Here is a 141,185-nt window from a genome sequence, read left to right on the forward strand (position 1 = left end):
GCATGTAGCAAAATCTCACGCTGGTCTCAAACTAATTATTAGAATTAAGAAAAATGAAGATTTCAATGCTGTGGGTAATGGCCATCCCAACAGATTCAAACTCCAATCTGGGCATTCAAAATTAAACCAAACATCAGTTCTGCACTTATTTGTGGTGGTCTGTGGGACGCACCCATCTTTGACAAAAAATTTGACCCAAACTTTTTCACTCTGAGGGTTTGGTCAAGAATTCAGATTAAGAAACCTTTACTGCTATGACTGACTCAATTTAATGTTTTCAAAGCAATGACAATTAGCAACCAGTTGCTTCCCTGATACATTTCTGAACATTTCGATCAATGTTAGAATGATATTATCTGGGGAACTCACTCACTGTTCTTGGAGCCTGTGACAGGAGATCACATACTGGGCTGCAGCTCCGTTACTTTTCTCCACCCACCTCTCCCCCAGTAGGACTGATAGCATAGGTCTGTCTGTGGAGCAGCCCAGTTTCTCTGGCCTGGCTGAGCCAGTCCTCCCTGGACAGCCAGGCCTATCTGTGTCTCCGGTTTCCTGGTTGTGGTTGCTGAGCCAGTCCTCTCTGGACAGCCAGGCCTATCTGTGTCTCCGGTTTCCTGGCTGTGGTCACTGAGCCAGTCCTCTCTGGACAGCCAGTCTTATCTGTGTCTCCAGTTTCCTGGCTGTGGTCACTGAGCCAGTTCTCTGTGGATGGCCAGGTCTGTCTGTCTCCAGATTCTCTGGTCTGGTTGTGGTTACCGAGCCTATCCTGTCTGGACAGCCAGTCCTGTCCGTGTTGCCCAGTTTCTCTGGCCTGGCTGTGGTCACTGAATCAGGGTTTATTTCACTCTGTTGTTTCTCACCCTAGTCTGACACTACACCAGGGTCAGGTCTCTTGCCTGTGTGAGCTGATCTACAGGGAGATCACCACTGAACTGAACTGAACTGAACTGAACCCCCTAATCAACCCCTTTTTCAGCAGCTCTTCAGTTCTGTAGCACCCATTTACTTTCCAAAACCATGTTTATTACAACACGGACACAAACGTTTTTCTAGAAAAAGTCAAACGGTCAATTCTTTGTGTTAATTATTTCTTGTGCACTTGTCAGAGCCATGCTCTAGTTCTTGCTTAGCCTGTCTCATGGTGCCATCAGGATTGGGAGCGGGTGACAGCAGTGCAGACTCACAAATGCCTGGAAAGCTACAGTGCAACGCCACCCTGGTCCATAACCTGGATGCCATAGCCGAATCCCGAAGCCGAGTCACAGTCGGCCAATGGTGGAATGCCAGAAATTCACCACAGATGACTGGACTGAAGGGCTCTGCCTGCACTTTGAACAAACACTTTCAATCGCAGGTCCACAAGAGCTCATTTGACTTTCAGGGATGGTGTAGGCAAGTGTTTGTTATAACTATATGTTAAAATGTGATTTTGTCTACCAAACACACTAAAGTTGTAGTGCATTTACTGAGTCAAGCATTGCACAGGCAGAAATAATAGCATGGTGTATTTACAGTGGAGGACACACGCAGAAATGACACCCTCCCCCTCCCCTGGCTGTTCCAGGACTGCAAGAAAAACAATTCCTAATAAGAGCACACAGTTCAGACAGACTTTATTTTAAACAGGAGTGGACAAACAGGATACTGGCAGAGCCAAGACAACAACATGGCTAAGCTCCATCCAGTCACTCAGCTGAGGCACAGCCAATAGGAAGAGGTTTCTCATCAGAACAATAAGAGCTTTCATGAGCTGGAAATATTTAGTTCAGATAAACTTTAACTCAGGCTGTTTCCGAAAATATTCTTAAATATTCTAAAAAGAAAATAAAGGAGTCCATGTAAAGTGACATGTTTTATACTGTCTTTGCAACTACTGAAGCTGCATAGAGGACTGAGAGGCCCTGAACAGAACAGGGTGTTTTAAGTTTAAACACCATATTGCTGAGAATTTTGATTTGATCAAAATTTCCTGGATGTTTTTTTGCATCTCTTACATCTCTTTTTATGCTTTAAAAACATCAAATACAGGTATTACCTTGGCATTTTGGTATAAAAATAAGCATAAACATTCTATTCAACAACACAACACAAAACATTAACTTACAATTCATACACAAGGCACTGTACCCTTTTTTTCTGGGGGTGTGGTCCTTTTCCACAGTTTATTGACCCAACAAAAGAAAGCAGCTCTTTAGCCTACATACCTCCTAGTACAACTATACAGCTACACTGTGCTAGACTTTCACATGGTGGAGTCTTTGAAGAGAAGTATTGCCGATAAATCTCGGTAGTGGTAGTGATCATATTTACAGGTTGGTCATGAAGACACTAACTGAAGAAGAAACAGAGCCGAACTCCTATCTCTGGCATCTGAGGGCAGCCACTGGAGAAGTTTTCTTCTCCAAGGCCAGTGATATCCATTTTGCACAGGAGTTCATTTCTAAATTTAAAAAAAAAGAAGAGTTGATAAGCAGATAAATACATAACAAGTTCCTATGAAAGTTTTGTATTTGAAATTCTCACTGGCAGTAGTTTATAATCAGAAGTTGTGACAGAATTTGCAAGAACCCCCACTTGCAAACTGTTTCTCTAGTGTGTTTTCAGAAATACATTTTTCAGTTAAAATATTCGCAGTTACTGTTGTTATTAAATGCAGTCTTCATTCTAATAAACCAATGGCCGTCACAGGCAGTGGAGAGCGATCAGTGTGAGGAAGAGCAGTGGAAGCTGAGAATTACTTGAGGAGAGCTGATGGGAGGGCACAGTCTAGCGGGGGCTGATTTTCAGCTGCTCGTGTCTCCTTCTGCCCCATTCCCATTGCCCTCGGCCGCCGGTGCGCTATCTGCGTCAGGCTCTCCATCGGCGCCCTCGTCTTCTGCCTTTTCCCCAGGTTTTTTGGCAGGGTCGATGGCCTCTCCACTCTTACTGCTGTTGCAACCCATGGTGCTCCTCTGACCCTCTCGTGGCGAGCTGTGGACAGTCCAGGTCCTCTTCCTGCACCAGCGCCTTCAGTCCGTCGTGTCCCGAGAGCTCTGAGCTGCTCAGCTGACCCTCCTCCTAAATACCCCTGCCTCTGGACTGTTGTCAGAGGAGAGCCCTGGAGTTCCTATGGCAACGAGCTCGGTGCCCGACCATTCCTGTCTCAGCAAACACCTGCAACTTTTACAACAAAAAGTTTTAGGTTTCAGTTTGCATTAGCAACTTGGTCTATTGTGATTGCTTTTGCCAAGCAATAGGAAATGATTCGTGGTTTAGTTTTAACTTTTTAATACATCAGGGCATGGTTACTAGCAAACACAGCTTGTTCATTCGCAGTTAAGTGGCCATAGCAACTAACACTCACAACTATGGCCATGCTGTAGGGCACATTAGTCAGCATTTTTGTCCCAAAGGGATATTTTCTTTTTTAGGTTTTTGGAGACAGGTGTTGTCACCCTGCTAAATGTCCGTCAGTCAAACTGGAAATGACGATTCAGCTGCAAAAAGGTCGCTCTCAATTGATCGGTATGACTCCCTGTTGCTCTTAACATTTGCTGTTTCATGATGATAGTGTATTATCGCGTCTCCTAATAAAATAAACATTGGTGTTTGAATATGATAAGGCTTGTCAGACAGTGTGTGTCAGAATACCAGACAGAAACTAAGTCAAACGTACCTCAAAGACAAGGATTTGTGGAGGTCATGCATTCATACGCAAGACAAACAAAACCCGTAATAAATAATGAACAGACCTGAATGTTTCGGTGTCATAAAATTGTAATCTGTTCCTTGATAAAACTTATTTATTGATTTATTATTTGTCTTTTCTGTGCCGGGAAAAACTATGATATAGTTCACCATACACAGTCAGGTCACAGGGACCTACAGCAGCTGTTGTTTTTGTGCCGGTCTTCTGTTCTTCCACTGATGAGTGTGGATGGATGCTGGCAGCGCCAGATCATTTTAATCATATGACCTTTTCCGATGCGTCTTGCTCCTCAGAACGTAACGCCTAATGCTTCTGTAATTGGCACACTTTCAGAAAAATGCTGCCCAAATTCAAGATTTCAGTTTTTTTCTACTAGCCACATTTTCCTTCCGCAGTTTTGCGCTCAACGCTGAGAGAAAGGTTGATTTACTGTTCGTTTTCTCATTCCAACACCCTGGTCACGGGAGAGCTGCTGAATGGGCAGGAGGGATTCTCAGCTGTAGCAAGTGGGAAATGTTCACACTGATCTGCAAAGAAAGATTTAAACACAGACATCTGACCAATAGACTACATACCAGCTATTAAACTTCTTCTATCTGAATATCCACCACTTCACGGTCTATACACAGTTGCAGTTTAGGGTTAGGACTAAGGTTTAGGATCAAGTTAAGGGTTTGCAGTCAGGGTAAGGGTTAGGGGTTTGGTCTTGGGGTTGATGCAGGGGCTACATGTTAAGAGATAGGTTTAAGGTTTACAAACTTTATGGATACTCTAGGAGAAGCAGATACTGTTTGAACACTTTAATTTAGTTTTTAAATGGTGCATTAAGTAGTGCTCACAGCATTCACATGATCAAGGGGGGTCAGTTGCTTAGGAATGAAACAATGAGATTTACTACACGACCTGTTGACAAGGATTACAATGAAACGTTCTTACACAAGAAAGGTATTCGGTCATGGTGGCAGCGCCTGACCAGAAGTCCTAATTGCAGGTTAGTTAGCCAGCAGGGTCCTCAGCAGCTGCACTGCTGGCTGCTACCTGGCAACAGTAAAACAAAATCACTGGCTGAACAGTTCCCTGAGACAGGTCTAGAAGACAGTTTACCAATGTGTGCCCCCCAGTTCAAGATCTCCCCAGTAGGCTGGGTAATAACAGGAACTGTCTCATTGCACAATGTTCTGTACAGGAGAGGACTCGGGCCAGCCACCCCTTACCAAGGCTAAACTTAGGGGCAGAGCAGTGGCTCTGTAGTTAAGGATCTGGGCCTGTGGCTGGAAGGCTGCCAGTTCAAATCCCATGGCTGGCAGAGGCATCCTACTCTGTTGGGCCCCTGAGCAAGGCCCTTAACCCCAACTGCTCCAGGGGTGCTGTATAAATGGCTGACCCTGTGCTCTGACCCCAAGCTTCTCCCCCTGTCTTTGTGTCTCATGGAGAGCAAGCTGGGGTATGTGAAAAGACAAATCCCTAATACAAGAAATTGTATAGGGCTAATAAAGTGATCTTATCTTATAGCAGCCCCACAGTAGACGAGGATACTCTTAGGAACCGTGGAGTGTTTCCTGACCAAGTGGTCAAGATGCCATATCCAAGGGATGACACCTCCTACAGTGCTCAAATACTGGTTTATACACTCAGGTTCAAAGGGAAGTGCGCCACCTATTGGCCCAATGAACACTACTCAAAGGCTGGAGGTTACAGAAACTAAATATATTAACGGGTATACATTTCAGTGGCACAATGGAAAATTACTCAAAATTCTTATTTACAGTTACAATTCCATAAATATGCATGAACGAGGTCGAATATTTCTAAAATATTAAAATTATGTTCTGTAAATGTTTAAAAACAGAAAAAGGCAACGTTTTCTTTCATTCCTAGAGGTTCGCAATGCAACAGGATGGGAGTGAGGAAGATGAGCAGTATTTTCCTCACGCTCCGTGCCGGGGCGCAGGATGTTCTGCTCTGGGCAATGCGCTGTGTTCATCCGAGTCGCCCGTCATCCCCGGACACGCCACACGAGGGCCCTACAGCTCCATGAGCAGATAAAGTTTACTTTTAAAGTTGCTGATGAAGCCAAATAATTACAATCCCTTTAACATTAAATAAACAGGTCTTAGAATGGAAGGTCAGCTTTAAAAAAAAATCACCAACTATATTATAATAATAATAATAAAAATAATAATAATAATAATAACTTACTAAACTGCAAACGTATTTTACTTCACTATTGCATCTATACAAAGGAATCTCCAGTCCTAGTCTGGTAACACCTGAAAGCTATTTAGGAATCAAGCATGTAATGTTTCCATAAAGAGAACTCTGGTCCTTGTGGGCTGAACAAATCTTAGATTCCACTCCTAAATCATCTCTAAATTGTGTGGCATGGTGGCGCAGTGTTGAGTATTACTGCCTTCCAGTACTAGAGCCCTGGGTTCAAGTCTCATCCTGTGGAGCTTTCTGTGTGGACTCTGTATGTTCTTCCAGTGTTCTTGTGGGTTTCCTTGGAGTGATCCAGTTTCCTCCCGCAGTCCAAAGACATACTGGCAGGTTAATTGGCTTCTGGGAAAACTGGCCCTTGTGTGTCTGTGTCCCCTAGAATGGACATGTGTCTGGTCCAGGGTGTACTCTGCCTTCTACTCTTTGCTTGTTGGGATAGGCTGCAGCTCCCCTGTGACCCTAAATTAGATGACGTGGTTAGAAAATGGATAGGTGTTCTCTAAATTGCTCAATTGAACAAATGAGCTCTTGAATTGATCACCGTGGAATCAATCCATATCCTTAGAAACTGGTGATTTAATGGTGACTTCCAACCTCAAGATCAGGACTGGAGATCCCTACCATATCCAGAGATACAAACATATAATTATCTACAAATGAATAGACTTAAAAAACCTTGTTTATATACAAAATTATAAGTACCTGTTATTTTAAAAATAAGCTTATCAGCTGAATTACCTAAGTGAGAGATGTCCTGGTCCTGGAGGGACGGTGTGTCTGCAGGTCTCTTTGAAACAGCAGCAGTGGAAAGAGCCGGTAGAAGCTGTAAAATTGGTCTAATTAAACCTATTAACCGATGTTTTAGCTTGTTAAGATCTGATCTGGAATGGAAAGCTGTAGGCACACCAACTCTTCAGGGTCCAGGAGCAGGACTGGACAGCCCTGACCTACACAGAGCTGTTTGCTGTTTCACTGTTTCATTTAATTAAAATGTCAACTTCTGTGGAAGGTTTTAGAATGCAGAGGGAACCCAAAACCTGTAATACAACAGCAGACAGCAGGAGATCTGCATGCCTTAATTAAGGGCTAATACAGACAGGTGTGGAGGAGCAGAGGAGCAGGATGATGAAAGCATGATGTCATACACTTCAGACAGGAATGATATACCGGCACCAGGAGACATTCTCCCATTAGTGCGCCGCAGACCAATCCCACCATTTGCAGTCTTCTTCAAAGACCTCCAGCACTACCAGAAGCGGTAGACAACAGTAATGACACAGTGGAAAGGTACATATGCCAGCTTTCCATAGTGCCTTCTCTCTTCCCAGGCTCACTGCTGTTCTATTCACTCAGGGCCTTGTGGCTCATATCTCTGTTGTCTGCTGTCGGTTCTTCAGAGATAGAGACACAGGGAGACAGTTCTTTAAGGCTTCAGGTAATGATGCCAGTAATCAGAGATCAGACTATGAATCAGTGCCTTCTGAAAGACAAACAGACCTGTCTTATAGCTGTCTTTTGCCAGGCTTTTACATAATAGAGGTAGAAAAATGAAAAAAAAAATATTGCAGACTTGGATTTTGGTTAAAAATAAAATTTAAATTAGATTTCAGATAAAGAGGTATTTGCAACCTAATGCGTCATGGTCTTCATTTGTGAAAGGAGATCGATGACATGCATTTTTAAACTTCAATTCCCCCGTCATAAAGTCAGCAGAAACACAACTGCTGTGTTTATGGGAGTGTCCTTGAGTTACAGCAGGAAGCAGGAGCTCTTGTCATCCCAGCCCCTATGCCAACCCCCTCTACCCACCTCTGCAGAGATTAACCCATTATTTTCCTCCTCTGCACTATCTCCTTTATCTACAGCCTTCTGCGTGCCACAGGCCGCATGCTGAGCTCTTAGAAATCACAGTGAATGAGGCTGGGAGCCCATGGTGTGCAGCTACCATCTGTGAGATTACTGCCGAAGGCCTCCGAGTTGGAGTCCCCCCCAAGCAAGTGTAAGTCTAACAACAATCTCAGGGAAAGGAACAACAGTAGAAGAGGCTGGTGTGCTCTTACACTGTGTGAGGTCGGTTCTTTCCTATCCGAAACAAGCCTCTTGTGACGTAAAGGGAAATTTGTTTTTGAGTGGTGTTGCTAAGTTACTGTATACAGAATGTTTACACGTGCAGAATTGCTGTACAGAAGCTTCGTTTGGTGGAACTGCTGGGAGTTCCTCCTGTACAGAACAGAACAGGTTTCCCTTGTGTACGTGCGAAAAGGTGTTTCCTTCAACACGCCTGTTCTGTGACATGCCTGCGTCAGAGAGCCGATTCCAGGCTTGAATTTGAAATGCTCTTCAGCAGATTTTGCTGACGGCACCTCTCATTTAAAAACGGGGTTTCCGAGCTCAGCTGCACTTGTGAGGTGACCTTTCATGGGGAATGACTCACCTGCGTGAAAAAAAATTGCGATTAGGACTTTTGCTTTTCAAATCAGTATCAGTCTAAATATGTACTAAACACTTCCTTTGAAAGCTCCCATGGAAAACAAAATGACCAAAATCATCTTTCTGCATTTTTAAAGGCAAGAAAATGTATGTATTTGCATTAAAGCCTGTCATTGGGTCAGAACCGTGTGATTGATAGAAAAGAGAAAGCACAGTTAGTAAACTGCTCATGTCTGCAGGCCACAACATAGAAGCTTCACAAGAAATTCTAAAAAGGCTTTTTTCCAAATTCCAAACTGATCAAACACCTGGCAGACAACATCTGATGTAAATGAGTGCAGATTGCTCCATGCAGGTAGCAAACCAAATCAAACTCGAAATATTAGATGGGAAACGCCGAACACAAATGAGCGCATTCTGGAAAAGTCTTGGGCTATTGAACATCTTCTTGACAATGTGGAAAAGCAATAAAGATAGCAAATACAATGTAGGGTTACATGGTTAAAACATAGTAATGAGGGGTGTTATAACTGTGAAATGTACTGGTAAGATCGCATTTGGAGCATTTTGTTCCCCTCCTTACAAGAAAAGACACAGCTACATCTGAATCAGTCCAAAGAACAGTCCAGGGTTCAAAGTGATGTCCTATACTGACTTGCTAATAGAAATAGACCTCTTAAGTCTTGCACAGATAAGACTATGAAGCTTCTGATTCTAGTATTTTAAAATCCTCAAAAGCACTGACGAAGTCAGCCCATTCCACCCTTTTTCAGAAACAGTGAAACACGAACCAGGAGACTCAAGTGGAAACTACAGGGACGTGCATTTAAAACTGAGAACAGGAAACTCTATACACGAAGGATTCTATTAATTGGAAACAAGATGCTCAGCCATTCTGACCAGAGAAGAGAAATTCCTGTACTTGTATGTGTTCCCACTCAGACATTTCTACTCAGGAGTTGTACCGATATAAACTGCACAAGACAATTGCTTGGTTTGTTTATCGTCCTCCATTACGGCACACATGTGCACTGAAGCTATGTGTAACAAGAGCCTTGCACTGTCTAGCTGTTGCAAGGGCTGTGTAACTAACAGAGGCTGAGTTCAGTGAGGGCTTTGTGGCGTAATGAGTCAACTCAGTCTTTCCTGTCCTATTGGTTTCTCAAAAAACCTGTTGCAACTCAGCTACATGGGAAACAATTCAGTTTTTATACATTTGCAAATTGATTTCTATAAGTTGTGATCATTTTTGACACCACCACTGTTCAATTGGCCATGTTTTCATTGACCGCTGGCCAGAGAAAGGCCAGGGTCCAGGAAAGAAGAAAGCACTGTGCATCAGACAGCTGTTTACTGGCTTTGCATTGCTAGCATGCGTGTATCCACCACCGAAAGCGTGAGAGCCCTGAACCGGACGCGAGAGGCAGAGTTTGTGACTTGTGGCCTGTAATCCGCAGTTTTATCACCGACACCTGAGGCATGTCCGCTCAGGGCAGTGTGTATCCCCCTGCCTTGCTTGAGCACGACGACATGAGAGAGTGGAGGTGGGGGAGAGGCGGAGGCGGCGGCGGCTGAGCTCAGCTCCACTCCATGAACCGGCCGCCAAGGGGCGCCACACACCCACAGCCGCCTGCCATAGGTTTCGCTATCTCTTTCCCGACAGCTTCAGCTTTAGTATCCGGGAGACTACAGGTTCTGAGAAATCAAAGTAAAACCTCCGCCGATTGGCTTCAGCCTCTTCGCGGCCATCTTGCGTGCCCTAACATTGATGCCCCGGATCCCCTCGAACCCCTGCCCCAAATCTGCCCCCGGCAGGTGTTCACGGCAGACAGGTGAGCGGAGGACCCGACACCGGCGGAAGCACCCCCAATTTTCCGCCGCCGACGGCCCAAATTTGCCAAACCCCAAGCTGTCCAATCAGAAAGCAAATAACTGATATGCAAATGCTGTGTATCATCACGTTAGCGGCGGCGGAACCGCTGAGGTCGCCAGCAGCGCTGGAACTAAAACTTCGCAAATAATCATTCTTCCCAAATTACAGGCGCCCGAGGTCCCCCGCCCTCCTCGCCAGGGGAAGCTCGCTTCTCGCCGGTAAGTTGCGACGCCGTGCTGGGGTCGAGGGGGAGCCGTGAGCCCGCCGTGGCTGTGATTTGAGCAGCTGTGGGTCTGGCTGTCATTTGGGAAAGGTAGAGAGAGGGCGAGAGGGATCTGTGCGTGTGTCGCTCAGGCAAGGCGAGCAGGAAATCCCTCTGATAAACTGCGAAATGCCCGGCTTCGTCTGCTCTCTCTGAGCTTTATTTTTAAGAAATGCCTGTTGGTGGTGGTGGTGGTCGTGGTTGTGGGGGGGGGGCAGGATGGAAAGTGTCACCTGGGCGTCTTGTCGAGACGCTCGGGCGGCTCAAGGCGGGGAAGAAGCGCTGGTGATGGCAGAGCAGGAATTGAAGGTGGCGGAGAGGAGGGGGGTGTCTCGGAGATTCCCCATATACGAAACACGGTGTTGCCCGAGACTGGGAAGCAAGCAAGGAAGAAGGAGGAGGAGGAGGGGGGTAGCCTTGAGTGCCGATCCCTCCCTCTCTCTCTCTCCCCCCCCGCCCTTCGCCAGCCAGCCTCAGCGTCACCCAGACGGGGGGGGGAGACGCACAGAGAGGTGAAAGCCGTGTGGAAAACACGTGTGCGCCTCGCTCGCAGCAACAAACCGGAGAGGAGCGGTGCAGCCCCCGCTGTCCTCAACTTACCCCCCCCCCACATCACCACCACCACCACCACCACCCGGAGGGACGTTTTCATCCGTCCCCGTCAGCGTAGCGTGCTGCCCCCCCCCTTCCACCCCGCATCACTTTCTGAAAAAAAAACAGGATTGATAAAACAACACAAAGAGTTGCTTCACTTGTTTTAAAGGGCTGCGGCTCAATTAGCAGACGGTTTGGTTTAAGGGACGGACTCCACATTTAGTCAAGGGGGGGTAGAGAGTGAGAGAGGAGGCCACTGAATGAGGAAGACATCGTTCAGCTCACACGCACACAGGATGCTAAGGTTAGTGGTTGTGTGTTTTTTTTTTTGGTTAAAAAAAAAAGGGCAGGCTGAATCTTAGACCGAGTTTGAGTCAGACAATAGAATAGGAAGTGAAGGCGCTACTACTTTTCTTCCTTGTGAACTAGTGAGGAGCTCCCCGGCCTAGCGAGCCCAGCGACACCCCGAGTGCGTCAGGCAGGTGTAGGGCGCCCGGCGCCCCGGCCGCGGCCGTCGGGGAGCCGCCGGCAGGCACCGCGGCGAGGGCCGGCGTTACTCAACACGGGGGACTGGGGAAGGGGGTGTTCGTGGTGGTGTGTGTGTGTGGTGGTGGTGGTGGGGTGTTATTGTTACATTTTAACTACTTGTTTGTGCGGCGGCGAGCTGTAGCGGAGCTAGCTGGCGTTTGTTTCCCCCGGCTGCTGAAATGTGCACGTCCGCACCTCTCCGTCCCCCGGCGTCTAGGAGGGCAAATGTTCCCCCGCGCCTTGTGTGCGTGTGTTGCGTGTGTGTCTATGTGTTTCTAGATCTATACTGTCGACGGTCTTTTGTTTCTGTGAAGAGTTTTCGAAGGTGCTCGGGAAACCAAAGTGCTTACGTAGATTATGTGGGACGAAGCGCACGACCGCCACGGGGCACCGAGAGCAGAAGTTTGTCCTCCGGTCCCTCAAAAAGTACTTGTTCTCCAGCTTTAGGGGCTACCCTGGGCTGTCTGTGATGTTTGCGTGCCAGCTGATGTTTCTGCTGACGAGTTTCTCCTGTCGGTGTCAACCCCCCCTCCGGCGTTCATTTTGTTGGCGCCTGACTTGGAAATGCACGCAAATTAAAAAAAAAAACAGGAGCTTTTTTTTTTTTTAAATGCGCAGTTAGAGATGGCCCTTCCTGGCAGGGGGGGGGAGCGTCAGAAGTTCAAGGCCCTGGCAGCTGTGCTCGCACTGGCGGCTAGGTGCTTTTCTTTTCATCTGCCTGTCGACGGTTCGTTGGTGCTTCCCTTCGCGAGTGACTCCTGAACACCGTCTCATCTCTCCCCCAAAACCATTTTGTTTCTATAATCGGTGGGGGGAGAAAATATTATGCTTTTAACTTACAAGCCTGAAAAACTCCTGTGAGGTAGTACTTGCCCAAACAAGCCAATACTTGAAAATATACATTTTCATGGCCTCCTTGGCATAACAGTGTATACTAGTAATTGAAAAGCTGGAATATTTTACTTGTATACAAAAATGGCTTTAAGGTCCATACTGCAGTACTGAGTGCTGTGAGCTCAGCTCAGACGGTCTCTGCTTGTGATGTAGGTGCAGCTGGAACTCACAAGGTGCAAAGTAGCCTCATGAGATTTTATTTTTTTTATCCTGTACAAAGTACAAATAAGGGCTGTCTGGCAGTCCCGAAGTGTCTGGCCTGGACTGTGTGCGTGCGAGTCCACGCGCCGTCTCTGTGACTCCTGCAGTTCACCGGCGCACTTCCTCTGACCCCAGCAGGTCTCTCTCGGTTGCCTCTTCTGTAACCGCGGTTGAGACGGGACAGCGTCCCAGCAGAGACCTGTGCTCTGCTGCATCCCGCCACTGCAGGAGACAGATCAGACCAGGTCCGCTGCTGAAAAAGACTGTTGCATCCATAAAACCTTGCGTTTGAATCTGGGGAAACTTAAGGGTATGGAAAATGGATTGAGCTGTTTCTGTTAATGTTTTATAGACGTGAAGTGGCATAAAGATAATCTTCCATCCTGGCGGAGAGTATGAGGAGAAGCGTGTTTTTTCTCAATTGGGCACATCTTACTGTAGAGCTGTCTAAGCCACAGAGTGCTGTGCCACGTCTCCCCGCTGAACATGCGCTGGTACAGACGTGAGGGGGATTGCATGCTGCTGTTGAGTAAGGCATTGTGTGTGCTGGCTGCTAACACAACAGAACTGCTAAGTCACTGCCGCTGAAATCCTCTTAGTACTGCTCCTTTCGTGAGGAGCCCTGAGCAGGGAGGCTGCCGGAGAGCTAGGGACCTCTCCCCAGCACCCCAGCACAGACACCTGACACTCCCGATGTCGGAACGGGGACACCCTCTCTGTCTGAAACGGTGTGGCCGGGACGTTCCTGCCGATTTCCCTGTCCTGTTAAGATGTTATTTTTTGGTCAGTAGCTGCTTGACCGTGTTTAGTCATGCGTTCTGAAAGTGCACTGCACCGTTTGCACCTGTGTTGAGCGTGGCGGTGTGGCTCTGCACCGCCTGGCTGTGTGTGTGCTGGGGGGTCACGCCTGCTCTGCCTCCAGCTCTGGGTGAGGGGCGCTGCCCAGTGTGCCCTTAGAGCTCTCTCAGCATGGGCATCTGTGTACAGACTGGCTTATAATTTTGTTTAACGTGGGGGTGGGGGATTGCACATCACCCCTAGGCTGTGCTAATACTAGGATCTTATTCTTTAATGTGATGGCGGATGGTCAGGTCCTGACGTGGTTTCGGACGCTGGTCGGGAAGCGAATGGGCCGGCTGCTTGTTTTGTTAACCTGCCAGACCTGGGTGGTGGAGTCGGGGTCGGGAGGAGGCCGAGCAGGAGGCTGCGGAAGAGGCAGGGATCCAGGAGTGTCGAAACAGGGTTGGAGAGGGAGAGGGTGGAAGAAGAGGAGGAGGAGGGGTGCGAGTGTGCACTGGCCTCTGGCAGGCAGCCCCCCTTGGTCAGGCGGAAGACAGGAGTGCAGGAAGGAGCTGTGCTTCGTGGCTGGTCTGCTGGCAGTGACCTCAGTCTTCCATGGCTCTCCAGTGATGGGGCAATGGCTGCGGTCTAGACGCTGTGCGCTGAGAGGAAGTCGAGCGAACTCTCGCCAGCTGTCTCTGGCCGTTCCCCCACACAGCAGGTGCAGCCCTCGTGCCATGTGGTGTGGTAGACAGCTCCTTTTGTTTGACACGGTATTTTAATAACTTGTTTTGAGTCAATAAAAATATAGTCTGCTTCTGCTGCTGGCTTGATATTTGGGAACCCTTCAGCTGTGCACCTGAAAGATGCGACACTCCACCCTGCTCTTAATTAACTGGCTCGCCCAGAAAGCCCTGTCTCTGGGCACCGTGAGAGAAACCAGCACAGGGCATTTAAGTGCTTGTTACTAAATAGTGATGCTTCATTTTTCATTCCCCACTGACAAGTTCTCTTGTAGGTTTTGATCACGACACCTTAGGAAACTAGGCCCTGATGTGAACAGTAAACTCAAAACCAAACTGCAACTGTGCACATACATGTGCAGACTGGGCGACGTCATGTCACGGCTTTGGCACTCTATATTGATTCCACGTGCCACTAGGGGTGATCTTTTACGAGCACGTAGCACCTGGGAGTTAAACTGTTGGCTCTGACAGGCTATCCGATTTAAGGAATCGCCTGGAATTTGGGCAGGTGTGCAAATGCATTTCCTGTCCAAATGGCACGGACTCCTGCCTTCTGTGCGTTGTGCTAACTGACCGGACTGCTTAGTGTATTCAATAAGACATCCAACCAGGAAAGTAGGATAGGCAGGAAACACGGAAAAGGAGGCGTATGTCGCACGTGGGGCGCAGGCTTCCGAAATAATGGAGGTCTCCATACGGGGCCTCGCTAACTCCCCTTCCTCCCTTTTTTCTTCCCACATACAGGCTCGTTGGGTGACGTAGCATGGCCTGACGTCGCATGCCTGTCGGCCTGCTTAGATGGACGAGCTGAGGCACTGCAGCCGGTGAACCTTTCTGTCTGGAAGAGTGAGAAGCCAGCGGGGGTCGGCGCCGCGGAGCCCTGCGGCGAAGGCTCACCGTAAAACGACGAGTTTGCACCATGACGGATCCCATGATGGACTTCTTCGACGACCCCAGCCTGTTTGTGGGGGGCCTGGACGGGCTGTCCGACGAGGGGTTCGCGGGCTCGGGGCCGGTGTCCCTGGTGGACGAGCTGAACCTGGGCGCCGAGTTCGAGCCCCTGCAGGTCGAGCCCCTGGGTGGGGGGAAGCACCCGGGCATGGCCCCCCCGCCGGCCTCCGCTTCCTCGCAGGCGGGCCTGCCCTTCGAGCAGCAGCTGGGCCAGTTCGACGTCCTGAAGGGGCCCCTCCCCCTGGGGCAGCCCTTCTCCCTCGCCGAGGGCGGCGCGGCGGGCGGGGGGAGGAACGCGCTGCACCCCCAGTACCACAGCTCCCCGGTGCACCAGCCCCCCCAGCCTAACGGGTTGTTCCCCGACAGCAGCCCGATGTGGGGCAACCAGGAGCAGAGCGGGAATGTTTTCCACCAGCCGGCGCCGAGCCAGAGCTCGCAGCTGGGCCAGCAGCAGCATCAGCAGCACCACCACCACCACCATCACCACCACCACCACCTGCCGCAGCCCCAGTACATGAGCTCCCAGCCCGGCCAGCCGCCCAGCAAGGGCTTTGCAGAGCACCACGACTTCGCCTACTTCCCGAGCAACCCCCAGCCCCACGCGGCGCTGCACCGCCAGCAGGCGCCGCACGCCGCGCCCCATTCCCTGCAGCCCGCGCTGGACCGCAACGGCAGTCCCTACGGCCCGGTCCAGGACGCCCTGGGCCCGGCGAGGCCTTTCCCCGCCGGCAGGCGGTTGGGCCGCCAGTTCGCCGGCCCCCCGGAGGACCTGGCCCTGCCCTTCTCCAGGCCCCCCTCCTCGTCCTCCTCGTCCTCGCCCTCGTCGTCCTCCTCCTCCTCCCTCGCCCTGTCCTCCTGCTCCGTCGGCTCCGGCTCCGCCTTCCCGCCTCCGCAGTACTCCTTCCCCGGCGAGCCGGCGTCGAGCTGCGGCAGGCACCTGTCTTCGGCCCCGGCAAGCCACGCCCCCGGCGCCAGCACGGCGGCCCTGCACTCGTCCCTGCCGGGCTTCGCGGGCCCCGGGGACGCGTTCGCCATGCTGTCTGGGGCGGCCCAGCAGCAGGCCCCCCTCAACCCGGCCGGGAGGAGCCACTTCCAGGCCGTGCGGCACGCCCGGCAGCCTCAGGGGGGCTTCGGCGGCTCCCCCATGTTCCCGGAAGGGTTGGGCTGCTTCCCGAACGCGATGGGCGGCCAGACCTCGGACCACCGGCAGAGCTGCGCCCCGGCCCTGCGCCCCCCCGCCAGCAGCAACGGCTTCCAGGCGCTGGAGGACAACCTGCTGCAGCAGGTCGGGGCTCACGAAGGGGCGTTCGAGGGGCTGGGGGCGCCGGACCTCCTGGGGGACGACCTGCTGCCTCAGCTGGAGGCCGCCCTCGGCCAGGACGACCCCATGGAGCCCCAGCACGACTCGGGCAGCTCCTGGGCCAACGGCAACCCGGAAGCGGAGGACGAGGAAGAGGAGGGGAATTCGTTCTCGCTGGACTACAGGGCGCAGGTGAGGGTTTTTATTTCACACCCCCCACCCCCCCCCCACCCTCGTCTCTGGAACCCGCGTTGGATAAAAGCACTGGCGCCACGGTTCCAGTCTCGCGTCTTTCATCAGCACAAGTTCTCCGTTTCATAGGCGGCTTCAAAATGAAGACTCATTTCAGTATCGAAACTGGGTAGAAAAAGTTGTGCTGCGTAAACCCAGGAAGGCAGGCGATTTGAATGTTGACGTTTAGCGTTTTAGTTCTGCGCAACGAAAAGGACAAATTGGGGACTTTCTGCTGCGGAGCGCTGAGGACTGGGGCGGTGCTGTGCAGCCGTGGGTCTCCCGGGTGGGTCGCAGGGGTGGTCCTGCAGTTATTCCCCACGGGCAGGGGGACACGTGCGTTGTCAGAATGAATAGTAGAGCTGGGGGTTGGCCTGGGGCAGAGGGGTGGTAGTTCCATTGGAGCCACACACTGCGTCTCGCCAGGCCCGGGCTCATCCATCGTGAGAAGCTGGCCTGTCACGAGGCCTGCAGGTGGGGTTTCTGTTCATACAGGATGGGTGCAACTCGCTCCAGGTACAGCAGCAGTGCCGGCACGAGGGCCTCGAACCCGGAGCCAGCTAGTCACGAGGGCAGAGACTTACCTGTTGCACTGGAGGGGTGGCGAACGCTGGCCTCCCCCGACCTTCCCGTAGCGCAGTTTTGGTGCAGCTGCTTGCTTAATGCGGTCGTTGGTCCCTGAATTGGTTAGCAGTTAATGAAGTGCTCAACGGGCCGATTGTGTGAGTCCCACAGCAGAGCGGCGTTCGGAGGGACTCTCGAGGAGCTTGTGGTTTGTTTTTGGAACGCGCGCAGATGCGTGCGCGGCTCTGTTTGTATTCGAAAATGCGGCAAACAGGTTATGGAGGCTCGGCGCCTTGTTGAGCACAAGCGGGAGGCAGATCCCGACGGGCCGAGGGCTGGACCACGCCTCTTCCTGTCTCTGGCAGAGTCGCCTCCCAGAGACAACCTGTCTCGTGAAGCGAAAGAAAGAAAACCGCGGCTCGCGCCTGCAGTGTGCTGTAGAGCTCAGCTATCCCTGGAAGGTCCACTGAACGTTCTGAAAACCTGCCATTGTGGGGGAGGCCCAGTCTCCATTAAATCGCACTGATCGCAGTCTGGGCACACGGGCTGCAGGCAGAGACTGATTAGGAATGGCAGCAGTGTCTTCAGGTCATATTGTAAGCGTGCTTAAGGCTATAATGAGATGTGGGTCAGTGTGGAGCGAGAGTCCTCATCCCCTCGCTGATGTCTGGGAGGTGGTGGTGTGCATTGCCCTGGAGTTTATCTGTGCATGGGGGGGCGAGAGAGACGGCAAGAGTGGAATGACCTCAAACACAAGGCTAGCCCGGCACCCAGCAGAGTCCAGCAGGCCAATAGCACGCGCCGTAATAGTTTCATGTCCAGCCGACCAATTGGCATGCAGGGCTGACCGCAGGTCGGCGGTCTTGTTTGGGTTTTGCTGTCCCAGTGTGAGGTGGGCTTTGTGCGTTCGCACAGTTCAGCGAATAGGAGCAGCTTAAGTAACGCCAGCTCCATCAGGACACAGACTGCGGGCTAGAGCACATGAGCTGTGTTTAATCTCCGCGCAGGTACAGCGCAGCAGCCGTCAGATCTTTGTCCGATAGAGGAGCCCTGCCAGTTTTCTTGAGTCAGTGCTCCCGGCTGATGGGACTTTACCTAACCAGGCTCTGACACCTGTGAATCCTGTGGCCTTTTGGAAAGGACAAAATGAGTAGTAATATTGATTTAGTCAAGGGGTGGGAAGGTATGATTTAATTCTACACTCCTGCTGAAAGTCTGCAGAATAGACTATGTAGTGTAATAAAAGTCACATTTGATTAAATTTAGGGGAAAATGCGAGAAGATAATCTGAAGTATCCCTGTATGTTGACTCTTGCCAAAGCTTCTTTCAGGTCCGTTAGATCAGTACCAGCAAGCCCTCTGCCGGTTCTTGTTACAACATGGAAAAGATTTTCTGTCTTCGGCATCTCTTGGGTGTGAGCTCCCAGGAGTGCACCTGGTGCAGCTAGCCTCCTTGAGCCCGCTGTTTCCTCCATATCCGCTCGGATGTCTCCGCTGGCAGCTCGGATCGGTGCTCCAGTCCCTTCCTGCAAGCCCGGGCGAGCGAGTGGTCCTGGGTGTGGTTTGGGGCCGTGGCAGGTGTTGCTGCGGTTCTGTTTCCTGCCATGACAGGACTGCCATCGTGTTGGGGCGCTCGGAGCTGTGACTGCCTGCCTGCAGGCCTCTAGGTCTCCATCATCGTGTGCAGGCGACACCTGGCGCTCGTGCGCAGCTTCTTGACTCTTCAGACCAGAGGATGTGGTCAGAGAACTTGTTTGGCTTGTCTGTGTACACTGTGGCATCCTGTGCACGTTTAGTTTCGCGAATTTTCTTGAAGAGTAGGTCTTGGCATGGGTTAGTGCCTTTATTCTTTTTTTTTTGTACAATCCCGAGCACGTTGCGGATGTTGCACCGATTGCTCTGTAGCTCCTGCGCCGTTTCTCTCGAGCGAAGCAGCACGCCCCTGTGATGTGTTTTTCTAAATATGGGACATGGTTTTCCTCGCTGGAGTTTTTTTCCCCTAAATAAGCGATGGGGCCGTGACTCTCTGAATCCCCTTCGGTGCAAGGCCTCTTTTTGGAGGTGCCGGTGGGGTTTTCCCTCCCAGCTGCAGGCCAGTGTGGGGGGCTTTTCCCTGCGCAGCGGGGGTGGGAGCTGGCGGGGACTGGGCAGGGCTGCGCGAGAGAGACAGGTGGGGAATCCCCATGTGGTTTTCTTGCACACTTGTGTACGATTGTGCTGGATACTCTGTGCAGTGGGGGCATCCCTTCCCATTGGCTTGCACTTACCTTAGGCTTTATGTCAAAAGGCTCTTTTTCTGGTACCAAAGTATTTACTCTAGCCTATAAAAAAAAAAGTTGGTCTTTGGGGTTTCAGAAATGTAAAAGGTGCCTCGTAGAATATTTCTTTTCTGTTGCTGGTATTGAAGTATGCAGCATGTTTGGATATTCACAGAGGAACATAAGGCTTGCAAGCGAGGAGGCCATTCAGCCTGTCTTGCTTGTCCAGTTAAATGAGCTTATCACCCATGAGGACACGCCTGTCTGCAGGATTCTTTTATTTGCACTTTGAACGTTAGGCCCAGAATTATTCCATCCCTGCACGCTGCCGTGCGCGGGGGAACGAGGAAACAGCCAGACCCATTTTTATCGGCTCTTTTTTGTTGTCGGTTGTCGTTATTTTGGTTGGAAACACAGATACTGTAAACAGACCAGGTTTGGTGAGTGGCCACATCACCTGGGACAGGGCAGAGAAGGGGGGAATGAGACCCAAGTAACAGGGGGACGCCGCCTGGATTCGGCGATTCTATTTAGTGGCTGAGCTGGTGAAAGAAGATGATCGGAGCTAGGGGCCGAGTCGCCGGCCCGGTCTCTTCCTGACACGGCTGGAAAGACTTATATAACACGCAGACAGGCGGAACTGCAGCCAGCTCTGAAACCCGATTCCCCTGTCGCTCATGTGCTCGCTGGTGGGAGGAGGTCTGAGAGAGAGAGAGACGTTGCCACTCTTTTCCTCTCCCAGACGGCAGGCCTGTCTGCGGAGCTCCCTGGAGGGGGAGGAGAGGCGGGGTTAAAGGTGAACAGGAAGCCGGCTCCAGGAACAGGGGGCGGAGCCGTGGGGGGAGGGCGAGAGGGGGTTGTGAAGGGAGGGGGGGGGGGGGGCTGTTCTTGGATCAGAAACCGCCACTGAAGAGCATATGGGATTTTGGCCAGCCTCAACTACACAGTAGGTCTGACAAATAACCATTCTTTTGGGAGCTGTTTTTTTTTTTTTCCTTCTCTCGCTCTTTCCAAGGGGGCCTGAGAGTTCAGCGTCTGGCTCTGCTGATCGGTTGTCACGCTGGAATTTCATGCTTGCGGGTTGTGACGCAATCAGCACTCCATGAGCTCGAGGCCTGCCGCCCATTAACCTTTTGCTTACAGGAGAAAGTTCTCCCCGCCTGGCTTGCCGTAAGAGGGAAACCACGAAGCCGTCTTTTGTCTGGCTCCATGGTTTCTCCGAGCAGGGACCTGAAACCGTGTGTCGAAGAGGGGCAGTCACAGCAGACCTGAGATGGGACTGCTGGTGGACCCTTGTGCTGCTCTGGGGATATTTTCATTTTGTTTTGCTTGCGTTATGAACGGATGCCTCGAAGGCTTTCACAGCTTCTCTTTTCCGGGAATAAAGCTGGTTCACGTGTGTGATCCGGGTTGATGGTTTTGTGTTTGAGAGAGAGTAGGTAATTTTTTTTTTTGTTGGTGTTGAGGGTGCAGGCAGTTTTAGCGAGAGAACCCGCGGGCTGACAGGTTCCTCTGGTAACCAGTAGGTTACAAAAGCTGATCTGTTTCTCTGGCTCTTGGGCTGTAACCTGTCGGCTTGCTCTGTGAAAGCAAGCTATTGACATCGCACATCATTTGGTGTGCTACAGTAGCCAAGGCCCAGATCATTTCTGCTGCACACAGCTGGCCAGATGTCATGACTAGTTCAGGGAATTCGAGTAAAGTAACCCTTCTGGAATATTAAAAAAAGTTAAAAACCTACATCGAGGCTAAATGACACTTTCCATGCAGGATTGACTTTAAGAATCGAAACAAATAAAGGAATTTCACCATTCCACTCGTCTTAGAAATCAGAAACAGTTTTCAGGGTCTCATGCTAATGTGGTACCGTCAGTATGACGGAGTGGGTCCCTAGGTGGAGATTGTAAAGGATGTTTTATATTGTAACGAGATGTTGCTGTTTTCCTAGTTGTTATGACCTCATTAAACAGTTCGTTAATGAAAACAAAGCTTTTCTTGATTTAAATGTTGTATTCAGGAGAACTTTCGGACTTGTGTTGACATTAAAATAACCAAAGGCAAGACTGGGCCGCAGGTCCTTGTCTGCTGTAGAACTGGCAGGCGTGTGGGTGTAAGTGGGTGTGCATGTGGTTTTAGGGATTTGTTGGGATGCCTTGGGATTTTCCTTGTCCCAGGGAGTGAAAAGTGAGTTTGAGCATGAGTTGTTTTGGAAGTGCTCATTTTTGTTGTGAACTGTAGTTTTACTTTATTCCTCGTTGCTGCTAGATTTTGATGGTGAAATATCCTGCAGTCTGTCAAACGACGCATATCCGAGCCCCTGTGGACCGTTTGAATGTGAGCTTGATCGTGAACCGTGCAGACTGGAGGGCACTGTGCAGAGGGAGAGTTACATGGTCAGCATTTGTAGAGTCGCAGATCCCCGATTTAGAAATACTGCCATCCTGTTTGTTGGCCACTGCCGTTAAAGTGATTTTGAGTGTTGAAGTGAAAGCCTAGTTTCTTTAAAACCTGCACAAAGAAATGACTGGTGTGGAAGATAAGGACTAGGAATTGTCGTCAGGAGAATGTACAGTACAACAGTTACAAATGAGAAGAGGGCTTTCAGCCCATCTCTCTTGTTTGGTTGTTAGTAGTTGATCCAGCAGTGTCAGGCAGTTGTTTCCTGAAAACTGCCAGGGGTATTGACTTTGACAACATGGCTGGGCAGCACGTTCCATCCTCCCACAACCCTTTGAGTAAAGAAGTGTCTTCTCCTGTGTCACAAGAACGAGAGAAAACAAGCTCAACGGGGGGACTTGTTCCTTTGGCACATATGTGAAGTTTTAAAAACTGTGCCACAGATTGTTTGAAAATATTACAGTAGGGATATCAAACAATGTTCTGTGCTAGCTTTTTGTTAGTAAACACTTCTTTTTAAGCACCTAAGTAGTTTCTTCTCTTTCACGTTGTGCATCTGCAGTGTGTTTTACTACCTGCGTGTAACTCTCTGTACTTGTTTGTTAAATGTGCAAACAGGAGCGAGGCGACAGTCGTGAGTTTTGTCTTAAGCCTTTTTGAGTTTCCGTTGCTCCTTCTGCAGTGTTTGCCAATTCCCTTATTTTGCGATCATCTGCGAATCTGGCTAGATTACTGACCAGACCAGAACTGAGATCATTGATATTAATTAGGAAGATCATTTCTGATATAATTGACAGCAGTGCAGCTGTGTCATGAAGTCGGTCTGTGGTGAGTGTTTGTGAAGCCTGGTAGCCTTTGGTCTTCTGTGCTTTAGCCTGCTGTTCGACAGTGGTGCTTTTCCAGTGGGGGCCGGGTGTGTGGGTTTTCCACGGTGAGCGGCTTCACTCCTCGTCTCCTGGGCACTGCCGCCCCCCCCGACCGGCCTCCCCAGGCACCTGCAGCTGCGCTGGGAGGAAGTGGAAAATCTGAGCGGTCAGGCGAGGAAGGAAGGGAGAAGAGGAGCGGAGGAGGAGGAGGTGGGGGGAGGGAGAGGGAGGGAAGGATAGCAGGAGGACGCCAAACATGGAGATCCACAGAAGCCCTTCTCTCCCCTGAGGTGTCCCAGCAGGGTCTGCAGCGTGCCTCCGGTTTGAACAGAAGGGGTTGTTAATAATGCAGAGTCGGTAACCGCCTGCGATTGTGCCCCCCGCTGTGTGCCTGGTGGAGAAGGCCCGGAGTACTCTACCGGCCTTCAGCAGTCCCTTTCAGTCTTGTCATGTTTTGGGGGGGCTTCACCTTCTCCCCCTCTCGGAGAGGGCTGCTGGCGTGTTTTTGGACAGCAGTTGGCACCCAGCAGGGCCATGTGATCTGGCGCTGCAGGGCCTGTACACACCTCCCATCTCGTGTCTGGTCTGCAACCACAGCAGCCCTGCGCTCTGACGTCGGCCCGCCAGGGGATGGTTTATCACTCGGAACAGAGCTGCGTTCTGTAGCTTAGCACATGAGAGAGGCGACGAGAGGAGGCCATTCGGCCCATCTGGAAAGCAAAGCTGCACGACAGCCTCAAAGGGAGCTTTAGAAACCTCTGGAAGTTCTCCTATTCTCTGTCCCCCCCCCCTTGTGCTTTCGGAAGTGAACTCGCTGTTGTTTCTCACACTGGGTAGGTCTCCTCTGGCATACGCCTCAGCTTTGTGACATCACAGCTTCCCACATCAGAGCCGTTCTGAGGTTAATCTGCTGATGACCTCATCGTGTGCTGCTGAAGAATGCCTCTCTTGAGCTCAGCCTCTCTGCGCCAGAGTTCCCAGAACAGCAGCAAGCATAGCAAGTGTCTGGTCAGACTCCTAAGAATGCACATCGTGTTCCCTGCCGTCAGAATCCCCGGTTAATCTAGCTTTCATAATGGAAACCTTTAGAATTTTGCTGTTGCATCAGAAATGCAGCGTTTTAAAATTCTTTATTAGGCAGCCCAGTTCCAGTTTTCAATGGATGATTATTTTTTTGTACCGTGAAACGCCCGAGCTGTACTTAACCCTTGGAATTTTGGGTGTGGAGAACGAGAGCCGATGCTTTGTGCACGGCGAGCGGCGGTGATGAGCTCCTGCCGTGCAGAGCAGCAGGCTTTGATCATGATCATGTGGGCGAGCTGTGTCTCCACTGACCGCAGTCTGACCCCTTTCTCTCCCTAACCGCTGCCAAATAAAGGCAGTCGCTGGCCCCCCTGACCTGTCCCCGGTCTCTCCAAAGAAATGCCGCCTTCTCAAACCTATCAGGGATGCGAATAGCAGAAGCGCCCCCACCCTTAATTAAATTAAGAAGTCAATTAATTTGATTACAGTGTAGACTTAATACTGCTCCTGCTATTAAGCTGCGGTCCTGAGGAGAGGTTTAAATAGGGCTCGTTGATAACGGTGAACCTCTTTTGAAATAGAAAGTACTAATGAGCCTCATTTCTAGTGCTAATGGCTGAATTTAAAGAATTAACGGGCCAGTTAATGTTCAGAGAACGCTGCATTTATCAACAACCTAAAAGTGGTACTGTATGCGTGTGGATATATGAAGGCCACTGAGGTTGTCAAGTCTTGTCTGAGAACACTGTCTAAATGTTATTTCTCTAAATCTTAAAAAAAGGGTTTTATCTTGAGATGTGTAACTGTATATTTAATGAAATTGCAGGTTAGAAAAAGGTTTCACTGTTGGTGTTTAATTTAAGATTTCTTTTGCAGGGCCTCATGTTTATTTTAAACCTTATGTGATCTGGTTTCAGGCTGTGTGTGTCTCTGGGGGCGGGGTGGGCGGTACAGTGCGTTTGTGCTGATCCGGTGCGGGCTTGCAGCGCCGCGTTTCTGCGAAGGCCAGGCCCCGCTGTCTGCGTCCCCTCCCTCGCCCCGAGTTCCTCCTCCTCCTCCTCCTCTGTGGGTGGGCCTGGCAGGGGTGCGAGGCTGTGTCTCGGGGGGCGCCTGCTCTTCTGGGGGCGCGGGGCCCATAACTCCCTGGCACGCCTGAGAAGAGGGTAGACGTCATCAAAGCTTGGGAAAGATGCCCGCTGCCCTGCCTCTCCCTGCCACCAGCAGACGGCAAGCAGGGGGGGTGGCGTTTCCCAGGGCGCTCGCCCGCGGCGCACACCGGAGACGTCACCACGCGAGTCGGGAGATCGGCCAGGGGCGCCACCTTGCTCGCGAGCTGCTCGTCACATTAGCTGGCTGTCCTGCCTGGGCCAGATTTACTGGATCTGCAAGGAGGCTCGCTGAAACTCGTGTTCAGCTTGATACAGAGGACATTAACCAAAATAGAACTCAGCACTGGAACTGTCTTGAGTTCCCCCGATGACTACTGCTACCCGCTGGCTGTCGGGTGTAAATGTTAGCTTTTCTCCTGTAGCTTTGCTGAAGCCTCTTATGTTGAGTTGAGCATCAGCGTCAAGAAGCATCCCCAGGTCCATGCGTTGAGACTGCTGTCTTGTGTGTACCTGGCAGTGCGTTTAATACCAATGACATGAGGCACTTATTTACACAAAGGGTTGTGGGAGTGTGGTGCACATTGGCTGCTAACTACCAAATGGGCTGGATGGGCCGAATTACCTCTTTTGTAACCGTTCTTGTGTTCTTCTAGGCTTTCAAAATGCCTTCAAACTATCAGTCTGAACTTGATGGGAGAGGGTTCAGTTCGACCAGTTATGGCTGGTTTGGACTTGTTAACCTTTTTCCATCCAGATTTCAAGGACATCTGGCCATTTTTTCAACAACTTAATCCCATTCAGGGGGAGCCGGAACCTTTCCCGGCCAGCAATGGCGTTAGGCAGGGGTACCCTGGGTGAAACGCCAGTCCACAGCAAGGGTCAACCCCTTTTCTGCAGGTCTTAAATAGCTGCTAGGTGGTTTTTCCTTCAAGGCGGAGGGTAATTTAAAAATAACATGAAACTTCATGTGATGGTGTATAGTATTTAAGCTCTTATGCACTCTTAGACATTGTCAGTTCAGGTCGGTGATGACAGAGTCCGGTCTAGCCCCTCTCCTCCTGTCTCTTGCTGCTCAGGATTGTCCTTGAATGCAGCTCAGCTGCTCAGCGCAGGCTGTAGCCTGTCGTTCTCGATTCTGTAAATAACACTTGTGACTCAGTGGCGAGTGCAAATGTGTCCCATTACTGTGCCGTGCCACAGTCGGTGCGTTGCGCTGTTGCGCTCCTTAGAAATGATCTTTTTCTGTTGCTGCGGTGCAGCCTCATGTCAGCCCTTTTCTAAATCCTGGCGGTCATGATCCCAGAGTGCTCTGTGCAGAGGAGGGGAGTGCTGAGCAGGCAGAACCAGGCTTGTGGCTGATTGGACATGAGGCCCCATTTAAGCCTGCTGCTCTTTTTAATCAGCTCAGGAAGCATCACTGAAGATTATGTCCTATTTAATTTGTTCACGGGGCATCTCTTCATCCTTCGCAACTTTTAATTGGTTGAGACACCAAGGCCTAATTCGTTCATCTGATCTTTTACCCTTGCCTCGCAGTGCAGTCATACAGGAAGGTTAAGATCAGGCGGGTGTTTGGTCAGGGAGTATCTGCGTCACTGTGCACAGTTCCTGCAAACATCAGGCGTCTGCTAACTGAGGGCTTCCAGGTGGTCTGAACCATGCAGAGTGATGAGCCGTACTCTTCCTCACACCTGGCGCAGATCCCCGGAGCTGTGCTGCTGTTGTCATCACACTGTGATGCAGAAGGCAATGATTCTAAAACTGCTTCTTTCTTTGGAGCATGGTTCGATTAATCAGATGATACTAGTTTCTCTAGACATTTTTTTGCAAAGTTATTCTCTGGGGGAAGGGGGGCTTGTTTCAGCCTTTCAGTAAAAGTTTTTTTTTTAAATAGTAGTGCTTGGTTTTTTTGTGCTGTCTCCTTTGGTAGGAAATGTTTTATTTTCCTTTCTCTTGTGGATTTGAGAAGCTCGCTCTGTCCGGGTGCCTCAGGGAAGGGAAGTAGTAGTCTAGTTGCAGATCAGTAATCGATCCAGAGTCCATCCCACTCCACCAGGGTGACGATCCTCGTCCCTCGTCCCACGTCCCAGCTGGGATGCCACTGAGCTTTACAGCCCATTCAGGGTTTCACTTCTTTGTTGTTTTTTCTAGAAGTAAAAATAGTAAAAAACAGTGAGGGGGAGGGGGTGACAAAAAGAGGAAGGGATGTACGTTCCTGAGTAAAACTGAATTAGATTAGACGACCAGGAAGCACCTGATGTACCTGATGGAGTCTAAAAAAACTGCTAACCTAGATTTCAAGGACGTTTCTTCTGTGGCACAGTTAGCCTTTCCTTTCCTGTCAGTTTTTTTTTTCTACGCGCGCAGGAGCTGACAGGGACGCAGTGTACATTTCCAAACAGAATACAGCGTAGGGAAGATAATATGGAGGGGCGATGCTGAGCTTTGGAGATCAAGGAGGGTGTTTGGGAGGGGGAGCAGGATGAGGTTGGGGTAGAGGAGAAAGAGGAAGAAGGGTTTGATCCAGGAGGAAAGAAAAGGACAATGTACATAACGGGGCTGGTAATTAATAGCTCTGAAAGTGGCACCTGCGTTGTGTGTGTATTGAAGGAACACACACTCCTCTCAGCCTTGAAGAGAGCACATTTGCATTTTAACTGTTCTGTTACCAAGGAACTGCGGTGCAGTACAGAACCGTGCCATGTGACCAGCCAAGCATGTGCACAACTGCCTGGCTGCGCTGCTCGCTCTTAGTGTTTTTTAGTTACTGCGTGATGCTCATCGTAGCGTCTTATTTTCAGGCAGGATCTGGAGAGGAGAGGGAAGGCAGGGAGGCCGGAGAGCCCACTGTCCTCTGAATCAGCCTGTCTCTAGGGGCAGGCTTGCATGTTAGCTTCCTCACCCAGGGTGTTTCTGAAAGGAAACGGAGAACTGTTTAAAAATGCAACACAAAAACATTTTACAAAACCGGAGCTGGACAAGTGGCGTGTGTTAGACTAAAGCAGGATGATTTTTGCTCTAGTTTGATGAACGTTAAAAGGTGATTTGTGATCTTTTTATTTTCTTGAATGGTGATGGGCTAACGGATGTGCTCATTTCACCAGTTAGGAAAGCGCAGTCTGGAAGGCGTGACCTGATCCTTTTCCAGTGGTCCAAATTCCAAGGACTGGACAGGCTAAGCACTTAAAGGGACAGCGTGTACATTATCTGCCACCTGGAGCACTGGAACGGGGAGCACAACACCTGTCTGTCCTCAGCCCCACTCATCAAGCCCGTTGGATAGTAGTTGGTTAATCCAGGCGTCCCATCCACCTATTTCTTGAAAGAAATGGGATTCTGGCTTCGACAGCATGACGTGTTCTTGTTCCACAGCTGCTACAGCCCTTGCACTTTATACAGCTGGCTATGTTGCTAAGCAATGTGGAACAGCAGTGTGTCACCTGGGAATCGAACTGTCAGCCTTCCCGTGGCCAGTCCAGAGCCCTGACCACTGCTCCACGCTGCTGCCAGCGAATCTTATGACAGACGGGGTTGCTTTGTTGACGTGAAATGGAAAACGTTTCTCATGCAGTGACACTCGGAAGTGCAGCAGTGTAGGAGAACAGAGGAAGATTCCCATGGTCCTGAGAAGGTGAAGACCCTGCGGCTCTGATAGAGCCGTTTTTGCTCTCACCGCTGCCCTGCGTGTAACTGAATTTTTCTGTTTCCTTCGCTGTGAGGCGGATGGATGATTTTAAGATTTCTTCTAAATCGCATTAGGGACAGGAAGCATTGTGTTTGGGTGGAGAGTCTCCCTTATTTTTGTGTTTATTTTAATGTCATTCCACATGGTGGGTGACTCTTCAGCTGTGCATCCATTACGAGCTTACAGTTTCCAGATGGTCATGGTGTAACATAGAGCTCAGCAGACAGGAAAAAATCCAGGAACGGTCGAACATCCAAAGCATTTATGAATCTCAGACTAGATGTCGGTGACGATCCGGGTTTGCGTGTTGTTTTCCAGTAACAGGAGGGCTACCCCTGTGTAGACCGCGGTTTTTTCCCCATCACTTGCAGTTTTTTTTCTGGTTGTTTTTAAGGGTTCAAATTAGCGTGTACCTCAGTAAGGCGCCCTTGTTGGCATGGCAGGTATGGCCGGTGCGTTTTGCACGAGGAGATGTGTGGCTGTAAAGAAGTAATGAGCCAGCCTGGCGCACTCGTCACGGCCGCCCCTTACCAGCAGGGGGCGGCGGCGGGCCGGTGTGCGGCAGGGCACCAGGTCCTCCTGTCGTGTTCCTCTGGGCTCCAGTTTCCGTGTCCTGGGACTGTTTCGTACTGCCCTTCCCAAGATGGCTTCCCCACTCCATCGCTCTGCCCTGCCAGGAGCAGCCTCGGTCCTCTCCACTCTGTCCACGCGAGCTTTCACACACAGACAGGCTGCAGTCTCTCGGTTTTCCTGTTGTCTGGAGTACGTGGTAAATTTGTTCAACTACGTGTTCATCGTATATATATATACCTTTCATGCCCATTTTTGTATGTCCGTGAAGATCTGTCTTTTAAAGGAACACACTGGCTGTGGAAAGTCAGCGTTTTTATTCTGGTTTTTAGCATTTCTTTTTTTTTTGTATTTTTAACAAACAGCCAAGGTCATTTGGTGTTTGCTTTCCAGAAACACGTATAGCAGGCGGCCAGTGGGTTTAGGAGGCCGGTCTGGAACAGGGGCTCCTCTCTGTCCCCCTGGCCGGGGTCACTGCCCTCTGACCTCTGACCTCAGCGAGTGATATTCTGAAAGCTCTCTGGCACTGAGCACTTTGCAGAGGCTGTTTCTGATGACACCCCTGCAGCCCCCCTTAAAAAAAAAAAGCAAATTTCTCATCCAGAAATGATCCAACAGTTAGGTAATTTGTTGAATGAAACTTGTTTTCTCTAGGTTGGAGGTTAACCTGCCCCCACCTTAACTTGCCTGGTTTCCCTGCAGAGTTAAGATCGGCTATGCATGGCTTTGTTTAGTTGTCCTTTCATTTGCTGGTTACCTGTTTTGTTCATTGCTTAAAGTTTCTGTAGCTTCAAATAGTGATTACTATTACGAGGTTTTTCCATCAGTGGTATTTTTTTTAAATACAGGTAATTATATCTCCTGAATAAAAAGTCATGGGAATAAAATAGGTGACGAACAGATAGGTAGATTTTTAATCCTGTGGCTTTCCAGAGGTTTGGCGTTTTAACGGCTTCAGTTCAGTTGTTTTAGAGTACTGGATATACTGGAATACTGGAGCTCCGTTCAGAAGTGCGCAAGGTGAAGTGGTACGGACGAATGCAGAGAGGATCCGGTCCAGTTCATCCCAGGGTGTATTAGCTTGTCAGTTTCGGAACATTTAGTCCTTTTGGGGTTAAGTTGCACGGTCTAATGGAATAATAACTGTTAGCTCCATCTGCTGGCTTAATTCCACACACAACGAAAGAGAGAGAGAGAGCGAGCTAGAGAGAGTGAAAAACGAGTCAGGATTTTAACGACATCTCTAATGTTCATGCTGATGCATTTTGATGCTTTGTGCTTTCATTTTACATCGCTTTCGTGGAGGCTGACTGGCTGTGCAGGCTCTCCGGCGCGCGAGAGGGGAGGAGATAGAGGGAGGAAAAAAGTAACAACACAAAACCCTTTTGTGTACAAAGAAGGAGTAGCCTACCTTAGCCGGGGATGTGAGCGAGCCGAGAGCCGGGAGCCGAGCCCCAGTGAATCAATGAGAAGGGAGGAGAGAGGAAGAGCGAGCGACAGACGGGAGCCTTTGACAGAAGAGGCAGAAGGCGAGCTTTCCCAGCTGCCATGCACCCTCTCCGAGCAGCCTAGATACAGAGGCAGTTAGGCAGTCGCCTCCTAATGCTCTCCTCTTGAGCCCAGCCTGGGGGTGGGGGCGGGGGGCAGCAGAAGGGGTCGGCGCTGCTGCTGCTGGTGGTGGCGGCGGCGGCGGCGGCGGCGGTGGTGTTGGTGGTGGTAGCAGGGGGGGGGTGGGGGGTGGGGGGGGGAGGTGGGTTCTGGAAGAAAAAGAAGCTGGAAGAAGGAAGAAAAAAAAAAGAGAGAGGATAAAAACCCGGCAAAAGGGGGCAAGGCTTTTGTTAGGCGGCTGGAAAAAAGGAAAAAAAAAAAAACCATGTCTTCAGTGAAGAGGCCAAGAGGAAGGGTAAGTGAAACGTGCAGCGAGCTGGAGGAGGAGGGGTTGGCTGGGATGAAGGGCTAATAGGATTGAATAACCTTCCCTGCTACTGGCTGCTGCAGACCCGGGCTGCCTTCGCCATCTTGAGCTCGTCGCCGATTCCCTTGTTTGTTTAGTTCCTAGGCCTAGAGGTGGCATGCTCCGCTCGCCTTTGCCTGCTGCCTTTTTTTTTTTACTTTCTCTTTCTCTTTTTTTTTCCGCTCTCTCTCTCTCTCCCTCCCGTCGGCGCTCTGTGTTTTTTCTCTGATACTGGCTCCTCTCCTCCAATGCAGCAGTCTCTCGCTCTCTCTCTCTCGTCAGTGTGTCAGTGATGAGTGTTGAAACGTTGCTCGCTGAAGTGCAACACGGGGTCTAGGTTACCCAAAAGTCTTTGGAAATCTGTGGTGGAGTGTCCCCCCCCTCGGAGAGTCGGGGGATGGGGATATTGTACAGACCTGGAGCACTGCGGAGGAGCTGCACGAACATCATAATTCCTCCTCTCTAACATCATACAGAGGTTCACTGTTTGTCTGGGAGCTGGGTTTTTTTCCTAGGTCTTTTTGTGCGGATTCTTTCCTGTTCTTGAGTCGGATTAGTGAGAACATTCCAGTGTGCAGCCTCGTTCCCCTCCAAGCTGTGTACAAACACATCCGATATGCTGCCTGTTTATCTCCCCGCTGCGTTGTTCTTTATTTTGCATTGTCCTTTTGTTTCTAGATGGCTCCTAGCATGTTTTTAAAACAATTGCCTGTTGTGCACAAAAGCATACATCACCTGTAACAGTGCGGAACAATGAAAATAAATATCTGCACGTTTGTTCTTTATTAGCTGCTGTGATTATTATTTCAGTTTTCTCACATCTTGTTGCTGCTTATTTGCCACCAAGAGAGCCTCATTACTGCTCTGGAGCTGAATCTCTGCGGACGGCAGAAATAGACTGTGGCACCAGTGTGTTTGCTAAATACAGAGAACTTGGATATAAAGATCCTGACTGCTGTGTGAGTTTAAAAAAAAAAAGACTTGGGCATGTTTCAGGAGGCTCTTTTTAAAACTGCTGGAGAAAATAGCTGGGCCTGTGGGCCACCCTGAAATGCTCCCCATTTTAGCAAGTGTGCTCTGGGACTAGCATGCTTTAAAAATGTGCTTTAATTGAAACCATGTATCTTGGTTTTCCCTAAGAGGTTCTGAAAGGTGGAGGAGCTCCGGTCCGTGTTGTTAAATTCATTTGGACTCATGAAAATCTGTACTTTGCTATAGACTGTAAAGCTCTTGCAGTAAAGATTGTGTATTTGCGTGGACACATGAAACAAGACGGTGCTTTAACTTTTTCCATGTGTTGGAATAAAAATCCTGGGGTTTGTATTTTTCTGCTGTGGAGCATGTAGAAGCCTTTTCACTGTTTTGAGTTTTGTTGCTGAGGTATTTTAATGACCTTACCCTTCTGTGACTGAATTCTTGAACGAAATTTATACAGCTTTCTTACTCGGACTTACTGTAGGTGCACAGTGCTGATTGCTCTGGAAGGCCTGAATTCTTGCCTGTATTCATTTAGGCAAAAACAAGAAATGTAAATTGCTTACTTTTATGTTGTGCGTTTTGGTAGATAACCTTACTGCTTTTACATCTAGAGGAAAAAAAAAGAAGTAGTTTTTGCCTTTTTGGTCAAAACTGGAGTTTGATTGTGATCAGCTGTCACAAAACCAAACCATTTAAGTATCATTCTCATCTTTAGGCTTTTGGTTTAAGCAAATTTGTTCTTGCTGATGTCCACGGTTTATTAAAGGCCACCGATACACACGTCATGAAGATGAAAAATATTGCCTGGGGGGCGGCGAGAGCTGCTTTGTAACTTTTTGGTATTGTAAATGAACATTCGGAATTAATCTGCTCCCTGGCGCAATCTGAATTATTTCCCAGCTTAAGCTGTGAGCTCCTTAGCAGTACGTTGAAATGTGGCTTTACTGAAGGGGTTCATAATAAACCATTCAGTGGACTAATTAATTGAAGAGTTTATCTTCCCAAGATCCTATTTCAAAATATAGGCAGTGTGTGTTTTAATGTTTGGTAGTGACTGATGTCATCTCTCTCTCTTTTTCAGCCCCCTTCCTCCAAGAACACTAATGGTTCCAGTGGACACACAAGGGTCCTCAGCCCTCAGCTGAAGAGCGGCACCTCGTCCTCCTCCTCCTCCTCTTCCTCGTCGTCGGAGAAGAGGCAGAAGAAGAAGCCGCTGATGGAGCAGGCGCTGGAGGACAAGCAGGAGAAGGCCAACCGCATCATCTCGGAGGCCATAGCCAAGGCGCGGGAGCGCGGGGAGAAGAACATCCCGCGCGTCATGAGCCCCGAGAGCTTCCCCTGCTCCTCCACGCCGCCGCGGCAGGACCACAAGCCCCACCACGCCAAGGCCCCGCCCACAGACCCGCCCTCGAGGAAGGCCAAGGGCCCCGCCGCCTCCCGATCCAAACAGAAGACCAAGATCGGGTAAGCAGGGGCGTCGCCCTGGGCCGGTTCCGGGCGGCCCGTCTTGCTTTCGTTCCTCCGCCCGGCTTGCTGCCTGATCCAGTATCTGAGTCCGGGAGCCCTCCTGCAGGACTGTAGTTCAGAACCAGACAGGCAGCGGAGCTGGCCGTGCGGACAGGAAGTCGAAGGGCGTGCTCCGTTTGGTTAAATGAAGAAAAGTCTCTTGTGCGCTTTAAGCAGCGGATTTGTAGAGGGGGAAGGCAGTGGTTACTGTAACCCCAGTGAGCTGGGTGACTTTGACTTGGCCTGTGTTGTTGTATTACTGAGGCACTTTTGCAAGTGCACTGTCACCGCGTGCTGTACCGGCCCTGCCTTTGCCTTCCTCAAGCTCGGCACGCGCGTGGTCAGGCTCCTGGTAGCAGGTGGGAGTCGGCGGGATGGATCAGGTGTTCCTGGGCAGTCTTTTCAGTTAATCATGAAAGCATCCAGCTGTCAGCCCTGTATTTACTTACTCTCACCTGAAGAAGGCTCAACAGCTGAAACGTTCTTCAGCGTGGAATTCACGTTTGCGCGTTCTTTTGCAGCCCTACTCCTATGTCATTATGTTTGTCATGCGTTGTCATTTTGGTTTCACTCCAGAAAGCACTTTGTGTGGCAAAATGAGCAAAGTGCCACCAGCTCTGTGCTCATTTCGGGAGCTTGTTGTGGGATAGTCTGTGCGCATCTCGGCTGGGCGTAGCTGGGATGCTCGGCATTATTGCACCGCGCTGGATTGCAAGTGAGTGGCTGTTGCTACTGGTATCTGTCCTCTGAGATCTTCATAGTTATGGTGGAGGGGAGACCTCTCTCTGATTCACTGGTCCTGCTGCTGGGGTGTGAACCACTGGTCCTGCTGCTGGGGTGTGAACCACTGGTCCTGCTGCTGGGGTGTGAACCACTGGTCCTGCTGCTGGGGTGTGAACCACTGGTCCTGCTGCTGGGGTGTGAACCACTGGTCCACTTGCTGGGGTGTGAACCACTGGTCCTGCTGCTGGGGTGTGAACCACTGGTCCTGCTGCTGGGGTGTGAACCACTGGTCCACTTGCTGGGGTGTGAACCACTGGTCCACTTGCTGGGGTGTGACCAGTGGTTCACACCCCAGCAGCAGGACCAGTGGTTCACACCCCAGCAGCAGGACCAGTGGTTCACACCCCAGCAGCAGGACCAGTGAATCAGAGAACCACTGGTCCACTTGCTGGGGTGTGAACCACTGGTCCACTTGCTGGGGTGTGAACCACTGGTCCACTTGCAAAGACTTGGCCGTGGGGAAGCTTGTCCAGGCAGGATGCCTGACTTGGAGATGGCTCCTGCGGGTTCAGCAGGAACGGATACTGCCGACTTAAAGCACAGAGATGACAGTTACTTTTGCCCAGTCATGCAAGATATCGTTATTGCTCTATCGCGGCTAACATCTAAAAATACAAACAAGGCCTTCGGGTGTAGCCTTGCTGGTGTCCCAGCCTGCCGCACTACGGACGGACAGGCAGTGGCGTACTCTTGCGTTCTCCGAGGTTCGGAAGCAAGGCAGCGCAGTAGGGGAGGGGTCCGGACTCGGACTTGTGGGTCCAGCTCCTGGCAGGGGGCAATGCTGGTGGACCCAAGATCAACAAGGTCCTTCACCCAGACTGCTCCAGCGGTCTGCCCAGCTATATAAATGGGAACAAATATAAGTCACTACGGATGAAAGCAGTAAAACTTAATAATGATGGTGGGTGATGGCGACTGCCTGGAGTAATTTTCAAGGTCTGTCTTGAAACATCTTTAATTAGAAGAGGGTTAGTATTGCTGTATAGTAGTTGGCATCTAAAAATACAGAGCTTTTTAGAAAGAAAAAAACAAGTCTGTTATTTTCCTTGACCAAGACTGACGGAAGCTGGGAATGTGCTGTACAGATTCAACACACATGGGCTAAAGAAGAGTTTTACTGTGCGGATTTTTTCCAGGAATTTTCTGTATGACCTGCTCTTCCCAAAACAGTCTCTTTGAGGTTCACGCTCAAGAGCGTGAGCCCGGTAAATTTCTGTCTAGTAAACGTTCTGCCTTGTAAGTTTTACACGGCTTTTCCAAACATGCTGGTTAGTAATCCTCAAAAACATGTCGGTAAGATGAAAAACAAAGCAAACATAAAACTGACCTTAAAGATTCGATTTTGAGTGGGGAATCTGTAACATCCTAAACTATCTATCTGGATCTCAACCATTTCTGTAATTTCATCAGCACGCCGTTCCCCTAAACAGACTCCTGAGTCTTAATGTTGCCATTAACTGGTACATTCTAGGCATTCTGTATTGTTAGCATAGCTCTGGAGATCTGCACTGTATTCCAGCTGTTGCTTAACTGTTGCACCACTGCTTAAATGTGGTGTTGTTTTTTTCCATTGTGTGCGTGGGGGAAAGCAGGGAGGGTTTTGGATGGTTTTGATATTTGGCACTGTATGGGAATGGGATTTGTGTGTAGATGGCGAGAGAATTGAAGCATGCGTTAATAGCGCTGAGGTTTTAGATTATAAATATCTGTGTAGGCCAGGTTCATGAAATATTTATGCTTGCCTGCTGTCTCTACTGCAGAGGCTCTAACCTTCACTCACTCTCATTGCTCCAGCCTCTGTGGTGTGCCACCCTGAATATGTATGCAGCACTTTGCACTTTCGCTGCGCGGCGATGCAGTTGAAGAGTTAATCATGTTGCTGCTTCAATAAATCCGTGAGGAGGGGTTGGCGGAGCTTTGCTGCGGCGGCTCAAGTCCACAGAGTGCAGCTGGAGCCCAAGCCCTGTGGAGGGAGTCTGCCAGGAAAGAGCAGCTCTCCCACCGCTACAGAGCCAGAAGTGAAAAGACCCCGATTCTGGTTCTGAAGAGAGGGTGTTTTCTTGGTCCCCTGTTTATGAGGAATTTCTTAAAGATGGCCCTGCTCATTTGACATTGCAGTCGCATGTAGCGCCGGTTTTCTGCCGTGAGGAGAGAGTCGCAGCTTTACAGAAAACCTGTTACGGTAGATGTTCTCTGTGGGGCTTTTTCCCCCCCGCCTAGTCAATGCTGCTGGTAAAACAGCCAGTGGAGATTTTCCTCAGGTCTGGCTCCTGCAAGCTGCTGTGACTCAGTGTTTCCGCTTTCAAACCCTCGTAGAGGAAATAAATCGGGGTTTGTAATTTAAGATTTGATTTGAAGCCTTGATTTCCTCTACGGATGAAGGCATGATGCTCAGTGGAACATCTTTAGACTGTAAAGCCTGCATGAAGGCTAGTAAGCATATTCCCTGTCAGCAGAAATGAAGGGGACTCGAACATTTGCAACTCGTTCAGAATCTTTATATTCTTATGACTGAGAGGAGGCTGTTGAGCCCAGCTAGCCTGTTTGGTGGTTAGTAGCTAATTGATCCAGCGATCTCATTCAGACATTTTTTGCATCAGCTTCATCTGCTGAGTGGCTTGTTCTCGTTACATAGAAGTGCTTCCTTTTCTCCGTTTTAAATGCACTTCCAGGTTTCCCCTTGTGCCTTCTGGTCGGTGTTTCACTGCGGGTTCTAAAGAAGTCCCCTGGGTAAACTTTGTCAAGGCCTTTGAGGATTATGAGTACCTCTGTCTGGTCCCGTCTTAATCTTCCCTGCTCCAGTCCCTTCTGATAGCTGCCTGTGGAGGCAGATATGTGTCCCCCACTGTGAGGGTGGACTCGCAGGGATCTTTCAAGAAGCTGGCTTATCAGTCAAGAAACTGGAGGATGGGCGTCCTGGCCCATTTTCTCCAAGAAATTGTGTAGATTGTCAATGGCAGCGATCAATCTGTTTCCCAGGATGGCGTTAGCGACCTCCCTCTTCCCTTAGCTCTCCCAGGGCCCTAGAACCTGTAGCGCCCAGCTCTGGTGCTGCTGTGCCATCGGACTTGTTGGACTGGGTGAGGCAAGAGGAAGAGATAGCAGAAGTTATGCTTTTTTTCCAATGGGGAAAAGATTGGAAATGACACCGGAGTTATTTTTGGTTGCATAATTTTTTTTTGCTCAGATTGCCCGGAACCCTGAAGGAATATGCTCGGCAGGGCTGTCGGTACCAGCTGAAGGGCCTGATCAGACTGATAACTCGCAGTCAAACCACTGAGGACTGAGGTCGAACCCCTGAACAAGCTGAAGTTGTTCATGGTGCTTTTTCTGCAGAGTTAAGCAAATTTGAAATTCAAGCCTTACTCTCCGATGCGGCACTACTGTGGACCGTTGCGTCTTGGTCCTGGCCCAGCGGAGAGAGCTTTAGCTATTGGGAGTAAAGTACCTTGGTCAGGGGAGCAGTACGAGATGCTCAAAAAAGAGGATGCCGGGAAACGGGCTACGCTCTCGGGATGGAGCAGAGCCACATTGGATCATGAGCTCTTAGAATTCAACCATGCAAGAGGAGGTTCCAGTCTTTTCTGATCTTGAGTCCTGTTCCTGGCTGAAACGGGTGTCATCTGAGTCAGAGGTTACTGAAGCAGTCCGGGCTTAACAAACCTCCTGCACAGAGCTGAAGTCTTTCCTCCCCTCTACATTGCGAATCTCGCACTGTTTTTCTCTGCCTCACACCCTTCCTGAATTCGTCACAAGTCGCCTCGTTTATTTATACTTCCCCACTGCTGACTTTTTTTCTCCTTACCTCAGTGCGAGGTATTTTTTTTTCAGCATTGTGCAGTATGAGATGTGAGGGGAATTTATTCTTGGTTTTCCTGAAATCTAATGGTTTGGGATTTCGGGGGCACAGGGGGAAGCCTAAAATCATGCGCTGAGGGCTGCCTGCTGCCTTAGTGGTAGAGGTAATCGTTAGTTTCACATAAGAAACGAGTTTGTGTTACAGCCACGCCTTCAGTAAGCGTGGGAGCTTTCCGTTGCAGTTTCTGAAACCTGAGTAGTTTCTGTTGAATTCCCACGCTAACACGGTAGCAGAAGCCACCCGTGTTCTAACTGCTGGCCTAGGCTAAAGTAGGATTGAGGCTCTTTGATGGTGACCTGACTGGAGATGTCCTAACGCTTGTCAGGCTTCTATTACAGGGAGGTGAAACAGATGGGTTAAAAATAGCACTACTGTGAGTGGCTGCTGCAGCCCCTACCCTGCTTAGGGAAAGCCAGGAGGGTACCCTCTCTCCCCTGGCCACCCACCCTCTCGCAGTGTCCTGCAGCTCTGTGGCTGTGCAGTGCACGCAGCCCTGAGCAGTCAAGGACCCTAGCTCACCCTCCCTCTTCCCCTCCTTCCCCCCAGCACTATTGCAGCCTGCTCCACGCTGGAATATCACATTTCAAGGAGCTCTATTGGTCGGTTTTGCCAAAGCCATAACGGCAAAACCTGTAGAGTCCCATTTTTCCGAGGCTCTTCTTCCTTAGGCTGTGACAGGAGATCGCATGCTGGGCTGCAGCGCTGTTGATGGCCCTTCCCGCTTCAAGCAGGATCAGTAGCTGTGCCGAGTCTGGCAGGTTTGGGAAGTCTGGGATTTGATTTATCGAACAGAAGCAAATTTCTCTGACCCACGAGTCCATCTAACAGTGCAGCGGAACATGCGCCTCCCTGCTGGCAGCTGCAGCACGGCCGGTCCTCTCTGGACAGCCAGGACAGGACAGTGTTTCTATGGCCAGGCTGTGGTCACTGAGCCCGTCCTTTCTGCCAGTCAGGAAAGGACTCTGCCCTTTTTTCCCCAGTTTCTGTTGCCGAGTTGTGCTCGCTGAGCCTGTACTTCATCACGGTCAGTTTCTCCTTGCTGTCTCTCACCCTGGACAGATACTCAGCCAGTGTCTTTCTTTTGGGACCAGTACCATTCCAGTTTGTGTACATGTGCCCCAGTGGATGAGGTCTTCTTAATCTCCTTTCGACAGGCTTTTGCCTTCTTGCTTCCTCACTCCTTCTCAGGTCCAGTTCTCTAGCTTCATTTTTCCATCTTTCGTCTTTCCATCTCTACGCCAGTTTTCTTTAGTTTTGGTGACTCTCTCCCTGGTTGGGTCTGGTTCCCCGGGCGACCTTGACCACGGTCTCCTATCCTGCGTGTCCGCGGTTCGGCATGCCTCCTGCTACACCGATAGAGCGCCCGCTCGCACTTCAGGGTTAATGGGGCGTTTGGCATTTCAAGCTGTGTTGGTAGTAGGACGTTATGAAGTCAAGCCTTTCACTTAATCTGTCTCTCTTAAAGTCTGTCGAAAGTAAGACACTGGGGAGGTGTGAAAGAACATCCTGTGCGGTCTGTGAAGGTGTCGGGAGAATCGTGAAGCTCCATTCAGAAAAATAGGACAGGGTGCTTGCAGGCTGTTAAGCGTTTTATTCTGGTCCTGTCCTTTGCTGTGAGGGTCTAACTTGGCTCGCCCACCTAAATGTTTACTGTTTTGTTAGTTACTGGCATAACTCATTACGCTGTGTCTTCTATTAACGTCTTAAAATATGTAACTTTCACGGCAATGCTGTGAATATTCTCTGTAGAAGCATGTTGCAGGCTCCCCGTGAGAACATTTATATTTCATTTCATAGGGGCTTGTTGAGGTTTAATCTAGCTCGGGGGGGAGCAGTCTGAAATTAAAGGTTATTAAGAGCGTTCCCGTGTCTTTCGTGTGAATGGTGGAGAACACTTGGAAGAGAGAGGGTGTTGAGATGGAGGGAGGCTGGCACCCCAGAGCCCATGTGTCCACCTGTCTCACTAGGACCCCGGAGCTGCTTGAGCGAGGCTCCTGGAGTCCTCATGAGACGTGACGCTCGATTGCCAGGGTGTTAGCCACGGATTATAGTATTTGAGGTTTTTCTTGCATTCCTGCGACTCCTTTGGGCTTATCACGTGCTTGCAGATCTCCCTGCGCGGAGCCTTCAGGGAGGCCTGACTATAGGGCAGCTCGCTGGGGGAGGGAGAGCGACTGGGTTCATGGAGGGGACACGAAGTCTAAAAAAATAAAGATTTTTTTTACCATTATTGTTTGGACCAGTTGTGGGACGAGCAAAACATTTTTTTTATGCCAGTTTGCCGCGTTTCTTAGTCTGTGCCTTTTCGGATCCCATGTCTGCTGTCATGCGGTCAGCATGTGATTATGCCGATGGAACGATCGATACTGCTGGATCTTGTTTCCCTTCTGTGGAAGGGGAGATGGAGGGAAAATCTGGAAAGAGGTGGGAGAGAGATGTGCAGGCCTGGCAGGGGGCCAGACAGCTGACTGGTTTTCTCTGGATCCAATAAAGACAGAGGCTCCAGGGGTAGGGGAATGGTGATGTCAGCGCTCCACATGGCCGCTTGCCACCCCATCCCCACATCCCCACACACACACCTGCATTTGCGTGCGCACGCACACACACTCGCATTCTCCAGCTGCCTGGTGTGGCACTGCGTCCAGAGTGGAAGTCTGTTGCGTCAGCAGTTTCATAAAGCTCAACCCTTTTATGCCACAGATGGGAGTTTCGTTCATGTGTCAAATTTGGCATGAATTATTCTTGCCTGAGGGGTACGCGCGAGAGATGCCACCTTGAATCTTTTGCTTTGTGTTGCTCATAAAGGTTACAGGACTGAAGCAGGGTGTGCTTTATAGAATACAGCTCTTGAGAGCTCTCACAGGAAGAGGCAGAATCTCAGGGTGTTTTTCCTATGCATTAGTCTCTGTAAGTTTCAGGTGCTTTGAATTTTGCAGTGTGTGGAGTGTAGGGCAGGGATACCACTAAAAAAGTTCTTCCCATGGAATATTACAGAGTCTAATAGTGTACTACTGCAGCAGTCGCCACAAAGACTTCAGTAGGTCCATATGAATAATAGTGATCCAATATCAAGTTTAGGGAAATTGTTCAGTTGTGGTTGTCAAAAGCTTCAGTTCAACAGGTTTTATACCTCTTTAAATCTGCACTGAACTTTGGAAAATGGCTTCACTGGTTCGGTTCATTGGATAATTAATTCAGTTAACTACTTTGAAACTTAAGTAAAAGACACCACTGACAGATGCAGCTTTAGTGAAGACGACAGTAGGGCCCAGCCTGTCCTGCATGTCGTGCTGCTCTGGAGGGTCTTCTGCGCCGAGGGTTAAAGCTTCTCTCCAGCTCTGGGTAGTGCATGTGTGACGGACCTCACTGGTGATGAAGTCCCTGTGTGGAGCTACAGGCGAAGACGGGTCGTTCCGGTTCCTGCGAAGCCGACTCCTGCAGCGGAGAGCACCTCTTGCTGGTTTCTCCTGTTGTGGCTGCTGACGTTGTTCAGAAGAGTGATCTTCTGTCCTTCAAGCTGTTCTTGTTTTGTGGGGCAGTTTTTCTGCTTTATGACATGCAAGTTAAATGCTGTGAATGCAGCTTTCACACAACCTCGTTTGCCCTCCGTAATGGGTCCTGCAGGCGGACTGGGCTGTGCCGCGGTAGTGAGGGGTGTGGCTGGGTGTGTTTGTTCTTGGGCCGGGGTGCTTTAATGCAGTTGCCACTGACAACCTAGCGAGCGAGTCCCAGCAGGGCTCTCCAGTCCATACTGGCGCTTCTCTGCAGCCGGAGGAATCTGAGAGCGCGTGTGGCTCTCGCTGTTCCTTGGCACAGGATGCGCTGAGCTGTGAAACGGTGCCCAGGCAGTAAGTGTGGGAAGGGCACTTCCAGAGCAGCCTGCCGCTGAGCTATTTTCTGTCTCCTTCCTTCCTCTTTCACCTCCAGCAGACACTTAGGATTGCTCATCATTAAAGGCTGTTCTTGGCGTCTGACTCCTCAGTTTAAGGGAGCAAACAGGCAGTACAGTTAGCAGACTGTAGAACTGTGCAGGTTGCCATCTTCGTGGTTGACGTGATCTGAGCTTTTCGGGGGTAGAAACTTGACTTCATCTCCAGCTGGCATCATCCTGCCAGTCTCTGACGTTTTTGTGTTAGCTGGTATCGGCATCCATTTAAAAAGGCATCTACTAAAACAACACTCCTTAAAACTAAGGAGCTTGTGCGCTCTGCTTGGAGAATGTTGTTGATGGTACTTTTTTAAATTCATAAGTCTTCTAAACATCAGTAATAAGCACTCCGAAAACGTTAGCTCTTTCAGATCATTTCCCTGTTGTTCTTCCAGCCGGTTGGCCTCATGGTGTCTCTGACCTTTCTGAAGTGTTATTAGCTTTCATACTGTCTGCAGAGTTGAAACGGTTATTGTTCTGGTATCCAGACCCCTGTGAGTCGTCTTCCCCTCCTTTTTTTTTCCCCTTTTGTTTGCTTTTCCCCAGTGAGGCTGCATTCCAGGACGCTTACTGATCGATTTTGTTTTAATTTCAGCAAAATAGTCATCAAGTTTGGCAAGAAGAAGAAAAGGAAGACCGAGTCCTCTGAAGAGCTGTCGGACACGGAGCCCCTTCCGCGGCGCTGCTCCAAGGACGATGACTCGGTGAGCGGTGGGAGAGGATGGGGCACGAGTGGGTCTTGTTTTGTGTGCTTTCTTCTCTTCGGGTTCTCCACTTATTATTTAAAAGCTCTCCTGATCCGGAGGGTCCAGTCGTGTGTCTTTCACATCTTGGCTCAGAGCTAGGGACCCTGTGACCGACCACGGGAGAATGAGGAAGAGCGAGCAGACTCCTCTGACCTGCCTACCCCTCGAGCCCTTTTCATTTGTAAAACGCGTTGCAGGGACCACTGCCCCTTAGTGCAGGATCAGCCCTGATCAGCGTCCTTCACTGACCGCACTGCATTGGCATGCAAGCACCTGGAAGGTCCCAACACGAGAATCTGCATCATTCCCACGTCATCCCACTGCCGTGGGCTGCTCTTGACCAAAACCAGCAGCCCAACAGGAGCACTTAACTCTGTGCTTGAATGAAGTGTAGCCTAAAGATAGCACTACCCACGATGAGGGGGGTGGGGGGGAGGGGACCCTCCTGGTTTGGATCCGTTTTGAAACATGCTTTAAATCTCTCAACATTTCAGCCCTAATCAAGGCCTCAGCAGAGAAGATGGCACTCGCAGTACATGAGCTTTACTTGTTGGCATGTTATAGTTTGAGGGATGTAAAATTCCACAGAATACATATTTTAACAAAATTCAGTTCTGAGCAGCTAAGTACATTAGTGTGAACCGGGAGGGGGTCAGAGAGGATGGTGTGGAGCCGAAGGGATGGAAAATGGGTATGGCGTAATCAAATCTTTACATGCTGGAGTTCAAGCCTGCAATGCAGTAGACAGTAAAGGACAGTTTACAGTGGAAATACAGGAGGGTTTTGTGCTGCTTCTGTAGAGTTACTGTCCCCCAGGTTGTCTTGATTTTCCCGGCATCCCTTTGCCCTAAAGACCACAGGGACAAAGCGATAAAGGCCTTTAATTACCTTTTTTTCTCCCTCAGAAAAGAAGATCTAACCGTCAGGTAAAACGCAAAAAATACGCAGAGGAGGGGGAGTGCAAGGTTTCAGACGAGGAGGTCAAGGTGATCGTCAAAGCCAAGAAGACGGCCTCGGGTTCGCGCAAGGAGCAGCCCGTGCAGCTGTTTGTGGTGAGCGCACAGCAATGCCGAGCACGAGACTCTGCGCGGGAACGTCACATGCCGTCCGTGCATAGAGATCTTGAGAATACTGCCATCGCTAAATAAGCAAAAACAAACAGGCCTCATAGAGGTGGCATGTGCTGTCTGGCACTCATCTGCTCACTTGTTTGGCACTTCGCTTTGCAGAACGTTAGGCCAAAAGCTGATCTTTAATCTACCGGAGCAGAAGTACAAGGAGCACATTGGTTATTTCTGTTCGTTTTCCACAAGCTGTTTCCGGCATTGAAACAAACACGGTTCTCTGGAAAAGGGCAGAGTACTCTCTGAATCAGTGGTCTCCTGGCTGAGCATCAGTGAAAAAGGTTAAGGGTTAGCAGTTTTCCTCCAGCTGGAATAAAGGCAGTCGTGGTGCTAGGAGAAATTTGACAGATCCAGGCTTGGATCTACAAGAGTTATTTGACAGCAAGTTTTTTTTTTTACTGCTTAAAGCCGCTGCTGTGTTTAAAGTGTTTTTTTTTAACATTGTTTTTTGCTTTAACATTTCAGGAAAATCCCAGTGAGGAAGATGCCGCAGTGGTAGACAAAATCATGTCTTCCCGCATAGGAAAGAAGGAGGTAATTGATCGATTGTTTTGCTTCTTCCAGAGCTTGGGTTCTGTTCCCCCGCCTGCAAGACAGGAGAACACGTGTGGCTAGTTGTGACACATGGCTGGCTCATGGGAGGTTGTTTTCACAGTGGTGCTGTGGATTCACTAAATTAACCTCCTTCTCCTTCTCCTGCAGGTGTCTCCTGGGGTCGTGGTTGAAGTTGAAGAGTTTTACGTCAAATACAAAAACTAGTAAGGACTCTTTTGACATAACGTTTGGACTTTCTTGCTCACTTAGCTTTAAATAAATATGTTGAGCTACGCATCTTCATGCAGAAAGATTTCTTGTCTTCTGTTCAGACTGGGTGTACCTGTTTTGAAGTTATTGATGCATAAAATACTTGTGCTTTTTAGGAAATGTTAGTGTTCCCAATGTCATCAGAAAAATGGGTATCGGACCCATTCTAAATTGTAATCAGTACATGAACTGTTGCTCATGTAAAGATGGAAAAAATGTTTCCAGCTTAGCAGCTTCAGTGCTGCCCCTAGGACAATTCCTTAGCAGGTAAAGATCAGTTGGTCCTTCCTGCTATAAACCCATTAAATGATTAAGAAAACACACACTTGTTTTATTTGTCATTGATTACATTACAGTGTTGCCTAACTAGTAAGAATTAGCCAAACATTTTCGAACATTCATTTCAGGAAGGCTCAGTCTCCTTTGCTCAGGCTGTAACAGGAGATCACCTTCTGTGCTGCACCTCTATTGAGTTTCTTCCCCAAGTAGGACCGAGAGCTGTTCTGATCCTGGCAGGTTTGGGAATTGTGGAATTTGATTGGTTGTCTGCTTTCTCTCTCTCTCTCTGTGACCATCAGCTCGTATTTGCATTGCGAATGGGCCACTGAGCAGCAGCTTGTTAAGGACAAGAGGATCCAGCAGAAGATCAAACGATTCAAGATAAAACAGGCACAGAGGGCTCACTTCTTTGCAGATGTAAGACCCTCCTGATTCTCTCTTGGTTTGTTTCGCTCATATGCAAATGAGCCCGTCTCCTGTGCTGCTGGTAATCATGAGAGGAACGTGCTTCATTTCCATTGCAGATGGAAGAGGAGCCTTTTAACCCCGACTACGTGGAGGTGGACCGAGTGCTGGAAGTCTCCTACTGCAAGGACAAGGACACTGGAGAGGTAACACTGACACACTCTCCCTGTTATCCACCCCAGGGCGGAGAGTTTCAGAAGTGTTTGCATGATAATAAAAAAGTAAGTGTCGTGTAGAGGAAACTCATTACCTTTTTTTCTGTCATCTGTATCCCCAAATAATATAAAAGCCCCGCTTTCCGGCTGCAGGATTGACCCCAAATTGATTTAAAACAAGAAGGAGGGATTAAATGTTGTCTTTAGTGGATAGATGCATGACTAATTGTTCTGCATCTAGCAGCTTGGTGGTATTGAGCAGAAAACACCACACCAAGACCCCTGTTGATTTCTGTGCTGGAAAAATACTGTGGATCTTCTACTGTAGGGATGTTCACTGGATTATCTTTGGTTGCCTGACTTTGAATTAGAGGACACAATGGCAGCAGGAGCAGTCCCAGCTGTTGGTGTGCAGCTGCCTGGTGGCTGAACCTGCAAGTTCTGGCTGCGCTGTTCATTGCGATTGCTGCGTGTGTGTTTTCGGCAGCCTGTGGTGTATTACCTGGTGAAGTGGTGCTCCCTGCCCTATGAGGACAGCACCTGGGAGCTGAAGGAGGATGTGGACCAGAGCAAGATCGAGGAGTTTGAGCAGCTGCAGGCAGCCCGGCCAGACCCGCGCAGAGTGGTAAGCGCCTCTCTGCCTTCTTGCAGCAGCTTGTCTGAAAGACGCATTTAAATTAAGAGCAAAATCGGAGACAAGGTGTTGGCTGCATGGATGGTTCTGTTGGTGGTGGTGATCTTTTTAGGAATGTCAAGATGGCTTTGAGTAGACTGGATGTTTGGATGGTCAGAGTTGCACTTAAAAATAAATGGCTGTCGTTGGGGAGACCTCTGGACCTGCTGCCAGGAGCCGGTTCAGGCCGAGCTGCTGGAGAAGAGTGGGAGTTCAGTCTGTAGCCTGTGACCCGGTGTCTGCCTCTCCCCTGGTCCCTTGCACAGGAGCGACCCCCCGCCAGCATGTGGAAGAAGACAGAGCAGTCCCGGGAATACCGCAATGGGAACCGGCTCAGGGACTATCAGCTGGAGGGAGTGAACTGGCTCCTGTTCAACTGGTACAACAGGTGAGCGAGGGCAGGGCAAGTGCCTCTTCACCAAGGCTGCAATCTCCTCACAGCAGTGGAGAGGGTCCTTGAATTTCTCGGTGAAATTCCAGTTGCTCACATGTAGGCCAATGCAATCAGGATAGGTTGCATATGTCGTTGCTCAGAAGAGAGTTCCCTAAATTCCTCTTGCGTTCTGAAAGCCGTGCAGTTTTTCTTTCAAGTCGCATTCAGTGACAGGATGGCAGATTTTTTTTTAATTGCCATAATTGCGTTCATTTTCCTGTCACTGAATGGTTGCATGTCTGTCACAACTGTCCTCTGCAAGCTGACAGGATGAGGAAAAAAGTCATTTGCATTATTATAAATTCAGCTCCTAAGTCATTCTGCATTTTTTTACAGTTTTGAAATTGTGAAATCTGGTCTAGGATGTGCGTTATCTAAGGATTCAGCACGCATCTTAGACTTAATTAGCTTCGATGTGGTTTTTTTATTTTTGTGTACAAAAATGTTTTGCTCTTTCGTCTGCAAGTACTGGTAGTTTACCTCCGTTATAAAATGTTTTACTTAAAAGATGACACTTAGAATGTCCCTTGCCAGATGTCTGGAATACCTGATTCCTTTTACCTTTGTCCCTTTCTAAGCTGATGAATGCTATCAGCAGTTCTCGTGTCTGGCTAATCTGCATTGCAATTATTTATGGAAGTGAGTACAATGAACAAAAAGAGTGATTTTTTGCGATTAAAAAGTCATACAGAGATAGAGGCAAGTCTCTCCAAGTCACTGGCTGTGATTTGTTTGGAAAAACATTCCATGTAATCTTTGTGTGTGTGTGGCCACATTCCTACTGCCGAGGCACGTCGGAGAAATGTGAAACAGGTAACTGTCTGAACTAGACGTCTGCCAAGAACTAGCAATAGAAGCCTGCTTTAAATGGCTCTATGCACAAAATCTGCAATGAATGCAAAGCCTTTTCTAAAATATTCCATCATGACTCTTTTAGGATTTCATCGTTATTCAGGGAAGTAGGGCATGGAAACATTCAGACAGGAATTCTGAGATGAATCCGTTTGTGAACCCATCTCGCTGTCTAATGCAGACTGTAAAAGGGATTTTAAGTAAGCTCAGATGAATATCTTGATGGGACATTTGTGGAATGGCCAGCCAAACTCTTCCCGACTTACATTTAAGGTTATTTCCTTTTTTTTTTTGCCCTCCATTCCTTCGAAAGACGGAACTGCATCCTTGCTGACGAAATGGGTCTTGGCAAAACCATCCAGTCCATCACATTCCTGGAGGAGATCTTCCTGACGGGCATCCGCGGACCATTCCTCATCATCGCGCCGCTGTCCACTATCGCCAACTGGGAGAGGGAGTTCCGCACCTGGACGGATCTGAATGTCATTGTCTATCATGGCAGCATGGTCAGCCGCCAGATGCTCCAGCAGTACGAGATGTACTTCAGGGACTCTCAGGTACAGCTCCCTTGTCGCCTGGTTCCTCCAAGAGAGTAGGAGCATTACAGCACATCAATCAGTGTCTAGACTAGACATAAGGAATCTTCATATGTGTAATCTGTATTAATTGGTAGTATCTGTATAGGTATGTGCAAATCTGTCAAGGAGTATACAAGTGCATTCCAGGGGCTGCAGCTGTGCTGAAAAATTCCAAGCTTGACATCGGGAGAGGGTGGGAATTCTGCTAATGGGAGTAGGCAGTTCACCTCATACTCGTTTTAATGTCAAGGTTCTTCATGGTGATAAGTGTTCAATGTCTCTCGGGCACCAGCGGTCGACAGTGCCGTGTTACACACCTGTTGTGCTCCGTCCTCCCTAAGGGCCGAGTGATCCGCGGGGCTTACAAGTTCCACGCGATCGTCACCACCTTCGAGATGATCCTTGGCGGCTGTCCCGAGCTCAACGCCATCGAGTGGCGCTGTGTCATCATCGACGAGGCGCACCGGCTGAAGAACAAGAACTGCAAGCTGCTGGAGGGCTTCAAGCTCATGAGCCTGGTACTGGCCTCTGATGTGTTTCTTTTACGGTGCTGTATTAAGTGGAACATTTGCGCGGTAATTGGCAAACTGACACTGATCTATCCTGCTGGGTAGACAGTGTGCAGGGCCTGAATGTGCGGACGTTTGCTTGTAGAAATATTGCAGAAGATGCCTGTAATATGAGATATCGCAGAAGGCACTGCAATCCCCCTATTCTCTCTACAGCATGTGACATTTTTTCCTGTCCCCCTATCCTTCCAGGAGCATAAGGTACTGTTGACAGGCACTCCTCTTCAGAACACGGTAGAGGAGCTCTTTAGCCTGCTGCACTTCCTGGAGCCCTTGCGGTTCCCTTCAGAGTCCACCTTCATGCAGGAGTTCGGGGATCTGAAGACGGAAGAGCAGGTGAGAGCTCCATGGATCCATGCTTACAAAGCCCCTGCTATCCCCAGCCTCTGTTTATGATGGTGCATTAAGTGTGAGGTACTCTATCAATACAAATCACAGCTTTCATGTTCCTTTATGCACAGGTCTTCAGTCTTTATACTGTGATTTGGATTTCAGACAAGTTTGTATGTTTTGTTTTTAGATTAATTATTGACTTAATCTAAATCTGATTTGAGAACTTGTTAAAACCTGAAGGTGCAGGGCACTCTAACCTTGTGTTGGAGATGTCTGCCGGGGCTGGGAGTTTGTTTTATACACCGTTATGTGCACAGTGACGTCTGGGGAAGAGTCAGCTGAGAGATGTTCTGTTTTACTGTAGGGAATATTTTCATGGGAATTTCCACTGCATAAAAAGTGGAATTTCTTTTGATGTTGATATTACATTGGGGAAAGTCTGGTATTCTAACTGGGTCACTCTGACATGTGGCAAGGCAGAGTAAACAAACAGATATTGCTGATAATTACGTTTTTGAAAAGCCTGTAGGTTTTAGCTGTGCTCTGAATGCAAAGATCTAGTATCTGCAGTCTAATATTTCTTTACACAGGTGTTCATAATCTTAATGTCAGTTTGCTTAGGAAGCCCTCAATGACGCTTGAATGCAGCACTCTTTTTTTTATAACTGAAATTGTAACAAAAGCTGCTTGTTAAACTTTTGCACTTTCATGCCAGCTTTATAAAAACATCCCCCATGTGGTATGTATGTCAGCGGGTTGTGGTGGGTGGAACTGGGTGTAAGTGGCAGGTCAGCCCTGTAGCAGCTCAAGCAAAAACCCGTCTGCTCTCGCCTCTGCACAGGTCCAGAAGCTCCAGGCCATCCTGAAGCCCATGATGCTGCGGCGCTTGAAGGAGGACGTGGAGAAGAAGCTGGCGCCCAAGGAGGAAACCATCATTGAGGTGGAGCTCACCAACATCCAGAAGAAGTACTACCGGGCCATTCTGGAGAAGAACTTCTCCTTCTTGTCGAAGGGCGCTGGCCAGGCCAATGTGCCCAACCTCGTCAACACCATGATGGAGCTGCGCAAATGCTGCAACCATCCCTACCTCATCAAAGGTACAGAGCAGTCGCTGGCACTGTACATGCCTTCACCAAGCATTGCCTGTGCTCTGTCACTGCTCCTGCTGCATGTCCATTATTAGCATGTCCCATTTCATCTGTATGCTGTTGCCATGCATGTCTCATTAAGGGAGAGCACTACACGGTTGACTTGCTGTAGTTACTTATCATTCCCGTAGTGCTGTGCTCCACAACTCCAGTCCTGGAGAACTGCAGTGTCTGGGTATTTGTTGCACCACTGCTGTCAATGACATGAGCTGATCGTTAGCTCGGTTACACCAGCTTAACACTTTTCAAAGTTGTCAATTCATTTAGAGAGACCTAGAAAACATGCTGGATTCTGGGCATCAAGGACTAGAGTTCTGCACTTGTGCCATAGTGCCTGATTTCACAGCAGGTAAATTCATGACAAGAATATTGGAGACCTGATTTTGTGGCTCAGGAAAAATTTTGCTTCTTGACGGACTTGATAATTGACGTTGCAGTTAATACGGGGTACAGGTAGCCCAGTCTCGAATGTTGGCTGGAACCTCATGTGAGAAAAGCAAGGATCACCAGAGAGAGGCCGGTGTAGGCGCTCCTGTGTGCGGGGAGCCGACCCCCCTCATCTCGCTGTGTCCTCCAGGGGCGGAGGAGAAGATCCTGGAGGAGTTTCGGGAGGTGCACAACCCCGCGGCGCTGGACTTCCACCTGCAGGCCATGGTGCAGTCCGCCGGCAAGCTGGTCCTCATCGACAAGCTGCTGCCCAAGATGAAGGCGGGTGGCCACAAGGTCCTCATCTTCTCCCAGATGGTCCGCTGCCTGGACATTCTGGAGGACTACCTCATCCAGAGGAGGTAACCTGCCTGCGACACCCATCCCATACTGCAATATCTCAGATCTCCTACCAAAACACTCTCATCTGTTTTCCCAGCTTGTTTCTTTTTGCTCCATTTGCAAGCGACTGTCCGCCTTTGTTTTGATACACGTAGGATGCCTCTGTTATCCTTGTTGCCAGGAGACAGAAGTAACCTAAAACAGGCTCAGATGCTTCCACACAATTGACTCTGTCCTGATCATTTCTGATGTTCTAATTTCTTTAAAGGCGATTTGCAAAGAACAGTATCTCAACCTGTGTGCTGATGGTTGTTTGTTTTTTTTCTGGCATTCCCTTTTCTTGCAAGAAATCTTTTTCTGTGTTACCACTTTTTCTTGTTGGTTTTCTGTAAGCAGTGTAGCCACCTGCCTGTGCTGCAATGAGCAGAAGATGCCGAATTTATCTTGTGCTGGTAGAAGGGCAATTCCACCAAACCACACTAATGCCGTGTTTGAAACTGTGTCTCTTTACCAGAGCAGGAACACTTGGTTAAGCTGAGCCAGTCTGGTCTTTCAGGCAGTGTCAGGAAACTGGTGGTGATTTTTATAGGGTCTGGTTGTTCAATGTCTCTGGCTCACCCTCCCTTCTCTCCTTTCCAGCTCTTTCCTCTTGCTTTTCTTTGGCGCAAGAGAATAAAATAGAAGTAATGTAAACAAGTGCAGCAAGTGGTGGCTTGGAGCCTAGACAGGGTTCAATCAGGGGTCAGCAGCCCCTTGGGGGTTCCTTGCGCTGAGCAGCTAGGAAGCCTGTCAGGGAAAAACAGCAGTGCTGGGAGAGACGGATAACTGCACAGAAACAAGATGGTTATCCCAGGGCTGGAGGTGGCATGGGGGTTTGGCAGAGGCACAGACAGCAGCTCTGTCTGCCTGTATATCAGCCTGAGCAGGAAGAATTTTTTTTTTTCATTCCAGCCGTCGTTAAAAGCCCATTGCTTCAGATCTAGGAAAAAACCGCTTCCAAAAATATTTTGAGGTCTTGCATTTGAAGCCCTGCCTGTTCCGGGGGCGTAAATCTCTGGGGGAGCCTGTGCTGAAGCTGGATTAGTGTAGCAGCTTTCGAGCCGAGTCTTTAAGGGCAGTATCCGAAAGTCAGGAGAGCTGCAGGGGCTTATGGCAAGGATGGTGAAGAGAGGAGTGTGCTGCCAAGGGAAGGTTCCCACAGCGTCCTCCAGTATATGTCAAGGGCCTGTGTGGTTGACGTCACAGGTGCTCTGCACATGCAGGTGATAGAAAAGCCTCGGTTTTGAAAAAAAACAAAAACCCGCCCGAGCTTTCATCGGTGTTCCTGTGCGAGTCTCTTGCCCGCACTGAGGTGAGCGTGCTCTGCTGCAGGTACCTCTATGAGCGGATCGACGGGCGGGTGCGAGGGAACCTCCGGCAGGCGGCCATCGACCGCTTCAGCAAGCCCGACTCGGACCGCTTCGTCTTCCTGCTGTGCACGCGGGCGGGGGGGCTGGGCATCAACCTGACCGCCGCCGACACCTGCATCATCTTCGACTCCGACTGGAACCCGCAGAACGACCTGCAGGTCCGTCCTCTTCCTCCTGCTGGGGCGGGTTAGGTTTTGGGGTTTGTTTTTAATGTTCTTTAGTTTATCAGCCGTAAAATAACAGGTAACATTCTGTTTTCAAATTAATAATGATTTTAAAATAATATCAGTATTAATTGATTTGAAAAAGTCTCATAGTCTGTGCACCATTGCTGTGCTTTTCTGGTCTTTTAAATCTGTGTGCATTTTGATCCAGGCCTCAGGCTTTTAGCTTCTCTCCGTGTGTGCGTCTGCAGGCTCAGGCTCGCTGCCACCGGATCGGGCAGAACAAGGCTGTGAAGGTGTACCGGCTCATCACCCGGAACTCGTACGAGCGCGAGATGTTCGACCGCGCCAGCCTGAAGCTGGGCCTGGACAAGGCTGTCCTGCAGAGCATGAGCGGGCGCGAGAACAGCGTGGGCGGTGTAAGTGTGCAAGTGGTCACGCTACTCCTATCCTGGCGTCTTTGCACTGGCTTCCCATCACGTTTTGTGTCGACTTTTAAAATCCTCATGGTCACCTTAAGTCTCTGTATGGCTTGGCACCTCTGTACCTTTCTGATTTATCACCCTACTCCCCACCTGGCAGCCTTTGTTCATCTAATTCTGGCCTCCTGTCTGTACCCCAAGTATGCTAGGCCCCAGGGCTCTGGAATTCTATCCCTAAGGATAACAGAGTCGCATTCCCTGAGCACTTTCAGATCTAGACTCCTAACCTTCTTTAGAAGGGCTTTTATCTCTGATTCTGTCTGCCCTGTTACATACCTCCTGCATTCCGGACCCTTGCTGGAATGTGTTCATTCTGCTCCGTCGTGATCAGGGAGCAGCCTCTGAAGCCTAAACGGGCCCCATGCCACTCTTCCCTGTAAAGGGGGCGAGGGGCTGATTTTTCCGCCATGCCAGACGTATTTCCATCTTAAAAGAAGATTTAAGATCGGGGCAACATTCCCTGGAATTTTTTTTTTATTCTTTCCTTGGACTCTTCACCTTAGCTCGAGGTTCTCTTCCATACTCCATTAATGAAGACTTCTTCGTTAATAAAGCCCGTCCAGTCACTGAGTGAGGCCGAGTTTTCCGTTGCCTCCCAACAGATCCAGCAGCTTTCCAAGAAGGAGATCGAGGACCTGCTTCGTCGGGGGGCATACGGGGCCATTATGGATGAGGAAGATGAGGGCTCCAAATTCTGTGAGGAAGATATCGACCAGATCCTCCAGCGCAGAACCAAGACCATCACTATTGAGTCTGAGGGCAGGGGCTCCACCTTTGCCAAGGTACAGAACACTTCACTCAGGACTTATGATTTTTAATTCTTCTTGTACTTATATGTCTTAATTATGTGTGGAATTTCTCCTTGAGCGAGTAATTTCTGAAGCACTGCCACTTATTTAGGGGGAAAAATAAGGCAGCATTCTGTGTGGACTGCTCTGAATGAACGGTTTCTCTTATAGGCCAGTTTTGTGGCATCCGGAAACAGGACAGACATTTCTCTGGATGATCCAAATTTCTGGGACAAGTGGGCAAAAAAGGCAGAGATTGACCTGGACACTATCAATGGCAGAGTGAGTGCTGTAGCGCAGCTATCTTGCATTTTCCTAGACTTTGCAGTCGTCTTTCCTTTCTTCTGCAATCTTTTCTCCATTTCTCTTCACCTCTTTTCCTTCCGTTAGCATCTTTCACCTTTCTTCTTGTCTTTCTGATGCGTTTCCTTTAACTCCTTATTCACCCTCCTCCGTTTGGCTCTGTCTCTCCTGATGTGCCCCAACAGAACAGCCTCGTGATCGACACGCCGCGGGTCAGGAAGCAGACCCGCCCTTTCAGCGCCACAAAGGATGAGCTGGCGGAGCTGTCGGAGCCGGAGAGCGAGGGGGACGACAAGCCCAAACTCCGCCGCCCGTACGACAGGCTCAATGGCTACGGCCGCACCGAATGTTTCCGCGTGGAAAAGAACCTTCTGGTTTACGGGTGAGCCATCTGAGCCTTGCCCCTTTCCCCCATCTTCCTGGTCCTGGCAGCCCGACATTTCAGGGAATGAATGTGGGAAATCCACTTCTCTGCGTTTAGATGATTGCAGAAGTTGAATGACAGGTGGCGATAACGGCAGCGTAAAGAGGCGACTCTTTGCGACACAGCGGGTCATCGTAGCCAGAGGGAGATGGTTTGTGTGCGAGTCCCCTGACGTCTGTGAAAAGTATCTGAGCGTGAGGGCCACAGGGGGTCTCCCTCGTTTGCTTACAAAGCTCAAGTTTTGTTGGCACTTGCTGTTTTTTTCTCTCCGTTTTTCAGGATTTGACCGTGCTTCTCTCTCGCCTGTGCCGTATCTCTTTTCTTTGAGATTCTGCTGTGGTTTTGCCGGGCTTCACAGTGCTTTTCCCATGGTGTCGAGCTGTAAACGGGCCTGTCTCGTGTGCTAGGTGGGGCCGGTGGAAGGACATCCTCTTGCACGGGCGTTTCAAGAGGCAGCTGAACGAGCACGACGTGGAGATAATCTGCCGGGCTCTGCTGGCCTACTGCCTGGTGCACTACCGCGGGGATGACAAAATCAAGAGCTTCATGTGGGACCTGATCGCGCCCACAGAAGACGGCCAGACCAAGGAGCTGCAGAACCACCTGGGTATGGTGGCTGTTGAGGTGGGGGGGGGGGTGAACAAGGACACCACCTGAAGCTGTGTGTAGTAAGAGTCCTGGTCTAGTCCCTCTCCGTGGACGCAGACAGGCAATCTTACTGAAGGTGCTCTCTTGGGTGTGACATGCCCTCCATGTAGGGAACTCCCTACAAAAGGCCCCACCTCTAAGTAGAGGCTTATCCAGGGTGCTGCCTTTAACAGCACGGGGGCCAGACAGGGTTCAGAACTGCCTCTGCTGATTCATGACTCCTAAACAAGGCAGAGGAAATTGTTTTACTTATCTTGATAGGGTTTTGCCTCGGTGCAGTGAGTTGCACTTTGTAGTCCCTTGTTGAAATTGATTAAAATTAATTAAAAGATTTGATGATGGCACTTGTAAGGTGGCAGAGATCCATTAGTTTGAAATCCAGGCAGTTTTGGTTCCTGTAAGGCTTTTCTGAAACAGGCCTGTTTCAAGAGTTGTAACACTAGAATTAGTAGGTACAGAAGTGCTACTAAGGGATTGTGGGCATGTCCCTCTCTTGTGTCCTATTTTAGACAGGTGGTCTGTTCAGTCCTCTCTTTGATCCTTATACAGCTGTCTAATAATAAAGGTTCCAATTTTAGGCTGAACTGTACAATCCAGTGTGTCATTTCCTTCTGTGCCCAAAATACAAGGAGACTGACGGTGTGTCCCTTCTTGTCCAGGTCTGTCTGCTCCAGTGCCCCGAGGGCGGAAGGGGAAGAAGGTGAAGACGCAGCCAAGCTCCTTCGACATCCAGAAGGCGGAATGGATCAGGAAGCACAATCCGGAGCACCTCCTCCAAGACGACGGTTACAAGAAGCACCTCAAACACCACTGCAACAAGTGAGCACTGCCGTCTCCTAGCAACCGCTCCCGGCAACCACATCCTAACAACCGCCTCCTTCGCTGCCCGGGGGCACGGCTGCCTCGGGGCTCAGCCTCACTACAAAGATTGAGTAGCACCGCCAGTCTTCGTGGTCGTTTCAGGATCGCTGTGCAGCTGCTGGAGCCCTCGAGCAATGAAATGTAACAGAAACGTGTGATTTTTATCACATTTTTAGTTCTCTTCGGATTGTTCTGTGAATCAGTTTTATTCATCCATAGCACTGCAGGAATATCTTGGCACAGTACTTTGTAAAGAAATGTGCACATTTGTTATTTTCCTCTAAAAAGAGTTTTGTATCTCTGCATCTTTTGACACAGAGCCCATAGTGTCCATAGAAAGTTCCCCTTTGTTTTTTGGGCAGGACTGCTGAACGGCATTATTAACAGTCACTGAGGGCTGAGCCAACATTGTGACAAAGGAGAGTCTGGCTGATCAGGATTTTTTTCATTAACTCGTCAATTTTTCCTCAACCAGACTGTTTTCCTTTCATTTTAATTTCATAATTATTAATCATCTCATCCCCTTGAATGAGCAAGGGGGATGGGGGGGTCAAATTGGAGCCTTGTTCTTGCTCCTAATTAATTAATGATTATTTGGCTGACTCTTTTATCCAAAGTGACTTCCATTTGCACCCATTTCTTACAGCTGGGTATTTTTACTGGATAACTGGCTCAAGGGTACAACAATAGTTCTCCGCTTGGGAGTTGAACCCACGCCACCACTCCACACTTCTGCACACAGAATTAAGGAAGAACCTGTGACACTCCTGCAACAAAGCCCTCCAGCAGGGAGACTTGAGCAGGCAGCCTGTCTCTAGACAGAGACAGTTTAGCATGATGGTCCTGCGCTCTCTCTCCATTAGTGTGATTTAGTGCTGCCCTGACAACAGTGGCATTCAGCAGCTGTTCAAGGCAGCACTGCTGAAATGTGCACAGAGGATTTTATCAAAGGAAAGTTCCCCATTGTCAAAATAAATCCTAGAGCAGAGAAAGTAGCCGCACTGCCTTGGGGGAACACTGAGAAGCAAAAGCTACATGTGAGAGAATTGCTTGAAAGGCACGTGATGGATGGGGCTCACAACACTTGGAGCTCCCACCCCATGATTTCCAGTACCTGTCTGAACTGCAACAGCAGCGCCTTGTGTCTCGCGGTGGCGATGTCAGCGCATGTGGAGAACAGCTGTTCCACACTCTTCTGCACTTCTCAGACCATGGAGTTCTGGTGACGGAAACTTTAACAGGTGAATTTCACCTGAGCTTTCGACACGGGTAAGACTGAAGTCTTATAGGACTGTGTCTGGAACTTCATTGATCATTTGCTCATGCTTTTTGTTTTTTAAAAATATGGCCCTTTAAGAAAATGTTCCTTCTTTGCAGCTCTCACAGGTGTGTTGGAGCACAGATCGCAAATCCGCCTGCAGGCACAAAGAGCAAACAAAGCTCCACAGTATAAACCATGTCGGCTGGAAGTGAAACTGAAGATACAAATAGTGTTTCCTTTTCTTTATCATAGCATCTCAGCTGGCATAAATCCGGACCTGACTGTGCCTTTAACTGGAGCCAGACTAGCAGGCTGCTTTCAGGGTCACTGGCTCTGTGACGCGCGGCCCTGCTTCGTCAGCATTCCTGTGAGCTTTCTGTCCCCTTCCAATAGGCTGGAGTCCTTGCTCAGCTGGTCTGGCACTTGTTTTGCAGGGTGCTGCTCCGTGTCCGAATGCTGTACTACTTGAAACAGGAAGTGATAGGAGACCAGTCCCAGAAGGTGCTCGATGGTGTGGACTCCAGGTGAGAGAAGGACATGCACAAAAACTGAGCTTGATTTACACGAATCTTAGCTCTGTTCTGTAGGGACAGGAAGCTAGCTTTCTTATGTTTTATGGGTTTTCTGCCCACAGAGAATTTTCTATAGATCAAAGCATTTTGGTTTGTATTATTTAAGGGTTGGTGGACTGTGCAGAATATCGCTGAATGCTTCAGTTGGCCTTTTTCGAGTAGGATTCTCTTGGTTGGCTTAGGGTTAGATAACTCTTTAACAACCTAAGAGCCTTGCCAAGCACCTGAGCTGAAGCCAGTTTATAAAGCTAAAATATTTTACTTTCATATAGAAGCACTATTCATCACACACAGATGGTTTTATATACCTTCTTATTCTGGCTCCTGTGTGTCACCTTTTAATAACTCCTAGCCAAGCTGAAACTTGAATACAAGCCTCATGTAACTCCTCGTGAGTCTCATATACCATCTATACATCTGCTTCCTAAAAACAGGAAGCCCCCCATCTTTGCATTGAGCCCAGGAATAAATGTTGTGACTTAATATTAATATTGAAAAAAGCTGTCAAAAACTGACAAAGTTTCCTGTAGTGCCAGAGATTTGATAAACTTTTTTACTTAAATATTACTCTCTCAGAAGCTTTGCTCGTCTACCAAAGGATGTTAAAGGAACTTATCAAACTACTATATACTTCAAATGCAATTCTGTGAAGTGCAAATGTTGAGCCTCCCTCATGTGTGTCCCTTCAGTCTGGAAACCACGTCTACCAGCCAGAGGCTAAGCCGCGTGGGCCTAGGGTCTAGAATTGCGCTGCTAAGTTCCAGGGTGTTGTTTCTTGTGGTTATGGTTCTCTTCCTGTTCGGCAGCGAGACAGAGATTTGGGTTCCTGAGCCAGACCACTCGGAGCTTCCAGCTCACTGGTGGGACACAGAAGCGGACAAGAGCCTCCTTATTGGCGTTTATAAGCATGGTGAGTCAGGGCCTGACCGCGCTGCTGGTCGGTGTTAACGCACTATTGTATTCCAGACCATAGCTGCAGATTTTGTTGTCCGTACTGAAAGTTGTCAGTTTTTCAAGGCTAAGTTAAGATGTCTCCAGGGTCATGTCATGTTGCCTTAATGATATTTGGGCTTGATCGTGCACAGATGCCGCCCGTAGGGTTTTTATTGGTGTCTGAAGGCAGCAGGTGTGGGTTTGCGGGAGATCAGTATAAACACTTTTTCCCTCTCTTGCTGTTGTTGCTTGGACAGGGTACGAGAAGTACAACACCATTCGAGCGGACCCCGCCCTCATCTTCCTAGAGCGCGTGGGGCGGCCGGACGATAAGGCCATCGCCGCAGAGCAGCGGGCCAACGACTTCATGGATGGGTAAGAGCTTCAGTCTCGTCAGACCCACGCAGGGCACTCTGCGAAGGGCATCAGACCCTAGTAAACCTCACAGCCTCACGTGGAGAATGATATGCTGGACCAAATTCACTAGATGGCTGACAGGCATTCAGGTTAGGCGTGGACTCCGATGAAGCTGAAAGTTCAGCCAGTCAGGTGGGGAGGAGAACTCTGCCAAAAAATGCAGTATAAAAGTTAAGATTAATACCCATTATGAACATTGATAAACAATACACTGAGAGCACTCTTATTTTTTTCCAGTCATCCGGCTCCTGATTCCTTTAATCTCTGGAGTGCTTTGTAGCCATGGAAACTGACACTCCTTTCATTTCATGGTTTTCTACTGTTAATATTGTGGCATAACTTGTTTTCCTGTACTTGGAAACTTTGCCTGTGTGTGTGTGTAGATTTGCACACTGTGTGCCATTTAACATACTCTGAACATCTGTCCGTATGTCGCACAGGGACGGCGATGACCCAGAATACAAGCCAGCTCCAGCCCTGCTGAAAGACGATATCGAGGTGAGGCCTCACGACATGAAGCTTGCAGGAGATAAGCTTTATCTCATAGGTAGCAGTAGGACCAGTCTTAACTGGCTTGCGTTTCATGGGTCTTTCACACACTGCGTCTAAAATAGAATAAATCAGCTATACCTTGCTTTATAATACAGAAATTAGAGTAATCCTTTGAAAAGTATGTTATGCAATCTGGACAGTTCTGATGGGTCTGAAGGAAATGGAGTCTAATTCCAGCGCTGCAGTGAAGCTGAACTGACTTGAGTGTCAATCAGCGGGGCTGTAGGTCTTCACAGGCTGCCTTGTTCTTTCCAGGATGATGCCTCGTCCCCTGGAGACCTGGTTATTGCAGATGGTGGAGGAGGTGGGTGTCAGGCTATTTGCTGTTTTGCTCTGCAATGTAAGGCGCATGAGGTGCAGTGATCAGAGTGCACTGAGATCCAGATGGGTTTTTTTTGGCCTTTTTTTTAAGTAGCTTAAGTTTAAAATGTTGAACAAGTGTGGCATCAGATGGGCTTCAGACTAGAAGTGGTTGCCATGCAGGGTCCATCGGCTTTAATCTCGATCCCTCTCGGTTTTTGTTTTGACCTGCCGCCAGAAGGGGGGATGTTAATGGAAGGAGACGCCTTGTACTGGCCCCCACCCTCAGCCCTGACCACACGGCTGCGCCGGCTCATCACCGCCTACCAGCGCAACACCAAGAACCGCCAGATCCAGCACATCCAGCAGGCCCTGCCGGCTCAGCCCAGTGCCCTGCTGTCCACCCTCAACGACAACATCAACCCCAAGATAGCCGCCAAGATCGAGCGGCAGCAGAGGTGAGTGGCTCGCAGACCCCACTGCGGTTCCAAGGGGGCTCAACTCCCGCAGGCTTTCACGGCACACCAAAATCTTCAATAGCTAAACTAAATTAGTTCAGTTACGTCAATCAGTTGACTTACAAGAACCTTAAATTAGGATGAGTACATCAATTCCCTCAAAATGTTTTCTGTTAAGTGATGAATTCCAACTGTAAGTAAAATCCGGATTCCCAGATGCGCTCACGAGCGCCCCCTGATGGCCTCAGCTGTAAGAGCCCGCATTGGCGTCTTTCACCAGCGCTGTGCCTTTTGTGCTTGGTGCCCCCCCCCCCAGGTGGACACGGCGGGAGGAGGCCGACTTCTACCGCGTGGTGTCGACGTTCGGTGTGGTTTTCGACCCGGAGCAGGGCCGCTTCGACTGGACCAAGTTCCGGGCCATGGCGCGGCTGCACAAGAAGACCGACGACAGCCTGCAGAAGTACCTGTGCGCCTTCACGGCCATGTGCCGCCGCGTGTGCCGGCTGCCGCCCAGGGAAGGGGGTGAGTGAGATGTGTGCCGCCTGGGCACTAGAGGAGCCCGATCTGACCCGTTTGGAGGAACCCGGGGGGGGGGGGGGGAAGAACCATTGGGCTCCCCGTGGCTGAGAGGTGGTTTGGTTTTCCGTTTCCAGAATCGGTGGACCCCTCCATCTCCATCCAGCCCATCACAGAGGAGCGGGCGTCGCGAACGCTCTACCGGATCGAGCTTCTGCGCAAGGTCCGGGAGCAGGTGCTGCGCCACCCCCAGCTGTACGAGCGGCTCCAGCTGTGCCAGCCGGGCCCGGACCTGCCGGTGTGGTGGGAGCCCGGCGCGCACGACCGGGACTTGCTCATCGGTGCCGCCAAGCACGGGGTGAGCCGCACCGATTACCACATCCTGCGCGACCCCGAGCTCTGCTTCATGACGGCCCAGAGCAACTACAGCCAGAACAAGGGGGCCCAGTCCCGCACCCCCACCCCTCTCCTGCTCCCCCAGTACCAGGCCATGGTGGCGGGGTCCCCCCTCGCCGCCCAGCCCCGGCCGCCCGACCCCAGGGCGGCCCAAGTGGAGGAGCCCAGGCAGCGGGCGGAGCACTTGAAGGAGGAGCCGCCCACGTCCGAGGAGGAGGGGGCGGAGCGGAAGGGCAAGGCGGAGCAGTGGAGCCCCAGGTCGGGGGCCCAGACCCAGGGCTTGGTGGACAGCAAAGCCGGGGGGCAGGTGAAGGGCGAGAGCGAGCGGCGCAGCATGGTGGCTGCCAGGACGGAGCCGCTGACGCCCAACTCGGTCGCCAAGAAGCAGAAGCGAGGCAGCAAGCGGGGGCGGAGGCAGGGCCGGCGGGCTTCCTGCACGGACTCCGACACGGAGCGCTCGTCCTCCTGCTCCTCCTCTCGCTCCTCGTCGTCCTCCTCCTCGTCTTCCTCCTCCTCTTCCTCGTGCTCCCGCTCTGGGTCCAGCTCCTCGTCTTCCTCTTCCTCCTGCTCCTCCGGCTCCTCCTCCTCCTCTTCGTCCTCCTCCTCCTCCTCTTCCGAGGACAGTGACAGCGACAGGGAGGACAGGAAGGCGAGTGGTGAGTGAGGGCGGCGAGGAGTCGCTTCTTATACCTCTGATCCCCTTAACGTGCTCTGAGATTTCCGCTACGGTAAGATCAGAAAATAATTCCTTACACTTATAGAGCACTTTTCTGGACACTCCCCTCAAAACACTTTCCCCCACCCCACCTGGATGGTAGCGACAGCAGCCATAGTGCACCAGTGCGCTCAGTGGGGAGGAGAGCAGAGTGACGAAGGCATTATTAGGAGGCCATAGCGGGTAAAGGCCAGTGGGGAACTTGGCCAGAATGTCAGGGTAACACCTGTGATTTGTAATGACCACAGAGTTAGGACCTCAGTTTTACATCTTCTCCGAAGGATGGCGCCTTTTTACGGTATAGTGTCCCGTCACTATACTGGAGCATTAGGACCACACAGACTGCAGGCTGAGCGCCCTCTGCTGGCCCCCACTAACACCACTTCTAGCAGCAGCCTTAGTTTTTCTCGGGTCGTCTCCCATCCAGGTACTGACCAGGCTCGCAGCTGCGGGGCTTCAGTTGGTTGTCAGGTGTGAGTTGCAGGGTGAAGTTGATATGGCTGCTGGCCTCCCATAAAATGCGAGGTATTGTGTGATGTTTATGTATTTGAGGTCGTAGCGTAATTGAAGAAAACTTCACCCACAACTCCATCCTACCTTCCATTAGATATGATGCAATTTTTCATAGAATAGATTACCTAAAAGAAAATAATTGCCTACTTACTGAATTCTTTGCGTGCTAAGCCGTGAATCCAGTAGCTGATGATGTGGGATTCCTTGCAGTTGCGGAGGCAGCGAAGATCAAGGGTTTTGACGAAGATAGCGTGGCGTCTCTCAGCACCACCCAGGACGAGACACAAGACAGCTTCCTCACTGATAACGGCCTGCACAGCTCCTCCCATGCCTTTCAGGGCGGGTACATGCTGGCTGCCTCCTACTGGCCAAAGGTAAGATCTCGGCTCCGGCAGCCTCTCCAGGCTGTTGTGGCCTCTGATGTGCAGTTTGTCCAACCTTTAAATATTTTTGTTTTGCAGAAGATAATACTGACTTAACAGTAATTTAGAGTTCATTTGTATAAGATAGCTCAGAATTCTGTTAGCGATAAACACTTTTTCAGTGTTACCGAAGTATATGAAACTTATTGAAGTGATACCTGCCACTTAGTTACTGTTGTTGGTATTCTGTATTAAAATGGTTTAACATCTTGTCACAAAAGCTGCTTCAAATCATTTTATATCCTTTTGGTATAAAACGGTTGTTCAGTTGAGTGGCCATGTTATCAGAACTTTTAGCGAGTCGACACTGTGCTATTGGATATAAAACGGCCAATGCAAGTTTTCAAACTTAAAAAAAACATTTCAAGTGCTCATGTTTAGGAAGGTTCACAGCATAAGCCATTTTATTTGCTCATTGAAAATCTAAACCTTCAAAGAAATCAGGCTAAAAATCTCGATGCACAGCAGCCACTATTCTTAAAATCCTTGATTATAAACGCTCAGAATGAACAGAGAAGCACAAAGCAGAGGGCACAAGGTGTACCTCTGCAGAACTGTTTTTAAAACCAACTTTATGAAAAGAGTCGTGGGCGCATTGGCTTCAGCTTTGCAGACAGCTGGATGAGATCCTTGAATCGGCAAGCTAATCACCTACCCTAATGGCCCCCTCTTGTTTGTAACTGTTCCCAAGATCATCCTCGTGGGCGGGGGCCGCACCTCCCACCTCCCCCTGCGCGCTGGCCTGGCGGCGGGGTCTCACCTTGTCCTTCTCGTTGGCAGGACCGGGTCATGATCAACCGGCTGGACAGCATCTGCCAGGCAGTGCTGAAGGGGGCGTGGCCCGCGGCGCGGAGGGGCTACGAGGGCAGTGCCGTGTCCTCCTTTTACACCACCAAGCTCCTGGACAGCCCCAGCGACCAGGGGGGCCCACCCGGCCCCCGAGAGGACCCCGCACAGTCGCCTCAGATGTCAAAGGTGAAGAAGCATGTACGAGAAAAGGAGTTTACAGTGAAAATCAATGACGTATGTTTATTTTTTATTCCCTCTAGGACCTGAATGCAAATTGCGGTGTACAGCATGTTTTTTATTTCCCTGCAAATGGCTGCCTACGGCATTTTTTTCTCTTCTTCTGCCTGTATTGGGTACACTGTGGATCTACATGGGCTTCCAGGGCAGTAATGCTATGAGCAGTAACATCCTTATACCAGCTTCTGGGAAAGCTATGCGAATGATTATTTTTGAATTGGCATATTATGGATTTTCTTTCTCTTATCTCCCAAGTCTTGGCTGGTTTAAAGGTGCTTCCTGGTCTTTTTTTTTTTGGTGTGATCTCTTTACTGGTTTCTGAAACCACCAGGCTGTGTGGAGAGTGCCTGCTTTCTGTAGACTGACAAAAGGCATGGCTTTGCTTATGATTGCAAAACAAAGCCCAGACACCAGCAGATGGAGCTTCCTTTGTCATTTTCATATTAGGTGTCTCTAAGTATTTTTATAGATAGACTTACACATTTACTACAAGAACCAAATATTTAGGTTCCCAAAACACTGCTAATAAGTAATGACTCTTCATGGAATTCTTGCCCACTGTTGATTAAAAAGGCTCCTAGTCTTAAGATTACAATTGAGGCTGTTAACACAGGTTAACTTTTTGCAAGTGGGGTTTATCAGTATTGACCATCACGTGATGAAATCTGCAGAGCAAGTCCGAAGTGTGGCAGTATGGTTCACCAGCATTGCTCCAGCCCTCCCACAGATACACACACATGCCTGGCTCTTCATTCCCTTCACGCCAACACAGGTGCTCATAGTTCCCCAGCGGTTCTCCGCTGCTGGTGCACTGACTTAAAGGGAAGGACTCGAGACGTCCTGTTTAAAGAGCTGTCTCTCCACTGTGCCGGGAGTAGGAGCTTTCATGATCACCGTGGTTTAAGTTTCTTGCCTTTCTTTCCCCTCAGTGAAATTGACTCTAAAATACTGTGAAACTGCGGAGAAGGGAATGACTTCAGGCAGTTGAGTTCAGCCCTGTCAGTTTTGGCTTCAGGGTGAATATGACCAGCATCCTGTATCCCCTTTGTTTTCTAGACTTGCATCTCCCAGTAGGGATGGAATTTGAGAGCTCTGCTTTTCTCACTACTCCCACCCGCCACCCCCGGTGGCTCCACACAGCTCTGACAGGGCTTGTCTTTTATTCTAGCGCTAGTTAAGAGAAAATCCTTGTAAAATAGTTTTTTTTTTTCAAACATCGGAACTAGTACATGAATGAAAGGAGAGCAAATTGCCTGGGCTTGTTCTGTTAAGATGGGGCTCCTGGTAGGAAGGACCGAATGCACTAAGAACAAAAGCCTATCGCCCTGTCTGTTTTGCAGTTTTCATTGTTTTGATGCAGTTAAACTTGTTGTTTTCAGGAAATGCCTCTCTTTGATGAAAGAAATTTCAAGAGGGAGCAGGGAAAAAAAGCAGGCAGATTTGAAGCAGTTACTTCAAGATCACTGGCGTGCCTGCGCTTCCATAAGCACATGTAGAGTTGCACATGGTGTTCTCTCTCACACACACACACACATACACACACACACAGCACTGCAAGGTGTGCACCTGACTGCACGTGCACAGACATGGCCTCCCAGCGCAGGCACAGCCCCAGTGCTCTGACAGCCACTCCTTCAGCCTGCCTGCTGCTCACAGCGCTGAGCTGCCCTGCGGGGTGTCTGAAGGCCCCACCTCTGACCTTTCCTCTTACTGCAGCAGGAAGGTAGCTTGAAGCTGACTTTCCAGAAGCAGGGCCTCCCTCAGAAGAGGCCCCTGGAGGGCGAAGACGGGCCGCTGGGGCAGCAGCAGTACCTGGCCCGGCTCCGGGAGCTGCAAAGTGCCTCCGACACCAGCCTGGCCGACTTCACCAAACCCTTGCCCACTGCCGCCGGTACGTCAGGTTGGGGTCAGGGGGGGTTAACGAGGCACGAGGCTGATGGGTTACCAGTGCCTTGTCAACAATACAAAACCAGCTACCCATGAAGACGGCAGATGCTGAAACTTGTTTTTGCATCTGGGCCAACTGGTTTTTCTTCTGCAGATGTTAATGTACTAAGTAGAGATAGCGGGAACTGATAGATGGGGAGGGAGAGGTTTGGTGGTCATGAGTTTTTTTTTGGGGGGGGAACCTGGTTTGTAAGAGAATGTCACCCGCACGCGAGGATTGCGGTCTCGGGTGCTGACGGCGTGCTCCGTTTCCCCAGGGGCCGCGGGCCCGGTGCGTGCCAACGGGGCCCTGGACGGCCAGCCCGTGGTGAAGAAGAGACGCGGCAGGCGGAAGAATGTGGAAGGCATGGACCTCCTCTTCCTGAACAAGAACAGATCCACTCCTGACCATGTAAGAACAAAGTGCTCCCTCCCTCCCCACCCACTCCTACCCATCACCAGTGCCGCACTCCCGTTCCAGGAGCTCGGGGCAGCCAGCCAGCTGCAGGGAGAAAGCCTGGCTGCCCACAATGACAGGAAGCTGTGTCTCGGCAGCTGCTCGTAAATGTGCCAGAATGAAGGAACGTGTTAAGAATGCCAGCTTCCCCCTGCACACTCGCACACACTCGCTCGTGGCCTTCTCCTCCCCCTCTTTAACATCTGCGCTTGGGTTTTTTTTTTTTTATCGGTTCAGGTGTTGAAGCTGGGGAGTAACATGCTCTGCTGTACCAGAACCAGGCTCTTCAAGGTCGTTCGTCAGAGTTGTGTCTACAGAAAGTAACCATGGCCAGTATCATGGGAAATTGTGCAAACATGGCCAAAGGGAGTCAGGACGTTTCACGAACCAGTTTCTCCGAGTCGGAAGTTACCTTTAAAATGTGTTTTAAAAAATGCATTTTGAAGAGCCTGGTTTAAATTATGATTATGGAAAAAAATGAAGTTGCGCGCTACGTTATTCAGCTGCTTGTGCTGTAATCGTAAATATCGGCGCCTCTACGTGGTCGCTAGCTTATCTTCCACCTCGGGCAGGACTTTCAGTCTGAAATGATTGTGTGTCCGGCCCGTAGGTCGGTCCGGGAGTCGGGGGCAGCGCTCAGGCCAGTCCTGCTGTGGTCCCTGGGCTGGGGTACGGGCCTAGCCAGGCACCGGTGGACACGGAGAGCAGGGTGCCTGTCATTAACCTGAAGGATGGGACTCGGCTAGCTGGCGACGACGCCCCCAAGAAGAAGGACCTGGAGCAGTGGCTGAAGGAGCACCCTGGATACGTGGCCGACGTGGGAGCGTTCATCCCCGTGAGTCTCCATCGCCACCCCCAGTCCTTTCTCTTCCCCCGCAACGGGCCCAGCGCTGTGGCGGCATGCCCCGCTGGCATTGTTCGTTAATATTTTGGTGCCGTATGCGGTTAAATGAAAACGTCCTTTCTCTCCGCCTCTCCAGGGTCTGAACAAGATGACGTTTCAGGACGGCAGGCCGAGGCAGAAGAGGCATCGGTGTCGCAACCCCAATAAAATCGACATCAACAGCCTGACCGGCGAGGAGAGGGTGCAGATCATCAACAGGAGGAACGCCAGAAAGGTACAGAGCGCCCTCACTCCGCCAGACAGCACCATCTGCAGAGGAGCCTGTCTGCCCATTAACTCTTCTTCACTGTTGACAAGCTAGCCAGGGAACAAGAAGAGCTCAATTTCACCCTGAAAAGCTGTTGAGCTTCAACAAAGAGAGGGAAAGTAAATAAGATACATACTGGCAAATGAGGCCCTTTCAGTAGAGGGCTGCGAGTTGAAATTGTGTGTAAACCACCAACGGTTGGCTCTTTACAGGGAAGCTTATTTACATTTGTGTTTAAAACCTTGCAGCCTTTTTTTCCCCCCTCACATTAAAAAGGGTGAGCTGCGAGAGTGGAGCTGTGCCTCTGTTCTGCACAGAGCCCTTCTTTGGGAAGCCCTGACGAGAGCTCGTGGTCTTCCCCACAGGTGGGCGGTGCCTTTGCCCCTCCTCTGAAGGACCTGTGCCGGTTCTTGAAGGAGAACCCGGAGTATGGCGTGCCCCCGGAGTGGGCCGACGTGGTGAAGCGGTCGGTGAGTCACTCCTCTGTTCTTTTTCCCCAGGCTCGTTCCTGTGGGTTTTATAAAGGTGAACAGCAATTTTACATTTGGTTTATTGGCGTTGGGTGTCGATATTAGAATCTTTGTGTGTCTGTTTCTGTGATACAGTTCGTAAGCCCCGTTTCTTCTGGGTTTTTTTTTCTCCCTGATCAGGGCTTCCTTCCAGAGAGCATGTTTGACCGGATCCTGACGGGACCGATCGTGCGTGAGGAAGTGAGCCGGAGAGGGCGACGGCCCAAGAGTGAGATGGCCAAGGCGGCGGCGGCAGCAGCGAACGCCAGCGCCGCGACCCTTTCCATCAACCCCCTGCTGTCCAACGGCCTGCTTTCGGGGATGGACCTGTCCAGTCTGCAGGCCCTCCAGCAGAACCTTCAGAGCCTGCAGTCCCTGCATCTCACTGCCGGTCTCATGGGGCTGCCAGGGGGACTGGCCGCCGCAGGGGACGCCAACAACCTCGCCGCCATGTTTCCCATGATGCTCTCGGGCATGGCCGGCCTGCCGAACTTGCTGGGTATGGGCGGCCTGTTGGGCAAGCCCCAGGAAGGAGCTGGGGTCTCGGAGGACGGCACGAAAAAGGGAAACGGCGGCAGCGGCGACTCTTCCTCCTCGGCTTCTAAGACGCCCGTGCCTACAGACACGAAAGGCGAAAGGACAGAAGGTCAAGGCGCTGACCAGTGCCCGAGTGACCCTTCGACCTCAGGCGCCACCGCGCCCCTAAGTGCTTCAGCTGTGGCTGCTGCGGCTGCTTCCTCTAACCACCCGTTAGCTCTTAACCCCTTGTTACTCTCCAGTATGCTGTATCCAGGGATGCTTCTCACTCCAGGCCTTAATCTTCCCATTTCCGCGTTGTCTCAGTCCGGCGTGTTCGACGCGCAGCAACAGAGCACGAGTGCCCGCCCGGCCGCCACCGCCTCAGGGGAGACCCCGCGGGGGGCCGGCGGGAGCACGCCGGCCAAGGGCCAGGAGCCCGGCGAGCAGAAGGAGAACAGTGCCGAGGAGGGCTCGGAGAAGGCCGGGTCTTCGTCGTCCGAGTCCGAAGGCTCCTCCTCGTCGTCGGAGGACTCGGACTCCAGCAACGAAGACTGAGCCCCGTGTAGTCTCGATATAAATATATATATTTATATATAGATAACCCTGCACTTACGTTGTGTTTTTTTTTCTTTGTAAATATCAAAAACGGAAGAAAGTGTTGTGTCATTTAAAAAAAAAAGAAAAAATGAAAAAAGAAAAGATCCCTATCTAGAACTGAAATGAAATTTCAGTGTTTGTTCAAAGGTACAATATTGTTTTGAAAGACAATTTGCATGTAAACCTTTATTAGATTTCTGAAATACATGAACTTGTATAACACAATGGTGTACAATTGCAACAGATAAAAAAAAGGCATTATTATAATTTTGTTGGGGTTTAATTTTATTAAAAAAAGAGAAAATTAATGCTCGAGCCGAGCTGTACATTTAATATATTTGGAGTGGGGATAAAAAACACAGGACTTTATACATATTTTGATTTAATTTGTAAATAGTTTTACAGCCTCCTTGACACTTATAATTTACAGATCAAACTTTGGAAAACTCAGCAATAACTCGGGCAGCTAATGAATGTCACAGAAGCTGTAGATTCTACATGTTCTTTGCCATTTTTCTGCAGATCCTAAAGAAGCTGTTGCTCCCTTCAGTGTGGTTTGCTTTGGTGCTCCAGGCATGTCTTTGTGCGGTCTTACTCCTGCTGTGCTGGTTCTCCGTCTAGAAAGTGCTTTGTGTGATATTAGGGAAGGAATAAAGGTGACAGATTAACAGTATATAGGCCTTTTGGCTATCGCTGTATACATCACACGCCTATCTACGTGTGTGTGTATATATATATAATGTATATAATTGTTTTCTTTTAGCAATGGGTTGTCTTAACTGCACTTTAGGTTCTTATGTGCTCTTGCACAGGTCAGTAACAGAGGCCTTGTGCTAGAAGGCACCTGTTTTCTGTGGATAAACACCGATAAACCTGTTTGCTCTGTGCTGGTGCAAGTCCAGAACCACACCACTGAGTGCTAGTGGAAACCAGACAGCGGAGCGAGTCGGAACCGTGCCGAATGATAATCCGCGTGGGAACGGGAGCCGGGCTTAAAAAGAAAAAAAAAAGTTTTAGAAACGCTATCTTGAGTTGTAGTGCACTGCTGATGGGAAGAGGAAAAAAATCAACTTCAGGTACAACTGTGTGTTCGGAAGAATATTAATTTAAAATAACAAAGAGGGGAAACGAAAACCTTTCCCAGTCAGCCAACGAGAGTGGCTGTTACCTCAGCTGAGTTCTGGTGTCGAGTTTACAGCAGTTTACTTCGTTGTTAGCAGTTCAGAAATAAAAGACTCGAGTGTCCTGCACAGTGTTGTTCTCGCCTAGCTGACTGTTGTGACTACGTTGACTCACCGGGCTCTGGTGGTGTTGTGCTCTTTCATTTCCCCGATTTGGTTTTGTGTGTTTGTTTTGTTCTTTCTGGCATTTCTGCCCCACCGCCCCCCCCCCAAGGCTCAGAAGAAAAGTCTGTGAGAGAGAGCCACACTTCTGTCGGCATTGTCGTTCAGGCTTCTCCGGCTTCCTGTGCCGGGCTCTGTAGACGGTAGAGGAGGGATCAGATGTAACTGTGAGTGTGTGGTTTGTAAAGGAACAGAGTCTTGGTCGCCGGGAACTGCGTACCAGACGCCTCGCTCTCTGTTCAGTCCTTACAAACGGATCCCTGGTGTTCTGAGCAACTAAAGCGTTACGATATGAAATGAATTGTTTTGTTGCACTCAGTTGCTGACGTCAGCTCTCACGCAAAAGCAAGTATCGGTGTATTGAGGGAGGCTGTTGTAACACCATGATAAAGCTATAAATAATGAAAAGCGATGAAATTTTATAGTTTGCAATTTTATGAAGACCACTCTGCTGTTTTAATTTTTGTAGCAATAAGTGGTGTTGTGCTAAGGATCAGGATTTAGGCATAGTGTGAGCCGTTTGGGTAAGTTAGTACTTTTTTTATGAACGGCGGCAGAGGCACAGATGGAAAGCAATGCAGTATGTATAGGAAATTCCTAATGAACTGTTGCCAAATACTATACAGGCTAAATCTGTGTTCTATTCCCAGTTAGCTTGCAACACTACTAAAACTGTTAACTGAATCAGTGTGGTCTTTGCAGAGTAGAAGCTTGATGAGCTTTTGTTAATTGTTAACTTTTGTGTACCAGACTTCTTGGCCTCGTTTTTTTCCCCCCCAGACTGGAGCCATTGAGTCCTTGTGTTGCTAGTGGGATGAATGATTTAATTTTGACATTTGATCAAACCGTGACAGAAGTATTTCCGCAGGCCTTCCAGTTCGGAGCACGTTTTGCTTTGCTTTGCTCTTTTTTGTGACGTAACGTAGCGTGGAGTGTGTGTGTGTTGTGCACACCTGCACGTGCTGGCCTATAGAGACCCCCCCCCCCCCCCAGGGGGGGCTGTGCACTTCCTGAAACTGTGCAGGGCCGTGTCTGCGCCCTGCCAAGTGAGAACGAGTAACAATGCGCTGCCTTGACTGAGATGTGTGTCAAGCGCCTCAGTGCAGCACGGCGCCAATCGGAATGAAGCAGGTGTCTGGGAACTAGGCTCTGCAGAGCTAGTGCACAGTCACGCAATGGGCTGAGAGGGAGATTGCTGGCATGGAGGTATCTAAACTAGAGATGGGGGCATTTGAATAAATATGGTGGGACACTGTATATGTACTGACCCCTGTAGGAGGGCCATGATGGAGTGACGCTTTTCAGACCTGTGAAATCCATTTGTATGAGCTATTAACAAGCGCTCCTCTAAAACAGGTTGTACACAGAATCTGTGCTCTTGTTAGAGGACAAATGGTGGAGAAGACTCTGCTTGAAGGAGTTGCATTGTAATTTTCATCCACAGCTCTCATTACAGTATGCTCTACAGTAGGGGATCCCCAAAATCTCATTGCTGGGGGACAGTTTCAAGCTGTTGCCATTTTGGAATACCCCAGTTTATGACCACCTTGAATTTTTAGGTGCAGTCTATTGCAGTTGTAATTAAGTAGAATAGGTCACCTACAACAATATTTCTTGAAGTTTTATGGCTAAGGGGTCCTGACTTGAGTCTCATCTAAATGTGGATAACCCTCTGCCATTTTAATTAATTCAACCACAAAATACATACTTTTGGTATTACTGCAAGTATTGCCAGTTTAGGCATTACAGTTGCTCAGTTACCTTAATGAAGGAGTTGCCAAAAATTAGATCAACTGATTACTGAACATTTTAATTGTGGGGAGAATGTTTAGTAAAGTTTTCCCTGAGCCTAGTTTGGGAAGCTTTCTCCAATGACAGTATTACTAGTCTATTCTGGTCATGTTTTGGCATAGACTAAAAGAGATTAACCTACTTATATATAGTTAAAATAAGGAATACAGAATACTGCTGGAACAGCAGCTGAATACTGATTTTTTTCTACACAATTATCGTTTCTCCTGCTAATTGAACATGACACTCTGGTGACAGTTGTCAGCTAAAAAAACACATTTCCTAACTACAGGTCTTGCTGTTCACTCTAGTGAACGAGTGCAAAGGAAGGTTACCGTTCAATCTGAGCTCGTTAAAATCATTAGGGTGCCAGTAAATCTGCATTCAGTGCAGTCAGTGGCTTGCCATATTTTTCATCTCCTCCCCCCCTTTACGACCTACCTAGTCCTAACACTGGTGTCCAGGGTGCATTTTCAGTATTTTGGTGAGAATTTGGTCAGCAACTTTCATTTGTACCCATAAGCACCCAGCACTGGACTGTAGAGTCGGTCACTTGCATTCTGGGTTTGAACAAAAAGGTTCAAGCATTCAAATGTTATTTCCATCTAGAATAAAGATTAGAGTCCTCCACCAAACATCTCCACTTGCACTCAACCTCCACTGTGTTTTTGTCTTCAGGTATTTGACACATTTTCTAGTTAAGCAGTTTAGTCTCATTTTAATTATGTCTTGGACTTCGTTGCCCTGTCCTATTACGCTGCTGCAATTTATGGGGATATGAACTTGCTGGGACCAGGTTGTGTTAATGGATACCCCCTGCCTCAGAAAAGGTCATCTACGTGTACCCTAAATTTCAGCCAACCAATATGCAAATAGACTGTATGCAGGTGTTGCAAAAAGTATGTACACTAAGACATGAAAGGGGACAAAGGAGATCATTTATGTAAAGTAGTTGCTGAAGAAGAAAATAGCTATCCTTGCCTTGTATTTGTATCTTTTGTTTTCAGCTTGATAAAACCTTGAAAGTCATTTTAAGTTGTTTTCTTTTGGACAGTTGCAATATTTGCAAGTTGTGGTCTGTGTAGTCAAATAATGCTTTCTGTAGTGGAGGAAAAAAAAGCGTCTTAAAGTCATTTGTAATTTATTGAATTACTTTCTATGAAGTTCTATAGAGGAAATGGAAGTTTAATTATTTTTATTAAACATATTCTTTGACTATCCACGAAGTCTGTCTGTGTCCGTTATATTAACTGATGTTTCCAAAGTAAAAACTATTTTAAGATCAAATCAAGTGAATTTTGTACTTTTGTTTTTCCGTGCTTTTGCGGGGTAATGTCATTGACATCGCAAAAATATGAGGCGAGTTTATCAAAAGACAGGCACACTGTGTTCGGTTAAATAATAAAAATGCTGAACGTTTGTTAAAATTGTACAACGCACTACTAAGACCTAATTCAGGTCTTATAATTTTACTCATCCTTTTATAAACAAGATGATGCTGCAATGAAATAAGTCCCAAGAACACTCAGATGCATTCCAGGATGTAAGAGAATGTCCTATAAGGTTCAAAATAAAAAGACAAATCGCATAAGGGTCAGAAAAGCTTTTCATCTCTCTTGAGCAGCAGACAGACCTCCCACCACCCAGAGCCGGTCCCCCTGTGGGACAAGACCCTTAGCGGACCAGTGATGGACTCCTCTGTGCAACTGGTAGCCCTTGTACAGGAAGGGCCCTGCATCTGCATGATTTTATTTCAACTCCACGCTTAATGAGCCGGGCCAGCTCTTCGGGTGCTGTGGCTTTAAACGGACCTTGAAGACTACCAGAACTGGCACTGGACACCTCTGGGTAAAGGGCTGATGACGACAGTTAGCCCTTCAGGAGGCATCAGAAGAGCAAAACACAGAGGATTAGACCTGGGAAAGCTAAGGTTGCTGCTGGAAGAGGTGTTAGAGGGATCAGTAGATCACCCCGCTGTGTTTGTGGGTTCTAGTGCCCCAGTAATGTGATGGAATATGAGTATAAGGAATTATGATAATACACAAAGGGTTGACTGCACTCTGCTCAAGCCTGGCTAACTCTTGTGTTTTGGAGAGCCTTGCATTGTGTCTTGTGTTAGTAGTGCTGCACAGACCCAGGTCCAGAGGACTCTAGTCCCACCTCCCAGGCCCTGTGGTTCAGACAGTAGAGCTGCCTACAGCCTGGACTGTGCTTTAATCCTTGTGGTTCTTTGGGTGTTTGTTTAATACAGTCTAAACCCGACTTCCTTGTAATACTCTCAGCGGAAAGGACAATTTTGCTGCACATAAAACGTCAGAAATTTTAATCACGAGTCCTGCAAACCTTCTGCAGCGAGATTCGTGTGCAGAGTGGACTCTTATGTTTCCAGTCACAAACTGGTTCAGCACTTCATTCTATGAGTTTTAACAGGCTTTGCAACAGAGCGAACTAAAGCATAAATGCAGCGCTCTCTTTCTCGAAAAGGAAACAGTGCAGAGCTCGTTTTAAAAAAAATAAACGCCTCATTTTCCGCTCCGCGGCTGCAGGAAGTTTATGTTTGGGCTCTGAGTGACTTCCGCGTTATCCATTCCAAAAGTGGGACGCAGTTTTGGGGGCGGGCTTTGGTCGCAGGCTACCGCTAATTTACCAAAGCTGTTACGCCAGAAACTCTGCGCAGCAGTGCGCTGTGGAGGGGATCTGTACGGATCCAGCGTACGGCAGTAGCAGCTGTCACTCAAAAGGCATTTAAATGGCTACACTGTACAGGGCTACATAATTGCACTGTACAAAACACCGATACAGGTTTGCCTTTTAATTTATGCATGCATTTTAGTAAAGTGTTTTTCGAAACTGCTAATGCAGCTTCTTGTCATGCCCTCGTAGCCTTGAAGTGGTTTTCCTTTGGGCTGGTGTCTGTTTAATCTCGAGTTGAGCGAAGAGTGCAATAAAACAAATATGAACGAAGAGGAAGAGGCTTCTCAGGCGACGAGACAGAGGTTTGAGGATCTCTGCAGGGCGCTGAATATGGACGAGGCGGCCGGCGATGAAGCCTGGAGGAATTACGAAAAAATCAACAAAAACTACACCTTAGAGGTAAGACAGCCGAGCCAAGTGCAATACAATCGCACCGGTTTAGAGACTGTAAAATGGTAGTGATCCAAAAAGTCCCTAAGCACAAACTCGCACTGACCAATCAATATTATTTCCTATTGCAATGTAGCCCAAGTAGCTTTTTTAAAAGAAGAAAAGGGGCAAATATCCTCGTACAATGTAATGACATTATTTTCTCTTACATTATTGTGAGTGTTAACGATGCGACGCGGAGGGGAGGGCCATCGGCTTGGCAACCTATCGTTATCGTTTCTGTGTGGCGAATTGGTATTTTCAGCCCAGGACCGACATCGTAATAGAAATGGTATACAATCTTGAACCTTTACTAAAATCAACCCGTATATGTCGTTTTCTGGGCGGCTTTAGTCGAGTAAAAGGTGTTTGCTGGGAGCGAACATTTTTAATTAATAATATATAACCTTTTTTAGATTATTGCTTTGTTATTTTCCGAGTGTGAACGGTAATAAATGAATTAAAACAATTATTGTATTCGTAGACATACGCCAACGGAACGATCTCCGATGAAAACTGATATCAATATTGTATTTGATAAAAACGTCTAGCCACATCTCAAGAATTTATTATTATTATTATTATTATTATTATTATTATTATTATTATTATTGATGATGATCATGATGATGATTTTCAGTTATTTGGTTGTATCATAATTGCTGTAACTTAACGAAATGTCTGGGTATGGCCCTTATTTCCATTTAAAAATTGAAATATTTTTCATCAAATGAAAAAGAAGCTATTTACATAATCTAAACTAGATTACAATAATATAATATATAAAAAAAAGTGTTAAAGTGTTGCTTTCCAAATATTCAAGAAGTCCAAGCTGCTGGTCCTTGAGTTCAGTGAGCAGGGCTTCAGAATTGATCTCCTTCTGATCTGAGCTCTGCATCACTCCTCCCAGCCCTGACTGGACTGGACACTGTGGTCATATTGTATAATCCAGTAGAAATATATCGCCACCAAATACGATGCCGTGTCTCAGCAAGCTGGCCACTCAAGGCACACCGAAATCCCTACAGACGCACTGGAAAATCACAAAAATCACAAGAATCACAGAAATCACAAAAACACAGAAATCACAAAATTGAGGTAATGAAAATAAGGTGACATCTATCATTATGAAACCTTATTTTCATAACCTCAATTTTGTGATTTTGGTGTTTTTGTGATTTTTGTGATTTCTGAGATTCTTGTGATTTTGGTGAGCTCGCGGAAAAGACATTTAGTTGCCAGCAACCACTGCTGCACGATGTATTGTTGTGCATTTGATAAATAAACTTTGATTTGATTTGATTTGAAAGCAGGGATACGGCAGCTACACTGAAAAAGGAGCCTCTTTTCAGATTTCACACTACAGAGCCCTGCCAGGAAGGCGCAGTGCCCTTTGCGAGAGGAAAAGAACATAAATCTTTGGCTCAGGGTGAGACGTTTTGGAGGCATTAGTGTGCGTCTTACCTCCTCCTTTGTACTGAGGTCACCCTGAGGAAAGTACAGCAAAGGGCCACAGGCACTCTACCACGCAAAGCAAGGAAGTCCATATTCCAGGTATTGAAAACCCACAGGAACCCTGCAGGTCCCCTGCAGATATTGTGTGTTATCAGCCCCCCAGAAGGGAGTTGTGCTTAAAAACAACAGGAAGCGTGGGAGATGAAACATGCGCTCTCTCTGTGCTGGACTTGCAAGCCCAAGAGCCAGAGCCAGTGTTGCAGACCTGCCACCCTCCCCCCGTCTCCTCTCCCCCGCAGGGCAGCGAGCTCCACTGGCTGGCCTGCTCTCTGTACGTGGCCTGCAGGACGGCCGTCCCCACTGTGGGCAAGGGCACGGCGGAGGGGAACTACGTCTCGCTGACCAGGATCCTGCGCTGCTCTGAGCAGAGGTAGGTACGCCAGAGGGTGGAGAGGCAAAGCCAAGAAGGGTGAAGAGCCATTCTTCCTTCTCATCCGGAGAAAACACGACCTCAGGGTGCTGATACCACTGCAGCTATCTTAATGGAAGAACCTCATGTGGGGAGTTGTGTATTTTTCATTTGTCTGGTTGACTTGCTGGGATGAAAGGGCTTACCCATTGAGTTTACACAAGGCCCTCTATGTGGCAACATCCTTCCATGCGTTTTTAGGAACCACTTTATCTTTAGAAGGTCGCGGTTGAATTGGAAAATGTCGGCCAGAAGTTTCGGAACACGCTTCACACGATGAGATGTGCACGAGGCTGAGAAGAGCTGCAGTTTAGGGTGGTGATTGGGCTCCTGGATGCTTCAAACCCCTGTGAGCCAGTACTGTTGTACCCTTGAGCGAGATACCTCATTGACACTGTAAGGGGAGGATAGATAAGGCTGGACTCAAGGTATGGTAATGCCAAATGTGTCCAGTTCTTTCATTTGCTACAGTCCGGCAGGAGACTGGAATCTTTCAGTCAGGAGAGTGAACAGAGGGACTGTCAGCAGGTTGAGCTCTTCATTTAAAAAAGCACTAAAAATAACTAAGGAGGTGCTCTCCTCTCAATATTCTTTATTTATGCTTACAGCGATCCCATGCTTGTATTCACTGGGACTGGTATTAACATTGTTCATGAAATACCAGCAGTATAGCTGGACAGTTGGGTACACACGTAAGTCAGTTTGGACAAAGGCATCAGCCAGACAAAGGAATATGACTGCAGGCTTGCAGTGACCAAGCTGACTAGAGGCTAAACGCCCGCGTCCCTAACCCCGGCTCCCCTGGCCTGGCAGCCTGATTGAGTTTTTCAGCAAGATGAAGAAGTGGGAGGACATGGCCAGCCTGCCCCCGCACTTCCGCGAGCACACCAGGAAGCTGGAGAGGAACTTCACCGTCTCCGCCGTCATCTTCAAGAAGTACGCCCCCATCTTCCAAGACATCTTCCGGGACCCCTCCCAGGACCCCCCGCGGGTGCAGAGGAGCCGCAAGCAGCGGTCAGTCCGCCGGCCGCCCCCTGCTTTTTTCAGTGCCGCGACGACAGGAAAGCCTGGCGGTCTCTGTCCCCGAGTCTTGAGCGTGAAAGCGGTGTCCAGCTGTGTCACCTTCTGGCCCAGAATGAGCTCAAGTCCAGTTTCTCGTTGGCTCTGGCACAGTGACACACCAGCCAGTTCTCTCTCTATTGCTTTCAGCTTAGTCCCGACCGGAGTCGTGCCACTCACTCCAGCTGTTAGCAGCTTGCAGTTTGCTCTGATCCTCCCTCAGCTCGAATTCTCCTTGCCGGGGACCCCAGTTTTTTGGGGACCCCAGGCAAGATCTTGGAAAGGGGACCCTCCAGATCCCAATTTACACATACACTACTATTACCAGCTCCCACCCAAACTTATTTCACTAGTTAGAACAATTAGATAAATGGATTATATAACTAAAAAACTATTTTAAATTATTATTATTATTATTATTATTATTATTATTATTATTATTATTATTGGCCTTCAAGAGCACATGAAAAACGAATTACAAACAAGAACAAAAGAAGCACACATTTTACAAAGATAACGTATTTTAACATTGAAACTAATAACATGAAATGGGACTACTAAACCTAACTTCTTGTAAACCACCTCAAGTAGTCTATATTTCTAGCTAGAAAATTGGCTTGTGTCCCGTTCGCTAGTCACATGGATCTGACTCAAACCACATGGAATACAAATGTGTTATTACATACATGAATTGAGTTGACGTACCTCTGTTTTGAAATCACTTATCCTGCTCCATCTCATATTTCAGCGTCCTTTTGGGGGACCATGTGCATTTATTATTTGCAGCGACATGATTTTAGTTTTAACTCATTACAACATAGTTTGCAACGAAAGTCAAAGGTCACGTGTAACGCTTGATTACGTTAGATGTAATGAAAGATGAATAAAATTGATCGTCACAACATTTACTAATTTTCCGAAATGAAACTAACAGCACCCAGCGTAGCAGCAGCTCAAACTGCACTGGTATCGTCATCTTACGCAGAAGACACAGAAGACGAGAGTCATTTACCGCACAATTAAATAAACTGCTACACTTGCATTCGAAAGCAATAATATTATAATTTATAACTAACAGACTTTAATAGCCCAGATTAGCACAGCAGCAATGGAAAGTGCCACTGGGGGGTTGTTTAGGTTCACATTCGAACATGCCGATTAAAAAATGTGTTGTGTTGCACACACCCCTAGTGGCTCCTAGTTCGCCCCAGACAAGAGCCGGCCCTGTGCTCACGACAGAGGATTGCTAAAGCATGGCTGACTGTTCTTATCTCCAGCAGACGCCACCCCTGCACCGTGTCGGAGGTCTTCAGCTTCTGCTGGATCTTGTTTGTTCACGCCAAGGGTGAGTAGGGCTGCAGGGGCGGAGGGACGATCTCACACAGCCCATCAAGTCCTCCGCAACATCAGAGCAAGCTGGTTATCTGTACAGTAGGTGCATTTGCACATATGGAAGAGAAGTACATTTTACTTCTTTTAAATGCTATTTTGTGGTTCAAATAGTATTTTAAGGCTTAAAAGCTATGGGCAGAGGTATCTGCTTCAACTTTAAAACGTTTGTTTACAACAATGACTAAAGTAAATATTTCTCAGAAGCACGGCAAATGTGCTTCATATTCCATGTGATAGGATTTGTTGTATTGGTTATTGTGCTGGGCATTTGATAGGAAGTGTGGGCCTTGTGCTGTTTTGTAAAGTTCGCTCGTTCTAAAGTTCACAGTTTTGCATCACCACATATCTTGTCACACAATAAGTAGAAGTCATAAACTGTCCTTTATGTATTTTAAGTTTTTGCAGACTGGATATATATTTCGCTCTCATTTATATTATTAGAAACAGTCAATTTATTAATGTTTTATATAGACTTATAAATTAATTATTGTAATGAACTACATAGTGAATAACTACAGTGCTAAATTTATGTTAATTTTATTCAGTTTTTGTTTCTCTTTATGGGAACACTACAAACAATAATCACTTAACAGCAGAGTCCAGTGAGACCAGTGCTGTTGCAAGGCTGTCTGCCTACAAAAGCACACTTAACTTCATTAGTCAAAATTCCCATGGTCCCATCCTCAGTCCTCAAATTCTACTACCTCTTGTGCTTTGCAATGTAAACATGGCATTCCACATCATAAATGTCCCCAGAATGTTATCAGAAGGATTTTAGAATGCTGGTAGAAGCTCACTTTATATCCTAGTTTCAGGGCATTTTGAGTTGGGAAGAAAGAGTGAATTTGTCAAGTTTTATAATGCCCGATTTTTCCAATACAGATGATCTGTCAATATTCTTAACAATAAATCAGATGACTTCAGTGTTTCGTGACAGTCTCGCATTAACACAGCAGTTGGCATTTAAATAAATGTTTTTAACAGTGTTAATTTAATTGACCTCTTAATATGTAAGCTGAGCTGTGCCCTTTGATCCAATCCGATGGGGAATGCTTTTCTCTGAAATAATGAGCACATTGTCTTAACTTGCTAAACCAAAGAATCAAGAGCCACTGGTGCTATATAAGTGAGTCAGAGTTTCCACACATTAAGTTCAGGGCACACCTCCTGTGAGCTGAAAGTGTTCAATGTACACAGCGGTTTTATCTGATAGAATGTTTTATATCAGTTTAAAGGCATCTACTTATTCGTTTACCAGATGTCCCGGAACAAATGTACCTGAATGTATTATTACAGACAAGATTACTGCCAAGATGGGTGCAGCTGTAGAGGGGTTCTACTTTTGTCTGACAATAATACTACTTCAACTGATTGGTAATTTATTGATGGATGTTTTATATAGATAACATATAGCTTTGTTAAGTGCCTTGGGGCAACCTTGTTGTGAAAGGCGCTATATAAAAATAAATTGAAATTGAAAATCGAATATATATTGTTGAGGGCTTGGAAGTTGCTGACAGGATGATCACACTGTAGTGCTGCTTTCTTCACTGTGCTCTGATAATTGATAACAATTACCTCGGATTGATAGTTCATTGATTGATTATTTACATAGGTAACATATCGAATACCTGTCATATAACTGATAGTTGGTTTGTAGATGTAGCATGTACTGTCAGCACGTATGTTGCTTGTGAGTCAGCTCTGAGGACATTCAGGTTGTGACAGAGGAACAGTGAGTTTTGATTGGGCTGTGTGCTGCTTTTACAGTGCAGCCTTTTGAGGAGATTTTAAAATATTTGCAAACCCTGCAAATGGACCTTATATATGTGTCTGCTAACACAGCAGCATATGACTGGTCCCACACTGGTGTGGATCTTTGGCCATCTCTGCATGGCCAGGAATTTGCTGATTCTAGGAAGGGGGGACAGCAGCTCAGCGTCAGACTGCTCAGTACGTGTCTTCCTAGGTATTGCTTGCTGTTGCGCTTGGAGCAGAAGGCTTTGACACGCCCCTTCACTGCCCCTCAGCGCAGAGGGGCTTTGTCTGTGCATGCCACATCATGCACCGGCTTGCCAACACTTGCTCCTTGTCAGCTGGAGACCTGATTCCTCTAAAGACAGAAACGGAACTTATTGCTTTCATTGGTTTCCATGCCGAAGCCCGACTCCTCTGCTCTGATCGTTCAGCTTGGGTGCTTTGTGCAGGTGCGTGCACCCTGTGAGGTCAGTGCAGGCTCTGGAGTGAGATGGAGGGGGTGCTTCCCTCCCCAGTCAGCTGAACTGACATCTTGTTGTGTGAGGGGTGTTGCAGGCTTTCAATGTAATTGATGCAGAGCAAGAAAATAACGTTGATGCAATGTGTTGAATTAGAGGTGCAATGCACTGTGAAATGCATCCTTTGTTCTTGTTGTGTTGTAGATTTTTGAGCTAATGAAAAATAAATATTTAATAACAATATTTGTATTTTCAGTACAGTTTTTGAGAGCAGCAATACAAACGTTGTGTACAACGGCAGATACTTCAGTACACTTAGATAACTTGAACTTGAACTTTATTGCCATATGTAACCGGTACTGGTACAATGGAATTCTTACTTACAGAAAGTCTCTCGATTGTAAAACAATTGTAAAAAACAAAACAAGGTGCAAACAGTGCATCAAGACAATGTACAAACAAACAATAGACAATGTGCAAGTAAACATGTAGACAGTTTGAATGTAAACAATACAGACGTGTAAACAATGACTGGAGACGTACAATAAATAAATTACAATGAGGTAGATGGTGATGGTGTAGGTGTGGTCCGAGGGGGATGGCTAAATGTGTTCGCCAGTCTCACTGCTTGTGGATAGAAGCTATTGAAGAATCTAGTGGTAAGTGTCCGTATGCTCTTATATCTCTTGCCTGAGGGCAGTGGGGTGAAGAGCTCATGCCCTGGGTGGTGACTGTCCTCTGTGATGGCCAGAATTCTACCACGGCAGCGGTCCTCATAGAGCTGTTTAATCTCGGTGAGACCGCAGCCGATGATCTTCTGGGCCATATTGACCATTCTCTGCAGACTTAGCAGGCAGCTGAATAAATGTGTCTGCGTTTTGTGTGCAGTTCAGTAGCTTGCTGTTGTTTTAGTGCTACTGTTGCCAGTGTACATGCTGTTCCATTCATTCACATTGGGTGTGGTAATCTGAATTAGAAAAGAATCCTGGATTGGGAATCTGAATTAGGGATATACGAACAGAGCAGTCGTATGAATTTGCAGTGCAAACCCACACGCTTTTGAAAAAGGTACTTTACCCAGATTGTTTCAGCATATCAAGTTCTATAAAAAGGTTCCAGAAATTGTGTACAAAGAAATTGGCTAACTGTATCCCCTGAAAGTAAAAAAAGTGTCAAATAAAATAAAACAAGCATTGATACTGTTTTTCTAAAGCACAGCTCCTGTTTTTTTATCATCAGTATGAATTGGGCACACTTTTAATTTATAAATTTTTGATGAGTAAGGATTCTTAGTGGCAGATATGTAGAATATTTTATAGGTTACATCACATAATAGTAATCTTTTTCCAAGCATCATACATTTATTACAGGGCAAAAATACAGAAAGACAATGGAATAATTCAGTGTAAGACAGAAATTCAAAGAATATCATATAAAGTACAGAATTTAGCAATGTTGATATGAGTTATAGACCTTAATAGAAATAAAAGCAAAAACGATAAAGGGCACCAAAATAACAGTAGGTTATGCTGCAAGTATGTACAGTGTGTTGAATAATTAAAACAAAGAAAGTATAAAACACAAGTGAACAAATAAAAGCAATATAAAATAAACAGCACAGATCATCTATTTTCTGTTCCCAGAAAACTGCAGACACCTGTGTTTTTGTGGGAAAAAAATATTACTCAGTTGAAAACACTTGATTAGAAATAATTATATTAGAATTAAAGCTTGTAGTTTTATTCCCATTTTTGGGAATAAAATAGAACTCATTATCTGTGCTGTTTATAATTATTGAGCCCACTGTGCATACGATTGAGGAAGCACCGCTCAATGAGAACGTTCATATTGTTGCAATGCAGCAAGTGCCGCCGTAGTCGAGAGTTCAGACTGTGGATGTGGGAAAGAGCCTTCCCTGCGTAACTCTGGGGCGCAGGATGATCGAGGTCCTGTGTGGGCCGAGGGGCGGGAGGGTCCGTGTGGCTGCAGTTTGTGAGCGGAGGGGGTGGAGAGCTACAGTAGGTATAGGCCCGAACACATTCCCGCAGGGGGCATCCTGTTTCTTTGTGCTAGCAGACTGTCTCAGGCCCCGGGCCTTATCATAGCAACCACTCGCAGATGACAAGTCAGGGCTTGTCTGCGAGAGAGCCTGGGCCCGCCAGGGCCAATGAGCACAGCTTCCTTGCATCTGCGTCAGCCCGCTCTGTGGCTGTGCATGAAGACCTGCTCTGAGCTGGCTGTGCACACTTGTTATGTGCTTTTGAGATCTCTCCCTGCTTGGTCCTTCTTATTGTTTTCTCTTTGTGGGTGCTTTGATCTCTGTGGAAGGAGAGTAAGTAAACCATTATCTTCCCTGGAATTTGCTCCCAGGGTGTGACTTTAAGTGGGATATGCACAGGATACTGTTGTGGAGATCTTAGGTTTTTAAAAAAATACTTTGTCTTAGGTTCTGTGTGACTAATCCAGAAATTGTTCTGATACACATTTGCTGTAGAAACCATTTAAATGCAAGATGTTTGCGTGTATTCCTGCTTTTAATTTGATGTACCTTTTTATTTCTGCAACATAGAGACGGCCTGCATGCAGTGCATAGGGTTAAAAATATCAAAACTATTTTTAAATCTTGTTTTCAGCAGCAGTTGTGGCAAAGCGTTCTAAAAGTTGATAGAAGCAGTTAAAAACCCCTTTTATTCCGTCATTCACTGTGAGAGAACACTGTGTTTTCTGCAAGAGGCGCTGGTGAAGAGAACGTTCTGCCGCTCAGAGGCTGTGTGCTGGGAAAGGCACAGGAAGTGAGAGGAGCGTGAGAGATGTGCCCGAGTGACTCGTGTGTGATCCCAGCCGAGGTGGGGCACCGAGGTGACGTCTTTGGCCAAGTGCCATGAGGTCCTGGGGCTGCCTGGACTCGGCTCCCGACTCAGCACATTAACACTGTTTTCAGTGTCAGTGTGTTGCAGTAAATAAGGAAGAGCTTTGCTAATGAAACAGCTGAGGAGGGAAGTTTACCCTTTGGTTGACAAGGGAATTTGAGAGTCACTGGTAATTATAACCTTTATTTTATAATGGGCCTTTCATTGTCTCTTGAGGCTCTGCCGAATAAAACAGACAATGAAAAGAGACAGGTGTACAGTATTTAACACAGTGAATTAACCTGGGTGTAAAAGAACATTAAGGTAGGATTTGAAAGTGATGATTGACTTGCAAGATTTTAATACAGGGGCTTTAATACAGGTGGCTTTGTGGCTAAGGATCTGCGCCTGTGGCTGGAAGGTTGCTGGTTTGTATCCTGCAGCTGGCAGAGGAATCCTACTCCGTAGGGTCCCTGAGCAAGGCCCTTGACCCCAGCTGCTCCAGGGGTGCCGTATACAGTAAATGGCTGACCCTAGGCTCTGACCCCAAGCATCTCTCTCCCCATCTGTGTGTCTGTGTGTCTCATGAAGAGCAAGCTAGTTTATGCAAAAAGTGAAATTCCTAATACAATTGTATATGGCCAATAAAGTGATATTATCTTATCTTATTTTAGTGGTGCAGAACAGAAAGCACAGTCTTTATGTGTTTAAAACCTGGTATTTGGAACTGAAAGGGTCTTGAGAGTTGCAGGGGGTTAACAGTTCACTGATGTCATCCAGAACCAAACCATTCAAGCCCATAAAATTGGACGTGTGCTTTGCATTATTACATGTTGTTGTTGTCTGCTTCCCTTATTCAGCATTAACAACAATGTCAGGCGTATATATATATATGTGTTTGTGCTGTAACCCACTGAACAAAACACAAATGTGTAGGGTGAGTTTCAAATCCTGTATTCAGGCTGGAAACGATGCTATAAGGCAATGTCAGAATAGTTTCACTTCAATATAATTTCAGGAGCATTCATTTGGATTTTATAATTCAAAAACCCTGTCTTAGGTCGGTGTTGTTGTGGAGGTCAGGGGGCTGCAGGTTCAAATCCTGAATTCTCAGGGGGCCAGCAGTGTTATTGCACCAGATGTGTGAGGTAGAAATGCTGAGGCTCTTTCTGCATCACTGCTCTAACACACAGTTTCTCTCTCACAACTACAAGCTTATAATCTGTTTTACAGGTTAACCATGGAGAGAAGCCAGTTGCTCTTTAAAAAAGCTGTCGAGAGGGAGATGCAGAGTTTTGGGGGGTTGATCCGTATTCATGGCTTATTATTATAAACTCTGCATGTGCTCTTTTATAACACCATAGTGTGCACTGTCTTGAAGCTGAAGAAGACAAGATCTAAACATTTTTTTCAAATGTGAAATGTTAGGATTGTTCTTGTATGTTCTGGTCTTGGTTACATTTTCCTGTTTGTGTGTGTTTCTACTAGTTCACCTGCTTTCAGGGGAACCTCTTGAATGTTTTGATCTCTATCAAAGAACTGCGCAGAACAACTGTAAATCCTGGCAGTGTCCCTATTCCATAACGAATACATGGGGTGGGCATTAAAACAGCTTAATGACCCGAGCTTGCAGTGAAGGAGATGGTTGGTTTTAGGTTAATATACAGTATGTGAGCCGCGAAAGACAAAGGCAGAGCAGTTTGTCATTTCAGCTCTTTTTCACAGGGAACTTCCCCATGATCAGTGATGACCTGGTGAACTCTTATCACCTGCTGCTGTGTGCGCTGGACCTGGTGTACTGCAACGCCCTTCTGTGCCCTGGACGCAAGGACCTGCTCAACCCTGGATTTAAAGGTACCGGCGTGGCGGGAGAGTGGACTTGTCGAGACACCGATTCTTTTGAACCTTTGAAGAAGATGTAGGCAGATTGTAGGTTTTCCAGTCTATCTTTGATCTTTCTGTGTGGCTGCTGTACAGTCAGGCAAACTCCCTAACACTATGGGATTCCTTATTAGAAAAAAAAAACATAATTTCTCTTTCTGGAACAAAGTCCCTTTGTACAAAGTTGTCACTTTCCTCCATCTGAGTCCTACATTTCTCTCCTCTTTTCCATGGCACGGAGTCCTGTCTTTTCTGTACAGAGGTTTAGGTTGCAGACCACAGGAGGCCATTAACCCATCTTGAGGGCAGATGGAGCGCTGGGCAGAGCCAGTGAATTTCTCAGCCTCTGTGATAAATATATCTGCGCAAAGCAGCTGAGGGACAAAGCTGTGGGCCTGGCTGTCGGCGGGGGAGAGGAATGACAGTAACCTGGCTTAATAAAGAAGACATGTGCTAATACTTAGTGGGTGGGGGGGAAACTGAAAAAGTTTCCATTGAGTCAGCAAAGTAAACCTGATCCTGATTTCCAAGTGGTTCCCTGCAGAGAAAGAAAGATAAACCGTACTCAAGTTTTACCATATGATAAACACACAGTATCTCAGAAGCTCTCCTTTTAGGCCTCCTCATCCTTCTTTTTTCCATAAAGGATTTGCGGATGAGATTGACTTGTCTGCTGTTATCCCCATTGTGATCTGAACTTTCAGTTAAGAACTTCCATTTATTGAAAACAACAGCAACAACAACAACAACAAAAAAACAGAGATTGCTAAGATGAAAAACTGCACTGTTTTTAAATTAGATCTGCGTCACTTTGCGATATAGCTTTGATCATCTGGAGAGCTTGCTGTGGAATGGAGGATTTCTTTTTCAGTTCAGAGCTGCAGTACTGTGAGAGCGCCTCATGTCTGTGGTTTCGGTGAATTAGACTGTATCTGGCGGCAGCTGCCCCCCCCGTGTGGACCAGGGCTTGCTGACTGACCTGTGCGATTGTGTGCGTCGGCCAGGTCTGCCCGAAGAGTTCGGCAGCAAGGACTACAAGCCCGGCCCAGGCCCGCTGGGCTTCATCGAGAAGCTGTGTGAGCTGCATGACGGCCTGGTGCTGGAGGCCAAGGGGGTGAAGGAGCACTTCTGGAAGCCTTTCATCAAGAAACTCTTTGACAAGAAGGTAGGAGGCTGTCTTCCAGTAGGCTACCATACTGGCCCCAGTGTAAGGGGTGGTGCTGTGGCTCTGTGGCTCAGGATCTGCGCCTGTGGCTGGGAGGTTGCCAGTTCGTATCCCGCGGCCGGCAGAGGAATCCTACTCCGTTGGGCCCTTGAGCAAGGCCTTTAACCCCAACTGCTCCAGCGGTGCTGCATAAATGGCCGACCCTACTTTGACCCCCAGCTTCTCTCCCTGTCTGTGTGTCTCATGGAGAGCAAGCTGGGGTCTGTGAAAAGACAATTTCCTAATGCAAGAAATTGTATAGGGCCAATAAAGTGAAGTGAAGAATTTGCTACATTATCCAGTCACGGACATACTGGCACAAGGCCTAACTGATGGCGTGATGGTTAATTTATAATCTATACAAGCAGGACTGCTTGGCTTGGGCCTGCTTCAGGTGTACCATGTGTTTTATGAGGTGATAGAGTGTGGAGTTTGGCTTGCATGCTCACCACTAACCAGCTGCGAGACCTTCACTGCTCACAGTTTAATCCGCCCTGACCAGAGTTACTTACTTCGTATTCCTGTCACAGACCAGTGTTTTTTTTAACCCCTCTTTTTCTTTAACAGATTTTAAAGGGAAAGGAAGAAAACCTAACCGGTTTTTTGGATCCAGTGAATTTTGGAGACAGCTTGTAAGTTTCGGTCTCTCCCGATCTGCCCCTGTCCACTCTCAGGATCAAAACATTTACCTGGATTTGAACAGTGCCAGGGTTCAGCGCATGCTTGTAAAACTAGCGTGTTAGATGTGATACAAACACTTGTGTGATTTTAGATGATATTATATAAAAATAGTTTGTTTCCGAGTGGGTTGGTTTAAAATATAACTTTGTGAACTGAAAACAGAAATGAAAGAATGAGGCGACAGGGTGGGTTTCAGCATGTAGAACTCTTTTAGCTCCTGACAACAATAAATTATTTTGTTTTCTCTGCTGCTATCACTTCCTGAATCCCGGGATCACGCTGTATGTTGTGCTGGCAGTGTTCTGAACACTAGTGGTCAGTCTCCTTTAGGTAAAACAAGTGGATGTGTGGTTAGAAAATATCAGTGAGCACTGCCAGGGAGCAGAGACCTCTCAGTGCCGCAGTGAGACCCCGTAGTCACCTGCAGCCTCTCTCTCCTCCTGCGTGCTGCAGCGCAGCTCTGAACAGAGTGTATGAGGAGCACGTGTTGGCGACAGGGAGCCTGGACGAGAGGATATTCCTGGCAGAGGACGCCAGCGAGGAAATTGGCACACCTGGGCAGCACCACTGCGTGGGGGCAGCAGAAGCCATGGATCACAGCACTGAGGCTCACAGCCAGAGCAGAGTAAGAGACGCTTCCACACGGGATCTGGGTAGTCTAGGAATGAAGCGGTCACTACAGACTTCTCCACGCGACCCACTTAGCACATAGACCTTCTGCAGAGATAAATGTAGAATGCATGATCTGATTTTTAGCATTGCCTACTTTCTGCTTAATGTCTAGACATGCAGAATTAATGCATTCGGATGTTTGTGTGGACTGGAGTACACAATCTTTTACTCCGATTTCTGTAAATACATGTACATGTGTGTGATATCGGGGACAGCCCAGCAGTGCTGAAATCTCGGGGGACTCTAGCATCACACTGGAGCCGTGACCTGTAACCCTTGCCTTGCCAGGCCCACGCCATGCGTCTCTCCACGCCGCTCACCGGCCGCCGGTACGTCCGGGAGAGCAGCCAGCAGGGCACGCCTGTCTCCATGGCGACGCAGAGCGTGAGCCGACTCCACGGCCTGCTCAGCGGGCTGAAACACGGACCCAGCGCCAAGCTGGCGCAGGCGCTCAGGTCAGCACGGCCTCTGCGTCCGCGCACAATCCGCCCTTCGAGGGCGAGCTAAATTTGACCTGTGACCTCCCTGGTGTCTGTCTGCAGAGCAGGGATACCTGCAGTGAAGTGCTCAGTCCAGTCTGGTCCCCAGTGGCAGTGCAACAACAATAATAATTGCTTACACTTATATAGCGCTTTTCTGGACACTCCACTCAGAGCGTTTTACAGGTACTGGGGTCTCTTCTCCACCACCACCACCAGTGTGCAGCCCCAGTGCACCAGTACTCTCCCCACACACCAGCTCTCAGTGGGGAGGAGAGCAGAGTGACGTGGCCAGTTCATAGATGGGCATTATTAGGAGGCCGTGACTGGTAAACTTAGCCAGGATGTCTGGGTTACACCCCTACTCTTTTCGAGAAATGCCCTGGGATTTTTATTGACCACAGAGAGCCGGGACCTCGGTTTTACGTCTCATCCAACAAGCAGAACAAGCTACCCCAGCCTGCTGAAGTTGATACTTTGGGTTTTTTTTTAAATCGATGAATGAGATCCTGGGATCAATTAACTCCTAATTACCACGCTGACTGGGTGAGCTGAATAGCCCCTCTTGTTGGCACCAGCTCTCGTGTTTGTATGCCTGCACTGGCCTGGGTTGGGGGGAGATGCATTTGAAACGGCGACGGAGGAGGAGGTTCAGATTTCTTGCGCTGTCTTTTTTGTCGTCTTCTCGCTGCGAGTGTGCCCAGCCCAGGATACAGTCGGACTGGGCGGCTGCGCTGCACTGCTGCTCACTGACGCCCGCCACCCCGTGTGACTTGTCTGTAGGTCGTGCGCCAGAGACCCTACCCTGGTAATAACCAGCAGAGTCAAAGAGATGTTTGAAACATTCTGCCTTCGCTACAGCGGGAAAGGAGAAGTGAATGCCAGCCTGTTCAAGGGTCAGTATCCCAGATAGCTCACTACTTCAAGCCTGTTTCATGGTGATGTTTGCTAGTATGTGGGATTTGCACTGGGAAGCATCTTGCAGCATCACAGATTGTCAGTAAGAACCTGCAGGTTGTAGTGTTACAGCTTCCTTACCAGGTACGTGTGCTTTAATATTTGATATTTAAAAGTCAGGTTTTCATATTTGATGGGGCAAATTGTATAATAAACACAAAGCACCAGCTCTCTGAGAATTCCTGGTCTTCTCATTCCTCAGACCTCACTGTGAAGTATTTCCGCCTGGCTGAAGCGCTGTACTACAAAACGCTGGAGACGGTGATTGATCAGGAGAGGAAGAGGCTGGGGGACACCGACCTCTCTGTAAGCCCTCCTTTCCCTCTTGGCGGACGCTGCACGTGACAGTATGAGCATGTGTATCGACCCAGACACAGACATACGTGTCGGCTTCCTATATCTCCAATGAGCTCATTCAATAGTGGTCACTTGTTAGGATGAGCGAGTGTTTAATAACAAGAGGGCTTGCACTGAGTGACTTATGGATCAGGCTCATTACAAAATACCAGGTGCCAGTACTTCGGCCCCCATCTGTACAGAAAACAAATGCTTTCTGTTTTTTTTTGTTTTTTGTTCGTTTTACGTTGCTGCCTCTGAAAGGGCATCCTGGAGCAGGACATATTCCACCGCTCGCTGCTCGCCTGCTGCCTGGAGGTGGTCATCTTCTCCTACCGGCCCCCGGGAGAGTTCCCCCGCGTCCTAGAGATCTTCCACCTCCCGCCGTACCAGTTCTATAAGGTAAGCCGCCCAGCGGGGCAGCGAGGACAGGTGCACAGCTCTGGGCAGAACCCAGCAGGCCTCCTAGGTCTCCTTAAATCGGCAGCGGAGGACTGGTGTCCAGTCAAGGCAGTGAATAGATTATTAAGAGCAGAGGTGGAATGAAAGCCCTCCTGGACGACGCACTCAGTAGAAAAACACAACCACTGCCCAGAGATACAGTATGGTCGCATTCTAATGTTGCGTACTGTTAGTGTAGGGACATTCGCAGCGATTCAACAGTTCGTTTTTTAATTGCCAGGGCACATCCTGGTGAGATGTCACTAAACTGCAACGGGCAGCAAGGACGGATTTTGGTGTTCGTGGGCACTTTCACTCCGAAAGGTGCAAAAAGAGGGGTCGACGCCAATTGAATGACATGATGCACTTTAAACTATTCTAATGCTAAACCACGTGATCGATAGAGTGAGTCGAGCGACCATCACTTCGATACGTCTAGTTTCTAGAAGAGCCGCTAGACAGCGGATGATTATTGATTTGGAGCACCGAGAGTCGATCGCAAGCATGTTGTTTCAGCAGGTTCCCTGCAGCTACACAAGGTGTTATCACTAGCCATTCCAGTGCGTATTACCGAAACCCGTCCTGTGTCGTTCGGTGAGTTACCAGGCTGTGCCGTTGGGTGGGATCCAGGGGTCCACCAGCACTGGGAATGACTGGGCTTGCCCCCCGCAGGTGATCGAGGTGCTGGTGAGGGCGGAGGAAGGGCTGTTCCGCGAGGCGGTGAAGCACCTGAACCGGGTGGAGGAGCAGGTCCTGGAGAAGCTGGCCTGGAAGGGGGAGTCGCCATTGTGGGAGAGCATCCGGGAAGCAAAGAACAGGGCTCCGGCCTGCCAGGAGGTCAGCTCTGGCCCTGCACGCTGCACATGAGACACACCAACACCGCGCACAGGAGTCCCTCACACAAGGGCTTGTGGGAGTATAGAACAAGCCACCAAGCCAGGTGGTTGTATCTCAGACCCTGGCTCACATGGCCGCAATGGGCCCGAAAGTGTGTTCACTGCACACACAGCGTGTAACAATCACCCTACGCCGTGAAACGTGACGGGACACATACTCAGGGCACAGCAAACAGCTCCGAGCACAGACCTCCCTGCACCCATGTGTTTCAGGTGATGCAGCCTCAGCACCTTGAGAGCACGGAGAGCCCCAGTGCCTCCAACACCCCTGTGACACCCAGCAGGCTCAGCGAGATCCGTGCGGGGAAAGGTGAGCACCCTCTCCTGCAGACGGGACCTCTGGGCCAAAGTGTTAATTAATCAAATGAGTCAATTAAGTGAAGCAGAAGAAGAATTGGAAGAACAACCGTTATGAAAAGAAGGGGTGTTTCACCTACAAATACCAGCCTGTTCTGGCTGTCGCCAGTTTTCTGCAGTTATTCTGTGAGTTCTGAGGATGTGTTCATTTTTCCATACGGAAGACCTTATAAATGAGCTACCAGGCTCGGTATTAGGATGTCGTTGCCATGGCTGCCTACTGCCCCCTCTCTCTCTGTGTGTCCCCCAGGGGCGCCAGTGTCTCCCGCCACCCTGCACGACCGCTACCGCTCGCCCCCGACGGGCACCGCGCGGAGGAGGCTGTTCCTGGACAGCGACTCCACCCCCGAGGCCGGCAGTCCAGCCAGAGCCCCCCAGGCCCCTCTCGTGAGCAGCGTGCCCGTGCAGAGCATCGCCGCCGAGGCCATCTCCATCACCCCCGTGCCTGGGCAGACCGTGGTCACCATGGCGACCGCCACGGTCACCGCCAACAACGGCCAGACAGTCACCATACCGGTGCAAGGTAACGGGCCTGCCGCCAGAACCGCATGTACCGGGATGGACTCTGATAACGACACTCATCATAATAACAATAATAATAATAATAATAATAATTGCTTACACTTATATAGTGCTTTTCTGGACACTCCACTCAAAGCGCTTTACAGGTAATGGGGATCCCCTCCACCCCCACCACTGTGCAGCCCCACCTGGATGATGCAATGGCAGCAATAGTGCGCCAGAACCCTCCCCACACCAGCTCTCAGTGGGGAGGAGAGCAGAGTGATGAAGCCAGTTTAGAGATGGGGATTATTAAGAGGCCATGATTGGTAAAGTCCTGTGAGCAAATTTGGTTACACCCCTACTCTTTTCGAGAAGCACCCAGGGATTTTTAATGACCACAGAGAGTCAGGACCTCGGTTTTATGTCTCATCCGAAGGACGGCACCTTTTTACAATATAGGGTCCCCGTCACTATACTGGGGCATTAGGACCTACACAGACCGCAGGGTGAGCGCCCCCTACTGGCCCCACTAACACCTCTTCCAGCAGCAACCTTAGTTCTTCCCAGGAGGTCTCCCATCCAAGGTACTGACCAGGCTCACAGCTGGTGGGCTTCAGTGGGCTGCCAGTTGTGAGTGGGATGCTGGCCATACCACCCTGAATAATTATGGTTCACCGTTTCCAGGTATCGCCAACGAGAATGGCGGCATCACCTTCATCCCTGTCCAGGTGAGCATGCCCAGCCAAGCGGCGGGCGTTGGGGGCTCCCTCCAGCCGCTGACGGCCCAGACTCTCTCTGGAACTCTAACCACGCAGCAGCTCAGCGGTGTGGCCTCGCAGGTCTCCACGCAGAACACGCCGCCCGTGGGGCAGCAGGCCAAGGCACCTGCAGCTCACAGCCCAGCTGAAAACAAGCCCAGGAAGACCGGCTCCCTGTCCCTGTTCTTCCGGAAGGTAAGCGCCTTACAGGTAATGGAGATCCCCTCCACCACCAGTGTGCAGCCCCACCTGGATGATGCGACGGCAGCCATAGTGCTCCAGTTCACTCATCACACACCAGCTCTCAGTGGGCAGGAGAGCAGAGTGACAAGGCCAGTTCAGAGATGGGGATTATTAGGAGGCCATGATTGGTAAAGGCCAGGGGGAAATTTGGCCCGGATGCCAGGGTAGCACCCCTACTCTTTTCGAGAAAAACTCTGGGATTTTGAATGACCACAGAGAGTCAGGACCTTGGTTTTACGTCTCATCCGTAGGATGGCGCCTTTTTACGGTATAGTGTCCCTGTCACTATACTGGGGAAATAGGACCCACATGGACCGCAGGGTGAGCGCCCCCTACTGGTGCCACTCACACCTCTTCCAGCAGCACCCTTAGTTGTTGCAGGAGGTCTCACATCCAGATACTGGCCAGACTCACACCTGCTGGGCTTCAGTGGGTTGTCAGTTGTGGGTTACAGGGTGATATGACTTCTGTGCATTTCGACACTCTTGGCTGGTGTTTCTGGTCGCACCGCGGCTGTATCTTCTCGCGGCTTTGCGACGGAGCTCAGCTTGACCATCTGTTCTGACTCTCGCTGCCTGGCAGGTGTACCACCTGGCCAGTGTACGTCTGCGGGACCTGTGTGCCAAGCTGGACATCTCCGCCGAGCTGCGGAGGAGGATCTGGACATGCTTTGAGTATTCGCTGGTCCACTGCACTGACCTCATGGTGGACAGGCACCTGGACCAGCTCCTCATGTGCGCCATCTACGTCATGGCCAAGGTGAGCAACCAGCAGCTTTTCCTTCTCTCTGCCACACTTTCTGATCCAGCACTTGGTGGACCACTAAGTCGAAGAAAGTAGCTGCCTGGAAAACAAAGGCACCATCAAGTAGTGGTGAGATTGACATGCAGGCCACATATTTCATTTAGTCTGGGAATAGGATCCAACGTGCAATGTTTTTCTATTCTGGGCATCTGATGTTGAATACGCATTCATATTGTTTCTTTTTATTTACCTTATGGTTTTGTTTTTCCCTGACATTAAAATCTCGCCCCGAAATGTCTTCTTGCTTTCTTGCAGGTGACCAAAGAAGACAAGTCATTTCAGAATATAATGAAGTGCTACAGGACACAGCCCCAGGCCAACAGCAGTGTGAGTTGGATCGTGTGGTCTCTCCACGTTTATATTAATAACACCCAGAGCTGGAGGGCAGAGAGACAGCAGGACAGGGGCTGTGCCCTGAGGGTATAGCTCTGTATTTTTCCACTGGCCTCGCGGCCAAGACACACTGCTGCACTGCTCTTTCTGCAGCTCGGTCGTGTCTCCCTTACTCCTGCTGGGCTTGGAGCAAGCCACTGAACTGCACTAGGTGCTGAAAGTCGCATGTGCTCAAATATATTCGAGAAACGCATGTAAATTCCACGGAGTTACCGAGAAACCATGTCAGACTATTTTCCCATTCAGAAATTAACTGAAGTTCTTGAAATGTGTGATGTTGTCCCTAGTGTAATGGAGTTAAAAGCAAAAGTTCAGGAGGAGGTCAGACCTTAGTCTCGCCCACTTCCACCTGCCTTCTTAAAAATATCCCGCTCCCCGCCTGCGCATTTAGATTTTCGCTTGTTTCTTTCAGTGGAGGAGTCGAAAAGGTCTACAGAGCTCTCTGTGTCTCAACAGGCAGAGTAGCAGTAGTCCTTTTTTAAGGTGTCCTGTTTGCTACCCTGTTATGCGAAACATTATTTATTCCTCCATGACATTTGATCTCCAATACCCATGACTAATACTTGTATTTTTTCTGGAAACACCTTAACTCATGCGAGCTAAACTCAACTACCCAACATTGTTGTTAACTAGATACCGAGTTTCATTTGAAATAAAACGTCCGTAGAGTTATGCAGTATTATGTGGTAACCTCCTTTTCTGCAGTTAACACTTTTGTTCCATTTGAAATCTAGTTATTTCAAGTAGGCAACACTTTTTTCCTCTCAAGGTCTTTTTTCTGCGACACACAACACAGAGATACTACCTATTTTGAGTCATTTGTGAGTCCCAGCCAACGAACGGTTCACTTGAATTGTCCTCACAGGCACAATCATATGAAGGGAGGCCCTTTGTACACTGTGGGCATGCTTTCACTCATGTGTCCTTATGTGCCATAAACAGATTCCCTCTTCTCTGTCCACCACTCTAAACAAGAATATTCCTTTCTCGTTCCCAAGTGCTCTTGCTGAACAACACCTCGGGTCCTGTCCCCCTGCAGGAACGGGACTGTGGCTGGTCTGGCTGTGGTTCCCCGCTGTCTCCAGCAGGGGGCCTCAGTCTCATGGCGCGGTCTCCCTCCTGCAGGTGTACCGCAGCGTGCTGATCTCCAGGCGGAGGCGGCGGAGCTCCAGCAGCAGTGACAGCAGCGCGAGACACAGCTCCCCCAGCGAGGCTGGCCGAGAGCATGGTAAGACCAACCGGCTCTCCTCGCAGGGCTAGGGGGACCCGGGGTGCAGGGCCGCAGTACAGCATACTTGGCTAGGGGGACCCGCAGAATTGGGGTACAGGGCCGCAGTACAGCATACTTGGCTAGGGAGACCCAGAGAATCGGGGTGCAGGGCCGCAGTACAGCATACTTGGCTAGGGGGACCCGCAGAATTGGGGTACAGGGCCGCAGTACAGCATACTTGGCTAGGGGGACCCGCAGAATTGGGGTACAGGGCCGCAGTACAGCATACTTGGCTAGGGGGACCCAGAGAATCGGGGTGCAGGGCCGCAGTACAGCATACTTGGCTAGGGGGACCCGCAGAATTGGGGTACAGGGCCGCAGTACAGCATACTTGGCTAGGGGGACCCAGAGAATCGGGGTGCAGTGCCGCAGTACAGCATACTTGGCTAGGGTGACCCAGAGAATTGGGGTGCAGGGCTGCAGTACAGCATACTTCATGAGGAACTAGATTGATTTCCAGTTTTCAGATTATATGGAGGCGGTTAAATGTGTTCAGCTGAGTAATTTAGTGAGGCTGGGAAAGAGCAGTTTTCAGGTTCCAGAGAGGCAACGGTAATAGAGCTACTAGGGGCCATTGAGGTTGCCTGCCTTCCATGTTCCAACCAGTGTGTTAATAATCCCAGTACCTGCCGAGAGCAGAAGCCCTGCCCTGCAGCGGGCCTCGCGGCGTGGTGCTGATTCCCGCCTGTCTCCTGCCGCCCTCCAGCCAGCAGGGACTCCAGCCCCGTGCCCATGCGCTCCAGCAGCACCCTGCCCGTGCCGCAGGCCAGCAGCGCCCCCCCCACGCCCACCCACTTGAGCAGCGCCCCCCCCGGGCAGGAGGAGGAGGAGGAGGAGGAGCGGGGTGACCTCATCCTCTTCTACAACAACGTCTACGTCAAGCACATCCGCGACTTCGCTCTGCGCTACTCGCCCGTCTCTCTGGCCGCACCAGGGGTAAGAGGGGCACTGGGCTGGGGGCAGGGCAGGCATTCTAGGCCCATGGGTTGGCACGATTCACTCAAGCAGACCAGTTTATCCCAGGCCTGAAGCAGGTAATCATTTAGTTCACTTTATTGGCCATATACAATTTCTTGCATTAGGAATTTGTCTTTTCGCAAACCCCAGCTTGCTCTCCATGAGACACACACCCAGGGAGAAGCTGGGGGTCAGAGTGTAGGGTCAGCCATTGTACAGCGCCCCAGGAACAGTTGAGGTTAAGGGCCTTGCTCAGGGGCCCAACAAAGTAGGAGTCCTTTGCTGGCCGTGGGATTTGAACCGGCAACCTTCCTGATCCTTAGCCACAGTGCCACCACTCCGGTGTACTTAATACTTAAACTACAACAGCCCCAAGCCTCCTGGGCTGAGAGTCTGTGCCTAAGCAGTGTCAATCAAGTGCTAATGCTGGTATACTTTCCCTGAGAATATAAAAGGGAATGAATAACGTTTCTTCTTCAAAGTAATGTAGGAAAAAGATAAGCTCCTACTTTGTGATCAGGTGCTGCCATCTTGTGTACGCTGCATGATTAACCTCTCCTGCCGAGCGCTTGGTGAAGTCCTGTGCAACATGGGGCAGCGCGAGCCTTTTATTGTGGTTCACGCCGGAGAAAAAAATGATGTTTTGGTTAAGCGCAAAGGCTTCTGGGATGCTTTTGTCATGGAGGGCGTTGTATAAGATGAAATTGCACTGCACAGGGAGGGGCCCAGGGGCAGCAGGTGCTGGGGTACGGGCATGCGAGGGGTGAACGGCGTGCCCAGAGTTCAGCTGATCCGCCGCTGTGCTGTCTCCCCATTACAGACCGAGGCTCCGCCACTGTCGCCGTACCCCGCCGTGAGAACGGTGTCCCCCCGCAGGGTCCTGCTCTCCCAGAACCACTCCATCTACCTCTCCCCCCACAAGAACACCAGTCCTCTGTCGACCCGGGACAAGATCTTCTACTACATCAGCAGCAGCCCCTCCAAGGTCTGTGACTCGGCCTGCAAACTCTGTTGTTCACGTCTGCAGGGGCTGTGACCACAAATTTGGAACAACACCTTGTTTATAATAACTAACCAACTTCAAGTTCTTCCAAGCAATGCTGAATTATTGCAGCTCTAGGGCTGAACATGCATTATGATTGTTTTCAAACCCCATGTAGAAATGCCATCCACTGTCCTTTATTTGTAATTTATCGAATATTTCATGAAATGGCAAAAGCAAGCAACCAAATTGCACGACCTTGCTTCTTTTAAAACCGCTGGAGTTGCTAAAATCGAGATCAGCTGCCACAAAGCAGCCAGGTTCATGACGTGACCGGCGTGGCCAGCCGAAACTCGAGTTGCCGTGTCGGAGGTCGCCGTCCTTTCAGCCTGTAAACTTCCTCCCCCCTCTCTTGTGAGCAGAAGCTGCGCGAGATCAACAGCATGATCAAGACCGGCGAGACGCCCACCAAGAAGCGCGGCCTGCTGCTGGAGGAGGGCGGCCAGTCGCCGGCCAAGCGGCTGTGCCAGGACAACCAGACGGCCCTGCTGCGCCGACTGCAGGACGTGGCCAACGACCGGGGATCGCACTGAGGGCCCGGCTCCCCGGAATCGGGGTACCCCCGGCCCTGACCGGTGCCGACCTCCCTCAGGCTGGAGGTCTGGGAGCTCCCCAGCACTGTGCAAGCCTGTTGCCCTGCACTCCTCTGCAGCGTGGGAGTCCTTGCGGTCTGAAAGTGAGGTCAGGAAAAGGTCACGGTGCTCATACCAGCAAGGCGCAGGGTCTGGGTGCAGGGGGAAGAGACCAGAAAACCCTGCAGCCCTGAGAGACCAGACTCTAAAGGGATGCTGCGCTGGTGTGCGTCAGGTGCTGTGGTGTAACTAGAACGCTTTTTAGCAGCAGGATTGTTACATCTGTGCTTCACAACATGCAGTAGACTTTGAACTCTTCCTGCGTTTTAATGAACTGAAATGCCTTTATCATGACTGTCGTGTGGGATGAGACAACCTCTCCCCTCTTTCATTCTCGCAGGCTCACCCATTAACTGTGTGTCAACCTTTCTACCTGGTTTTAAAAAAAAAAAATTATCAGCCTTTTATCAGTAATAGGATAAAGTGACTTCCAGATGTTCAGAAAGAATCATTAGTATCATGGTTTCGAACATTTTAAAAGCAATACTTTTAAAGTGATATTTTCTTAAATTGAAAAAAAAAAGCCATGATAAATTTTATAATTTGTTTGTATGTTTAATACATTTTGTGACGAAAGCAGGGTGAAATGCAGGAATAAAGAAGCACAGTATTACTTACCGGCAATCTTAACTTACTAGCACAGCAAAGCACTTTTGTATGTTGCTTTTTAGGATAATTTTCTTAACTTTTCAAAAATCTGGGTTTTTTTTTTTTTAAGAGCGAGTGGCATTGACTGAAGTATTTCCAATTTCAAGAAATTTTATTGCACAGTTCTAGTCCACTCATTGCTATTTGTAACTTCTACATTTTTTTTTGCGGGAGAAAAACAGAATCCCTCTCTATTAGACAGAATGATGTATATACCTGTATATAAAATTTATTTATATTAATCAACTGTGATTGTCGAGTGCCTTGTATGTTCTGAACAATGTACTGTAGTGTGCTTTCTTCTAGTGCACGCCCCTTTGTGGTTTGGCTTTTGGATGTATGCGCATATTCTGCAATTCGAATTTTACAATTCTGCACAAGCAAAACCCCTGTATAAATAAAATATTTTTGGGGAAAAAGGTAGTGTGCTACTTGCATTATCCAAAGAAACACAAAAATCCGTGAAGTGTTTAGAAAGGCCTTAAAAACGTTACTTTTTTTTTGGACTGACATAAGAACGCAGTCCCTACACAGCATTAATAGAAAGCAACACGCAAGAAATTCACTCAACTGCTTTTATTGTCATTCAAAGGAAACGTTCTAAAAACAATATCTATACAGCACAGCATCAACTGTGGACAATGGTTTGAAGTATTTAATTTAAAAAAAATTAACCAAGAGTTGATCAATCAAGTGCCTTTACCGATTTAAAACAAATGTGATGCAAGCTGCAAAACTCCCTAATTAGGTCAGACCAATGCCTGTTTCTGAAAACCTCCAGCCATCTATAAATAAAGTGGACTGAAAACATGAGTTTCAGCAAAACTATACCCCTCAGATGGACAGACAGTAAACAAGTTATGTACAAAGTCCACTAGCATATTTACACACCAGAAACTTCAAAAGATACGAGGAATAACCCATAAACTGCCACCACTGATTTATGGTAGATGATTACTTATATGTCAGTACAGTATTTGAATTAAAATAGTATTTACTTTCCTCTGCAAATATATATTAAAACTATTTAAGACATGAAATACACAGTATGGCTGAATTTGGAAAACCAAAACTTACAGCACATCCTTAAAAACCAAAAACCGTTAATGCTGTTTTTCATAATTCAACTCATAATTATAACTCATAATGATCACAATCATGGGCACAACAAATGTTTGCATTCACAGATGATGTACCTGTCCATTTGTTCTGCTATAGAACTTGAATAAATCCTCAATTTAAAATCAAAACTAACTTTGATCAAAACCTAAAAAAAAAAATAAAGGACAAATTATAAATGTTTTACAAAGCTGTACACAGTTGTCCTCAATAAATCCAGCCAAGTGCTGTTTAAAGTGAAGTATGCATGTTACATTAAAAAAAAAATCCACATCAGACTGTGACACTATTTACACTAATCTCATACAGCAAAATGCAAGCCTGCATGCCTCCCGATCACTCCGCCCCCTGGTGGTGGAGAGGCAGAGGCGCGGGCTCATGTCTATAGTGTGTTGTCGTCTTTGCTGAAGGGCTGTGTGGATCCTGGCTTCACCCAGGAGAGGCCCGACACCTGCAGCCCCTTGTGGTGATCCTCAGGCCGTCTCTAGGCAACAGCAGAATGTCACACAACAGACCTAACCACTCCACTCCTGGGTGACAGCGAATGAAATCAACTTGTCTTATGGGAGCATTATCTTTACTTATTTTCCTTGCATTTAACACTGCCAGCAACCCTCCTCTCTACAGCGGCCAGCATACAGAAGAAACCCATGAGACTATTACCCTCCTTTGAAGTAAACTGATCCCTGGAATGGGTCAAATTCAAACAAGTTCCGAGAAGCCAGCTTTACGATACACCTGCACTAAAAATGCATCCAAATCGAGCAGAGAACAAATTTCAAGTACTCACTTTGTGCATGAACATCCTCCCTCGCACCTCTTCGTGCACAGAGGGGTTCCATGGGGAGAAGCTGTACCAACAAAGGGGTTTTTAATCGAAACGAGGGCAAACAGTAAAATGACACATGACAAATCCCACACATTTGGCATCTATCTTTTACAAACGGGCTCAAGTTAAGATAAAAAACAGCAATTTCACCCATTATTTAAAAATATTAAACCCGACTAGATGAAGATGGAAATTCACCCCTCCGCAAGACTTGGATGATGCAGTTTTAACGGTTTTCAAATGCTGGAGTATACTGAAGCATTTTTTATACGAGAAAGGAAATTGAGATATAAGCTCAATAGATCCTGATGGAAAAAAGAAACGCAACATTTTCTGGAATGAGAATACTAGTTATAGCTTATGTACTTTCACAAAAAGTTGTCAATTTGTTTTAAGCCCTCTGACGAGCAATACAGCTTGTGAAGTGAGGCACTGCAACTTGCCAATCACACAAAAGCTTGTTAGGTGCACTTTTACCCAATGAGGTCCAGGTGGAACAAAGGCTGATCAGGTCACCTTTAAAAAGGCCTTAATTCAAAGCTTAGGTCACTGCAAGAAAAAGGCCACACTTCGTCACTTTTCTGTGCATTCCATAGTGCCTCGAATGTCACCAGAAGCAAGGGAGAGGGGCATTGACATGCATGTCGTGTGCCAGCGCTGCCAGACACTACGCAGTAAGACGCTCCACTGTGTCCTGACTGCAGAGAACGTTTCACCAGACCAGCGGGACAGATCCGGTCGCCCTTGAGTGACCACACCAGAACAGGACCAACGCATGAGACAGGTCCATCTGAGAGATCGTTTCAGATCTGCCAGCTGTACTGCTGCTGAAACTGCCGGCAGACACAGTGCCTGCATCAGTGACAGGGCAGTGAGGCTCCATGCTGCTGGCCTTAGAGCAAGGCGGCCTGTCAGAGGCCCTCTGCTCACACCTCCTAGACATCACACCCGACTGGCTTGGGCCAGACAGAGGCTGCGATGGACTCGTCAGCAGTGGCACCAGGTCCACTTCATGGATGAGTCACTCTTGAGCCTGTTCCATGCAGACGGGAGGGGAGGAGCTGTTGCATTTCTTCCCTCCCCCCATCAGTATAAATGAATACATAAAAAATTGGCAAAGTAGCAAAATTTGGTGTAGTGCATACTACTAGAAATTCTACAGAACCACCAATTTATGTTAAAGTTTGCTTTACAAACACTTGTTCTATTAGAGAAGGATATCCCAGATTTATGCCCCTGGAGGCTGATTAAATCCAGAGCTAAAATCTACAGCTTTCGGAACAAAAAAGAAGCACCGTTTACTGACCTTATTGCAAACGGGTCGTCTATTTTCGGCTGGTCGAAAAGATGACTGTTGCATAATTTCACACTTTCCACCACTTTGCTTTTAAAGAGCTGAATATCTTTCTCGTACCTACAAAGACACATGCAGAAGACATTAAATGGGCTCCCATCAGAACAGGCCACATGCACACCTTACATGCCCTGCCTGAAGTGCCTCACTATTGCTAATGTGTGTGAACTGCTCACGAATCCAGATCGTACTGATAGATGAAGAGGCTCCAGGCCCTCATTGACTTGCAGGGTATTTTTGTATCAAATGCAACCGATGCCTCCCAGATGGTGCACTCAGTCAGTGCCAGAGGCACAGCAATAGCTGTGTAAGCTTTCTTTAAACAAAGCTCACTCACAATAGGCTGCACAGCCTGACAGAGGGCATGACTGTCCCATCACGTCACCTTTTATCTCCCGCAAGCCAAACAACCATCAGCAAGGAAAACCTCTACATAACCCGGCAAACCGGCTAATTTGGATACATTTGCCTAGATAGCCAAATTTCAGCCGATACTGCCAATCAATATCCTGCCTCACTGCAATGGCCAAGCCGGTCGTGGACTTTTCTTCTCTCGGACAGCTTTTCAATTCCACACGCCCACCAGGACCCAGGGCTGAAGGCACAATCGGCACCCTGTTTCACCCCCGGCACATCCCAGGAAGGGCACCCCCGGCTGGCTGTCTGAGGAAGCCAGAAGATGCTGCAGAGACTCACAGGACTGCAGCTTCTGGGTTGAGCGGCTCCAGGGTCTGGATCTTGTAGAAGACCGTGCGTGCGTACATCAGCACCTGCCAGATGTGATTGTGGTTCCGCCTGCAGAGGAACACGAAGAACACAGCAAGGGATGAGCTGGGGAGAGGCGTTTCATGGGAGAAATAAGGGTATTGGTTTCCACACCACAGTGGAGTATCTTGTCCTAAACCTTTTTTGTGTAAAAACAAAAAAAACACATGATCTTAGTTTCAAAGGCACTTCCACGTTCCAAATGCCCTCTGGTTTGTGTTCACAGTTAAGTTCAATAATATTTATCATTGTACTTACACATGATGACAGCATCGGCTCCATAATGCCTGCATTCTTCAGGCCATATGAAAAATATAATAATCTTACATAATGTGTACATGATATTATAATATGGCAAACGCCCAACAAGATTTCCTGTTCTTGCTGAACTTCACACTACTGATTAATTAAAATTGTTGGTTTGCTGGAAAGAATGTAACTTACCATAAACATTCAACTTTGCCCTCCATTACTAAATAGTAATACTTATATCAGTGCAGGTCTGCCAATAATAAATAAAATAAAGGATTTCAGATAAGATCTTCGAAGTTGGCAATGTTGGGGATGCATAAATCAGGGAAGAAGTAGGGCAACTGACTGACCTCCACTTTGTGAAAGCTCTCTTCACGTCCAGCTCCCCTGAGACAGGATCCACTAAAGGATTAAAGACTGGAATATCGAAGACCACCCTCTGGAACAGACAGACAGGACAGGGTCGGAGAGGTGGTCACTCAACTGCACAGACATGCCCTTGAAGGGGAACTGCAGCCCCAGTTTCTCAGACCGGTTATTAACTCCCAGTTACAAGATAAATTCATTAACGATAAACATTTCACACATTTCGAATCCAGCACGAAATCATGAACTTTGTGAGAGGACGGCAAGTCACCATGTTGTCTCCAACTCGCATTCAATTCCCATGAATTGCTACGAGATGCAGCCCTTCCTCCTCACTAGTCACAATAATGACTAGATGTACGAATGTATAAATACAAGTTGTGCAGGAGACATTTCACCGCAGAAATGTTCCAATGTGATCCGCATGCAGTATTTGTAGGTAAAACCTTCTTGAAATCAAAAACAATATTTCTATTGGATTAAAAGAGATGTATTCACAAGCTGCTTGCTTACAATGTAATAGGGCCACAACACTTCACCAGAAGTTTTGTCGTCTAGTTCTGAATTGCAGAATATGCGCACACCTGGAAATTTCGTCTATTTTGTGATGTACACTGAAGGGTTTACACATTATTCTTAAAACCTAAATTTGACTTTTACTGTGGTTTAAAATGCACTCATCAATGCCGATTCTTTCCTATCCCGAAATATAAAAATAGCATTGCAGTTCCCCTTTAATTTTGAGCGATCAATTACAGAATCCTGCTTTGAATTTTCTTTCTCCATGGATATTCACCCCACGTGAAGGAGAAGCTTCTGCATGGATTATGGGGTACAGAGACAAAGGACCTCCATCAACTGTACAGTGCAGAACCGTTACATCACTTACAGGACAATCGCCATCGGGGTAGTTGTCTGGGATATACACCGTGAATTTGAAAACTCCGTCCTGGTACAGGCCATGCCTTATGAAAATAACTCCAAACCACACTGAAATAAAAAAAAGTTTGTTGTTTTTTAAAAACAAATAAAGCCATTTCTCTTTGCATGGTTATTAGAAAGAAATTAATATAAAAAGCTCTTACTCAATGCTGATCTGTAGGATGGCTGCACATATATCCCAGGGAGTTTCTGCTTTATCACCAGAGTGCTTCAGACCATGACAAGAAACAATGTGTTAGCGATCTACACCCCTAAACGCGACAGGTGCACACTTAACCGCGGACAGAGCCAATCAACACTTTGCTACAAAGTACACACGTGCTATAGAAACCACCAGGGTACACTGTCACCCTAAGAACTAGGAGTACAAAAGGACAGCAGCTGCAGTAACCCGAGCCATTCCCAACTTTAATCTGCGACTAAGTTTACAACCACAGATGTTCACGTGGGGCCAGAACAGCAGGCTTACAGACCTGATGGTACCAAACAGCTAAACAGAGACAAATCCAGGGCTGTGTTCTGCCTGCCTGTTCAACAAGCAGACCTGTGGATTTGATCCAGCCAAACTCTGTTACACCACCGAACCCTTAATAATAGGATTCTTTTGAACATTTTTCAGCTCTTAGATATGTTAAGAGTCCCACCTTTTTAACTACAGGAGGGTCTCGACACCCGGGAATTCACATTCGCGAATTCGCTTTGTCGCAATGCTGTCGGGCTGAGGGGAGTCTTCTATGGAAGAGCAGTGTGGGGGTGAAACCGAGCCGAAAGCTAACCGCAACTTTCAAATGACCTGCGCGACAGACTCGACGGGCGAGAGGAATCTAGCTGGTGAGTGAACCTCTGCCCAAGTACCTACTACCCAGCATCCAAATGTCTTGCTTCTGTACTGTAACAAACGCTCAGTGCTGCGCTGACAGAGGGGGGGGGAGAGATGACAGACAGGAGGCAACTTTACAGGATCTTGGACAGTTTTACTGCCTGTTTCATCACAGTGTGGTGTGATCATCACAGGACAGAGAGAGAAAGTTGAGGCTTCACGCAGAGAAGTTTCTTTTAGCTGATTAGTATAGGCTTGTGATGACCGTTTCTTTTACTTGATCAATGTTGTTCAATTAACTTAAAGCTGATGCACTAGAACTTTAATTATAATATGAAGGAGGAATACTTATCTTTTAACCATACAGACTATGCTTAATGTACCGCAGTTTAATGGTCTAGGGCTGGACTTGGCTCTTCCCAACGCTTTTATGCACCGAACTCTTGAGAAGGTCGAGTCCCTCCTGCACGTTATTTCACAAATAAAACCCCAAACTCCCGAGCTAAAAAACAAATGTGCAAATATTCCAAGCGGGCAACTTCTTAACTCCACTGAGGCTTCAAGGAGGCAATGAAGCTCGGCAGGGCGGAGACCCAGCAGGCGTGTGGCCCCCAGCTCCAAAGCACCATGACCCCGTGCTTCACCTGCCCTCAGGAGCCATTTCTGTGCCGCGTTCCCCCCCAGTTCACACCAGCGCACTTATCACAGGACCACGCGCACACACGCGCAGGGAGTTTAAACAGCCGTCGGACTTACAACTCTGCAAGCAGGGAGTACTCCAAATAGAAGGGCCCATAAGAAGCGTGCGTGCCATTGGAGGCCTGCGAGGACGCAGCGGGCGAGACGGGCTTGGTGATGGGCACGGCGTTTTTCGGAATGGAGGGCAGCTGCTTCTTCCCGTAGGGGGCTCGCGTGGGGCTGACTCTCTGCTCTACCGCACCACTCTTCTCCTCGCCCTCGGCCCTCTGTCAGGGGTTCAGAAAGGGTAGAGTCAGCGAGCTCTGCCAGAGGATTAAAGGGGGTTAACTCCACCTTCAAAAACGAAACAAAAAAAGGACCAGAGCTCCATTTCAGTATTTTAGTGATCTGTCATTTGATCAGCATGATGATCCCCCCCCCTAAGCTGGACCAGTGTCAGCTGGGAACCTTCTCAAACGATTGCTCCAGGGATGATGCTGTGGTTATGAGAAGCTTTATGGAGACTTTTAAAGAAAACAGGTAAATGCCTTCTTTCTGACCTGCATACTGGAAATACAACAGCTCAATAGGACTGAAAATTGTTCCACTTGCAACGATCAACTTCTTGCATTGAGTTTTCTTTAATAGTACTAAGTACACTCGCTCTTTTCCGATTTGCTGTTGCAATGTTTTTTTTGTGCTTTTTTAAATTTAATGGAGAATACCAAGTGTAAAAAAAACATCCTATGCTGTTTTCTTGTTCATAATTATAAATCTCATCAATACAAACGAAAAACAATGAGAGTCGACAGTTCCTTGGGTCTGACTGGCAGAATATACACTACAGTCTACGATCCCTTCCTAGAGACCCAAGACATCTGTTTCCCACACTCCGGAAAGGAAGAGGAAGGCTGGCCAGCTCCTTCTACAGCATGGGGACCCTGGGGTCCCCAGAGGGAGTCGATTTGGGATCAGCTCTTTTCCGCACAGCCTCCATGTTCTCACAGACACAGCCTGCAGTCAAAACTGTTCAACCAAACCAGACCAGACCTGGCAGATCAACAACTTTCCTCTGCATTTTTGGAAGGCATTCAGGACAGCAGGATCAGGCTGCAACACAGTGGAGTTCAACACTTTTTCCTCCTCTAGAAATTTAGCACGCAAGTAGATGCGTTGTATTCACACAACTCTATACTCTCAGTACCAGAGGATGACTGCTCCAGGCCCATCACAAACACACTCCAGACATGGCCTATACTTACCCACAAATATTTAAGGAGTGTCCCAAGAGAGAGCACTTTCAGGTGAATGCGACTGATATCCTTCTGGATACCTCTGGAATGACTCTGCCACTGAATTCTTGACTACTTCTGCTTAACGGCAGTTCTACAGTTATGATTCATCATCAGATATGACGTCTTTTGTCAGTGGATCACACTACTGCCCAAAAGAATATATTTTACAAGGTGGGGCTGACACTGCTTGAAAATAACTTGGCTCTACTTGTTCACAGAAACTGTTCTTATGGACTGACGCACTGCTAAATCACAATAGCTGGTGCAAAATCGGTGGCAGTCTGGGCAAGTCCTTTTTTTCTGTTGACAAAATTATTCCCAAGGCCTCTTGCTTTCCTGCAAGCTCTGATATTGTTTTGCTGTAATGTTTTGTATTGTTTGCGTGTTTATTAAAGCCTGTCAAGATTCCCTTAGGTTAATAAAATACACTTTAATAAAAAGAACTTTGAGAATCTGTATCATTGCTTTAACTAAGCCCTTCAGAGTTTATCCATGCAACCACTCCCTCAGGTGTAGTCACGAGGCAGATTTATCAACAGAAACATATTTCCTTTCTTCTTTCTGGTCCCCCATATCAAGGACCTTTTATAGAACAGTGGGTTTAAATTTGTAAAAAGTCAGAATTTCTCTTAAGGGGCTGAAAAGATTTCAAACAGTAAGGAGTTTAAGCAAAGAAGCTCTCCAGCAACACTACTTTTAAAACAAAAGCCAACAACTGAAACCATAAATGGTGTACAGATGGAAGAAGACTGACATGAGCCTTCCAGTATTCATCATCACTTGTATATTCCAGGTTGGGAACATCTTCCCGATTATTACCGACTGCATTTTGTGCTGATGAGTGTCATTTTTGCAGACCCACGTTTTTTAAACCCTTTAGGCAGATCTGAATCAGGGAACCTGCATCCCAGTAAACTTGATGAGGTTTTTCAGGTAGAAAAATTGTACGGAGTGCCCTGACAATACAGGGTAGTGAAACTGTCCTAGCTCTTCTGTCATGCTCAGTTTCACATTCCCCGTCTTCTCCAAGGCTGTGAAATAGCTGCACTTCAGGTAAACAGGTGTGGCTCAGGCTGAGGAAGAAGATATCCTGTTTCCGGCTTTGAAAAATTCTGGACCTGCCGTGTTGACTTAAGCCAACAAACATCCCAAACTCTGCGATAACAATCCCTCACTGTTTAAAGCATTAGAAGCTGTGCATTCTTAAGGCATTATAAATATGCATGATTCCAGATGACCTAGATTCCTGCAATACCATATGATAAGGTTCACAGTGACATCTGTGGAATTCCTGTCATACTTGTGGAGGGAATGAGGACAAATTAAGAAGAGCAAACTAAAATACCCAAAAACGTGTAGAAGTTATGAAGACATTTGTGTTCCAGATTTTTGTGAGTTATTGGTTTAAGTAGCAGCTGATTTCACCCAAAACTACAGGATCTGTACCCTAAATTAACTTGGGGTTAGGGACCATCAGTACCCTACTGGCATCGTCTGCGACAGCCAGAGACAAGGCGGGTTCTAAAGAAAAAGACTTAATCACCAGAAGCCCAGATGGCAGACAGGCCTTTGCTACAGGGCATAATTATAATTGTGTCCTGTCTTGTGAAATTTTCTTATTTATTGTTGTAGTCTTCTTATTTATTGTTATTGTCATCCTGTAAAGCACTTTGAGAAGCCACCTTTAAAGGCGCTATATAAAATAAAGTTTATTATTATTAATTATTATTATTATTATTACAGTGAACAATGTGTAAACTCCTTGGACTCCCCTGATGAGACATCGAACGCAGGGGTGCGTGAAAGCAATGCTGCCGAAGCAGATGCTGATGGACACCTAGTCTCTGCAAGTCCTTCTCCAGATCGCGGTGGACTAACTCGAGCTGTCCTGAAGGCCCAGTGTCATCTTGCTTTTGTTACCCCCACAAACACTTGCTATTAGGTTGTCTAATTGTTTAACTGCATCACCGGAGTACTTAAAGCAGTACTGCGATTTATTTTTATTACCTTTCGTGAATTGAATGTTTTATTTAATCAGTGGTAAAGATGCCTCTTAGTCTAATGTACACAATAATTAGGTTCATTGCTAAACTGGCTCACACCGAGTCTGGAGTGTTGGACCGTGATCAGACACTGCAATCCAGGAGCTGTACTGCAGCAGCAGCACCGCCTTGCCTACCTTGCGTCCAGTACTTGCAGACATGCTCCAGAAGGGATTCATCACACGGGGGGGGGAAGTACGGCTTCTCTACTACCCCCGCTGCTGCCTCACATCCGCCGGGAGCTCGCTATCTGAGCCCAGTCCTCCGCGGAGCGCCACGCACCTCCAGCGCGGCGGCAGCTGCAGAGGCGCCGGCGAGCCGATCTGTTGACAAGCCCAGAGACTGCCGGTGGCGACCCGTCTGAGTGCTTGTCAGTATTCACCCTGCCTCGCCGACAGCACCAAGGGGTAGAGGGAGGCAGTAATTAATGAGGAGACGGAAGCTGGAGCACCCGACAGAAATGTCATTAAATGCGTTTCATGAATCTGGAAAGCCTTAATTTGTCCAACTAGTCACAATATCTCAACTATTACCTAGGGGCTGTTCTGCAGTAGGCCTTGTCAACACGGAGTGGAAATGCGCAGGTAAGGTATAAACGGGGATCAAAGTTCATTAGACACACGTGTACCCAGATCACACTCGGAGCAAACATTTAACCTTCGTGTGGTTAGCGATTATGATCATCCACACAGACGCTTACTGGAGCCTCCCAGATCATAGGCTCTGGGTTAAAACAAAAGTGTTGTAACTGCAAAAATGAACCCATCATCTTATTGCATCCCCGCATAATTACAAACCTGAGACGCCGGGGCAAAGCAACCGCATTTTAAATGTCTCGCTATTTAAAAACAAATCCTGAACACCTGGCGCACACAACACTCTACGATTTGATTTTTTTTTTCTTTTTAGAAGCGGTGGAGTGCGAAGTGAGAGATAAAATATACGAAATGAGCAGGAAACATCAAGGCATTTTCCAGCATCCATATCCGCTGTCAGTCCTAGTCAGCAACATTCCTGCGTTGTTTGCAGTAATCACAGAAAACGGACACATAAATCCTACAGAAAATTGAGAATTTATAGATCTACTATACCAATTTCTGTTACAATGTTATAGTTATACGTTAACACGATCTGAATATTCATGCATTCACATACTAAGAAAACCAAATATTAGACTATCTAGTACTAAACACCCCAGACAGGTGAACAGCACCGTCAGGGTTAAAACCATGCAGTGCAAACCAAAAACAAATCAAATGGAAAAGGTCAGACATGTCTAGGCAAAAAAAAGAAGACAGTTGTTAACAAACACCGAAGCCCACCTCAGTATCGTCACAGCCCTAAATCCCCGATTTCGCCCAAACTAGAAGTGCTTTCTCCCTGCCAGACACAAATACCGCAACAAGCTCTCAACCGACCTTGACTGCACAGCACCGCCCACATCCCCACACGAGAAGAATAATTGGCTGATATAAGACACATGGGCGAGCGCTGTTATCCGTGATTCGCTAAGGAGGCATCAATCAGAAATCGCCGCTGCCATTAGGGGTGGTCGAGTTTAAATACTATTTGGTCGGAAGAGGTTTAGCCTGGCTGACCCTCCGGATTTAGAATCAAACCACCCCAGTTCAGACAAAAATATAATGCGTTGTTCAGCACGGTTATTTTCACAAGAACGCCCTTCTAAGAACCAAAATGCAAATACTCCTCGGTTCCCATGTAAAGCGACACGAACACAGTATCCGAAACGTTGTTTTTTTTAAATCCCCAGTGAATGGTCTTACCTTCTATTCCGCAGTTAAAGTAATCCTCACTGCGTTAGACCTAGAAGATGCTGCATCTAAAACGAACGTGGAAGTGTTGCTTTCTTCTTAATGGCGTATAAAATCACTCTAGTTTTTAATCTTCTGTGGCTTGTCGGACATCTTTAACCCCACCAACAAGAATCCTCCCCTCAAAACCTGAATAACAGCAGAGGAATAACACGGGCTGGCTTTATATGACGGAACCGCATTCAAAATTCAATATGGCTTCTTCGCTTCGGCAGTTCACGGCATGATTCGTGCATTTCCGGCGTCTTCTGGGTTGAACACTCATCATTGAGCTCATATTAAATAATGCTATATGCACAATGTTCCATCACTGTAAATCACAATTACCTTAATTTCCTGTTTTAAGACTGATTTGTGTTCTGTTTTATTGTATAGTATTCTCTGAAACGATTTGAGGATGTTTGAATTGAAAGGTGCTATATTAACAGTGTTCTTGCTTGTCTTTTTTTCATCACACGATAATGTTAAGGAGGTACGCCCCAAGCTGCCATCTTTCCAAGGCTCATCAAGTTTCACACTCCTCTCACAACAATTGAGAAAGAGCCGTCATAAATCACTTTTTCAAATCAAGCTCACATTCCCTGCTGGTTTTCTCTACAGGTCACTAGCATCTACAGACAGGAAACTCTCGTGATGCCTATTCTTCCAGGGTTTTTTTGTCGGTACATTAGTCTTTATCCTTTGTATTAACAGTAGGGTTTTCCAGGTCTTCTTAATGGCACAGAAGAATATAATATAGCTTCTATGGTATAAGGTTACAGTAAAGGTAGTACACAAGTGAATAACTGAAATGATTACCCATCTCATCCACCTCTGATGTGCAACACCCACCTGGGAGATGTGTGGCAGACATTCTGCGTCATTGGCGAAGAAATTCATCCACAAGTGGAATTAAGGAGGATCTGTAGGAAGGACCGACTGTACAAGCCTGGAGTGGGCTCTAGCTCTTCTTTCAAAACTGTGCTGTGGAATTTGTAATGGCAAAGTCGTCAGAACTTGAAATGCTTTGGGTTACGGACTCAGCCATAGCACAGCACCTCCTACTCCTGCAGCATTGTCCCTGGTCACCATGCTGACACACGGGTTCAGAAACTCTGGGCAAGAGGAAAAGGCGCCACCTACTGGTCCACTAACACCGCTAGCAGCAACAACCTGCCTTTCTTTAGAGGTCTCTAATCCCAGTACTGTCCAGGCCTATCTTGCTCAGCTTTTAATGTCTGGCTATAAGATGGTAGTACTTAATAAGTATTAAAATTAGTGTACTATTCAAATACTTTTATGGAAATTTTTATTCTTTTAGTTTAGTGTACAATTTTGTTCTCATCTGTAGTATACTTGATGACTTTTATACAAAAAGGTATTTTTTTTAACAAAGTAGCTGATTGATAGTGGTATAACCTACAAGTACTTGAGTCTTTTTTGCTGCAAAGTCTTGGCGTGAGATAGCAAGGTCTCTCTCCCCTCGCAGCAATAAAAAGAGCTAGTAAAAAGACATATCGCTTTAACTAGCATATTTATGAGTACAGTGTGTAAGATCAGATGCCTGGAATGAGTTTGATGTTTCAGCTCTGGTCAGAACATTAAGGAAAGGTCATTTTCAGGTCCACCAATAAGTTTGTTGGCTGCCGCAGGTACTTTTCTGCAGCTAAGCTCTTTAGTAGGGTAGTATGATAAATGATCGATTTCATGACAATTAAACTCTGTAATTATTCTGAATAAATCTAATTTAACGCTTCGCTGCTGAAATTAATTGGAGAAAATGACATTGTCCAGCTTTGAATGTAGAACCTAATTATCGACTTCATTATTACTCTATTATGTGAATCTATTTTGTTTCCACTACACTTCATTGATGAAGACAATTTGCATCTAGTTCTTATTGTTACACATTTGTAAATATCTCTAAATATGACATCACAAGGTCACTGACTTCATCTGAAAATATCAATGAGAACATCTAATCAGTCCACTTTTAGAAATATTTAAATACATTTTATTAACAAAAGCAGGATTTTGAGTGAAAACAGATAATTTGTAATACTATGTACGACAATTATACACATTGTATAGCTAACAACAATTTGTTGAAGTTGATATTAACAATCCCACAAAAAAAGGTCAGATTTTTTTCCCTCGGCCACATTAAATCCCATTATCATGAACATTATTTTAGACACGCAAAGACAATTATAAAAAGAGTTAAAGCTTAATCTTCATAATGACTAGCCGTTATTTAAAAAATAATAGTATTGCAGTGTCCAACTTTTAATATGCTGCTTCTTAATGAATCTGTTTAATATTCATTGGTAATTTCCTTGCGTTTGTCTCATTCCCTAGTGATAATGCCGTACAGGCTGTTTTAAAGAGGCAGGCGTCGTCTTGAGGCTGTGAGACAGGAGAGTGTTGCATTCGTTTAGAGGGATCAGGCTAAACTTCACAAGCCTATCAACTCTTCACCTGTCTACTCCTGGATGTTACAGCAATCAGTCAGAGATCAATTCATCATCACCTGGCTCTGCCCTTGTTGTATGTAAGCAGGTGTGTTCATAGTGATTACAGTTACTCCAGTGATATTTGTCCTCTGTCTTTTTCTTTTCATGTGATTAAATCCTCTATCTTAATCTCCACTACCTATTCACAGCTTTAGGCTAAAAATACAACTGTAGACCTCTGTTTGATCACAGCGAATCTGTAAATCCATACATGATGATGATCTTACCGTTCGTTTCTACTAATGCGGAACAAATAGAGAATAATTTGGCACTGTCATGTAAAACAGAAGCAGACACACACCTGAAGAAGGCTTCACAGCCTTCTGTCTTTTGACATTTCAATGTGGAATTGATCTCTATGTGTTCCTTTACAGCTCACATGCTGATGCAGGTCTCTGCTCAGATCTCAGTCTCCTCAGGTGCTCTGACTCCAGTTCTGCCAGCTCTAGGCTAGTTTTCTGGGGGCATTTTATTTGCCAAAACCCCGGTCAGCCTATAGGAATCAGAGAGTAATGAGGTGGAGGTGGAGGGTAGGATCAGGGTGAGTATTAGAAGTGGCATTCTTCAGTTTATTTATTTTCACTATTGGGTATATTTAAAAAAATCTACAAGGACACAATTCCACAACTGTGTAAAAGAAGCTAAATGGACCCAGTGACGCCTATTGTTTTGAAAACTTTATCAAGAATAATTTCAATACTCTTTTGAGAGGCTTAATCCTCTTTCCGCGCACAGAAACTGGCATGATCCCACCAGTGCCTTCATAAACATATCAAATACTCCTGCTCCTATAATTCCAGTATATTTTGTTTTTTTGGAGGGTGGTGATATAGCTTTTTTTTTAAAAATCAAGGTGAAAAAATCAATTGTGTTATGAAAATGTTTGTGAAATGTTTTTCAACAAAACCGAGATTCGTATGGAATTTGTTTGTGCCAGTTAGCATCACACAAACAAGCGCAGTGCCGCCTCAGACATTTATATAGCGCCTGACACAGTGTGCTCTCTCTCGCTCCAGGGAACTCTCCCAGCAGCCCTGTCGTACCAGCCTCTTACCACACAGTGAGCAAACACACAACCAGACGCGCCCATCAAACAGCACGACAACATAAATAATGACCACGGGCTCTTAAACTTTAATTCAGGCAGAGAGGTGTCCCTTAGTTATGTCAGCCCGCTGCTTTGAAAACCTTGAGCCCCCTAATTCGACTCCTAGAGTGAGGTTTAAATGACAGTTAAAAATTGCACGTGGCAGCTCCCAATGAAATTTGTCTTGACAGGAAAGACATAAAACTAAGAACGAATGACTCTGCGTCCTGGTAATAAGTAATAACAATGTTAGCCTGCATAGGAAGAGCAGAGGCTGGATTCAAATGCAATATTAATTTTAGGAATATGAGCGACTAGGGAGAGAAGGCAGCAAAAAAAAAAAACAACAAATCCTTCATATAGCAATAGTCTTTTCTTATCCCCCAGGCTACAGCCTCCCTTACACCCCAATACAGCAATTATGTGCTATAATGACTGCTGTGCAAATAAGCCAAGAGATTTTATTAAACCAAATGAGAGAATCATCTGTGTATTATTGCTGCTTGATTGACAGTGACAAGTGTTGGGCAGGCACAGATGTGAATGTGATGAATAAGCTCTCAGCAAAGCTCTTGATAATGTTACTCCTGATAAAGTTGCCCGGCAAACCTCGCTGAGTAAATAAAGGGGAAGGAACTCAACGCATATTAATTTCCATTGTCAGGAAGCTTCAGCGCTGACGGTAAATGGGAGTTCAGGAGACAGAGGGGGTGTGTGTGTTGGGGGGGGGAGTTTGAGGAGAACGGAAAGGCTCCCTGCTTGGCATTTTATATGAATAATAATAAAAAAATGCACTTATCGTGTGCATAGATCTTTCAATAATAATAATAAGAAGAAAAAATATTCATATTAAAATTAAAGGTCATTCTCCATAACAGCTAAGCTTTCTAAGCTGCAACCTTTACATGGGTAGTCGTCTGGAAATACAGATGAAAGAAGGTCGGGGTTGTGCAGTGCTATCTGAAGAAGAGGAGTCGAGGGAAGGCACCCCCCCAGCACTCATGCTGCCCGCTGTGGTTCGTGCTGAGCTGGCACCGGAGCCACGGGCATCAGAGAAGCCACCTGTGAGGGGCAATGGCTCCAGCTCGGCTGCTCTGTCACTGGTTCTGGTGGTACTGGTGGTACTGGGAGCAATCTCCCCCCCAGATCTGAAATCCCCACGGACAAAGGAACTGGGCAATTCAGAGTCGCCGATCGGGGCTCGCCTGCATGGTTTGGATTCTGGAAATGTTTGTGAAATCTTTTTCCATTGCTCTGCTTTTAAACAAAACCGAGATTCGTATGCAATTTGGCTGTGCCGCTTAGCATCACACAAACAAGTGCAGTGCCGCTTCAGACATTTATATAGCGCCTGACACGGTGTGCTGCCCTGAGTCCCGCTCTCTCTCGCCCTGGGGAACTCTCCCAGCAACCCCTTGCCACACAGTGAGCGAACACACGACCAAATGCGCCCATCAAACACGACACGACAACGTGAATAATGACCACTTAATCACAGTGTCTTCCAGGTCCTCCCAGTGAAGAAACCTGGTGAAACCCAGACTCCACGCATACAGGGGCGCTAGTGATCACCACCAGAGCACCGTGCCACAGCGCGGGTCTTAGACAGGCTCCGAGCCCGCCAGCAAGCCGGTGTCGTGTGATACCATAGGGGCGAGATGGCAAAGGACACTGGTGCACAACCATCCGGAAACCCTGGTTTGGTAACAGTGGCTTTCTGAAGAAGGGTAACACGTGTAAAATTGTAACAGCGTTTGATTCCTTTTATAAGTAATCAGGGCTTTTCAAGTCCCCTGTCTGAACTGAACCATTGGGCACGTGGTCATCTGCTCATATGGCTGAAGGCTGTGACAAGAGAGTCTCCTTGCTTCATGGCAGCCAAATGGTCTTCTTAATCTGAGTCTGTTGTAATAAAGGGCATCAGGAGCATTATTGCCTAGTGTAATATATGTGACTGTTGTCTGCAAATGTATCACAAGCTGGCATTTATTAGTGCCGTGCACAAGTGAGGGGCATGTTATTTGATTTGAATAACAGCTTAGAGCTACATTTCAAGCCTTGAAATATATTAAGATGAAGCAATCTCATTTAATAACATAGAAACTAATAAAAGGAAACTGATTTGAAATTAAATTTATGAATATTGCTTGGCAGGAGTAATGATCAGAAAAGAGAGCCTGGTTTGTCATTTTCAACCAGCGAGCTCTGTTTCGGCTGGTCTGCACAGTGTGAATGGATGGCTCATACACTTAAGACCTCGTTTCTAACCCCCTGTCCTGGCAGTGAAGAATGGAGGTGTTTTAACAGAATTCAGAGAGGGGCTTGTATGTCAAAATGCATTGAGTTAATAAAGACAATCCATGAGTAAACTTTAAAAAAGGAAGCAGGTACCCACTCTATTTATTCTTAATTTTTAGAAGAATGTGAGCCTTCTTTCAGGTGTAGGAAATCCCCATCAGAGTTAATACTGTATTTTTCAGTTTCTCTTGTTTCAAAGTCCCACATCAATAAAACAGTGAAATACAGAATCTGTCTTCCTTTTCTGTCTCCAGAACATTTCTTTATGAGCTGCTAGAGCAGCACAACCACGCTTAATTACTCTCTTAAAATATCACCTCTCACAGTCATTTTTTATGACTACAGTATTTTTACTTTGTCCAAAATCTTGTTCCACACACTTTGTTTTGCAGTTTTGTTTTACAATATAACTTCTCACAGGCCTCGGTTGTTTTAAAATATTTTAAGACCTTTGGCAGTGAGCTGTGTTAAGGTCGCGTACTAATAATAATTATCACTAATACTAATCATTTTTTTTAATGCACTGTGATGTTTTTGTCAGAAGTGGTACAATGAAATTGGTAATGCCATTGAAATGTGTAAAGTATGACCCTTAAATATCTTCCATACCCATTCAGGGAGTGTGATGTGGATTTTTGTATGTGTGTCTGTGCTGAAAAGGGCACCTCGCCTGCTCACTCGCCCCCTGTGTGTCTGTGCTGACCAGGTCAGCTTGTATCCTCTCTCTACACTGTCCAGGACATGTTATCCCTTCTTCCTGAGCCACTGACCTGGTGAGTCTGCTGCTCCTCTGTCTGCCACTGCTTTCCCAATGCACATTAATCTTCACCTGCTGTATATCTCCGAGTTTAACAAGACTTCATTAACAGATGCATTTCTGGCAATTGATTAGGAGACGAGCGGGAGTATTTTTTTTACTTATTTATTTATAGACGTATTTTTCTAAGTTTAAAGCCCATTAGTCTGATTACCTCTGAGAGCATGTATAACAGATGTCCCAGGAACTCCAATTCAATAATGCATGGTTGAAAGCTATTGATGTAATGGCGTCAGCACCAGAGTGTATGATATCCCATGATAAGGATAATAATAGTAATACTACAATGCATGCCCATCTAAGAGCCATTCACCTTCTGATAAACCCAGGCAGACTTTGCTGAACACCTTTATTCATAGTTGCTGATTTTGTCTTATTTTTATCTTTAAAAAGCCAGATTCACATTCTACCCACATGATTAAACTCCCAACACCAGCCTCCAGTCCCTGGGACACACAGACTGTCCGTTGGGAGCCAACCAGTCTGGCTCAGGTGAGCTTCAGGTTTCTCTGCTTTTCATCCTATCTGACCTCTCAATTAATCTATTTGCTCAGCAGATGCCCTTGTCACGATTCATTGCGCTGGTTATGTCCTTAATTGGATCAGTTGAACAATTCCCCCCTCCCCATGTTTCAAGCCATTTGTGGTGCAAAGGGTTCAGTAAAAGTTGCCTCATTCCAGTCTTGAAGTCCCTTGAACCTCTTCCCCCAAAACACGCACACAGAGCAAGGAATCAACTGGCAGCAACAGGCGCCTAAACCGCACCAAATAGCAGTAACTGTCAGACAGCAGGAAACGGGGAAAGTCAGACTGACAGTGGCATCTGTGGTCAATTTTACAGCTGGAGAAAAGACAGAGTCAATTCATGGACTCCCTAAAGAAAACATTATTGTATGTAGTGCTTAGTGTCAGACATTAGAGGTCACTCTAACTCCACTCTGTGCGATTACGCACTCTGTTAAGGCTTCAAGAATTGTTTTAGGATTTAAACATTTTTAGGACCAGCACATCAAATTAAAAGCCCTTGCCTGGTATGCTCTTTTTACTTATTATAACTTTAGGAAAACAGAGATAAGGAATGTTTTATTAAGGATATATCTATCCAGACTGAAGCTATATCGCTTCTGTCTTATTACAGAATCATTTTTTCATTTCAGGTTCCCACTAGTTTAGTTTTTTTTAAAAAGTTTGTTTCTGAAACTGTGCGCAAATTGTTACTTCTTCCTCTTCCTCCTGTTTCGAGATTTTGTCATACAGATATCGTGCGAGGACATGGGTTGACCCAGAGGTGTGGAGTGTGGTGAGTGTGAAGACTGGGCTGCTGTCAAACAGAGGGGTCCTGTCTCTGGTGGGGGACGTCAGTTTCTGACTGACCACGCTGGACAGTGTGTCACCCATTGATCGCTGCAATTACAGAGCAAGCGAATGGACCTTTCTAATCACTGAGCATCACTGTGTCACATTTCCAGATGTGGGAATGCTTTTTCCCCCCTTTGTATGGAAAACAAGCCCTGAGACAAAAGCTGCATGTTTTCCTGTTAACTCTGAGCAGTACTTTGAGATAGATGTGGTGCCAGAGGAGAGCCCACTGCATCTGTTGGGCAAAGCTCCCAAGCAGTTTCCTTCCTCAGCAGACGGGCTTGTCGATTTAATGTCACTATTCAATAAAAAATCACTAAATGTAATTGTCTCAAACTGTATTTTGCAACCTTAAGAACATAGGACAGTTTGTAAAGCAGAGAAGGCTGTTCACCATTCTCTCGCTGGTTGCATCTGCAGTAAGATATTGTTGCTGTACGAATCAGAACACTACTCAGGAGCCCAGTTAGGACGGTAAGGAAATGGCATAATTATGAAAATGTGTAGGTCTTGATCTCCCGCGGTAAAAGTATCTGTGTAAGAAACATATAATAGCTAGGATGGACATAAACTGACATGTGTAGTGTGCACTGTACATTAACGTATAGACATCTGTTTACTATGAAGTACAGTATTAGACTGCAAAGCGTAATATACTTTTGTGTGGTTTTATGTTTTTATTATAGTTATAGGGAACAGCATAGGGCAAGAATGATCAGATGTGAATCTTTTTAAGGCTAAATTCACACTGAAAGGATGCAGTACTCTAATGAACCCCTCCCCCCCCACCCCTTCCATTCTCATTTTATTTTTTATTTCCTGCTGAGACCTTTTCATCCCTTAAGAACAGTCTTCCCAGTAACTCGTGCTCTTTGAGCATTTTTACGGCAATATGGGGGCACATGGTTGTGTTGACGCAGCTCCTCCATGCTCTTTACAAGCTGATCTGTATTTGTAGATCATGACGGGGGTGTAATTGCATGTGTGCACTGATGTATACAATATGAAACTGTACATCTCCATACCCCCCGGAGCAATGAAATGTACAAATAAGAGCTGAGCTATGTTACGATCAGATGTGTTACAAATTAACGTGATTGCAGAAAAGCAATGAAACTATTACAGCTGAAACACTGTGATTGACAACTACGATGTGATTGTGTACTGAAGAAAATGATTCTGTTAACATTGATCAAATATATAACTGTAATATAATCAGTTTGCACAGGTTTACTAAATCCTACTGATGTAAAAGCTGGAAAAAAGATGCACACGAACCGCTTATAATGATAAAATCATCAGTGGGGTGAAGAGGATAGGAAGTGTTTTTTTTTAGAGTTGGGACAGATTGGCTGTCCTCCCTGATCAGCCTCAGAATCTTATTCACCACGACCTAAGACCTACAACACCAGGCTCTTCTTGTTCACGAAACAATTGAATAGAAAAATAGGAAGGAGCTACTGCTGGCAACACAGTTGAGCTTGCCTGCCTTTGTCACTGCCCGTGTAGAAAGTCTTGTGTCCTTTTTGTCTGATTTGCAGTCCGCAGTCTTTAAAGGCAGGACGTTTCACACTGCAGAAACCAGCTCAAAGCCGCTCAACTCAAACTGCTCTTCCTTACAACCAATTTATTCAAACTCATTGAAATCTTTTTTTCTTTCCTTCTGATTGTTTTCCGCTTGGATGCATTCATTCATTAAAGTAAAATCATAAATATAAAGTGTATCTGAGTATTAATATTTTTCCCTCTTTGTAAGAGCTCAATCAACCATAATGTCCTAATTTTTCTCTGTGAACCTCATTTCACATTATCTCGCTAACCAAGTAAATGAGGATCCCAAAAGGGATTTATTTCATTTATCGGGATTATTGAATTAAATTAAACTAGACACTTACCGCAGGCTGAATATTCCTTTTCTTTTTTTTTCCACCCTCAAAAGTCAGAACTCTTACCAGAAAGGGCAGAAAGAACGGGCACTTCATACATCTGACATGTCATTCTCACAGACCTGAGTGTGTCTTTCACTCATCATCAAAGATTGGAAACATCACCCTGTCTGTGCAGCTGCCCAGGAAGAGAGCTCAGTTGTGTAATAACCTACAGTATTTATATAAACACCTCCACACTGCTGAAGCGTGTGTGGCAAAATAGCTCTGGATGAAAACAGAGTGCTAAAATTAAGAGTTTTAAAATGTGCAAAATGGAGCAAATTTCATCTTAAACTGCAACCTTTTGAGCACTCATCTCAAAACAGATCTCAAGAGAGCAGATTACTGGGCACTCAGGCCTCCTTACAGTCGCACCAGAGAAACAAGTGATTAGTGAAGACGGGTGGGAAAAATTTAGCAGTACCCAAAATGGTCCTTCTGCAACCTACAAAGTGCTTTTTTAAACATTAAAATCGCTGTGATTTTTTAAGCCAAACAATGTGAACAGCAGGAGCTTGATTTTCAGCTTTTCCGTGGGGTTTTTGTGAGGAGGGCGTTGGAGGAGAGCTGGCACAGACTCAGAAGTTAGACGCAGAGGCTGGTAGTTCGAAGGTGCTTAATAGTTCTGTTGGTGATGCTGTGTGAGATTGAGCCTATCTACAGTGAAATGAAATTCTCCAAAGGGAAAACAGAGAAAATATTAAAACCTGAAAGCAGTACTGGGCAGGGACAATTTAAAACCACAAGTGAGAAAACACGAGCAAAGGTTATTTGTTGTATTCCCTCTCTAGCTGTGTCAAGGGTGCACCTCGGACAAAAGCCATGTTCTTCTGCTTTTCCTGCATTCCCCAGCTGGAGGCAGACTTCCTCCACTTGACTGGAGAGACTGCATGTGCAAACGTTTCCCTTCAGCATCACTATTGTGTTGCTGCCCAACACAGTAAAGTGCTTGCTTATTCAAAACCTGAAAAATAAACACCAGAGTTATGATGATCACAATTTCATTCCGAGCGCCTGTGATAATAGCTATGCCTCCCAGAGAGGTAATACAGTGTGTGAAGGATAGGTGATGTCTTCCCTGAGAGACACACTGTTCAGGGCTGTGAATTAATTGCATACAGAACCCAATACGGTTCTTAAGCTGTTTTTCAAATGAAACTACAACAGCAAAACATTAATAATGTTTTCAATCTGCATTTTCAGCAGTAGGACAGAACTGATGAGAATATAGGTTATTCAAGGAAAAACTAGTTCTCAGATCAATTTAAAAGGTGAGATATGTGATATGTAATGTGCGTGTGCATTTCTGTTAATGGGAGACTTCCTATCCTGGAACCTCTAGCTTGGTCTAAATGGGACTTACAGGGTTATGGGAAGAACGCAGGCCTACTTTTCTTAGAGTGTTTTCCAACTCATTTATGACAACTTTACTTTTAACAGCTAGACAAAGGGGGTAGACTTTACGATGTGCCCGAACAGCCGCTGTGACTAAAACTTTGGCAGGAATGACCATGATTTGCGTGAGTGAGCACTTAACCATAAAGCGAAATAAAAGTGTGAGGGCTTGGAAAGCTAGCATGGCACAGTAACACAATACCAGGTCTGCCTTTAAATGTTTATTAAAAGTAATAAACTGAAAAAGGACTAAAACATACAGAATCTTTACATTATACATAGTGTGCAAGTAAAACAGATTTAAAAGCTGCACAGAGATAGAAAAACAAAAACTACTTATAGTAGTAGTTAATAGCTACTTTTGAATTTTGATGAAAAGTATTTTAACACCCCTAAAAATCAGGAGATTTATGGGTGAAAATGCTATTTAATTAAGTTCTGCTTCAGCTGGCTGTGGTGGCTGAATTAGCTTCCCACAGTGTGCACTTCTTCCACTGGGTGTGTGTGGGAACAGTTATAGATTTAAAAAGTAAAATAAAAATGAATTGACTTAATTCTCATTTTCCTGCTTGATTCCAAAGGTTAAAGCAAAATAGCAGGACTGGAATCCGGGGACTGTTCTGTCAGGAAAAGCATGGATAATCAACCTAAGGCTTTATGAATGCAGACTTTATCTGGCACCCTCTTCCCAGAGAACAGGCACTAGGAAGCTTTCAGTAGAAATGAAAGATCTGTGAGAGACACACACAGCTTTTCGAGAATCTAATCTGAGGTGTCACTGATGGACAAAGGCCACCGCAACACGTTAGACAAAGGCTGGAGATAAACGTTTGATTAACAGGAGAAATCTTAGTTTCAATTTTGGAAAAGTGCACACCCTTCTATCTGTGCAAAACAAACTGATTGTTGATATACACTGTTTTTTTTCCTTTGCCAGAACTGTAAACTGGAGCTGTTGAGAAGCAATTTCACTTGTCCCAACACATTCCCTTTGGCTGAGACGCAGCCTGTCAATAGCATGAATTAAATGCTATTTGTACTGAGAGGAGTGGAGGATATGGAGATCAACTGGGCTGTAGGCAAGTAGCTTTTCCAATACTGTATGTCCTCTCATCTCTCCATTCCTGACATTCATCTTTTACTGTGCTCCTTCTGCATGACTCTTTCTCTTGACGTTGCTACATTTGGAAGCAAAGACATTTAGAGTAAGACATTCTGTCTGTCGGGGTATACAAAGTCTGAAAAATAGCATCAGGAGAGCAGGAGATACATGGGCATTAACAGATCAACTTAGAGAAGATAAGATCACTTTATTAGCCATATACAATTTCTTGCATTAGAAATTCATTGTTTCACATACCCCAGCTTGCTCTCCATGAGAGATGCAGGCACACAGACAGGAGAGAGAAGCTTGGGGTCAGAGCATAGTTTTTATACAGCACCCCTGGAGCAGTTGGGGTTAAGGGACTTGCTCAGGGGCCCAACAGAGTAGGATTCCTCTGCCAGCCTGAAGATTTGAACCGGTAACCTTCCAGCCACAGGCACAGATCCTTAGCCACAGTGCCACTGCTCCACCCCTTAGTGCTTTGCTTGTGTGCCATTGATATTCTCCTCTCCTTCACCTTCGGAAAGTCTGGAAAGTTTATTTTCATTCCATGCCCTGCTAAATTAGCACGTCAGTGCAGGCTGAACCAACATTGCTGATCTACAGTAAAAACACAGAACAATAAATGCAGCTATTAGATCACTAGATAGCAGAAAATGAGAAGCAGATGATTTTGGCTATTCGTTATAAATTGAGAAAAATTAAGGTTACATTCACTCCCACACAGGTCCAGATCAAAAGAGTTCAGACACCTCCAGTATCTCTTGAGAAGAGCAAGTTCACCCAATACCCATGGAAGGGGGTGTGCTGATAGCCTCTTTAATCATTTGTGCTTCTTGAAAGAGGTCAACAGAGAAAGGAGCGCTGTTTTGAATAATTAATTTAGAGACACAATCTGTGCAATCTTCATTCAAATCCTCAGTTTAATGGAATCGTCTGTTTTCTCCCCTGCTCATTTACCATTCATGTGTGTCTTCTGTAATTTGTTTTTATGAAAATAAGCAACACCCTAACATCACAAACACTGTGAGGAAATCTGTAGAAAGGTAAACACAAAGTCCAATTTAGATGCTGTGGGTGCCTTAAGCTTTAATGCTAACAACAACTGGAAGGTACTAAAAGGCATTAATTCATTAATTAACAGCGGGAATGCTTTATGAAAGATTCTAACTGTAAAGTTGGCAGCAAAGGTTTCTCTTCTAAAACTTCATCTGATGGTTCACTCCCACGACTGAATAACCCACAAACCTCTTTACCTATTTATAATTTAGCACTTTATTAAGATTACGGAGATGCATCTTTTGGGTTTGCAAATACGAATTAAAGTAGCCCCGATGATGAAGTGTGTGGCATGGAATATTAATCACGTTCCTGCTCAGTCTGAAAATGAATAAATGCAGAGTGTGGGGTTGGGGCGGGAGAGAGAGAATGGGGCAGGGTTGCGTTAAGAAGGATTTACTTTATCGTTTTGGCAGCCTGGAGATAAGGTTCAGATTCCTGTTTCTGTGTTCTTTTATTGCTTGCCCATTATCAAAGACGCCACTCGAATTTTGCTGTCTAATGCATACGGAAATCATTTTGCATTTAATAGGGGTGCCAGTTTGACTAAGAATCTTATTTTCCAAATCCACAAAAATTTTAAGAGGACCGTTGTCTGAACAGATGTAGAGCCTCGTTTCATATTGGCACGGCCACCGATGTCAACGTTCTGCTGGAATTTATGCTCCTTTACCAGAAGGGTTGGGGAATTGCGCGTTGTGGTCTTAGGTCATGTGACATGCCAGTGAACTAATGGCTTTTTTTTTCTTTTTCTGTGTTTCCATGTTTGTGGTGACAACTAAAAACATAGCTAATAAAATCATGATCTGGTTAATGTCGTTTTTCCCTTCTGCAGAGGGGAGTCCTTGTTTTAATTTGAATGCAGTTCAACAGCAGAGCAGCCCAACGAATGATAAAATATATCAACAGTGGCACAACAGTAATAGTAGCATGCCCCAAGCAGTGCCGGTGGTGTCGCTGGTGCAGAGCTGGGATGAAGCAGCTGTTAGGAGTTACAGTGTCTAGTGCTTCACCCTTCAGAGCAAGATAGGTGGTCTTACAAGGACATAAGAACTGTTACAAAAGAGAGGAGGGCATTTGGCCCGGCTAGCCTGTTTAGAAGGTCATCGTTAACTGATGCAGCTGTTTCTTGTAGGGGCCAAAGGGTATCGGCTTCAACAGTATAGCTGGGTAGTGTGTCCCACATTCCTACAACCTCTGGGTAAAGAAGTGCCCCCTGTTTTTTATTTTAAATGCACTTAGACCATACTGCAGTGAAACACCAGGCTATTGAGAGTAGTGTACCAGGAGGTGCTCTTTTCCCTCTGGGTCAGAACTTCCAAGACTAATGCCCCACTATAGTGCCCGGGACACTGTGCTTTAGGAGGTGCCATCCTTCTGGTGAGACATTAACCAAGACCCTGATGATTCTGTCATTAAGGATCACATGGCACTTTGTAAAACAGTAGTTAACCTGCCTGTCCTGGGCTTGTACAGTCTAGCCCTCTTTATTCAATTGGTGAAGCAGTTTCTCTTCTCTCCACCTATGCAGTGGGGCTGCTCTCACGCAACATCCGGTCAATACAAGGATTTTTTTCTTTATGCTGCTTACGGCTCAGCTCTGTGGAGGACGAGGTGTTTGTGGCGAAAAGCACAGGTGCATTTAAGCTAACAATCCATTCCATGCACCCTCCCCTCACCCACCGCAATCACTAGGGACATCTTCAGTAGACCACAAGGCACTGGGCAGTGTTTGCACTTTTAAGTGCCTTGCATTCGAACCTATGGCTTGTAAGCTTCACAAATTGGAATATTGAATTTTTAATTATGTAGACTACATTTTCAAATAAGCTGTAGTTCTTCTGCTCTTCTTGTATTAACCAGGGTCGGGACATCTAAACTTCACGGGAGCGACAAATCTGTCAGTACGAGTGACCAGGTAGGAGATGAACGTGAGCGTGGGATCAGCTTTGCTGAAGTCTAGCAACTGCTGGAACAGCAGAGGAACTGGGACTGCATGTTTGAATGAAATCCCTCAGTCCTTGGAGCGCACACCGCCCCAGCTCTCTGCGGCATGCGGGTTAGCTGTTGAGTGCGCGTGATCTACTGACAGGACGTGTTTAAGTCGATCGAAAAGAGTGTCGGAGCCTCTAGGAGCCGCTTAACAGCAGACAGTTATCAGATAACCACATTAGCTTGGCAGTGTCCAAGAGTGTTTGTCAAACAATTCCTTGGGGGCATGTGGTCCCTTACTGTCTTGCGCTGGTTTGTGGACATCTTGGTCCTTATTTGCAGTGACTGGGATCTAAAATGACATAATTAGAAAGCACAAAGAGCGCATGTGTCAGGCTCAACCTCAAACTCTGGGGCTGCTAATTTTCTTTAAACACGAAACAGTTGCCCCGTTTGAAGAAACTGTGTTTTTGGACAATATAAAGGCAGTGCTTTTAGGAGGTTTGGCCGGCAGTGAAAGATTGTGCTGTTGTTGTTATTATTTTTTCACCATTTGTTTTGGTTTCTGTTGTGGAGGAGGCAACCGACGAGTTTCGTGAGTGAAAGCAGGCAGAGAGTCATTTGTCACTCAAGGGGTGTAGTCATCCTGACCCCAGCGCTGACTTGACTTCACATGCAGAGTGTATGCTTGCTGGGACAGAGGAAGCACTAAAAGGAACACGTCTGGTTTGGAAAGATGCACCACAATGCCATTTGTCCTAGGCTGCCCCAATTAATCTTGCTGATGATCCAGACTGGTTTGAATTACCATAATAGTTGATAGTTCCTAATGATGATTTAGCAAAGCACAGCCAAAGAAAGCTGGAGAAGGGATCCAAAAGAATGAGATAAGAGGCGGCCCAAGTGACATCAGACATGTGGCTGTTGACTGGGGATGGTGCGGTAGACTGTGCAGATGTCTGCGGTTTTTGCAGAGAAGTTGCAGGGGGAATGTTTTAGTTATGAGGATTAGCGATCTCTGGAGTTAGGGTGCTGCAGATCTCCCCCAGGGACCGAGTCTTCAGTGTCATTTCTTCACGGCATTTGTGGCCTGCTCCCATGCTGAGCGTGGGCACAATTATTCCAACAGCTTCACACTGTACATCAACAAATTAATATTGCATGGATGTCATTTCAAAGCCTGCTGAAGATGGTCAGCCATTATTGAAGCCATTAGAGCACAGATGGTTCAGACTATATGCAGATATTCATGCTTGCATTTTTTGCATTATGGAAGGCTTTTTTTTTTCCCCCGTTGAACTGTAATGAATTGTCTCATAATCTATTCCATCGCCACACCATTAGCAGGCTTTGAATGTTCACTAATATGAGCACAGGCCTCATTTTCCAGGGCTTTAATCACACAAAGTAGTGGGTGCCTAATTCGCTAAATGAAATGGGCTATGATTACTGAAGCAGAGATTTAATATATCACGGAAAATTAGGTAGATTTTAATAAATTACTCATCCCACTGAATGCTTTACATATGCTTATGAAGGGACAGGAAATGTTTGCAAATAGTGAAAATGGACCAGATCACTTTGAACAAAGAGGAGTGACGAAGAAGAAGGGGCTGATAATGGGTACATTGACATCCACCACTGACTGAAACCCTCTCGGCACTCGTGTCCTTACAATGCTCTCTTCCATCTTCTTTTTCAAAGGCTGAAAGCAAGATGAAGCTCAAGGCGTGTTTCAGCTATAGTGCTTTCCGAACCATTGCTTTTATTAGGTTACGTTTGTCGGTCTGTTTCAGTGCTCCATTTTAACCAAATGATACCATTTACATAACAATGGGAGATCATTTTCTGCCCTTATGTAGGTTAGACATGTTATACCACACAGGTAGAATATAAGGATTTGAATTTTGCTTTGTTATTGTTTTGAACTGGGAACACAACTTCAATGGACCTGTGTGCAGATATGTATACTAATCTATGTTACAGACTGATTTCAGGCTGAACACTAGAATGGAAAAACACAGTTCTGGTAGTTTCTTCAGGTTTGTATCCCAAAGCGGTGTGTCATATGCAAGAAAAAAAGCAATAACACGTTGTGATTGTGGGACATATATATATACACTGTATGTGAAGGAAAAAGTAAGGGTTTATTCCATGCTGAAAAGAATAGAAAAACGTTTTGGCTGTGGAGCATTCTTTGGCTGTCAACAACTGCATGTGTGTATATACTATACAGTATATGTATGTGTTCCATGGATCACAAACGTTCTGTATCTGTATATCTATATCCAGTTCTATAAAAGCAGTACAGACAAGAAATGTATACCCTTCTATAAATCAATTTCTGCTCTCAGTGATAAACACAGTCTTCCTGTGATGTGACTTTATTGGAATCATTTTAGTGTGCAGTTCTCTCTAAATAATGTGGCCGTGTATAAACGTCTGGAAGCAGTTTATGGTGCAACAGACCATATTTTCAGATCAGATAAATGCTGTCACTGCTTGTCTTTCAAAGCATCTCAAAGTCATCTCTGTGTACTTGAGGAGAAGAATTCCAAGCTAACCACCACTGTTTTTTTCTCATGACTCGAAAGCTTCTTTATGAGCAGAAATAAAAAGTTTTATATGTAATATATAACATCTTATATGTTCCATACTCACATTTATACTAAATATAAATGCTCTTGACTTGTATGCAGCTAAAATCTCAAAATGGATTGTCCTGTGGATTGTCCTGTGTTCACAAATGGATTGTCCTGTGTTCACAAAAATACATTGTTCTAATAAGAATTTATCCCACATAGAACTATTTCCCACCTGCTCCCTATACAAATGTATGCAGAAAACTTAAAAAAAGACTTTTATATGTTTTGTGCAAAAATATAATTAAAACAATGTATCTACACTTTCTGAGTGTAATATGAGAAAATATTTTAAAAAAATTGAATTATAGAATTTCTCAGACCTGCTGATTCTATTGTTGGAATATTTAACCTCCAACCATAGAAGAAATTACTATGCTCTTTGTTGCTAACACTACAACACTGTGTTGAATGGCTCTTCAGGACTATAAATTGAGCACTGCTGGTTTTGCATGAAATCTGTTCAATGAGTAAGTATACTTACCTTACAGGCTATAGAAACAAATCTTAAATTTGATTTGCTTATCTCCCAACCAGTTTTTAAGAATTTTTTGTTCAGTCCTTTAGTCATATGCTTTAATCTTTGTGCATGCACTTTATAGATTTCAAAGGAATTTAGCTTAGACAGCATCGCCAATATTTCATTTCACAGGATTCTTCTGCATTAAGTATTACTGCCTTTTTTTCTCTATTCAGGGTGCATTTTAACCAAAAAAAACAACAACAAAATCCATGCTTGAAGCATGAGAAGTAATCTGTGCTGTGCCTGTTTTTCTCCTCTGTATTTAATTGATAGAAATTGCATGCATCAAAGAAAATGCATACTGAGATTTAATGTGCATAAAATGGACATTAGCATTTTAAAGAGGTAGATTAACACATTAATCCAGGCAATTTTCATCTAGCACTTCCAATAAAATCGTCATAGTGTAAAACTCCTAATGAGGCTTAGCAGGCTTTTCATTTAGTTGAGTGATTAGGGATAACGCCCAAACTTCAGTTTAGAATGTGCATGCCAGGGCTTAAATCCTGAGCTGGCACTTTGAAAAGAAATATTTTATTAAAAAATTAACTGAGTTTCACACAACATTATTACATAAACACTGAATTCTACAACTGCAAGTGGATCCAATCCTTGACACAAAAGGCACTATTTTCCATTGTTTCGTGGTTGTTGTTGTTATTGTATTTACACCGGAGCTACGAATTACAGTGATTTTTTCGACGCGCAGAATTACAAAAACATACAAATAGATTTACAAATGTTACATCAAGTATAAAAATAATGTCGTAGTGTGGGGAGAGGACAGGCTGTGGGAACATCAGGGCTCCTCCATGATGGACTGCAGGGCATCCAGAGCTTCCAGTGTCACCTTCAGACTCCCGATCACCACGCTGCCTTCCTGCACGTCCACAACTGCAACAACACGGCAAGACAAACGCGCCATCAGTGGGACACGTCAGTGTGCACAACACGGTTCCACAGCACAACCCGCTACGATTTCTTTTTAAAAAAGTCATGCTGGGGTATCTAAATCTACTCTGAACAAACTGCAGTATGTCCAAAACTCAGCAGCCAGAATCCTGACCAGGTCTAGTGCAAGTGTTCACATTACTCCTATCCTGGAGTCCTTGCACTGGCTTCCGGTCAAATTCCGTGTAGACTTTAAAATCCTCGTGCTCACCTATAAGGCTATGGCACCTCAGTACCTGTCTGAACTTTTATCACCCTACTCCCCACCTCGCAACCTCCGCTCTTCAAATTCTGCCCTCCTTACTGTCCCCCAAGTCCGTCAAGACAGGGCCTTCTCGTGTTATGCCCCCAAGCTCTGGAACTCTCTCCCCAAGGATATCAGAGAGTCACCTTCTCTAAACTACTTCAAATCCAGACTCAAAACCCTCTTCAAAACCCTCTTCTTCAGAAAAGCCTTTACTTTACTGGTTCTATTCTTTACCCCTCTGCTTTTCTTAGTACCACCATCCACGGTCTCCTCTATATATTGTAATTGTGTTTTATCTTGTGTATTCTTATTTATTGCTGTTGTCATCCTGTAAAGCGCTTTGAGAAGCCACCTTTAAAGGCGCTATATAAAATAAAGTTTATTATTATAATAAAATATTTCCAGTTGGAGATAACAGCATTATTGATTTGGAAAATAGAGTTTGTAGTATGATAGAACAAAGCAAATTACGTACTGAAGCAAAAAGCTTTGAAAGTCAGTGCTTCACTGTTACCAAACCTGAGGTGAAGGCAATGACCTGCCAACCAGACCCAGCACCTGTTCACATATTACTAGAGAGCTTTAGACCATTCTGTGGCTACAAGCACAGAATGCAAGAGGCTGCCCTGATAAAAGAGAAGAGAAGTATTTTCACGGATAGTTTAAAGGACTATACGCGCGTGACACTGTGACAATGAACACGATGTAGGAGAGCCATTTCCCAAGGCCTTACAGAATGTTCACAGGATACACCAAGTAGTTACAGTTAAACTGCTTTCATTTACCTATATATAAACTAAGCAGTAGTGTTTTCAAACAGGAAGGTCTGAACAATCCATATTATCATCACACTGAACAATGTGGCCAGCCTGGGAAAATTCTACATCTCTCAAGTGTGTTTGAGGCATCGTATTTTTCTAGTCTTGACATGGGAACAAACAAATTTTTCTACTAAAGAAAGTGTAAAAACACAGAAACCCTTTGCTATTTCTGGTGTTTCTGCATTGTGCTACATATATCTGAAAACCTCCTCTTACTTCCTTGTGAATTCTTTATGCAGTCCTATTCTTTCATGCCATTAATTTTCAGACATGAAACTCCACTCAGAACAATGTTGGAATTTTTATTACACGGATTATAAAACTCACAACATACTTTTAAATTAATAAACACAAAAGTGATGGGCTTTCAAAGCAGGATATTCTACTTGTTTTATTATTTATTTTAAAGAACTGTTCATGACATACACCTTCTCCTCCTAAGCAATATATTTTCTCTTTAATAATCTATATCTGACTCTAAGGTCTCCTCTATAGTAGCAGAAAGTGTCTTGAACGCTGATGTTACCTTGCATAAAGTAAGTGCTGTTAAGATAAGATCACTTTATTGGCCATATACAATTTCTTGCATTAGGAATTTATCTTTTCACATACCCCAGCTTGCTCTCCATGAGAGACACAGACAGGGAGAGGAGCTTGGGGTCAGAGTGCAGGGTCAGCCATTTATACAGCGCCCCTGGAGCAGTTGGGGTTAAGGGCCTTGCTCAGGAGCCCAACGGAGTAGGATTCCTCTGCTGGCTGTGGGATACGAACCGGCAACCTTCCAGCCACAGGTGCAGATCCTTAGCCACAGAGCCACCGCGCCGCCCGTGGTTGTATTAAAAGCCATACAACACTTTCAGAACACAGAGGAGAGATTACTACTCTAAACTTGTAGGAGCTTTAACAGATTGAGCTCTTAAAGGGCTAATTTCTTCCCGTTTTGAGAAACAAATCTGAAAACTGATTACAGTACTTGTGAAAGAAAGGCAGTTCTTGCTTAATGCAACAAAACAACACTGTGCAAAGTGAAGGAAGGCCATGCATAGACTCACAGCAGTAACCGAGTCCCTGTCCACAGTTCCGTTCAACAGTGCTTGCTGTAACGTATCTATTGATTCTCAAGCCCACAGCTTGCATCATGGCCGTCAGAAGTTGGGGTAGGCTGGGCATTTGAAATCAAGGAAATGTTGCTGGGAAACAAATATGGGGAATGTCTTAGAGCGTCCCGAGTGTGTGAAGTTACTTACTGTCCAGGCTCCAGTCGATGAAGTCTCGCCTGTGCTCCAGGATGTCCCGGATCCTCAGGAAAGCCACACCCACATCTTCGCACTCCAAATCCTGCTCTTCCTCAGGGGGGTCGCTCACTACTGTGAACTTTATACTGGCAAACAAAGAGGAAATTCACCATGACACACTTTTACAAAGATCTATGAGGAATGATCATAGTAGCACTAGATATAAATGGGTATGACCTTGCACAGAAAGTGGTCAGCATTTTTGTAGAACACCTGAAATTTACAGTATTACTGTGCATCTTGTCTTTAATTAATAATTGGTATTTCATTCACAGACTTCTCATTGCTTATCACTTTTGCTTCTTATTTTTTGTCATTGTATATTGTTGGCCATGTTTTTGTACATTTACAGACATGCGTGGTACCTTGCAAATAACACAATTTACCTTGATTTATAGCTATGGAAATGACATGGATGTGGACATTTCATTGCTGGTAAAACAGTCTAGAACAACTGTTTGTTTTACATTTATGAAATAAGGTTAATGAATTTCCTTTGGCAGTTCTCTCCCATGAAGTGCACGGGTCCTGCTATCTGTCAGCCCTGTCAGTTTCTGCTCAACACAATGAAAGAAATAAGAATGGTGAACTGTTCAGGAGGTACAGAGAACGGATTGAATAAATCAGGATTAGGCAAACAAAACAAAAAAATCCAAGGCCTATCAGGAGTTACAGGGAATGGTTACTGGATCCTGGTGAGTCGAGGATGAAGAGGAGACACTGAACCCAGCAGGACAGTTACAGCTCAGTCCGTATCTCAACACACTCCTGGAACCAATACTAGCTGAGTCAGTTTGATACTGCCCACCAGCCTGTTGTCTACGTTTTCTCTTATCCAGATTAATTCTCTGGTCCTTCTCTTGCGTAAGAGCTTTATATTGCATCTAGGCTGCTATACTGGGAGCCTGCCTTATCTGAACTTGCTCCAGGGGACATCAACTGCCCTACAATAGTTTTCTGTATAGCCAGAACGAAATGGAAATAGCTCCTTAGTCCTTCTGTACAGTAGCCATGTACCTGCTGACCTGGACAAAACGGAAGCTCATGTACAATGAAAAAAAAAAAACAGTGCTGGAGACAAACTACTGCAGCATGCTCCAAGAACAGGGCTTAATTTATTTTTCACTGGAGGGGCAATTATACTGTCACAGTCAACATTTCAATCTTGCCAAATCTTCCTAGTCTTGATCCAAACGTCAGTGCCATTTTTGTTGAAATACATTAATCTCAAGTTGTAAAAAAAATGATAAATGTTCAAGCCCGAGCCTTTATTTTCTTCTTGCAAAACTACTACTGAAAAAAAAAAATCTGGTCTAAATTTGAAAAAAAAAACTACACAGATAAAGGAAAATTTTCACCCAGGGGGCAAAAACTGCCTCATATTTTAAACAATATCCAAGCTCTGTTTTTCTTCCTTTCTTTTTGTGTATAATTATAGTGATCTGTATGGGCTGATTTGCATTAGTGGCTTGTGCTATGGCCAAGACAGTTGGATGGACTAAAGGACAGGAATTTATAGCAAAGCACTCTTCTTTTGATATGCCTTGGCAAGGCTTTCTAAACCTTGAACGCTTGTAGGCTCTACGGCTTTGAACTCTTGATAAGGATCAACTGAAGTCAAACAAACGGGGAGCTGAATGCAATCCAATTTAGCATAGTCTTTTTTTACCCTCAAAGAATTCAAACAGTGATAATTGAATGTAAAATATACTGATAAAAATTATCAAAGCTCAGGCACTGCGGTGCAACAAAAACAAATTATTGTTCTGAAAACAAAAAAGTAAACTATCACCGTTTCAATGGGAATTAAGATCTGCTTTCCTGTGAAATCTAAAAATCAACAGTGTTTAATTCTAAATACTATAAACACTTTACTGCTGAAACAATCTCCTTTTAATTCTGAGTCGGAAATATTATCTGCAAGACAGATCCATCAAGATATCCTCATGAAACTCACAGCAGTCTTTATTTCTGCCAAATGTCTATACCTGGGAGCAAAAGTGCTCTTGGGTGGCATTTTCACAGTTGTCAACTACAAACTTAATGGCCAATTATCATTATATATATATAAAGTACAAAGAAGGAAAACCGAAATGTGAGAATAACAGTTACTGTAGGCTACGTAAAGATTAAACTATGTTTGGTTATAGTTGGCACATAACTCTTACAAATAACATTTTAGTTCAGTTTTTAACCTATGAAAGTCTGAAAATAATAATAACAAAATGTCTATATACTGTATATCTAGGTTGTGACTGCACAATTAATTTTTACCCAAAGATAAGGAATTTTGGCCAATTTATTTAAAAAATAACAGCAGAATTTTGGGACGTTTGTCAAATGAGGTTAGTTATATATACTATCAGGACTAGGTGAAGGTCAAATATGTCTAAAAATGTTAAACCATAAAAACTTAAGGGGGTGCACTTGTATTTTCATCACACTCTACATGTGTGTAAAGACGTGCCTGATGCCAATGGTATAATAATGTATTCTGTATGGAAATTAAATGAAGAGGAAAACTATTATTTTAAAAATGCATTTATTCTTGGTCCTCTTTAGATTGTGTTCTCAAAGAATCTTATTATAAACTATGGGTGTCTTAGCCCTCTAAGGTCTGGACCGGATCTGTCTACATCTCTAGGAGGGGCAAGAACCCATTATCACCATTTCGTTCCACACATTTTTTAAATCTTAATTTACATATGCTGAAATTGTTTTTGGTTTCTGTCAGAGTAATGGAAAATAAAGGGATTCTAATTCATAAATCTGTACCTTTTTCCTGACTTGCCCTGAAGATGATGACACACTGTGTTGTGTTTAGGTGTTGAGAGGCAATCTCTTACCTTTATAATCATTTTTATGACATGGAGTGCCTTTTGTTTTAATCAGGATAACTATCTCGACTATCAAAAGACAAGACTTTCAAATATCTTTTTTTGCATTCAGAAAACTTGGATTTCTGTATTTTCTGCATACTAACTTAAAGAAGTAAATATTAAAAGACACTTAAAACCTTCTGGACTGCGATAATTGGGAACAAGAAGTAAGGCGTGCTGTGCTACAGAGTCAGTGTATAACAGCTGCTGCAATACAGTAGATACTCCCCATCTATCAGAGGGCTAGGAGCTCTGAGGAACATAAACACAGGCTGACAGGCGGACAGAGGTTGTACAGTGTAGGGTCGGGGAACAGGACCCATATCATCATCCTGTTGGGAAGAGTTGTCTTGCCTGGCAGAGTGCATTCTTATCACAGCTCCGACAGGTAACAGGAAAAATGTCTAATTCTTTTTTGCCACTAATATTTACCTCTCCAGTGCTGGCTCAGTTCCCCGGAGCACCGACCTCAGGATCTCACGTCTTGGCTTGTTATTTTCGATATCCACATGGATCACTGTCAGGACAACAGACAGCCAGTTACTTGATACAATGTGACATTAGAAGGTTCTTACATTCCATTTAGAAAGCAGTATAAAAAGCAGGGCAGCTGTGATTGTTTCCACTCCTTGCCCCCTCTACCTGCTCTTCGTTGTTTACTCAAAGAGAGGGAAGCAGGGAGCAAGAGCAAGCCTGGTATTAAATCCACAGATCATGTGATTGGATGTCTTTGTTGCTGGCAGGTTTATGTGCACGCTGTCAAAAGAGATACAGGCAATGGCTGAGTATGCCACATAACTGTCATCTCCTGTTAATGACACTGGCAGTCTCAATTGGAAAGGCCCGCAGTCTTTATTGTCATGTATTTGAGGGGATTTAATGCCCTTCCTTTGGCCCGAGGAGCCAGTGATAATGACAGTATATGGCAGGGAGCTTGTCCTTTCTGACAATGCCAGTAATTTAATCCACCACTCCCGCCATGGCTCGAAGGAAGAGCCCAGTCTATAACACTAGTGAATGCCTTTCTGCCCCCCCCTCCCCTTCACCTAGCATGAGTAAGAAAACACAATCATGTTTTACAAATGATCGTCTCTGCAGGCACACATCCACACTTGTGTCCCAAAAATGTGTCCAAGTGCTATTATTGTTTTGTAGTTGATCATCTTGATGTTGACAGGTGGAAAATCAGAGCTGCTTCCTGGGGGATCTGCAGTGAAGTTTACAAGGCCACGGCATTAAAAAGCATGGGTCTCATATATTATTTTAATGTCTTGTCAATAAAAAAAATCATTATTCTTCTAAGTAATACTTTGGGATAAGTGACACAAAGAGCATAGAATTGCACATTCCAGAACCACCTAAACTCTGTGATAGATGGTTCCACCCTGGGTCAGGTCACTAGCCTACTGTAACTGGGATTTCCTGAGCAGTGACTCACAGAGTGCTGCTAAGGGCAGGCAAGGGTTAGTCTGCTCAGACTCTCTGGGTTCTTGCAACTCAGCAAACCCCAGTGGCCTCCTGGGCACTTGCAGGCTTGCTGTGCTGGAGGCTCAGCCTCTCTTCCAGTTGGTGCTGAAGCTGACAAACACAACTGGTGAGTCCAAATGAGGTAGGTATAACAAAACGGAGAATGTGCACTTTTAAAAAAGTGCATCATTCAGGACACAGATTGGTGTAACTGTGAAGAAAGCAAAAATTTAAGTGGAAGAGATGTTGTACCACCTTTCCGACCTATAAAGCATTAAGTGCTTGGGTCTAATTTTGGCCTGGGGTCCATTCTGTGTGGAGTCTGCATGTTCCTCTGTGACCACGTGGGTTTTCTCCAGGTCCTATGGTTACTTTCCACAGTCCAAAAGTTGTGCCGTCTAGGTTAACTGGTGTATCTCACTGAATCGATCATGTGCGAGTCAACCTGCATGTGTGTGCCCTGCGATGGACTGGCACCCTGTCCTGGCTGTTTCCTGCCTGGGCCCATGGTCAGTCAGGCTAGGCCCTAGCTCACTGTGACCTAGATGCTGATTGAAGAGGACATTAACAAACTGGTCAATGAAAATGGACGGCCAGACAACTGTGACTCGGCCTGTGAAAAACATCTGAAGTAGTTCAGAGGAGGGCCTTTGTAAAAAAAACAATAAAAAATGACTGTGTTACTCTAAGTTCATCCACAGGATAAAAGAAAAAACAACACTAGGGCTGTCCTTTTCTACTTTAGGAAAACCCTTCCAACAAGTTCAATACTTGATTTGCTGTCAACTTCACAACCAATTTGGATCTTCAGTTCTAATGCAAATGATCTCAGATGTTGCCAAATGTACGTTGTGAAAAATACTTAACAGCTTTAAAACATTACCTATCACTGTATCACTGTAACTTAAAATTCAGGAATAATCGAGGGGGAAAATCTGTTAACTGGTATCTGCAATCAGGATTCTAAATGCCCTGAGGTACGGTGATGATTCGTGGTTCGGCAGAAGATAAATTTTAATGCAGCACTATCACAATTATTTCCATTCTCTTCTTGTGAAGTAATTCATGAGGATTCTGCCAGAGTCTCCCTAGACACTATTTTGGTGTCAAACCTCTGTAGCAACAATGGGCTGTTTTTCCTTAAACAAAATTCTTCCCAGAACTCAGCAAATTAAATTGTTTTTTTAAATGTATTTAGTTTTACTTCCTTAATACTACAGGCTGGGGGAGGGGATCAATAAGCCATTAAATAAAACCATTTTTACTTATAAGCACTTTTCAGACAAAAATCTATACCACCTACAAATCTGCTGGAGTCCTCATCCATTACTTCGAATGATCAATAATGAGGTGTTAACCAATATATTGGCTGTGATTAAACTTTTGCTTAGAATTTTTTTTGTAGTACAGGACCACAGAGATAGTCTCTAGTGTCTGTGCTGTCGTCTACTATTGGAAAGCAATGAAAACAAGCAGCTACGCACACATCTGAGGTGAGACGAGCTTTCGTTTAGTTACTGTATTCTGCTTGTCTGTTAGAAGTGGTCCTAAAATTGGAGATATAATGCTTGATATAAAAAATACCTATATTTTTGGAAGTCAGTACATTAATAATCAGACCTCATGTGGTCTGTCTGGAATGTAAAAAAGAAAGACGATTTTAAAATAAGCACCAATATGTTGCACTATATAAAAATATGAATAAAATATTACAGTGAAAATTTCCAAATAACAGATGGATTTAACTGAATTAATGAGTTTTCCATGTAGCTTTAGATTTTTATTGCTTGTGGATACACAGTTGAACCCAATGACTCTATTAATTTCACTCTAGGCTGCTGTTCAGGTAAATCTCATTTTTATTAAAGATAATATTCTGTTCAACCTGAATAGCGCCATGCAGACGAGTCTAATTAGGGCCTCCTAAGTGAGAGAAGGAGTAAAAAAAACTTGATAAACACCTACTTGGATTAATTTCCATTATCAGATTACAGTCTTTTCTTATGACATTAACCAAGATTGAGGGACACAGAGCTAAGGAGAACACATTCGAAGAGAAAATTATAGAAAACGAAAAATGGACAGCAAAAGCAGACTAGCTTTAATGCAATGTATATTGAATATTTTACTTTATTTTAACATAATATTGTATCATAAGTGTAATGTTACCTAATGAAAGTTGTGAATGGGCACTCTTTTAAAAATCACTCCTTTATTTAATCAGATAAGTCAATTAAGAACATATTCTGATTAAAAGTGACAACCTGGAGAGTGCTCATTTATACAGTTGGGTATTTACGGGACTAAGTATTTACAATGAC

General features: G+C 46.8%; 4 protein-coding genes and 2 long non-coding RNA genes across 25 annotated transcripts in view; 2 read left to right on the plus strand and 4 right to left on the minus strand.

Annotated features, from left to right (window-relative positions):
- Nucleotides 1–1,596: 1,596 nt before the first annotated feature.
- On the minus strand, nt 1,597–3,193 carry LOC107080035 (uncharacterized). The gene is made up of 2 exons (XR_001480933.2): nt 2,739–3,193; nt 1,597–2,440 (listed from the first exon to the last, which is right to left on the minus strand). It is a non-coding gene; the product is annotated as an uncharacterized lncRNA (long non-coding RNA).
- Nucleotides 3,194–10,082: 6,889 nt separating this feature from the next.
- Nucleotides 10,083–73,775, plus strand: chd9 (chromodomain helicase DNA binding protein 9). Of its 14 annotated transcripts, XM_069181276.1 has the most exons (40): nt 10,083–10,167; nt 10,377–10,426; nt 14,958–16,656; nt 33,181–33,563; nt 42,771–42,879; nt 43,827–43,973; nt 44,511–44,579; nt 44,748–44,803; nt 45,428–45,545; nt 45,653–45,814; nt 46,236–46,373; nt 46,688–46,809; nt 48,020–48,263; nt 48,626–48,802; nt 49,046–49,189; nt 50,028–50,283; nt 50,912–51,122; nt 52,474–52,669; nt 52,927–53,094; nt 53,760–53,939; nt 54,117–54,227; nt 54,434–54,630; nt 55,080–55,279; nt 55,980–56,139; nt 57,877–57,966; nt 58,821–58,924; nt 59,205–59,322; nt 59,805–59,862; nt 60,172–60,220; nt 60,455–60,674; nt 60,991–61,196; nt 61,328–62,242; nt 63,025–63,188; nt 64,017–64,259; nt 65,979–66,153; nt 66,467–66,600; nt 67,256–67,480; nt 67,626–67,763; nt 68,162–68,266; nt 68,447–73,775. In XM_069181276.1, the coding sequence occupies exons 3-40, from the start codon at nt 15,133–15,135 to the stop codon at nt 69,377–69,379; spliced, it is 8,949 nt and encodes a 2,982-aa protein (XP_069037377.1). In that variant the 5' UTR covers nt 10,083–10,167; nt 10,377–10,426; nt 14,958–15,132; the 3' UTR covers nt 69,380–73,775. The 14 variants fall into 14 exon arrangements, with proteins under 14 accessions (XP_069037377.1, XP_069037376.1, XP_069037379.1 ...); XM_069181275.1 differs by lacking the exon at nt 10,083–10,167 and having other exon boundaries at nt 10,230–10,426; XM_069181278.1 differs by lacking the exon at nt 10,083–10,167 and having other exon boundaries at nt 10,230–10,426; nt 65,982–66,153.
- LOC107080045 (uncharacterized) lies at nt 24,642–30,882 on the minus strand. Of its 2 annotated transcripts, XR_011182831.1 has the most exons (3): nt 30,579–30,882; nt 27,501–27,825; nt 24,642–27,059 (listed from the first exon to the last, which is right to left on the minus strand). It is a non-coding gene; the product is annotated as an uncharacterized lncRNA (long non-coding RNA). The 2 variants fall into 2 exon arrangements; XR_011182830.1 differs by having other exon boundaries at nt 24,642–27,825.
- Nucleotides 73,776–75,283: 1,508 nt separating the features above from the next.
- Nucleotides 75,284–100,692, plus strand: rbl2 (retinoblastoma-like 2 (p130)). 4 transcript variants are annotated; one of them, XM_015368645.2, is made up of 22 exons: nt 75,284–75,648; nt 77,433–77,563; nt 78,416–78,616; nt 79,939–80,006; nt 86,844–86,972; nt 88,004–88,164; nt 88,771–88,835; nt 89,338–89,509; nt 89,845–90,011; nt 90,819–90,931; nt 91,195–91,298; nt 91,593–91,730; nt 92,442–92,606; nt 92,879–92,975; nt 93,273–93,545; nt 94,211–94,479; nt 95,110–95,286; nt 95,587–95,658; nt 96,850–96,952; nt 97,701–97,930; nt 98,772–98,936; nt 99,356–100,692. In XM_015368645.2, the coding sequence occupies exons 1-22, from the start codon at nt 75,511–75,513 to the stop codon at nt 99,524–99,526; spliced, it is 3,309 nt and encodes a 1,102-aa protein (XP_015224131.2). In that variant the 5' UTR covers nt 75,284–75,510; the 3' UTR covers nt 99,527–100,692. The 4 variants fall into 4 exon arrangements, with proteins under 4 accessions (XP_015224131.2, XP_006641540.2, XP_069037498.1 ...); XM_006641477.3 differs by having other exon boundaries at nt 79,942–80,006; XM_069181397.1 differs by lacking the exons at nt 98,772–98,936; nt 99,356–100,692 and having other exon boundaries at nt 97,705–97,887.
- A 142-nt stretch (nt 100,693–100,834) lies between these two features.
- Nucleotides 100,835–112,722, minus strand: aktip (akt interacting protein). Of its 2 annotated transcripts, none has more exons than XM_006641411.3 (10): nt 112,520–112,722; nt 110,873–111,118; nt 107,477–107,685; nt 106,044–106,108; nt 105,848–105,948; nt 104,943–105,031; nt 104,272–104,370; nt 103,528–103,635; nt 102,183–102,243; nt 100,835–101,876 (listed from the first exon to the last, which is right to left on the minus strand). In XM_006641411.3, the coding sequence occupies exons 2-10, from the start codon at nt 110,912–110,914 to the stop codon at nt 101,775–101,777; spliced, it is 876 nt and encodes a 291-aa protein (XP_006641474.1). In that variant the 5' UTR covers nt 110,915–111,118; nt 112,520–112,722; the 3' UTR covers nt 100,835–101,774. The 2 variants fall into 2 exon arrangements, with proteins under 2 accessions (XP_006641474.1, XP_015224135.1); XM_015368649.2 differs by lacking the exon at nt 112,520–112,722 and adding an exon at nt 112,058–112,175.
- An 18,550-nt stretch (nt 112,723–131,272) lies between these two features.
- Nucleotides 131,273–141,185, minus strand: part of rpgrip1l (RPGRIP1 like) — a 62,962-nt gene continuing 53,049 nt past the window's right edge. For both annotated transcript variants that reach the window (XM_015368670.2, XM_069181258.1), the window contains 3 exons: nt 137,830–137,914; nt 134,471–134,604; nt 131,273–132,098 (listed from right to left, as the gene is read on the minus strand). In XM_015368670.2, the coding sequence (XP_015224156.2) occupies nt 132,004–132,098; nt 134,471–134,604; nt 137,830–137,914 (314 nt within the window). In that variant the 3' untranslated portion in view covers nt 131,273–132,003. The remainder of the gene's footprint in view (nt 132,099–134,470; nt 134,605–137,829; nt 137,915–141,185) is intronic.

The sequence above is a fragment of the Lepisosteus oculatus genome, chromosome 20 (assembly GCF_040954835.1).
Source record: "Lepisosteus oculatus isolate fLepOcu1 chromosome 20, fLepOcu1.hap2, whole genome shotgun sequence".
NCBI classification, from domain to species: domain Eukaryota; kingdom Metazoa; phylum Chordata; class Actinopteri; order Semionotiformes; family Lepisosteidae; genus Lepisosteus; species Lepisosteus oculatus.

Bases quoted from the DNA above. Each gene is read 5' to 3' on its own strand.
- aktip (XM_006641411.3), bottom strand. From the start codon at position 110,914: ATGAATCCCTTCTGGAGCATGTCTGCAAGTACTGGACGCAAG. The intron at 105,032-105,847 runs GTAAGTGATGTA...TGTCTGTTCCAG, and splicing joins ACCCCGATGGCGATTGTCCT to AGGGTGGTCTTCGATATTCC. The intron at 102,244-103,527 runs GTCAGTAAACGG...TTGTTGGTACAG, and splicing joins GACGACCCGTTTGCAATAAG to CTTCTCCCCATGGAACCCCT.
- rbl2 (XM_015368645.2), top strand. From the start codon at position 75,511: ATGAACGAAGAGGAAGAGGCTTCTCAGGCGACGAGACAGAGGTTTGAG. The intron at 75,649-77,432 runs GTAAGACAGCCG...TCTCCCCCGCAG, and splicing joins ACAAAAACTACACCTTAGAG to GGCAGCGAGCTCCACTGGCT. The intron at 91,299-91,592 runs GTAAGCCCTCCT...TGCCTCTGAAAG, and splicing joins TGGGGGACACCGACCTCTCT to GGCATCCTGGAGCAGGACAT.
- chd9 (XM_069181276.1), top strand. From the start codon at position 15,133: ATGACGGATCCCATGATGGACTTCTTCGACGACCCCAGCCTGTTTGTG. The intron at 60,675-60,990 runs GTGAGTGGCTCG...CCCCCCCCCCAG, and splicing joins AAGATCGAGCGGCAGCAGAG to GTGGACACGGCGGGAGGAGG. The intron at 68,267-68,446 runs GTGAGTCACTCC...CTCCCTGATCAG, and splicing joins CCGACGTGGTGAAGCGGTCG to GGCTTCCTTCCAGAGAGCAT.